This window comes from Cervus elaphus, chromosome 28, assembly GCF_910594005.1.
Source record: "Cervus elaphus chromosome 28, mCerEla1.1, whole genome shotgun sequence".
In the NCBI taxonomy this organism is placed as follows: domain Eukaryota; kingdom Metazoa; phylum Chordata; class Mammalia; order Artiodactyla; family Cervidae; genus Cervus; species Cervus elaphus.
The window spans coordinates 52000446-52144624 of NC_057842.1; the positions used below are offsets into that span (position 1 = coordinate 52000446).

General features: G+C 40.7%; 2 protein-coding genes and 1 long non-coding RNA gene across 4 annotated transcripts; 2 read left to right on the plus strand and 1 right to left on the minus strand.

Annotated features, from left to right (window-relative positions):
• The first annotated feature begins 23962 nt into the window (after window positions 1-23962).
• FBXL4 (F-box and leucine rich repeat protein 4) lies at window positions 23963-97747 on the plus strand. 2 transcript variants are annotated; one of them, XM_043890192.1, is made up of 9 exons: window positions 23963-24108; window positions 43537-43654; window positions 44308-44891; window positions 53562-53907; window positions 61426-61670; window positions 69028-69241; window positions 88298-88369; window positions 91131-91443; window positions 97190-97747. In XM_043890192.1, exons 3-9 carry the CDS (start codon window positions 44380-44382, stop codon window positions 97351-97353), a joined length of 1866 nt encoding a protein of 621 aa, XP_043746127.1. In that variant the 5' UTR covers window positions 23963-24108; window positions 43537-43654; window positions 44308-44379; the 3' UTR covers window positions 97354-97747. The 2 variants fall into 2 exon arrangements, with proteins under 2 accessions (XP_043746127.1, XP_043746128.1); XM_043890193.1 differs by having other exon boundaries at window positions 43537-43625.
• A 31631-nt stretch (window positions 97748-129378) lies between these two features.
• Window positions 129379-133580, minus strand: POU3F2 (POU class 3 homeobox 2). The gene has a single exon (XM_043890513.1). The coding sequence runs from the start codon at window positions 133314-133316 to the stop codon at window positions 132006-132008; it is 1311 nt and encodes a 436-aa protein (XP_043746448.1). The 5' UTR covers window positions 133317-133580; the 3' UTR covers window positions 129379-132005.
• Window positions 133581-135967: 2387 nt separating this feature from the next.
• LOC122685472 lies at window positions 135968-138009 on the plus strand. The gene is made up of 4 exons (XR_006338404.1): window positions 135968-136183; window positions 136327-136457; window positions 137557-137626; window positions 137883-138009. It is a non-coding gene; the product is annotated as an uncharacterized LOC122685472 (long non-coding RNA).
• The last annotated feature ends 6170 nt before the right edge of the window (window positions 138010-144179 follow it).

Genomic DNA, 144179 nt, shown 5'->3' on the forward strand with positions numbered 1-144179 from the left:
ATGGTCAAGAAACTTCACCTCTCTGGACCTCAATTTCCTCATCTTCAAAAATGAGGTTTCTAACCTCCATCTGCCAGTCTATTGTAAGGATTAAATGAGATAACACGTGGCCTCTGATCCATATTGGTTTCTTTCTTCCTCTCTGTTCATCGTGCTGTCACTCTCGGAATCATAGCTCTACATTGATTGTATAGCATCATCTTTATTGACTTGCCAGGCATCCTTTCCAGACTGTACTCCTCTCAGATAAGCACGGAGTCTTACTCATCATCTCTGTACAACCAGTGCCTGATGTGATACAAACACTTTGCTAGTCAAGGGCTAGTCAAATACAGATGAATGTGTGATGTGTGGTCTGGGACTTCAGGAAGAATATACTATACATATATATATATATATATATAGAGAGAGAGAGTAACATACATGATTGAGGGACTAAAAGAATGACACAGGCAACAGATACTTAAGGCATAAAATGTGTGGCACTGAGTAGACTGAAAAAAAAGAAGATAAGTGAAGTTAGGGAACACATAATCGAGAATGAATGAACCATGAGGTAGATCTTGGCAAAGAAGAGGAAATGTAGGGCCAATTTTTTAAAAAATTGAATTACAATTGTTGTACAAAATTATATAAGTTACAGGGGTACAATATAGTGATTCACAGTTTTAAAGGTTGCACTCCATTTATAGTTATTATAAAATATTGGCTATATTCCCTCTGTTGTATAATATGTCCTTGTAGCTTATTTTATACCTAGTACTTTGTACATCTCAGGCCTCCACCCTTATCTGGCCCCTCCTTACCTGCCTTTCCCCAGGGATAGCCAGCAGTTTGTTCTCTGTGTCTGCTTATGTTTTGTTATAGTCACTAGTTTGTTGTATTTTTTTATATTCCACATATAAGTGGGATCATACAGTGCTTGTCTTTCTCTGAGGGCATAATGCCCTCCAAGTTCATCCATGTTGGTGTGCAAAGAAAAGGATTTTAGTACTAACAGAAAGGTGCAAAATGTAATGCAAGAGAAAATGCCCGTGCATAGAGGTAAAAAGAGACAAAATGTCTTGGAGGAACAGTGAAATGTGATATTAATAAGCAGAACAGCCATTAGGGACTGAAAGAAAAGATTCCATGGTTATAGCCAGATCACATGGGGCCTTCAGCTTGTCAGCAGGTATACTTCTGAGTACCTAACCATGCCTGTGGTTGCAACAGCCTACGTACTCTGCTAAACCCCCTACACCCCAAGCCTTGTTGTTTCTCGAACATTCTAAGCATCATCCTGCCTTAAGGCCTTTGCTTTTGTTGTTTCCTCTGCCTGAAATATTCTTTCCCCAGATATCTTTTTGGCTCTTTCCCTCACATCCTTCAGGTTTATACTATGTCACCTCCTCCACGAGGCCTACCTTGATCTCTATATTTAATATAGCAGCTCCTCCACCCTGCTCCTTTTCCTAGATCCTCCAGAGCCTTCACTGCATTTTCTTATTCTCAAAGCTCTAATCACCTCCTCACAATCCATATATTAATTTACTTATGCTTATTGTTTTATATCCTTACTCAACTGTAAACTTTGTGAGTAAAAGGTCTTTGTTTTGTTCACAGATGTAGGCCAAGTGTCTGGCACACAGTATCCCCTCAATAAGGACTCACTTAATGAATAAATGAAGAAGTGGAAAATATCCGATTTTACTACAATGAAAACAAGATTGAGGATTCAAATTGAAGTAAATCTTTTGCCAACCAATGTTAGGAATATTGATGTTTTAGATTCCCAGTTTAGTATTCTGACCACTTTGGTAATACATTCTCAAACCTAAACAGAATTTCAGTATTTACTCTACTGAAAGTCACCTGAACTCTATAGAGGTAAGGGTAAAAAGAGAAGGTAATAGAAGGTAATGGTGGCTCAGTGGTATAGGATCTGCCTGCCACTGCAGGAGATGAGGGTTCAATCCCTGGGTTGGGAAGATCCCCTGGAAAAGGAAATAGGTACCTACTGCAATATTCTTGCCTGGGAAAACCCATGGACAGATGAGCTTGGTGGGCTACAATTCATGGGGTTGCAAAGAGTTGGACATGACTTAGCGACTAAACAATAATGGGTGAAGAGCCCGAGACTTCACACTGACTTTAGTTGACGTCAAGGAGACAAATGCAGAATAGAAAACTTTGCATCAGTGAACTTTGTTTCAAGTGTGTATTAGGAAAGCCTGAAGTCTTAATTCCTTTCCTCAGAAATGTAGAAAGGTCAGGAAACTGTGGCAGAATTTTTTGATCTCCCAGCTGAAGTTTCCAAATGTTTTTTCAGATATTTAAATGTGGATAAAAGGTCAAACTTCTTGAACAATAAGTTACAATCGGGTTTTAAAACTTGGTGCATTGAACAGTTATACAAACTATATCACCATTCATCAGGGAGCAAAGGTAATGAAGAAACAAAAACTATGGCACTTAAACCTTGTTGGCACAAATGGCAATTTGGCAGTCAGCTCAATTCTGGATAAGAAAACTTATTTTCCCAGTGATAATGGTTGTTGAGAGTATAATGAGACTTTTGTGCCAAATGGAAAAAATAATTTAGTCATACAATAAAAATTCAAATTGAGGTTTCATATTAAAATTAATAATACTATTTATCCATGGTATTCCTGTCATATGACACTGGTACTTTAGCCAGGAATTAAAGTTGGAAGACAGGGGTCATCTTAGCTATTCCACACCTCCCCCCATCATACATTGTATTCTATTAACCAATCAACAGAGTTCATAAATTTTTCTTTTATTTTAGATTCCACATACAAGTGAGATCACACAGTGTTTCTTTCCTGTCTGACTTATTTCATTTAGCATGATGCCCTCAAGGTCCACTCATGTTGTTGCAAATGGCAAGATTTCATTCTTTTTTACTGCTCAATTTTGATGGTGACTGCAGCTATGAAATTAAAATATGCTTGCTCCTTGGAAGGAAAGCTATGATAAACCTAGACAGAGTATTAAAAAACAGAGACATCACTTTACCAAGAAAGGTCCGTATCGTCAAAGCTATGATTTTTCTGGTAGTCATGTATGGATGTGAGAGTTAGACTGTAAAGAAGGCTGAGCGACAAAGAATTGATGCTGTCAAAATATGGTGCTGGAGAAGACTCTTGAGAGTCTCCTGGACCGCAAGGAGATAAAATCAGTCAATCCTAAAAGAAATCACCCTGAATATTCATTGGAAGGACTGTTGCTGAAGCTGATGCTCCAATACTTTGGCCCCCTGATGTGAAGAATTGATTCATTGGAAAACACCCTGATGCTGGGAAAGGCTGAAAGCAAAAGAAGAAGGGGGCGACAGAGGATAAGGTGGTTAGATAACATTGTGGACTCAGTGGACAAGAATTTGAGCAAACTCTGAGAGATAGTGGAGGACAGAGGTGCCTGGTGTGCTACAGTCCATGGGGTCACAAAGAGTCGGACACGACTTAGTGATTAAGCAACAGTGACAACAATATATGTATATGTATGTATACCTTATATTATATAATATAATGATTATATGTGTGTGTGTGTGTGTGTGTGTGTGTGTGTGTGCGTGGGTGTGTGTATGTGTACAAGCTTCCCTGGTGGCTCAGTGGTAAAGGATCTGCCTGCCAATGCAGAAGATGCAAGAGATGTGGGTTTGATCCCTGGGTTGGAGAGATCCCCTTGGGAAGGACATGGCAACCCATTCCAATATTCTTGCCTAGAGAATCCCATGGACAGAGGAGCCTGGCTATATATATACACTTATATGATCACATTTGCTCCATCCATTCATTCATAGATGATGAACATTTAGGTTACTTCCATGCCTTGGCTATTGTAAATAATGTTGCAATAAACATGAGGATGCACATATTTTTTCAAGTTAGTGTTTTCTTTACTTCAGATAGATACCTAGAAGTGGAGTTGCTAGATGACATGGTAGTTCTATTTTCAATTTTTGAGGAATCTCCATACTGTTTAACATAGTGGCTGCACCAATTTACAATTCCATCTACAGTGCACCAGGGTTCTCTTTTCTCTATATTCTCCCCAACATTTGTTCTTTGTAGAGTTTTTGATAATATTCAAAGAGCAGGGGGCAACAGAGGACGAGACTGTTAGATAACAGCATGGACTCAATGGACATGAATTTGAGCAAACCCTGGGAGATAGTGGAGGGCAGAGGAGACGGCATAGGCAATATCTCATTGTCCTTTTGATTTGCATTTCCTGAAGCAGTGATGTTGGGCAGGGCTTCACAGGTGGCTCAGTGGTAAGAAATCTGCCAGCTAAGCAGTAGACATAGGTTCAATCCCTGGGTTGGGAAGATCCGCTGGAGAAGGGAATGGCTACCCACTTCAGTATTCTTGCCTGGAGAATCTCCAAGGACAGAGGAGCCTGGTGGGGTATAGTCCATGGGGTTGCAGAGACTCAGACATGACTGAGCGACCACAACAGGAGCGGCAGGAATGTTTGAAAACAGCCCATGTTTTCCTCCAGGAGCTGTTATGGTTTCAAGTTAGTGATTTTTCTGTCCTTTCCTTTTATCACTGCTACACCTCAATCGGGGTCTCCGGGTTTTGTTTCTTGTTTAACCAGGGCCTGTGACTTGTGGCTTTCAGAATAATCTTCTTAAAATTCCTATTCCAACATTCAACTTAATAAAGATGTGTTAGCCCCTCCTAGGTGTAGTCCACCATGCGAGGTGTTACTCCTTTGTATTTCCTACTAAAGGCCTCAGACTAGCAGATTCTCCATCCTTCTCTCATCCAGCCCAGAGTGTGGGCATCTTGTCAGCTTCTTTCCAGCACATGTCAGTTTTGTCTGAATATCTCTTACCCAAAATCCTCTCCATTCCCACTGACACTATCTTTATCCATCCAATTTTGCCTTAATTAATGCACTAATCTCCTAAATTGGCATCCATTCTTGTTTCCCTCAGTCCTCATTGTGTGCAGAGCAATATTTTAAAAATATAAATTTTAGTCTGCCATGGCCCTTGTAAATTCCTTCAGTAGCTTCCCATTACCTCCAGGATAAATCCAGCCTTCTTAACATGCATGCATTACTTTTCTTGCTCTGGCCTTGTCTAACTTGATATGTTGGGAGTGGGTCCTTAGGTGTCTTTATGAGGGGCATCCTTCTCATCTCCTCTCTGTGTCCCAGACCCAAACATTCTGGCTGAGAGAGAGATGGACCATTGCTAGCCCAGAGCACATGCTTCCTTCTACCGCATCACATGCTGGCCTTGCAAAGAATGGTCACTTTTCTAAAGTAGTCTAGTTAAAGATTAATATTTTACTGAATTCCAGAGTAGGAACTGAGAGCAGGTTCTTTTCCTTTAACCAAATGAATTCTCTAAGAACTGCAACTCACCAATGCCAGAACAAACTCAGGCAAGCTTCAGGGCTTCTTTCCAGCCTCCCTCAGGCCCCATGGGTAGGGAGGGGCTGCGTTTCCAGCCCAGAGAACAGAAGAGGGTTTTATTTCTCATGTCTCCAGGCAAGATGCAGTACTGGCTAGAGGTGATCGCCAGAAAAGAGATCGAAGTAGCATCATCCCAGGAACGATGAAAACACCCCTTCTGAGCAGAGAAATATCAGCCTTTCAGCCAGTGGGCATTGCCTGTTTCTTAAGGCTGTCGGGATGAAAAATCGTAGTGTTTACACTCTTCTCATGCTAACTGGGTGTAGAACACGTTCTTTTTTTTTTTTTAAAGTCAACCTGTATGACTGGTGTCCAGTATAAACCCTAAACACCAAGATTCAGTAGACATGCTTTTTGGGGGAACATTTTGTATGTGTAGTTAAATATCATTGCTGGGAAAGTTAAGTGTATCCTTGTGCAATTCCATTGGAATGAGACATTTAGAAAATTGTGCCTGGTGTTTCCTGGACTTCACCCTATGCACCTTTACCCTTTTCTTATCTTCTTCTCTATATTTTCTGTGTAATAAATCATAAGCATGAGTACAATGCTTTCTTGAGTCCTTTCAGCAAGACATTCACCCTGACAGTAGTCTTGGAACTTGTGACATGGTTGCCTAGGCATAGAAACCCTCAAAGGGTATTTTTAAAAAGTAATCACATGTATATTGTCACCCTGCTTATTTAACTTATATGCAGAGTACATCATGAGAAATACTGGACTGGATGATACATAAGTTGAAATCAAGATTGCCGGGAGAAATATCAATAACCTCAGATATGCAGATGACACCACCCTTATGGCAGAAAGTAAAGAAGAACTAAAGAGCCTCTTGATGAAAGTGAAAGAGGAGAGTCAAAAAGTTGGCTTAAGGTTCAACATTCAGAAAACTAAGATCATGGCATTGGGTCCCAACACTTCGTGGAAAATAGATGGGGAAACAATGGAAACAGACTTTATTTTTGGGGGTTCCAAAATCACTGCAGATGGTGACTGCAGCCATGAAATTAAAAGACACTTGCTCCTTGGAAGAAAAGTTATGATTAACCTAGACTGCATATTAAAAAGCAAAGACAGACACCTTTGCCAACAAAGTTCCACCTAGTCAAAGCTTTCGTTTTTCCAATAGTCATGTGTGGATGTGAGAGTTGGAGCATAAAGAAAGCTGAGCACCAAAGAATTGATGCTTTTGAAGTGTGGTGTTGGAGAAGACTCTTGAAAGTCCCTTGGATTGCAAGGAGATCCAATGAGTCCATCCTAAAGGAAATCAGTCCTGAATATTCATTGGAAGGACTGATGCTGAAGCTGAAACTCCAATACTTTGGCCACCTGATGCAAAGAACTGACTCATTCGAAAAGATCCTGATGCTGGGAAAGATTGAAGACTGGAGAAGGGGACGACAGAGGATGAGATGGTTGAATGGCATCACCAACTCAATGGACATGAGTTTGAGTAACCTCCAGGAATTGGTAACGGACAGGGAAGCCTGGCACCCTGCAGGGAAGCCCTGCAATCCATGGGGCCGCAAAGAGTCAGACACGACTGAGTGACTGAACTGAACTGAATCATATGTTTAGTTCAAGCATCATCTTTTCATTGAAATTTATTGCATATGTAAACGATTTTCATCACCTCTTATAGTTTAATGCCAGGTTCATGGGCCCCCTTCTAAGGCTGTCTTTGCTTCACATAACAGTCTTTTCCCCAGTTAGCGGTGGCCACAGTGACAGGTTGTTTTCACGTGAAGTTGAAGCACATCTCATCCCAGCTTTTAAAGGGAGAAAAAAAAACAAAGCAAAACAAAGCAGTTCAGGAGATTTTTTTAGAAGCGGGCAAAGTACACTGCAGACCCTGCAGTCTTCACGGGCTTGTGTAGCATGATCAGTACCTCCCTCTTCTTTCATCCTACGAGTTGTATGATGAACTCAGCTGTAAATAAATATCCCAGACTATAGCACATCCCCAGTGTGGTTCCAGGTATGATGAAGGTAACATATTTCTATTCCTGCCCCAGTTTGGATGCTCTTTTTATATTGAGCTGGATCATTGAATATTTTTTTTCCCTCTGTCCCCCACTGATCAGGTCTTCAGTCATCTATGGTAAATGAGCACTTCTGTACATCAGATCTGTGATGCCAGTTCCAGAGAATGAATAGACTGCACCAGCAGTTGCTTCATCAATTGTATTTTTTCCTGACATCATGCCTTGAAATGCCTGCTGTGGCTTTTTCTGCTTTTCCAGGAGTGGGGCTTTCACACCTCTGCAGTGCTCTCTGCTCCCTGCTTGTCTCCCTGTGGTCTGTCTATACCTACTCTGCTTCAGGGCAGTTACATGGGGAGCACTTTACATCTCATGCTACATTTCTGGGGGGGAGGGAGCAGACAGAATTGGACTGAAACAGGCTCTGCACAAAATGTATGAAGTTTGTGATACCTTGTGGCATCTCAGGGGTTTATTGTTTAACCATTTCATACCCATTTTAAGAGTAGGTGATAGTTATACTAAAAATGGATGGTCTGCATTTTCCTAGTTTAGGTGTATCAAAATAAATGCTTTTATCTTTTCATTATAGGACTATAATATGATTTTCCTCTTTTGATCTATTAATACATTTTCTACTATTGAACTATCCTTGCATTTTTGAAATTAACTTTGCTAGGTCATTCTGTAACATTTAAAAATATTCAAAGTAAACGAGACTATCTTTTACTTAAGAGTTTTGTGTCAGTTCTTTTAAGGGCAGTTGGTTTGAAGTTTGTATTCTCCTTGTTAGAATGGATGCTAACTTCATATGAGGGAGAGAAACAGTTTCTTTCTTTATCTATGTTCTGGACCAGTTTATATAACATGGAAAAAATTTGTTCCTGGAAAGTTTGAAATAATTCATCTGTAAAACCATCTGCGTCCTGCACATTTTTGAGGAGTAGTTCTGTGACAACTTTATTTTTTCCATGAAAATTGATTTATTTAGATTTTCTACCTCGTCAAGGGCCAATTTTGGTAATTTATATTTTCTTAGACTACTGTTCATTTCTTTCTGATTTTATTATTATAGAGATGTGCAAAGCATTTTCTTGGAGTTCTTTTAATATCCTTTCTGTTCTCTTTTTCATTTCTATCTTTGTGTAGGGGCATTTCTGGCAGCATAATTGCTTCTTGTATGATTGTTACGAGTCAAGTCATTTTTAGATAAATTCTTTAGATAAAGTCCTGTAGAGAACAGTGTTAAGAATTAGAGCTCCAAAAAAAAAAAAAAAGAATTAGAGCTCCAGTCCTAATTGTACTATAAAAATACAATGTTAATCATAAAAGTAAATGCAAGGAAATTATAAAGTATGGGTAATTAGAAGCAAATATTTATAACTCCATAAAACAAATATTTAGAATAAAGCATATATTGCAAATACCCCTTTTTGAGAATTTTTCTCTGTGGAATTACACTAGGTAAGTGTTCTTAAAATGAATTCAGAAAGTTTGGGTTGAGATTGCTTTTCTCTGTTTCTTGAAAGTTTCCTTGAAGCAAAATACAGATGCTTTTTGTTGATCATGGTAAGATCTTCTGCCTTGAGAATTCCATTGTGCAGAGTTTTTGAATAGGAAATTCTGGACAGTAGAGTTATTTTAATGATAATTCTATATGACTGATCATAGGGTACAAGGGGTAGAGATGAATCTGGAGATAGAGGCAGAGAGCTTATTATGATGTGTCCTGTATGTTATGTACCATCTACAAAAATTTGGGGCTAGATCCTTATAGACAATGGAGAGCCATTGGAAAGTTTTAACCATTAGTGTAAATGATCATATTGCAGTTTATAAATATAACTCTGTCAATGTGAGGCATGGATTAGAAGGAAGAAGACATGAAGGCAGAGATACCAGTTATGAAGTCAGTTAGAAGGCAGAAGGGATAGATTCAAACAGTATTTAAAAGATGAAATGGCAAGTCTTAAAGACCAATTGAATGTGAAGAGTAGAGTAAAGGGAGATATTTTTAGATTGGTTTCCAGATCACCCATGGCCTGAATGATTGGATAAATGATGGCATCATTTGTTAAGGTAATTTGGGAAAGGAACAGATGTTAGTGGGAATATAATAAATCACTTTTCACATATTGAATGTTCAGTGAATGTTCTACGGAACCTTCAAGAAGAGCTATGTCTGGGAGCCAGCTGCATAAACTAGTCTAAAATTCAGCAGAAAGGTTTGAGTTGGATCTTGAATTTTGTCATGATCAGAATACACTAACCAAAGGTATGAGATGAGTTTGCCTAAAGAGTGTATTGTGGAAGAATGAAGAGGGCCCAGGATCAAATCCTGTAAAATACCAAATTTAAAAACAGTTATATTTAAATATAATGTTTCTCCACTCCCTTCCCACATTAGGTCCTCTCTTCTGATGAATATATTTTCAAATGCTCGGGCTCACAACTTTGAGTCATATCCCCCCCTCTCCTCTTGAGTCCCTTCTCAGTAAGTGTCTCCTCTCTGTCCCTTACTCTCCATTCTCTTGACCCCTTCCCTAGAGACCTAGCATCAGCCACCTGGCAAGAGCCCTCCAGATATCAAAAGCTCTCTTACCTGAGATCGTTTGGGTCAACAGCTTGTCAATGTTGTTTTTAAGTCTGTTTAAGCAAGGAATTACAAAAATTAAAACATTCATACACCTTAAGAACCTATAAATTTACACTCACTCATCTTTTGATGTAGCCGTGATATTTTCCTGACTGTTGATCCATTTATTGCTGAACAACAGACTGGTTCCAAATTGGAAAAGGAGTACATCAACGCTGTATATTGTCACCCTGCTTATTTAACTTATATGCAGAATACATCATGAGAAACGCTGGGCTGGAGGAAGCACAAGCTGGAATCAAGATTGCCGGGAGAAATCAATAACCTCAGATATGCAGATGACCACCCTTATGGCAGAAAGTGAAGAAGAACTAAAGAGCCTCTTGATGAAAGTGAAAGAGGAGAGTGAAAAAGTTGGCTTAAGGCTCAACATTCAGAAAACTAAGATCATGGCATTGGGTCCCATCACTTCATGGAAAATAGATGGGGAAACAGTGGAAACAGTGGCTGACTTTATTTTTTTGGGCTCCAAAATCACTGCAGATGGTGACTGCAGCCATGAAATTAAAAAACTTTCCTTGGAAGGAAAGTTATGACCAATCTCGATAGCATATTAAAAAGCAGAGACATTACTTTGTCAACAAAGGTCCGTCTAGTCAAGGCTATGGTTTTTCTAGTGGTCATGTATGGATGTGAGAGTTGGACTATAAAGAAAGCTGAGAGCTGAAGAATTGATGCTTTTGAACTGTGGTGTTGGAGAAGACTCTTGAGAGTCCCTTGGACTGCAAGGAGATCCAACCAGTCCATCTTAAGGGAGATCAGTCCTGGGTGTACATTGGAAGGACTGATGTTGAAGCTGAAACTCCAATACTTTGGCCACCTGATGCTAAGAGCTGACTCATTTGAAAAGACCCTGATGCTTGGGAAAGATTGAGGGTAGGAGGAGAAGGGGACGATAGAGGATGAGATGGTTGGATGGCGTCACCGACTCAATGGACATGGGTTTGGGTGGACTCCGGGATTTGGTGATGGACAGGGAGGCCTGGCATGCTGTGGTTCATGAGGTCACAGAGAATGAGACAAGACTGAGTGACTGAACTGAACTAAATTATCCTCTTGAAGCCATATCCATAGTGAATACTAATAACAGTAATAATAAGTCTTTTTGTAACACTTTCAATGTAGCAGAATCTTTTGTATACCCTTTTAACTCAATCCTTACTGCAGTCTATGAGGTAGGTACTATTACAACCTTATTTTACAGATAAGGAAACTGAGGCACATAAAGGTTAAGTAAATTACCCAAAGTCATAGATAACAAATGGTAGAATTGGAAGTGGATTTATTAAGTTTACCTCTGTAGGTGCTTGGTTACTGTGCTGTACTTTGAAAGTGGAAAACTCTTACAAAGTAACTTGACTATAGAATCTTTCTTGATGTTCATCCACCTCCCTACCCGATCTTTTACCTGTCTCAGCCACCCTTAATCCTACAGTGTTTATTACACTCTTATTTAGTCTTTTCCAAAGCAGGTAGTCTGGTTTTCACAGAAACAACCACTCTTTTGCATTTTGCACTCAGTTAACTTTGTCTTAAAATATTTAATTAAATAATGCGATAGCAATTAAGGTTCATACACATATTTGGTAGCAAACATCATGACTGTTGGTCAGCAGGCAACTTATCTGGAAGGAGGAGGAGGAATGCAAGGGCACATTAGAATATGTCTTCCTGGCCTCAGCATCCAGAGATTTGAGAGGCAGCATTGACAGTGGGGCTTAATGAGGTATTTCAGTTAACAGGGTCAGTTCAGAGAACTTCTACTTTCTCTCAGTTTCTAATCTTTTGCCATTCTGATCCATTCTACTCAGGCCTTTCAGACTGTGTCATTTTTCTAAATGGTTATGTTGCTTGCCCAATCAAAAACATGCAACCATTTCTCTAATGCCATGGAACAAAGTCCTGAGTCCATCAGAAAACCTAAATTCTCAGCATGGCATTTAAAATCCTCAATGATTTATCCCAAACCATCTCCCTAAATACATTTTCCTTTTCCATGCTCCAGAAATACTAATCTGCATTGAGTTTGGGTTTTGAAAACTCAATCAAAATGCAGATTTGATCCCTGGGTTGGGAAGATTCCCTGGAAGAGGGCATGGCAACCCGTTCCAGTATTCTTGCCTGAAGAATCCCACGGACACAGGAGCCTGGAGGGCTACGGCCCATGGATCGCGAAGAATCGAACACCGTTGTAGCGACTGAGCACACACCCACGCAGGCAGACTTCAGGTTTCTGTTAAGTCCTCTGCCCCTCTGCATATTCTAGACACTGCAGTCGCTCTAAGGGGTATACGAAAGGGTCAGAGAAAGGGAGAGACGAAGCATGCAGGATCGGTTGGCTCTGTGATCTCTCCAAGGCTTAGGGGCAGATCTTCCTGATATTACCATGGTAAAACTTCTGGTTCAAACATGCCCTTCAGAACGTTGCCTTTCTTCCCACCAAGAGGTAGGATCTCGGTGTTCTGGCCATAATTTTGGGCAGGAGCTTGTTAACTACTTCTGCAAATAGTATATGATAGAACTGATGCTATATAACTTCCAAAACTAGGGAATAGAAAGGATATAGTCTCCATTTGACTCTCTCAGAGTTCAAAGGATGCTTGCCCTTTGAACTCTGCCACCATTTTGTAACAAAGTCAAACTAGCATTTTTTTTTTTGGCTAAGAGACCACATGGAGAAGCCCAAGTGGAGAGGAACTCCAGCCCCAGTTGACAGTCAGTGTTAACTGCATGACATGTGAGCGAATGAGCCTCCAGAAGATTCCAGCCCTCAGCTTTGAAGTCTTTCAGCTGAGACTCAGAAAGTATAGGACACAGGCAAGCTGACTCCACTATACTCTGTCCAAAAGCCCAACCCACAGAATCTGTGAGCATGATTAATTGTTGTTTTTCTCCATCAAATTTTGGAGTAATCTGTTGTGCAATCATAGTAACTGAAATAGGCCCTTTGTACAAATAAGTAAATAGTACGTTTGGGGGTCCTTGTCCCAGAATTTTAACTTAGAAATGGTTGAAGAAATAAATCCCTTCATTTGAGGACTACTTGCTCAATGCACTTATCCCCAGCTCCTACTCTCATGTACTACCGGGCTGCACTGGAGTATGCAGCCGTACCTGGGGCCAGGACTGGCAGTCTCAGCTGACAGCCCGTCACCCCAGGGCCCTCCTGTGACCCCCTTGCCATCTTCCATGTGCTCTAAGCTTGTCAGCTGGCTGCCAGCTCAGTATTGCCAGATGATTCTTATTCCCTCTTGGGCACGCCTTAGGCTCCCAGTCAATGCTTACAATGTCAGTTAATGCCAACCTCAGTCATCTTGGGCCATTTGAAGCTCTGAAATTATTGTGTATATGCTTCCTAGAAAATCACTCCTGCTTTAGAATTTCTTCACATACTAATCTGCGTTCAAAAACAATATTTTCACATCATGGATAAAAAGGATGTAAAATGATCACAATATGCTGTAAACAAAAAGGTAAAAAAAGGATTGGAGATATTTTGCTTCTCTTGGCAGCTCTCTCCCATCACCAGTGCCAAAATTCTTCCTGCCTCTTTTCTCCTCTGCTGGCTTTTCTTCATGTCCTTGCCTTTGCCTGGAAATCCCCAGAATTGTACCTATCTTTTCAGCTCAGTTAAAAACTTGTTGTTTAGTCACTAACTCATGTCCAACTCTCTTGCGACCCCATGGACTTCACAAGGCTCCTCTGTCCATGGAATTCTCCAGGCAAGAATACTGGAATGGGGAGCTATTTCCTTCTCCAGGGGATCCTCCTGACCCAGGGATTGAACCCACAGCTTCTGCTTTGCAGACGAATTCTTTACTGCTGAGCCAGCTGGGAAGCTGACCAGCTCTTTTAAGAAGCCATGCTTGCTGTCATCTCATCCAACTTTATGCTCCCTCAGAATTTTGTTTATAATACTTTAAAATCCTCTTCTTGTGATTAAGATATCTGTACATGTGGATTATGTCCTTGACTAGATAGTGAGTCTTTGTTAGTGTTTATTTCCTTTGCATTTAGCAGAATGCCTTTCACATAAGAGATTCTCAATACAAGCCTGTTGAATTAAATTTCTGAGTTAAATTTCTAAATGACAAGGAACAGTGAAATAATATGATAAGGTTATCATATTGTAATAAAGTTTATATGATGTGTATGTATTTCTTATATATTATAATAAGCTTCAGAAATTTAAAACTTCTCAGATCCTTGGCTTGAGTTTGGTATATTTGTGTATGTGTACATAAGTATAAATATATATAGATTTACATATGATACAATTGGTGTCTCATTTCCTTCACATTTCTGTAAATTATTGTTCTTACTATTGGGGCTTAACTTTGTATTTAATTTCAGAAATGACTTCAAGGGACCTACCTGGGAGAAACAAGGAATTTTAGTGATAGCAAATTATCACACACACCTAGTGTTTAGTTTGAATAGTTGGTAGACGTGTACCCTAATTATTTGGTTCTGATCAAGAATTAATAAACACAGCAGCTAAATGTGAAAATTTGAACATGGAAAGTGATAGAAAATATGATAAGAAGAAGCAAGAAAATTTTTCTATGTTTTAACATGATTTTATTTTAAGTTAAAAAGTGTTTTTAGCATATTTCTATTTCAAAATATTTGCTAGATATATTGAATAGCTTCTACTTTGGAAGTGAGATAAACTACATAAAATAATTGCTTAGAACAAGTACACATGAATGAATTGTTCCTTACTAACAATATGATATACATCTTCCATTCAAAGATATTAATATCAATCCTTTCATTATGCAAAATTTTTTCCAGCTACAGCATTTCAATTAACATACCCATCTATTTCCATATGAACAGGGATCTGTGCTAATTTTATACTAATTCCTAAGATGAATAATTGAGATATTGGATGCAATGTCTCAAAAAACTGAATCTTGTTTGGTGCTTGAAGTAACAAGTCCTGAGCCATGAGTTAATCAAGAAAACTATACATAGGTCTTCATTAACATATCAAGAATCAGCCCACCAATAACAAAATCACTGAACATGCACATTTAATCGTGCAAAATTCAATCACACTTAACTCAGCCTGAAAATATCAGTATCTTAATAATCCCTTGTGTTTATATAGACTAGAAACTTTCCTGTGGAGACAGTGAAGTTCTTTTGCATATCTTTGATTAACCACATTTAAGAGCAGATGCCATTATCCACACTTGACAAAATATCAAAAAGGTGAAGTAACAGCCAAGGTCATAGTGCCAGAGAGAGATCTAAATCAGCTCTAGATGTCTTGGCTGCAATTAACACTCTCCTGAAGACAGAAGTAAACAGGACAAAATACATTTCTACACGTGGATGCTTCCAGGATATTATAAGGTCTCAAATGGTGCTGTCACCAACCTCTGCCGCCCTCCCAGTGCTATAGGCAATGAATGAGGAAGTGTGAAGAGGGAAGGGGGCACCTGACAGCAATTTTGAAGCCTTGATTCTGGAAAAGGATATAAATGGAAACCAGAGACGTATCTACATATCCAACTACTGTGAGCTGTGACTTGGTCATAAACATTCTATAGTATGATTCAAGGACTGCTGTAACATGAACATTTGTGATCATGGAATCCAGTACAAAGCACCCAGTTATAATACAGACCCCTTCAAAAATGCTAGAGAATAAAGGTTGCCATGTATGTGGTTCTGGGGAGCCCTGGCTGCTGGTCAGTCATGGGATAGAGGGTAGAGAAAGTGTGAAGGGGAGATGAAATTGGCAGAGTTGTCCTAGGCTCTTGGTATGTCCTCAATCCTTCCTCAGATGTAACTCTGAGACCTGGTTAGTATTTGTATCTGGATAGAGAAATTAAAAAAAGGAGAGAGAGAGAGAGAAGGAAAGAATAGAAAAACTCAGAAGTTAGGGTCATGCTGTTATATGGCAGAAACCAATGCAACATTGTAAACATTGTAAAGCAATTAGCCTCCAATTAAAAATAAACTAAAAAAAAAGAAGTTAGGGTTGATATTAGATCTGGATTGGAAAATAAAAGGCATATCTCCCCTCACTCCTCTGTCCTGTGACACTGGAAGTGAAACTTGTTTGTCACCCTGGATTAGATGCTCTTTATGAATCCTTCTAGTTCTATCATTATTGTATCCTGCTTAAGTAAAGAGTTTTTGACAATTATAGAACAATAAAATTTATTTCCCCAATGCTCTAGTCTATTAACTGCCCTCCCTGAATGCATGGAAGTATGGTTGTTCTCTTAAAGGGATAGCTTAAGGCACATAAAGTGCTACAAGGTCATCTCAACAGCTACAGGTAAAAGAGCAAGATGTGTTCTGTTTAGATGCGTCAACAGCAAAGCTTACAGAGAACATGAACTGACTTGATTCAACCCATTTCCAGAAGATGAAGGTATATTAGAATCCTGAAGGAAATGAGGCAGGGAAACCTTTGCCCATAAATCAGCAATTACTGGTAGTTGGTCAATATCACAGGTTTGATGAAATGCCAGAGCCCACTAATGACATGAGACCATTAAGTCTTTGGTCACAAAGTCACAGCAAGACCTTGCTCAGATTTACCCTGAAGCTGTCTGGGCTTCGAGCTGTTGCTGTGAATAACAAATCTAATATTTTTCTTCTGCTCTCATTTCTGTGCTGCACTTGGACTTGGTGAAAACAATAGCAGGCCAGAGCAGAACAGCCACTAGAGACCGACATTACTGGTTGAGAACTTTGACACATAGAAAGCTAAGCTCATCCAGCTCATGCAGTCTTGGCCCATGCCAGAATTGTATCTACAAAATCTGCTGATCCTGGCTGCTGGCTTCCTCAGTTACCTTGCAAGATGGATCAGAGACAGTGTTCTGAGACTCTGGGGATGCTTACTTGTGTCATCACTTATAGATTTTTCTCTTGCACTGGCTCTTTCAGTAAAATGAAAATAGAATCTGGACTTGGTTGTTATTGTTTAGTTGTTAAATCATGTCTCAACTCTTTGGTGACCCCATGGACTATAGCCCACCAGCCTCCTCTGTCCATGGGATTGTCTGGGCAAAAATACTGGAGTGGATTGACATCTCCTTCTTCAGGGATTCTCCCTGACCTAGTGATCGAACCTGCAGCCCCTGCACTGCAGGCAGATTCTTTAATACTGAGCCACCACTACTTGGCCTGTTCCCGAAGAAATTAAAACCATCTAAAGGAGTCACACACTCGTTTAACGAGATTCTATCCATTCACTACCTTGTTTAAGACTTCAGTCAAAGCTGAGATACTGCTCGTAATATTGGTACTTGGTCCTGCTAAATCCTCCTCGTTCGGATACAATATCCGCAAGTGAGATGGCCTAAAGCATTCTCTTCAAAGTGTATCTGAAGGCTCAGTAGCATCCACATTGCCTGGGAGCTTGTTACAAGTTCAGAACTCAGGATCCACCCCAAATCAGAATCTATTTAATATGATTTCCAGGAGATTCAAAGGCTCATTAAAGTTTGAGAAGTACTGGCATATATGACTTTTACTATTTTTACTACAAATGGTATTTGTCAAGCATTCCCTGAAAAGAATGCCTACTTAGATTCCTACTTACAGTAAGAGGCACAGACAGAACTGAAATAGAATGAACCACCAAACACAATTTGTATGTGAGGTCCAACTCTCAGTCTAAATGAACATAAATGCTTACTAGTGAGAGAATAAATACTGATATTGTCCTTCCCCCCAAATGGCCCCTCCCATCCTCAAAATATGACCTTCACAAAAAGTAGCTCAAAAACCCACTCTTTTGAATTTCAAATACTTGTGTTGTTTCCCTAAAGAGGTACTTTTGAGTGATTGCATTAAGTTTGTTTTCTTGCTGCACTAAAGACTATGGAAAAATATTCATTACTAGGGAAAGAGGACATCCAAATTTGAAATTAGCTCAAGACCTCTCATCCTACAAAACAGTCCAACACTATATGAATAGCAATCTACTTAGGAAATAGTAAATAAAGTGCTTGGTTCCATAACAGATCGATCCTGCTGACCGTTGTTAAATCTTGTTTGGCCCACCTCCAAGATGTTTGTGCTGTCCTGGCAGCCGCAGGCATTCTCAGGGGGCAGGAGGCCAAGAGGCAGGCGGAAGGGGGACCGCCGCCAGCAGCCCATCCTGGCTTTTCACCTCTTCTTTTAATGACTTGCTTTGTGAGTTATTTGATTTGGAGGAAAGACCCCTACTCTAAAGCAATCAGATCTCTCACCATTAAAGGCTGAAATGATAAACAAGAAAAAAAATAGCAAAAGGACAGTGTATAATGGGGAACTTTATCCTTGGTAACATTTTGAGAACCCCTTTAAAGAGGAAAGTCAGTTTCTCCTCAAAACTTGGAAAACGCCTACAATTTATAATCAGAAGAAAGAGAAAAAAAGAAAGCTATTTTTAAAATTTGCTTTCCTATTTCTTTGAGTCAAATGGAGGAATTTTCCCCCATAAGGTACTGAGAGGATTCTAGTCAAAAAATCCCAAGCAGTTAGAGCATCATAAAGAATGATACTTAAAGATGCACTTTTAGGGAGCTTCTTGTCGGATGATGTTTGTCCCTTTGCACACTATCCAAAAAAGAAACGTAATCTGTTGCCTCTATTTGATTACATCATAGACAAATGCTTCCTAGGTGGCTCAGATGGTAAAGAATCCGCCTGCAATGCAGGAGAGCCTGGTTCGATCCCTGGGTTGAGAAGATCCCCTGGAGGAGGGCGTGGCAACGTACTCCAGTATTCTTGCCTGGAGAATCCCCATGGGCAGAGGAGCCTGGTGGGCTACAGTCTGTAGGGTCACAAAGAGTTGGACATGACTGAGCGACTAAGCAGAACAGAGAGATGAGAGATACTGCCGGATGAAGGAAATGCATCGTCAAAGGGTACTGAGTTTGGGAGAAGCTTTGTAATAAAGATTCATCAATTATTGTAAAGATTTCATTTTAAATTATGCAGAATAAACTATTCTTGGGGCATGTGTACTCACTATATAGATGATATTATTTATATTAACTTTGGGAAAATATTTAAGGCTCATTGGTAAAAATAGGATATACTTCTTTATGTTCCAATAGATATAACCTAGAAAAAACATTTTCATATTTTTCTTTTAAATAAATACACACATTACGTTACAGGAGGGCCGGTATATTCATACTTGTGCCAGGACACAAATAAATGAATGAATACTGAGTGTTTATCTGGATAGTTTAGTCCCCTCAAGTCTTCTACTGAGGACAAAATGATTGTGAAGGATTAAATACTTTGAATTATATGGAACATTACTACTGAAACTCTCAGAAAGTCACATGTTACTTTTGCTTTATCTGTATGGCAGAGAAACTGATTTTTTTCTGTTGATTACTATGTCACTCTGTGATATAGACCACAGGGATCTGCCTAATGCAGACACACAAGAACTCTTTCAAAAGCATCTCCACTTAAAACAGGTATTCCTGTTGGAAGGAGTTGGAAGGAGAGAGATTGTAGCTTCATTTGGGCTCAGTGGAGGTCCTGACCATAATCTTCATTTTCAAGCTGTGTATTCCATCTATCACAGAACCATTGGTGTGAAGTTACCTTAGGAAGAGATCTATTGTGTCCACTGCTTCCAGGTGGAGCTTCTCTTTTATTCTCCACCACTGACAATCTTTTATTAATGCTAAAAATTTTAAGTAAATCATCCAAGCTACAGAAGAAAGAATAGTACACGTGAAAACATTAAAAAAAAAATTTTTTTTGGCTGCATTGAGTCTTTGCTGTGACTTTCTCTAGCTGTGGTGTGCAGGCTTAGATGCCACATTTCAGGTCACTAGACCTTAGGGAAGTCCTCTAAAATATTTTTTTTAAGTATTTAAAGATATCACTTATTTGCCTATGTAAATTTTCTAAAGGTTTATCTGGTTATTTTAAACCATGTTACTGGTTTGTAATTAGTATTCACTTATTATTGGGCTTCAAATGTTGCTTAGATGGTAAAGAATCCACCTGTGATGTGGGAGACCTGGGTTCAGTCCCTGGGTTGGGAAGATCCCTTGGAGAAGGGAATGGCTACCCACTCCAGTATTCTTGTCTGGAGAATTTCATGGACAGAGGGGCCTGGCAGGCTACAGTCCATGGGGTCACAAAGAGTTGGACACAACTGAGCAGCTTTCACTTCACTATCAAAGACATTAGCAGATGTAAGTTAGGAGACCTATATTCAAGTCTTGGCTTTGCCAGAAATTTACCATAAGCCTTTGAATTAATTATTCACTTTTTCTAGGCTTTTCTCTCTTCTGATGACAATGGGAAGGATTAGACTAGAGTGAATTTGAAGGTTCTATTCTGACATTTTGTGCAGAAAAGACTCAATTTCTGATCTTCAACATGTTTTAATAAATATTAATAATATTCATACATTTGCATATTACTTTATAGCTCACAAAGTGCCTTCACATGTATGATTTCTTTTAAACCTCTCCACTGCCTGTGAGTTAGGCACATTTTATAGACCCGAGGACAAGCTCAGATAAGTTGTAGCTTACCCAAAATCACAGAGTTACTTACATAGAGGAGCAGGATACTCCCAAGTTCAATTTTCTTTCTATTGTATTCAGCTCCTTCAAGGTTATGATAGTAAGACAGAAGCATGATTAGTTAAGGTTTTGTTAAATTATAAAATAATAATGCAGTATCATTTTAAAAAAAGACTCTAGATTTAAAGTCAGAGAACTAGGTTTCACAGACAGTTCTGACACTTTGATTTGGGGAATTCACCTAACCTCTCTGAGTCCCAGTTTCCTTATCTGTAAAAAAAGGGATTTGGACATGACTTTGGGGCTTCTTGCTTAAAATTCGTATTTTCCTTTTAATGGCTGTGACTATATCTAGACTAATTTTGTGACACATTAATATTAAATTGAAACTTTTTACTAGATTGTAAGAAGTTTAAAAAAAGTACACGGAGAGACCATTTCTACTGTTGATTATTCATGCTCTTTCAACAACTGCATTTTAAAAACCTTGGGCTAATATTACTGAGTGAAAGTCATTTTCCAACAAACTAGTTAACTTAAAATTTCAGAGAGGGGTAAATTATTTTGGCTGAGTTATGTAAGAAATGTATGGGATTGCATTTTCTGAGAGGTCTTGACAGAAGAACTTGTTTAGGAACCAGTAACAGAAAACCTAAGGGTTTTTTCTTCACCTGCCTGTGAAGACATTTTGGGTCCCCTAGGAAGAATGATGAATGAGATCTCTGCCCCTCTGGTATATTATCTCATTGGCATGCTTACTCCTTGTCATGAAAGCTTATTATAACTGGTAGACATTTCTTTCTAAGATGAAGAAAAATCACTTGAAAATAGAGGTTATGATGGTGAGAGCTTCAAGAGTTAAGAGACAAAGAAGAGTTTTGAACCTGCTGCTTCTTTGCCCGCCTCCCCATCTGAGTAGAACATTGTAACTTTTGAAGCTAACATAGAATGGATCATAACCAGCTTGCTGAGCTGGTGACTTTAAGCACAATTAAGCTTTGTTGGGACTTTCTTTATTTGTAATAGTACTGTTATGGCGTGGGATGCTATTCAGTTGCAAACAACAGTCCATTTAATAACCAGGCATTAGTCCATCTATCAAATCAGCGCCATCATGAACTGATAAGTATCACCCTTTTCCTTGGCCTCACTTGGCTCTTCTGCCCAGCAAACAAAGCATACAATGGCATGGCCCATGAGATGAGAGGTTGGAGAGAGAATAGATTGAACAATGATGATCAAAATTCCATTTACTCACAGAAATGAAACTTTGCCCTAATCTTTTCCTTTCTCTAAATATAACCTTATATACATTCCAAGCAGGACTTCAAATGCCTTTAGAAACAAAACTAAACCAAAATACTACATGAAACAACAGCACCAACTATTACATTTCTTACACACCAAAAAAACAGAAATGTATGGGAGGGCATGCAGAAGATAGGCACGGAAAGATATGAGTAAGAATTTCATGGCATCATCACTAAAAACTAAAAACAACTCAACGTTGATCACATGTAGAATAGGTAAATAAATTATGGCATATTTGGGCAACAGAAACTCAATAAACTACTACACTTAACAACATAAATAACTCTCCCAAATCTAATGTTGAGAGAAAGAAGCCAGATTCAGAAGAGTGTATCATGTATGAACCTAACTATATAAAGGCAAAAGTTAGCAAAATGTATCTCTGGTATTAGAAGTCAGGATGATAGTTACCTTTGAGGAAGCATAAACAGCATAGACAGGGTTCTGAGTGTTAGTAATTAATTTTTTTTATCTGAGTGGTGAATATATGTGTATGCTCACTTTTTTATTAAACTCTTCACTTATATTTTGTGGATTTTTCTGAATATATTTTAATGCTTCAATGAAAAGTTTATTTAGAAATTAAATGAGAACCTGTTTTAGCAAGATTGAGTCTGAGTACTTTATGGACATCACTCAAGTCTCACTGGCAACCATAAAAGGGTCCGTTTCATTTACTTGTAAATTATTATTTGCAGTCCAGTCTTTATTTTAGAATAGATCGAGATTTACAGAAAAGTTCCAGTGATGGTACAGAGAGTTCCCTCATATCACTCATCTGTTTTCCCTTTATTGTTAACATTGTATGTTAAATAGTATGTTTGTTAAAACCAAGAAACCAACACTGGAGCATCACTATTAACTAAATTTCATTCATCACTCTACTACAATTAGTTTTCCCACTAATGTTCTTGCCATGTTCCAGGATCGCATTCAAAAATACCATGTTACATGTAGTGGCCCTGTTTCCTAACAGAGAGAGCTCTGGTCTGTGAAAATTTCTCAGTTTTTTTTTTCCATGAAAAAAAATTTGGGGCATTTTGTTCAAGTTTTTTTATAGGATTACCTGGAGTTTTTGATGTTTTCTCAAGGGTAGACAGGGTTTATGGGTTTTGAGGAAGACTATCACAGAAATGAAGTACCCTCTTCATCACACCATGTCAAGGTACATGCTACCAACTTGGCTTATCACTAACGGTGTTAACTTCCATTTGACCAAGATAGTGTTTCCCAGCTTTCTCCACAGTAAAGCTACTTTTCTCTCCTTTCCATTTTCTTTGGAAGTAAGTCACCAGGTGCTGGCCACACTCAAGGAGAGTTGAGGGTAGAATGGGGATTAAGCTTCAATTTATTTGAAAAATTTCCAGTTTTGTATACAATTTATACTGTACATCATATATTAGCTCCGTTCAGGTATATAATTAAAGAATAAATATACTTATTATTTTGCCTCTTTAGGAGTAATTAGATGGCAAGCAATGTGTGGTTTTACCTTTCTTCATTATTGTGTTCCATCTTAATGGAAACTGTGCCATATGCAAGATAAATATGCAAACTAAAAAAAGGGTAATATTGTCTCTATTGAGAATACATTAAAATGATTAAGGGAGACCATGGGAGCATCTTCTTCAACAGAGGTAATAATCACGGGCTTCGGAATGTTGGGAGGGAGATGAGCCTGCAAAAAGGATTTGTTTCTGGGACAGAAGAGTTTTGTAAACTTGGTGAACTATGCCTTTAGAGCACCTATTACTTTTGTCCCCCTTTTCTTCTGAGAACATCAACACCCATAATCCTTGAGCATCCCCTGACCCAACGACTCTAGACTGAAGAAGCCCTAGCTCTACTACATTACTGACGGCAGGCCGATTAGAGGAAGAGATTATTTCCACAGCACATTTGCAACCAGTGCCCCTTGAGGAGTAACTGGTAATTCGTAGGGTACCACTCAGGCCAGAACAGCAGTAGGAAGCTCCTCCCCTCGGCCTGGGAGGGGGCGGTCCAGACGCCGACGTGGCCCCGCCCCGTCCTGGCTCCGCCCCTCAGCGCGGCCCGAGCGTCTTCCTTCCGGGTCGCCCTGGGCCGGGCTCGCCGCGGTCTCGCCGCAGCGCGGGAGCCTGGGATCCGCCCCCGCGCCCCGGCCTTCCCGCGCCGTCTGGTCGCTGGTGAAGCCACGGCGCGCGCCTCTCCCGGACCCTACAGGGTACGGCCCTTCCTTTACTTCTCCCTCCTGGGGGTCTCAGTCTTCTTCCGGCGCTGGGGCTGGGCCGGGCCCGGGTGGAGCCGCTCTTTGGGGAGCCGGGGCTCCCGGCAGAGGTCTCCGCTCCTGCTTTCCGCCCTCCCGCCGCCAGCCTGCGTTTGCTGGGCTTGCTTGGGACCCTGCAAGCATCTAACTTGCCTCCGGCGCCGCTTCTCTGCGCGACTGTCTGCTAGGCGTGAGGCGTCGCCCAGTGCGGGCGGCGCAGGGTTGTTTACACTGCGGGGTTGGCAGGTAGCGCTGACCCTGCAACCCCGAGTTGGCCACCGGCCCGCCTGTGTACTTGTGGCTCCTGCGAGTGCTACTTTGATTTCTCTTTGGCACCCGATGGTTTTCGCCTAGTCAGGCTCGTGTCTTAATTCAGGACTGCAACGAGATGCCTGGCGGCAGCCCTGTTTCTGTGTTCAGAGCTATCCTTAGAATGCAGTGAGATGGTGAGCATCCACTTGGCCTCCTTGTCAGCCTGTTTGCAGTGGGAGCGGTTTGGGATTTCCTTGATCGTTTCCCAAATACTCGTTGCCACAAAGCCTCTCATGTAGTCACGAGTTAAAATATACAAGTAATTAGAAAGTTAAGATGCTATAAACCTGTGATCAGGTAGTTGAGGGGGCGTCTGGCTTTATGCCCTGGAGGACTCACTAGGTGCGGGGATCTTGCTTGCTTTGGTGTCTTAGAGGACACAGGCTGCCTTTACTGCTTCTTGGCATGCCCTCTTTGGTGTCTTAAGTTCAGAATATAAGTACATTCCGCCCCCCGCACCCCCCACCCCTTAAAGCTCACTTCATGCTTGTGTTGTCCTGTATTACAATATATTGGCTGAGTAGAGGGAGATTTTCCTGAGACATCAAGGCTTCTCTAGTCCTTTATTAGATACTAAGCTCTTGGGGAAAGGGACAGTGTATGTAATCTTTCTAGGGGTACTGTGCGTCACCCCATAGTAGACACTCTACTTGTTCATTGAATTGGCTCCTTTCCACACTTCTTTTCAGAGCACCATTTCTTTTCTTCCCTCTTTCTCCCTTTTCACTACTCCCCCCAAATTTGCTTTTTCTGGGCCCTGCATTTACATACTCTTCCCTTTTATTATGGACGTAAAAATCAGAAAAGTCAAATCCGTATAAGATAGTTATATCCTTTTTACCAGCACCCATGATCCAGTAATGCAATTATAGTCCTGTGTACGAGGCATCTTAAAATGTTGCTATTTATCTTTTACTTCTAACTATGGCCAGTAAAGGGAAAACTCCTGTTTCTTTACTGTGTAAGTTTCATTGTCGCATCCTCTTTAACTTTTGCTGTGATCAACGTAATCAGTTTTAACTTCATGGGTCTAACTCTGGTATCCTCTTAAAAAAGATGTTTTGCCACATGAATTGTATATAAATACTCCTTTATTTTCTTCTAGTACTTTTCATAGTCTTATTCTTCATATTTGGGCTTCCCAGGTGGCTCAGTGGTAAAGTATCTGCCTGCCAATGCAGGAGATGCTGGAGATGCAGGTTTGATCCCTGGGACGGGAGGATCCCCTGGAGAAGGAAATGGCAACCCACTCTAGTATTCTTGCCTGGAAAATCCCATGGAAAGAGAAGCCTGGTGGGCTAGTCCATGGGCTTGCAAAGAGTCGGACATGACTTAGCAATGGAGCATTCTTCATATTTAAGTCTTTACCTCAATTATATTTAGCATGAAAGTGAAGTCGCTCAGTCCTGTCTGACTTTTTGCAACCCCATGGACTGTAGCCTACCAGGTTCCACCGTCCATGGGATTTTCCAGGCAAGAGTACTGGAGTGGGTTGCCATTTCCTTCTCCAGTGTTTAATATAAGCAAGGAAATAAAGCACCCCTTTTTCTTTCGTAGTTGTCAGCCACTGTCCCCACCAGCAATTGTGGAATTCTATTTTCCCCTACTGATGGCAAATGCTGTTTTTATCTGAGGCCCTAATTCTAGTATATTCTTGAAACTTTTACTGAATTAATGTTTAGCAATCTCTAGCTTCCTGTGCTGATACCATGCTGCTCTTATTACTTTAGTTTTATAATGTGTTTTAATGTCTAGTGCTTCAAATAGTGCCTGGCATATTGTAGACATCTCTAAATATTATTGAAATGAACCCGTTTAGAGAGGGTAAGTTGACTCCCTTTTTACCCCTTCCTCTCTACCCCACCCTTTCCTTAAAGTTTCTTGCCTCTTGAAATTATTTTTTAGCTTGCCTTCCTCATGGTCAGTTGAATTATTAACCATTGTTAAATAAATCCCTTCTCTTGCTAAGTTAGAACTTGCCCTGTTAAAGTTGCTCCTCAGAATTGTACCTAGAAAAGCAGCTTGATTCAAAATCTGGGTGTCTTTTGACCTTGCATTGTGTGTTAGTGCGTGTGTCTCTCCTCTTCACTTAGGACTCAGGATGTTCTGTAGTAGGTTTCAGTAGCTCTAAGGGATATCAGCTTCCCTGATAGCTCGGTTGGTAAAAAATCCACCTGCAATGCTGGAGATTGATAACTCAGTTGGTAAAGAATTCGCCTGCAATGCAGAAGACCCTGGTTCAATTCCTGGGTCAGAAAGATCCGCTGGAGAAGGGATAGGCTACCCACTTCAGTATTTTGGGGCTTCTCTTGTAGCTCAGCTGGTAAAGAATGTGCCTGTAATGCGGGAGACACGGGTTCAATCCCTGGGTTGGGAAGATCCCAAGATTCCCTGGAGAAGGGAAAGGCTACCAACTCCAGTATTCTGGCCTGGAGAATTCTATGGACTATAGAGTCCCCAAAATTTGGATGTAATCCAGCAGCTTTCACTCACTCACAAGGGATAAATGCCTGTAGACATGATCCCTGGGAACTGCCCCATGTCCATTTGTGTTTTATGATTGAACAACTTAAATATAATGAATTTTCAAGTGTTGTTATAATAGGTACTTAGAAATGTTATTAGATCATAAAATAAATGCATACATTCTTTTAGAAAAGTAATACAGAAATAGCCAAAGGAGCAAGTAAAAATGTTGTGGGTCCACCTCTCTAGTAACCCCATTCCCCAGAGATCGTCAGTTTTAATCATTTGTTCTCTTTTCCTTCCAGACATTAAAAATACATGTGTGTAAGTCTACATGCGTTTTATAACTAGCAGTATATTATATATAATGTTAAGTAAAGTTAAGTATATTATATATAATGTTATTATTATATATAAGTATATTATATATAAAGTTAAGTATATATATATTATATATATATATTATATATAATGTTATATAATATTATATATAATGTTAAGTAACTTCCAGTTAGTAATAATTGATGAACATCTTTCTATGTTGGTGCATATAACATTATCTTTTAAAAGTCTTTTTGATATTTCATTGTAGGAATAACCTAAAATTTATTTAACCAATCCCCTGGTGATACTTAGGCTATTCTGAATTTCTTTCTATTAGAAACAAAGCCTCAGGGATTCCTATTGTGTGTATATATTTGCACATTTATTTAGTTCCTTAGTGTGAATGTTAAGACACGGTATCGCTGGGTCAAAAGATATATACCTTTTTTAAAAAATAAAAAGTTACATATGTTTTAAATTATGATAGATCGTTCCATATTTCTCTTCAAAAGGTTGTTGTCAGAGTCAGCTTATACCGTTTCTGAAAATGTTGCCTGCTGTTGCTGAATCCTTGCCAGGAATTGTCAAGATTGAATTTTACCTTATTTGCAAGCTCACAGTTTGATGGATGCTGGTAGAAGACAGGAGCCAGCAGTAACAGTAGCCAGAGATAATTATTTCTGTAAACTTTTTATTTTATATTGGAGTATAGCAGATTAATAATCTTGTGGTAGTCTTAGGTGGACAGCAGAGGAACTCAGCCGTACATGTACATGTATCCATTCTCCTCTAAACTCCCCTTCCATCCAGGCTGCCGCATAACATTGAGAGAATTTCCTGTGCTGTACAGTTGTTATCGTTTTTGAGTTGCTAAAGTCTTTGTTGGTTATCCATTTTAAATATAGCAGTATGTACATGTCAGTCCCAAACTCCCTAACTGTCCCTTCACCCAGCAACCGTAAATTGATTCTCTAAGTCTGTGAGTCTGTATCTGTTTTGTAAATAAGTTCATTGGTGTATTTTTTGAGGCTTCCCTGGTGGCTCAGTGGTAAAGAATCTGCCTGCAATGTAGGAGATGTGGGTTTGATCCCTGGGTACAGAAGATCCCCTGGAGAAGGAAGTGGCAACCCACTCCAGTATTCTTGCCTGGGAAATCCCATGGACAGAGGAGCCTGGAGGGCTACAGTCCATGGGGTCCCAGTCCATAGGGTTTCAAAAGAGTTGGACACAACTCAGTGACTAAACAACAACAAATATTTCTTTTTAGATTTTACATATAAAAAATGTCCTTTGATATTTCTCCTCTTGGCTGTCTGACTTCACAATCTCTAGGTCTATCCCTGATGCCACAAATGGCATTGTTTCTTTATTTTTAATGGTTGCATAATGTTCCACTGTATGTATTCACCACATCTGCTGTATCCATTCCTCTGTCGATGGACATTTAGGTTCCTTCCATGGCTTGGCTGTTGTACACAGTGCTGTGGTGGATGTTGAGGTGCATATATCCTTTCAGACCAGGTTTTTCTCTGGATATATAATTTCCCTCGTGGCTCAGATGGTAAAGAGTCTGCCTGCAGTGCAGGAGACCTGGGTGCTATGCCTGGGTTGGGAAGGTCCCTTGGAGAAGGGAATGGCAACCCATTCCAGTATTCTTGCCTGGAGAATCCCATGGACAGTGGAGGTTGGCAGGCCGCAGTCCATGGGATTGCGGAGTTGGACATGACTGAAGCAACCAAGACTTTCACTTCACTTTCATATGCCCAGGAGTGGGATTCCGGGGTGATATAGTAGCTTTATTTTTAGATTTTTGAGGAACCTCCATACTGTTCTCTGTAGTGGCAGTACCAATTTACATTCCCACCAACAGTGTAGGAGGGCCCCCATTTCTCCACACCCTCTGCAGCATTTATTGTTTGTGGATTTTTTGGTGATGACCATTTTGACTCATGTGAGGTGATCACTCAATGCAGTTTTGATTTGCGGGTCAGGAAGCAACAGTTAGAACTGGACATGGAACAACAGACTGGTTCCAAATAGGAAAAGGAGTACGTCAAGGCTGTATATTGTCACCCTACTTATTTAACTTTTATGCAGAGTACATCATGAGAAACGCTGGGCTGGAAGAAGCACAAGCTGGAATCAAGATTGCCAGGAGAAATATCAGTAACCTCAGATACGCAGATGACACCACCCTTATGGCAGAAAGTGAAGATGAACTAAAAAGCCTCTTGATGAAAGTGAAAGAGGAGAGTGAAAAAGTTGGCTTAAAGTTCAACATTCAGAAAACTAAGATCATGGCATCTGGTCCCATCACCTCATGGGAAATAGATGGGGAGGCAGTGGAAACAGTGTCAGACTTTAATTTTTTGGGCTCCAGAGTCACTGCAGATAGTGATTGCAGCCATAAAATTAAAAGACGCTTACTCCTTGGAAGGAAAGTTATGACCAATCTCGATAGCATATTAAAAAGCAGAGACATTACTTTGCCAACAAAGGTCCGTCTGGTCAAAGCTATGGTTTTTCCAGTGGTCATGTATGGATGTGAGAGTTGGACTATGAAGAAAGCTGAGCGCTGAAAAATTGATGCTTTTGAACTATGGTGTTGGAGAAGACTCTTGAGAATCCCTTGGACTGCAAGGAGATCCAACCAGTCCATCCTGAAGGAGATCAGTCCTGGGTGTTCATTGGAAGGACTGATGCTGAAGCTGAAACTCCAATATTTTGGCCACCTGATGTGAAGAGCTGACTCATTGGAAGAGACCCTGATGCTTGGAGGGATTGGGGGCAGGAGGAGAAGGGGACGACAGAGGATAAGATGGCTGGATGGCATCGCCAACTCGATGGACATGAGTTTGAGTAAACTCTGGGGGTTGATGATGGACAGGGAGGCCTGGCGTACTGCGATTCATGGGGTCGCAAAGAGTCGGACATGACTGAGCGACTGAACTGACTGAATAATTAGTGATGTTGGATATTTTTTCATGGGCCTTTAGACCACCTGTGTGTCTTCTTTGGAGAAATGTCTGTTTAGATCTTTTGGCCATTTTTTGATTGGGTTGTCTGTTTTGATGATACTAAGCCTCATGAGGCTATCTAAAAGGGTTGTGCAGGCTTCCTGATGGGAGGGACTGGCAGTGCAAAGAACTGGTTCTTGCTCTGGTGGTGAGGGCCTTGCTCAGTATAACTTTAATCTGCTTGTCTGCTGCTGAGTGAGGCTGTGATCCCTCTGTGTTAGTTGTTTGGCCTAAGGACCCAGCCCTGAGCCTACCGACTCTATGGTCCGGCCTGTGGTGGCCTCTGAGAGAACTCACACCAGCTGGGACTTCTGAGAACTGCTCCTGCCAGTCCCACTCATCCACTGCCTCCCACACCTCTGCAGGAGACCCTCCAACACTATAGGTGGGCTTGGTTCGGTCTCCTGTGGCGTCCCTGCTCCTTCCCCCTGGGTCCTGTGTGTACCCTCTGTTTCCTCCAGTGCCATGGAAGTCCTGCAGTCAAATCCCACTGGCCTTCAATGTCTGATTCCCTGGGGGTTCCTGGTCCCTTTGCTGGACCCACAGGCTGGGAATCCTGATGTGGGGCTCAGAACCTTCACAATAGTGGGAGAACTTCTGTGGTTTAATTGTTCTGCGGTTTGTGCGTCACGCCCCTGGCAGGTATGGGATTTGATTTTATTGTAATTGCACCCCTTCTGCCGTCTCACTGACTCTTCTTTGTCTTTAATGTGGGGTATGTTTTTTGTCGGTTTCAGTATCTTTCTGTTGCTGCTTGTCCAGCAGGTAGTTGTGGTTTCCGTCCTTTCCCGGGAGGGGGTGAGTGCATGTCCTTCTGCCATTCTTTTCTTCTGTCACTTCCTTGAACCCTGATTTCCACAGGGTGATGTGATGAGGGCCAGGTAGTTCAAGCATATGCAGTAGATTACATTATAGGAGTGAAACCCTGAGCTTAGGGAACCTGACTGTTCATAATAGGCAAGCAAGTCTGCCTAACTTTTACCCTAGGGAGAGACATTATCTTTATTATGCTGAAGAGTAAAAAAAGAAAAATCTGCCCTCTACTCCAGGGGGAGACTTCTCTTTATGTGCCAACGATGTTTGCTGTATAAAGACCTTTGAAAGGATAGTCTGGAACAGAGATTATCAGTGTCCCTGCTTGTGAGGTGTGCAGAAATGTGAGCGACCTGTGAAGAATTGTTCTGAAACAATCACTGCTAAAATGATGTCATTCTTTTACATTTTATGATGTTATGGATGAAAGGTACTTTTGCTGTTTTAATTTTGCATTTGTCTGCTTATTGATGGAGTTGAATATCTCCTTGCCTATTCATATTCTTTGCTTAATTTTCTGTTGATGGCCCTCTTTTTCATGTTAATTTGTAATAGCTCTTTGCATGTCACGGCTGTCAGTGACTTGGTACACCATTGCCAGTATTTTTTCATAGTTTATTCTTTAAATGCTTTTTCTGGGAGCTTTTGCCATGTTGGTTTTGTTCAGTCGCTAAGTCGTGCCTGACTCTGCGACCCCATAGACTGCAGCACACCAGGCTCCCCTGTCCTCCTCTGCCTCCCAGAGTTTGCTCAAACTCGTGTCTATTGAGTTGGTGATGCTATCTAATCATCTCGAAAGCTTTAATATGTATGTTGTCAGTTCTGTATTCTCTTTATGGCATCCTGAGTTTCCATCCCCAGGTTATTAAAATGCTCTCTGTATATATTCTCTTACTGGATATTTTGTGTTACTTATTTAAATTTTAAAAAATGGTTGCTTGGGTAATACAGTTGACCCTTGAATAACATGGGTGTGACTTGCAGGAATCGATATACCTGTGGATTTTTTTCAGTAGTAAATGCTCAGGACTGAACAATTCACTGTTGCATGAACCTAGGGATACAAAACTGTGGGTAAGGAGGAATTGTGCATATGCATGGCCAGTTGTAAGTTATACATGGGTTTTCAGCTGTGCCGGTGCTCCTAACCCCTGTATTGTTCAAGGATCAACTGTATTCTAAATTTACTTTGCTAAGTGTGTAGACATTTTCCCAAAATATTTTTGATAAGCTGTCATTTCCCTGTTTTTGGCTTGACACATTCCTTGTACTATATCACTATTTACTGTTTTCTCAAAACTGATAAATCAGTAAGCAGAATATATTAGTCTCTCACTGTGACTATGAATTTGATTGGATTCATCCTTATAGATGTTTGTTCTCAGTGGATTTCAATCTTACAAAATATAAAGTATGTTTTGCTCTGTTTGATGATTTCTGATATTACTGTTGCCGTCTCTGTCAGTTTTGTGTGTACTGGATAGATTTTTATTGCTCACATGTTCTTTCAGTTATTTACATCATTTTGCTTTACTCTCATAAATATCAAGCATCATTTAGTCAGACTTTCATTTTTCCTTCCAACCTTCGCCCTCCCAACCTGAAAGTTTTTCTTTATTATTTATTTTGCATTGTTAAGAAACGTTTTATAAAAGATAATCATAGGTTCACATGCAACTGAAAGAAATAATAAAGGAATATCTTACGTATACTTCACCCAGTTTCTTCCTGTGGTAACATCTTGCATGACTATAGCACTATAGTACACCTGGGACATTGACATTGACCCCGTCTACACACTTTACTCGGATTTCCTCAGTTTCACGTGCCTTTGTGTGTGTGTTCTCTGACATTTTATGTAGATCTTGTCATACCACCACCACAGTCAAAATGTAGAATCACTCCATTACAAGGACTTACTTTTTCACAGGAAAATTTAACCTATTCGTATTTACTTTTTTTTTTTCTCCCCTGAAAGTTTGGAAATTCTGAAACGATGTAGAACTGACTTTCTTTTGCCCTTATTCCTCCATTTAATGAGGCAAGACCTTGACTCTTTGCCTTCCCTACATTCTTGGTTCTATTGATTTGATTTCCTTTTGTATCACTTCTGTTTTTCCCTAACCGTCCTTTTCAACTTTACCAGCACTGCATCTGTAATGATTTAGATTTAACTATAAGGTCACTGGTCACTTGAATATTGTGTCTTCCTCTTTTAAAATTTATTTACTTTAATTCATTTGTTTTTTGACTGGAATACTTTCTTGAGTAATGTTTTTAAGAAGAGTTATGGGAGGAATACTTGCATGTCCAGAAATAGTTTCTGGCTTGTTGTTTGTTTTTCTTTGTGAATAAAAGTTTGAGTCAGTTCTTTTTCCTTTGTAATTTCTAAAATGTTCTATTATCTTTTAGCATTTTTTTGAACTTTCATCAGCTTCAATCTCTTCTTGAATTCACTTTATATAAGTATTGGGTTTCTTGCATCTGTGTTCCTATTTTTTTCATTTAAATTTTCAATTTATTTTGACTACTATGATTTTAATTTCTAAAATTTAAAAAAGTTTTAAAAAATTAGCTTATACTTATTTTATGGAGCTTATGCCATGTTAATTCACACTAAAGATAATAGTTATATTTTAAAACTCTTCTCCTGTTTTTTGCATTAACTTTTTTTGGAGACCAGTTGCTCTAATTGCCCAAGTTGCTTTTAGGTCTTTAGGATGGATGTCTAAGGCCAGGTGAGTTGGCTGGGGCTCTGAGATCAGGCTTTACCCTGAGTGTAATGAATGGGCAGAACATGTTAACTAGTAGATATTTTTTTAGGGTGTGCTGGTCAAAAACTGACTAATAAGCTAGGATGCCCATAAACATGGAGAAGGCAATGGCACCCCACTCCAGTACTCTTGCCTGGAAAATCCCATGGATGGAGGAGCCTGGTAGGCTGCAGTCCATGGGGTTGCGAAGAGCCAGACACAACTGAGCTACTTCACTTTCACTTTTCACTTTCATGCATTGGAGAAGGAAATGGCAACCCACTCCAGTGTTCTTGCCTGGAGAATCCCAGGGATGGGGGAGCCTGGTAGGCTACTGTCTTTGGGGTCGCACAGAGTTGGCTATGATTGAAGTGACTTAGCAGCAGCAGCAGCAGCCCGTAAACAACCCAATTCTGGGATACCAGATCTCTACCCTGTCTTGGTCCACAGTGAAGACTGAAAATAAAAGCGTACAGAGCAGTCTCATTGCCATAAGCATTCCTTTGTGTGGCCCCTTTGCAGTCATCAGACTCAACCCTGTCTTCTTCCCTAACTCCCCAGTAAACACTGATCTGCTTTCCTTCCCTATAATTTTACCTTTTCCAGAGTATCATATCATGTACATGAAATTAAACAATTGTGTAGCCTTTGTGTATGTCTTCTTTCACTTACAAAATGCATTTTAAGTCATCTTTGCTGTTACCTGAGTCAGTAACTCATTCCTTGTTATTGCTGAATAGTAGTTCCCTGAATAGGTACTACTGTTTATCCATTTGCCTGTTGAAAGACATCTTGGACATCTCCAGATTGGAATGAGAATGAATAAATCTGCTCTAAACATTTGCGTACAGGTTTTTGTTTGAATATAGGTTTTAATACATTTGAGTAAATATCCTAGGAGTGGAATGCTAGATGGTTTGGTAAGGGTATATAACTTTATAATAAACTTTCAGACTTACCCAAAGTGGCTGTACCATTTTGTAATCCCACCAGAAGTGTTTGTAGCATCCAGTTTGATATCATCTTAGAATTGATTAATCTGTATTTAACTCTTCTCAGATTTACGATATTAAACACTATCTGTCTTAGGGTTTATTCTTTTGAAATTGCTCCTAAGTAAAACATTTGCCAGGACACACAAAAGTATGTCATAAAAGAAAAACAAATGATAAATTGGACTTAAAAATAGAAAACTTTTCTAAAGAGAAGCTATTTTCTAAAGATAAGTCTATTATCAAGTAGATGAAAAGGCAAGCACAAATAGGGAGAGACTGGAAGAAGCTATTTGTGAAACATATATCTAGAAAAGATTGCATCTAGAATGTATGAAGAACTCTTACAACTCAATAAATAATAAGAAAGCAAAAAAATGAATAATAAGACAATTAAAAAATGGGAAAAATACCCATTTCACTAAAGAAGATACATGTGGCAAATAAGGACGTGAAAATAAGGGCACGTTATTAGTAGTCAGTTGAGAAATGCAAACTAAAACCATAAGGTATCATGACCCACTCACTGGAATGGCTAAAGATCGACAATAATAACTGTTGGTGAGGATTTGGAGCAACTAGAACTCTCATACATTGTTGGTGGGAATGTAAAATGTTACACTCATTTTGTAAACATTTTGGTTCCAGAAACAACCCAAGAATATGTCTGCTTAATAGAGATGATTCAGCAATAAAGGAACAAACGACTGATAAACATAACAAGAGGGATCAATCTCAGTTATGCTGAGCAAAATAAATTAGACTCAAAAGTACAGACATATTTCACTTTATGTAACTAGAATAAAAGGTAGTCTAATTTATAGTGACAACAAGTAGTGTGTGTTTTTTTCCTGGCACAAGGAGTAGATGGGTGGTTGGGAGAGCAGAAATTTTTTATTGGGTTGCTCAAAAAATGTGGGTTTTTTTGTAACATCCTATGGGAAGACCCAAACTAGCTTTTTGGCCAACCAGTATATCTTGGTCCTGGTGGTGGTTTGCATTGTTATATGTCTTTGTCAAACCTCATTGAACTGTACACTTAAAATGGAGTACATGTTTTAGAATGTAGATTATACCCTAAAGTTAATTTAGCAGTATTATGCCATTTTAATTAATTGCTTTTTTAGCTTGAATGGCTAGCAGTGACATACCTAGGATTTTGTACTTGGATTTTTGTTAGGAAGGCTAACTAAATTCAGTTATTTTTTAATTAGGTAAAATACTTTTTATTTTAATGTAAAAATGTATCACTAGTATTTGGCTAAAATAAATGTACATTTACCTTATGGTTTTAAGAGCTAGGGAGTTTTTTTTTTTTTTTCCTTCAGTGTGTCCATTAAAATGATCTGCAATCAGATATTCTTAAGTTTTAATACTCTAGGTTTTAGTTAAATATATATCTTGTGTCTGTTAAAAGTTTTGGGTTATTCTGATTTGTAGTTCTTCCAACTCAGATGATTTATTCTTACTCATCATAAATAATTAAGAAAAATGTAAAACAGAGAGAGCATTGGTGGCATTTGTAAGTAAGGTACTTTATAGAATCATGTCTGTGTGACTAGAAACATCCTTATTTGTCACTTCTGAAATAGTATCTTTGGTTAGGAAGAGGGTTTCCAGATCTATTGTATCAGAAAATCACAATTCACTTATCCTACCGTTATGTGGCGCTTTTTTTTTAACATTGACTCCTAAATTCCTTTTTCTTGTTACTGAAAGATTGCTTGTGAAATATTTCATAAATTTAGATTTGCTTGTTAAAATCTAGGAAAGAAAGAGAAGAAATAAAGCATTGTACAGAACTAACCATTGTCAGTTCCTAGTTTAAGTTGGTTCTAAACCTCATCCTTGGTTTTCTGACAAGTTTATTCCTAGTTTCACTTGTTAGGCATTTCCTGCTTCATCCTCACTGTTGGCACGTTAACTCAGCAGAAATTCTGAAGAGCCCATTGTGTTCCATACTTTTTGTATTTTCAAGGCCTACCTTGATTTCTGGAAGATTTTTGTTCACCTCTTTGGTTTTCAAGATTTTTCCCTGGCCTTCAGGTTTTTCTTCCTGGTTGCTTCTCCTTTTGCTTTATTTGCCTGGGTTTTCAAATAGCCATAAAGCTGCATAGAAGTCTCTCTTTTCTTTGTTCATCCACATGGTTCAGTTAAACTCTACCTGTTTATTTTGTATTGGGACCTTGTTGATTATAACCTATAGTCATAATAAAGATGTTTCAACTGGAGAAGAATTTACATAGAGGAAGAGAGAGGCACTTAATGTCATAATATTGCACCCCCGGTAGTCTCCTTACTGACACTGCCGTATGTTTTCAACGTAGTGCGTTGTGAATAATGATAAAGGAAGAGGGATGCTTTTGTAAGACTCAACCTTTGCTCCTCCCTAGTGTATCTAATAGCAGAAAAATATTAAGCTGTCTTTTTTACCTTTACTCTTATATTACTGCCCTTTTTGGCCTATCTCTTTTACTCTGAAGTTATCTCTCTCTCGCTTTTTAAAGAACTTTTTCATCCACAGTTTTTTCCAGTTCTTCATAATCACCATATGGTCTTAACATAGATTTGGAGTGTTAAAAAAATCATCATATTTGAGAAAAATAGCTTCTTTTACCTCTCCAATCATGTCTTTCATGTGTCTTTCTTTAATTTTAATCAGTTTCTTTGTGGCCAAGGTCAGGTCTCTTTTATGTATTCAAGACTGCTTTTGTATTAACAGAAGTTACCACTTTTTTACATTCCCTTTGAATAGTAAAATTTCAATATATATATACTATTCCTTATTGGATGGCTTCAAGGAAGGTCATATATTTGATTCTTACCTATTGTGTTTCTGTTTTTATTATCCATTTCTCTCTCTTTTTCTCTGTATCAAGATATGGAACTTTTTTTTTTTTTTGGGTTACATGTGCCTTATGTGACTTGAAGGGTCACTGGTTTATTTTTGTGTCTATTTTAATCTTACTTGTTTTAATTCTCTTCTGCCATCTACTCTGCCGGCTCAAAAAAATGAATAAATGTTTACAGAGCATATATTGGCATGTGCTAAGCCCTAAGGATATAGTTCTCATTAAGAAATATTCTTTTAACTTGAGGAATTTGTAGTCTATTATAGTAGGAAAAAATATCTCAGCATGTAAGAAATGGTGGGCTTCCCAGGTGGCGCAGTGGTGTAGAGTCCGTTTGCCAGTGCAGGAGATGCAAGAGAGATGGGCTCGATCCCTAGGGGTTGGGAAGACCCCTAGGAGTAGGAGGTGGCAACCGACTCCAGTATTCTTGTGTGGATAATCCCATGGACAGAGGAGCCTGGCGGGCTACAGTCCAGGGAGCCGTAAAGAGTTGGACATGACTGAGCTCACACACGAAAGATCAGAGCAGGGAAAAAGTGAGTAGTGGATAAGGCCTGAACCTTAAAGGTGAGCAAGAGGGTGTCAAAGAGAGGAAAAGTAAGGGGATTTCAGAGCCACGTAGCCTCAGTGGGAGACCAGGAGATGCTGGGGGTTGAAAGTACAGGTGCAGCTGAGGCCAGGGTAGGTGTCCTGGTAGGTCTGTAGGAAGGGCGGGGTGTGTGAAGTGGAAGACACAGGGAGAAGACAGCCCAAGAGAAGTGGGAAGGAACTAAAAAGACAGCCTTCCTTTAATGGAACCTCTAGCTATTTTAGAAGAATGAGGAGAGAGGAGTCCGAGGGAGGACACGGAAGTTACCAGAAAGGCAGGAGGAGATAGGAGAGCATATGGTGGCGTGGAAGCCTGCAGAGGGCAGGCCAGGGGAGAGGGCTGGGTGGGAGTGTCAGCTGCTATCCCAAGTTCAAATATAACCCCTTTCTTTTCTTGACTGATATTTTCCTCCATTCCCCTATGTCTGGATTTCTAGACTCAACCTGAAAAGTCCTTTCCTCAAAGGAGTGTCTCTTGATCAGTTTCAGCAGGATTCAGAAATGACAGCATTTAAAGTTCAGCTTTTTTTCTGGATTTGTTACCACATTCCGCCCTCTATGACATTTCGGTAACATCCTGCAAGGCTGCCGAAACTCTTGGTTTTTTCTGTCACTTCGCTGACATGTCTCTGTGGGCTGTTTTGCAAGTACGTATTGTTATGACTTGCCTCCGGTGTAGGACTGTGCCTTTTTGCCTAGCCTTTTTATCTTTTCCCATATCTTTTCACTTTAAAATAAGTTGAGAATCCACTGTGGAGTTTTAAACTTGTTCTCCAGGTTCTCCCACTATACCATGAACCTAAGCTTTCACTTTCATCCCAGTTACCTCCTTTTGTTGATTTCATGAAAAGCTCCTTCCTCCTGGTTGCTCTGCCCTCTTCTCTGCAGTTTCTGCCATCCTGTTTCTCTCCGCCTCATCGACTCCCCATCTCACTTCAAATCTCAGTAGTAAACATATGTTCTCCCTTGTCTATACCTCTTAATTTCTCTTTTCCACTGTTATTGCTTTCTCTGTAATTGTATTATTTAACTTTGTTAAGCATTCTATAATATGAAAGATGAGGTTGAAAATAAAGTTGTATTATAATAAAATGATGTCGCATAAAGCAAGTTGTTTCCCAAGGAGTATGAAAGTCTCCCGACACAGGTTAAAATGGCTGTTGTTTTGTATTCCTTGATTGTGCTAGTATAAGCGTTCAGCGTGTTGTGGGGAATTTCTTACTTTGTAATCATTGTTGACAAGTTATTGGATTAAATGAATAAAGATCATTGTATTTCTAATTCAGACATTTTTGTTAAATGAAAAATAGTGTTTTTATATGTTGTATTTAATAGTAATGTAGTTTTTTGAATGAACTGGGAAAGAAAATGTCTCCCAAAAGGTATATATTATAGTCACCCTCTTGGAAAAATTTAGTGTACCAGACTAATATTTGTTTACTTGCATCTGGTGGGAAAAGTCATTTTGTCTTTGAATTCCATTCTCCTCCTAAAGGGGAGTTATTGTATCTTTCACATTTGGTTCATTGCCCATTGGGATATTCATTGGTTATCACAAATTGCCTCAATGCCTTGGCAGAAGTCCAGACAGTACATGGACAATTTGAACTTGGGTACTGGTCGTTGCTGCCCACATGAGTCCTGAGACTGCGGCTCTATTCCCTTTTTCAGCGTCATTTCCCAGGGAAAAGTGGAGTGAGCTATCCTTTCTTCTCCATATGTTCATCCTCACCCGCTAGACACTGGTATGTGTCATCTTAGCTGACTGGAAAGGAGTTTAGAATCAGTGAAGGATGTTAACAATGGATTTGTACATTTTCCTTTTTTATTTCTATGCCATGTTTATTTAAAAAAAAAAAAAAACAGGTGTTAGCTGCATTATATTTTTCTAAATATTATGGCTGATAAAAGAAAAAATGTATTGGGTTTTCCAGTGCCTTTCTTTTTGTCGGTATAGCTTTATCTCACAGAAAATTAACCCTGTAGGTTATTGTTATCCATAGTTGAAAAAAATTAAGCATCTCTTCTACACTGAAGATCTTTGAACATATGTATATTTATAGCATATATATAATACATGTATTTACAACTCTCACATATAATATGTATATTTATAGCTCACCTTTATGTATGTTGCTTCAATGCAAAATTTTACTTAACACCAGCTTAAAAATGATCCTGCACACTTGACAGTCTTGCTGCTTTTGATATTATCCCATAATCTGATGGTAAAAACTAGCTAGGAAACAGTTATCAAGTTTGTGGTTCAGTAGGTCAAACAGAATTTGTCTCAATCTTTTGGCCAAGAATGATTGTGCAAGTTCACATGAATGATGGTATCTTATTTACAGATGTTTCTTTGGTTTTATAAAACTATTACTTTCTGATAAATGCAGTTTTATAAAGAAAGTAAAAGGAGCTCCATTGCAGCAATTTATAGATTGTGGAAGGAGAAGTGATATCTAAAGATGATAGAGTCAAACCCATCCATCCACCTTGACAAATAGATTTCTGTCCTTCCCTTGAAGATTTCCAGGAACAAAACACCCACATTCTTCCCAAATTAGCAGAGATGTCAATTGAGTGGGATTTTCTAAATTTCATTTTTGCAGTTTAAATTTATTTCATTAATTCTTTTTCTTTCAAGAAAGAGAGGGGCCAAGTAACTTCTTTGGGAAATTATGCTTCTTAATTTACCTGGGGGGCCTATTTTGAAGTAAAGTATAAGTGGTAAAAGAAAGAGCTATGTCATTTCAGGTTTTGGTGTTAAAGATTTGATATTTGTGCATTGGTACATTTTTTTCTTTGACCGATTTATCCTTGTGGTGGGTGGAATGTTTGAATGAGGAGGTGATGTTCTAAATCATTATATCTCCCGCATTTACAACCCGTCCTATGCTTCAGCTCTCCGTGTTGTCTGTCCTGAGGTGAATCTGATTCACTGACTCATGGTTTATCCGCTGGAGAACATGTAACATGTGTTGCAGAAGTACCTTATTTATTTCAATACTGTGCTTTTGGTACTCTTTCCCAAAACAGTTCTGTCCAGAGTGTCCTGTTGTTTCTTGTTCTTAGGGTGCGGGTTCTTCCATTGAGTGAGTCTGCCTGTCGACTGTCCGTGATAGTGGTTCAGTTTCTGCTGCGGTCTGTACGTTTGTGCTGTGACGCATCTTCTGGAAGGGTTTAGTCAGTCCTGTGTGTGGAAGCATCCCTGCAGGGAGGTTCACATCTGCCTCTGCCAGTTAGGACCGCTGTTTCTTTTGAGATCTTTTGGCTCGGGGGATTCTCAGCCGTGAAGGCGGTATGAAGCTAGGCCCGTACTTTGTGTGGTACTTGCCTAACAGGGTTCTGACTTCCCTCCGCTGACTTTCTCCCCGCTGCCCAAGTTGGTGCCAAGTATCCTTTGGCTTCCTGGCCAGTGAGCTAAGCTTTCATGTTCCTGGTTTCACAGACAGGGTGATTTCTCCTGAGTTTTGGCCTTAGGAAGATTCTTCCAAATGGGACCTGTGGCTTGAAATCACCTCTCTGCATCGGTGTTGAAAGTCCTCTTATTACAACCGCTGAGACCTGTGATGGGTTCCCTGCGTCATAGCTTCCATTTCTGTTCTCTGCTCTTTGATTTTCCTTTTTGTTTCTCACAACGGCAGGTTTTCCTCACTTGTTTCTAACTCAGCCCTTTATCTCCTGTTTTACTGGGTATGTTTTGTCAAGCATTTCAGTGTGTTTGGATCTGGACAGGATTGAGAGGCAGAAGATGCCATTGTATGTGTGTGCTAAGTCACTTCAGTCGTGGCTGACTCCTTGTGACCGTATGGACTGCAGCCCGCCAGGCCCCTCTGTCCATGGGATTCTCCAGGCAAGAATACTGGAGTGGGTTGACATTTCCTCCTCCAGGGGATCTTCCCAACCCAGGGATCCAACCTGTCTCCTGCATCTCCTGCATTGCGGTCCGGTTCTTTACCACTAGCATCACCTGTGAAGTTGCTGTTATTTAATTTTAACTTATTTTAGATTTTTATAGTCTTTTTTCTCATCATCTTTCTGTCAACATGTGTCATATTTCATGTACTGAGTACTTTGATAAGTGAAGTCTTTGGCTATATTCCTTCCTCCAAGAAACTTGGTCGTAATGTAGGCCCTTGTGGAAACAAGAGTACATACCTGATACAAAGGTGGTGCCAGATAATAAGCCTATTTACGGAACAAAGGGGTTAGAAAAAGAATGGTAAACTCAGGGAGATTAAAGTAAAGTATGAAGGATGTTTAGAAGGTGACAGAGTTTACTGCATTAGATGCAAAGAAGTGGGTCTAGCTTGAGGAGAGCCTTGAAATGTCAAACCAAGAGGTTTAGATTATATCTTGTAAGTAAGAACAAAAAGCTGTGAGAGGTTTTGGGTGGGAGAGATGTCTAATTTTTTATAATCTTAGTGTACTGATTTGAAAGGCTAACACATTGCTCTACTAAAGAAAAAATTCTGTATTTTCCTTCTTTTACGTAGGAGAGGTTAAACTCAGGGCTTCGCAGGTAGAAAAATGAGCATGCTTGATTGCCTTGTTTGTGTAGCCAAGAGGTTAGCTAGTCAGTGCAGACAGGGGCCAGGTCTCCGTCGTGAACTGGGAGAGCTGGCTGAGAACAGCAGTGGCCGCCAGGGAAGCTCAGGCCTCTTCTCACAGGGTCTTCTTGACTGTTAAAAGTTACAAACTTCTTCAACTTTACAAATCACTATTTGGTCCGATTAAAGTATATCCACCCAGCGACGCGTCTTACCCTTGGACTTCCCTCAGATGGTAAAGAAACTGCCTGCAATGCAGGAGACTCAGGTTCAATCCCTGGGTTGGGAAGATACCCTGGAGAAGGAAATGACAACCCACTCCAGTAGGCTTGCTTGGGAAGTCCCATGGACAGAGGAGCCTGGTGGGCCATAGTCCATGGGGTCGCAAAGGGTCAGACGTGACTGAGCAACTAAGCTCTTAGCATGAGTATATCTGCTCGTGTGGTTTGACCCATGAGCTATGGGTTTGCAACCTTCATATAGAAAGGGTTCGTTTATAATGTTTTTATTACATTCTATCATAAAATTTAAAAAATATATTAATTATTCAAAATTGTCCACACAACTCAGAAAAACGTGAATTCAGAAAAAATTCAAATTCTATTTGAGTGTTCTGTATCTAATAAGTAGCTGTTTCTCTATGATAATAATCTTGTTGGGATATTTGGCTTTCTAAGTTAGAAGTAAAAATATTTTCTAAAACTCTTGTCTTACAGGTAAAAGAATGTCGTATTTCAATATTTGCACCTGAGATCAGGGTGTACCTGTCAGGCCACATGGATGAGTGCCAACCTTTGCATTTCCGGTGTGTACCCTGTGACCGTTCTGTCTGGGGTGAGTGATTTCTAAGAGGAGCTGGCAACCAACCAGATGCCAGCCAGCCATGGACTGCCCTCACAAATAATGCTGGGAGTTATAATAAATTAAACACTGTCTGGTGATCTGTGATGTGTAAGGCAGTTAATTTCGTTGGTCTGGATTAACTGTCAGCTCCAGAAAACTATATTCCCATAATGTGAAATCTGTACTTAGCATGTTCAGAAGTGAGTCATAATTAACAATAGGGAATCATTTGTTAAAATGTGAAGTTATAAAATATGCCTAAGATCCTTTTGGATTTACAGCACTATTTTAGTGGTTTGCCATATATTTTAAATAATTTTAATTTTAAAAGTTCAAGGACTTAGTATTTCTTGAAGGATAGTTATAATTTTGTACAAAATGGGGTTTTTTGGGTTGTACGTCTTCCATTGCCTTATAATATCAGTTTTGCTTCCCATATAGCATAAAATTGTATACATTTTCAATATTCAGGTTTCTTAAAAGTACATTAGATAGGTTATTTAGAGGTTCACATTTGCAGTGAATTTTTTGTTTGTTTCATTCTGGGAAATTACATTGGGTAAAAAGCCTGTTTGTTACCTTATCCATGCATGTTTCTACTTATTTAAATTATTTTATTTAACCAAGCCATTCATTTTTTTTAGAACATCCTTCAAAGAGTTCATGCGTCTTACTGAGGACACCTGACCTTTTGAAGCTTCATAATTCACACCTAGATGTCACCGGTCTTTCCCATGTTAACAGTTCTGACTATGTTTTATTATATGTGCCTTCGGCGCCGAGCCAGGACGGCTACCAGAGGAGAAATAATGAACAGCCATAGAACTGTAGAATCAAACAGCCGGACCTCGCCTCTGAATGCAGAGGTGGTCCAGTATGCCAAAGAGGTAGTCGATTTCAGCTCCCATTACGGGAGTGAGAACAGCATGTCTTACACCATGTGGAACTTAGCAGGTGTCCCAAATGTGTTTCCGAGCTCCGGCGACTTTACGCAGACAGCTGTGTTTCGAACTTACGGAACGTGGTGGGATCAGTGTCCTAGCGCACCTGTGCCTTTCGAGAGGACGCCAGCAGATTTCCAGAGCCAAGACTATGTGGAACTTGCTTTTGAACAACAGGTATATCCAACAGCTGTCCACGTTCTGGAAACCTATCATCCTGGAGCAGTCATTAGAATTCTAGCTTGTTCTGCAAATCCCTATTCCCCAGGTCCACTGGCTGAAGTCAGGTAAGACTCATTTTTTTTAATGACCACATTTTACTGCTGAAAGATGGTGGTGGTTTCAGTACTGGAGGTCTTTTTTCATTGAAAGTGTTCTCTTAGGTCATTTAAACAAATTCAAGTTTTTAAATTTTCCTTTACTTTTCTGATAGGGGAAGAAGGATCAGATAAATTTAACGCATTCTTTATACCTATAACACCTCACCCCATAATAGTCATGGATTGTGAGATTTGTGTGTGAGTTTGCTGTAAATGAAAAGCATGATTTGAACTAACTGGAACATGAGCCAATCTGAGAAGTTGGAAGTATGAATTCTAACATATTTTCAAACAGGCATCATGTTATTGATTTTAAACACTTTGGTTAACTCAAAGTCAGCCTACAGAGTAATACTTTAGAGGAGGTCCTTAGGGGATTAGCTTTCATGTTAAATGGATGTTTTTGTAACAAGTATATTCATTTAAAAATAAATGCTGCCTTAAGTGTTCATGCAGTCTCCCTAAAAACCTATTTATTTACATCATTGATTTGCATCATGGCGCCTCTCTCTTCCTCTCTTGTTTCTGTAGTTCAGCCTCCTGATTTTTTAGAATCTAATTATTTGACTAGGTAATTATATTCAGTAATCTAAAAAGTACATAATACATTCTTATACCGTGTTCTCCATGTGCCTAGGATCCACCCTGCACTCAAAGAAACCACTGTTATCCACTTCCTTTGCATTGTTCCAGAGTTTTGTTATGCAGATATAAAAAAATACAAATATATTCATTTTACTTTCCTTATACACAAAAATAAGCACACCGTTTACATTGTTCTATACCTTATTTGTTTCACTTAGGGTGTATATTGGATCTTTTCATATAAATGCAAAGAGAGCTTCCTTATTCTTGTCTACAGTTGCAAGTAATGTACAGTATATGTATATACCAACTTATTAACCACTCCCCTATTGATGGCTTCTTAGTTGTTCCCATACTTCACTATTATTAGTGTTAACGCAATGAATAACCTTGCCATTGAGTCACTTTGCATGTGTACAAGCATGCATGTGGGTAACTTGTGAGAAATTTTGCTGGGCCAAGGGTCTGTGTATTTGTAGTGTTAACACGTGCCAGATTTCCCTTCAAGGAAGCTCTACCTATTTATATTCCCACCAGCAGTGTATGTGCATGTGTGTTTTACTAAAGCCTCACCTGTAGTGTCTTAAGAAATTTTAGCATTTTTGTTAATTTGGTAGGTGAAAAATGTTATCTCATGTTAACTTTAAGTTAAAATTCTTTCATCATCTCTGAGGTTGAATGTTTTCTTGTGTTTAAGAGCCATTTATATTTCCTTCTCCTTGAACTGTCTATCATGTTATTAATATTTGTCCATTTTCTATTACTTGTTGAGCTTACCAGTTTTAAATCTCTATGTTGCTTCATTTATTCATTCATTAAATATTTGAGTATCTACCATGTACTAAGCATTGTTCTCTGTGTTGAGGTATGTTAATGAACAATGAACAAAACAGACAAAAATCTCTGCCCTTATGAGCTTATTGTAGTCTCAGAGCAGTTTGTGGGTACCTGTTAAACTGTAGGAGCTCATCTGCCCATGGAGGAGGAGGAGGGGCACAGATCTGGTGTGGCCTAACACACTCCTCCCTTTGAGTTGAGAAGAGGTCCTTGTCTCCTCAGCTCCAAGGAACACCTCCCAGGCTACCAGGAAGCAAATGCAGAATAGAGCTCAGCTCAAGCTGGGCACTGCTGGTGTAATCTTTATTCATTCTTATAAGAATAAGTTTGATAATTCACACTGTCAACAATATTATTAATGAATCAGTTTTTTAAACACAGAAAACCAGTATCCTTTATTATACAGACTTTTTTTTTTTCCCTGAAAGGGGATGCTTTAAATTTCTTTGAATAGGATGCTTGCTTATGTGAAAACTGTTTTGTTGAACTCTTGTCATTCTCTGCCTCTTTCCTACAAAGCTATCTACTTTTCCCTAACAAGATGAATCAGTATCTGGATAAGATATAAAACCTAATTTCTCCATAACTGATTGTGACTGTAAATCATGCTCTTGGGTTCCTAGCTGAGAGTTGTAGCGTGTGATTGTGATGAAGATGACAACTTTGTATTTACAGATGTAAGTCTACTTTGCTTAATTGCGTTTTAGCCTTATTCCACAGAAAACACCATTAGCTTTTGAGGAAAAGAATATAACTAATAACTAATATCTATTACTGCAGGATAAAAAAGGGCCTAAAATTTTTACTGATTATGAAATCAGTTTCATTGTTTAAAAAACTTGTTAGAAAATACCCCACAATTTGTATAAAAAACCCCACAATTCTTCTGCCCAGATTTAGTAAGTGTTAGCATTTTGGTGAATCTTTAGACAGTCAGAAACATTGATTGAACACCTTCTCTGCCCACTCACTGCTGGGAATAAAACAGAGGGCTGGACCGATGTGGATCTTGTTCTTTGAGATTTACAGGCCAGCCTGGAAAAGGGCTGGGGAATTGCCGGGTGCATGTGCTGACAGAGGGAAGCCTGTGGGGCTCAGAGAAGTCCCCCCAGAGAAAGTGACTTACTTGGGACTGAGGGTTGAGTAAGGCTTTAATTTGGGTAGGAAAGGTGAAGTGAGAACAGCACGTACAAAAGTGGAATCATGAGGTGAAATCCTGGTGTTCCAAGAAGTGAGACAAGTCCCAGAGTGGAGAGAACAAGCTGTCAAGGGGCCACAAGCTCTGGGAATTCGTAGCGCTCTTGGATCCAGTTTCCCATAAGCAGCCCTGAGAAGACTGTTCCCCCGCCAAGGATTTTTTAGGAAAGTGCTCCTGGAGAAACCGGTGAGGGAGCAGGGAAAGTGGTGTAAGGAAGGGAAGAAGGCAAGGCTGCAGTGTCCTATGAAGTCCCAGGCAGCCTGGAGGCTGACTTGCCAGGGAGCTTGACTGGACACCCCTGCTGGTCTGTCTTGGGCTGTGAGCTAGGGGAGTGGGAGGTGGGTGGAAGTCTTCCAGAGACCTGCCACTCTCTGATGAAGAGGCTCTGGGAGCCCATGTAGTTCTCTGTAGAAGGCTGCAATTGGAAGCCCTAAGGAGCAAGGCTGCAGATCTGGGGTATGAGCATGGACCTACCAGGAGATAAGCTGAGCATGGGTAGAGAAAGTCAGCTCTAATACACTGGTAGACATAATGTATTGATAGTAAAAGAGAACCGGCACAGAGGTGGCAGATTATTTACTTTGCTACCAATGTCATTTTCATCACTGTCATTTCATAAAAGAAGCCCCAGTTTATACTGAGAAATTAGCACGCTCAGAATCGCAAATAAAGAGCAGTTGGCAACTTTACATGTGTATGTGTGCGTGTGTGTGTCTGCTCAGCCTCTCAGTCCTGGCTGACTCTGACTCTTTGTGACCCCGTGGACTGTAGCCCACTAGGCTCCTCTGTCCATGGATTTTCCTGGCAGGATTACTGGAGCAGGTTGCCATTTCCTTCTCCAGGGGATCTTCGTGACCCAGGGATCAAACCTGAGTCTCCTGCATTGCAGGCAGGTTCTTTACCCTTGAGCCACCTGGGAAGCCCTTATTTCCACCTTAGGGCTGAGCAAGTGAGAGAGTGTGTTGGAGTAGTTCAAGAATTTGTTAATGGGAAGTGAATGCGTCCCAGAAAATGGAAAAGCAATCTTTCCCCATTTTGTCTGATTGCATTTCTTATGTTTGGTGAGTGAAGTGGGAAAGTTACAAGTAGTCCTGTAAGATCTCAGAGTCTTCTGACTTCATGCCTAGTGTTATACTAAGAGAACAGAAAATCGTATAGCGTGTCCTGGTCCTGAGGATAAGATCTTAATAGATGCTTCTGTAAGAGTCAGAAAAAAGGCAAGTGCAGGGTTACACGCTGGAAGAGAGAGAGACAGGGAAAAGAGAAGAGACATTGAGGTCATATTAAATAAACTGATTGGAATAAAGCTATTTGGGGTTAAAATTTAGTGGTACTCTTGAGTATTGAAAGCATTTTCACTGTATAATATAGACGTTAAGAAAGCAGGGAGAAAGAAAATGGCTGTCACAGGATTTGCTGCCAAAGGAAGTTGCTTAAGCAGTGATTTCACGAATTGGTCATGATCTGGTCCCCTTGACTTTGTGAGGCATGATTTTGTCATTTAAGTCAGAAATAATCAGACCCTTTACTGGTTCTTTTTAAAGCAGATGCCAGTTTGTTAGTGCCTATTAGTGGCGGGCTGAGAAACACAGAGTGAGTTCAGTATACCTCTTAGAATACTTTAATTTTATTCTTGTTTTCCGATTCTCTCCCTTCACTTTCAGCTGGTGAAATGGAACCATGTTGGCAAGAGATCTTTCTTTGTGCTGGCTACTAGATATGCTTAGTAACCAGGAAAAATTTTGGTTACAGGGAAGTAATTTGCATCCCTGTGCCTGGCTTGCAACCTGAATATGTTAGGAAACTTGCTTTCTCCAGTTTCTGTTGATAAACATCTCGCTTCCTCTCTTGTCCACCTGCTGCTTCCTGGGAGCCCTGGAGCGACTTTCTCAGTGGTGACAGCAGGTCAGCAGTTACAGGGACAGAGTGTCTGGTGTCCAAGCCCTGGACACATAGTCAGAGAGAGAAGGAGAGAGGAGGAGAAAGAAGTGGACTGGTGAAGAGAGTGCTGATACCACCCCGGGATTAAGTGCTTCAAGTGCAGAAAAAGCACAGTCTGATGCGGATTCCACACTAAGTTCTGTACATGCAACTGTAGATTTAAAATAATCGTTTGTCAGATTTGTCCAGTAGAGAAATACACTGTATGCACAGATAAAGTTAGCATATAAATGTGCAGACTACAGTAGCCATGACTTAGGGCAGTTTAATCTCATCGGCGCAGCTCTGGGTCTAGAGGATTAAGAGAGTCAGGGCTGTCTCATGGAAAATTATGTGTAAGTGCGTATGTTTGTGTGTATTATGTGTACACAGGCATGCACATGTGCCTTTATTTGTATTTGCTTGCTTGCTTTCACTCACTAGTTTTTAAAGGTCAGGCTTTAGTTTTCTAAACAGAAAGATTTTGACATAGGAAATACAACCAATATTTTAGAATAGTCAATATTTTGTAATATAGTAACATTTTATAACCTATGAAAATATTGAATCATTGTGTTGTATACCTGAAACTAATGTTATAAATCAACTGCATGATAATTTAAAAAAGATATTGATATATTCTCTTGTTGGGTAGATATCTAACTTTAAAATAATATAGTTCTGTTAGAATTTTAAACAAAAATTCACTTTAGTGCAGATACCCCTAAATCAATTGTATTGGTCTCATAGTTAATTTAAATGGCCACAGACCTATAAAATAATTTTTTCATCTTTTTAGCACTTTTCTTAGTTACTTTTTAGGTTATCAAGAAAAATCAAAATAAAATATAAATAATGATACCTGAATTTTTTTATGTTTAGACATTTAAAAATATTTCTAAAAACTGATGATATTATTCTACATTAAGAATGCTATCATATTTAAACTTATGATTTATGTGTAACTATATTTATGCTATCCAAAGTCAGAAGCAAAAGTGATACTAAAATAGCATTAACTCTTATATTTAAACATGGTAGAAATGTTAAGGAAGTCGTTTTAAAGCATCATCTTAACCTTGTCCATTTTGCAAAGTAGAGAGAGAGGGGGAGACTTTAGTAGATTAATACATTATTTCAATAGAATATTTCTGCTCTAATCAATGCTTATTTTCAAGCTTATATTTGTAATTTTATAATGTAATTTGCATTATAATACAGGTCCAGCTCTGCATAAAGAACATGTTTTGTCTGTGTCTTTATTTATTGCGAAGGACCTGGCAGAGGTGATTTTTGTGTTACATTTTCAGTGTCTCTGTTAAGCTTCATAAAAACTTCTCATTGAAGCTAAACAATAAAACAGGCTGGTTTTGTCCACATGTGCTGTGAACCAGCACGGGCAGTTATTTCACAGGGCCTTGAGTGGTCCTTGCTTCTTGGACACGAGAAAAACCTCCAACATCACTTTATGTCATTTTCCAGCAGCAACAAAAAGAAGAGCAAAACCAAAGTCTGAGTTTTCTCATACCTTCTGCCATGTACCCCAGGATTCTTGGAAACAATCTGTCCAAAGTTAGGAATGCATTCCCCTACGAACATGGTTTTAAATGTTTCATACTTCTGTTCCTGTGTGGCTAGCTCTGTTGAACTGCCTGGATCTTCAGTAGAGTGTTCAGATCAATACCATTGTTAGAAACCCTCAAGATTTTTGCATTTAGACTTTAGGAACACTTCTTAGTCTGGGCTGGCATTTCAAATTTGCTCTTCTGCCTTGTCACAGAAAGTGAGACTGCTCATCCTGCTTTCATTTCCTCCTTGAATCTGCCACAACCTGCTGTGTTCCTTGAACTCTTCCCCTGCCTCCCAAGGCTGATCATACAGCGGGGCCAGTCTCTATTCCTGCTTTCAGGTTGTCTAAATGCAAATACTCAGAGTCTCTTTATATGTTTGATGGGTTTTATTCCTAGTGTTCAGGAGAGAAGTAGCAAATCTCACAAATATGGGGTGATTATAAGGGTTCTGTTAACTGTAAAATTTCCTACTGTTATTGTCAGTGGTATGTTTACTGGAATCCCCATTGAGTTTCTGCCTTATGCTTTTATTCCTAAAGGTAGAAATTACCAAAATTCCCTTCTCCTGAAATTGGTGCTCTATGCCTATCTTGCTCCCATCTTGGCCTAAAGACCATTATGGTACTTGTATGTCAATGACTTCTGTAGTCTTGGCTCTGAGTTTCACACTCTTTTGTATATTTCAGCTTCCTAAATGCTTTGCTGTAGTCAATTTTTACATAGGTATCAATAAGTCACTGGGGCAAGGAAATGAACTGACGATATACTGGGAGGAAGAGAATTTGATATGATTAATAAGCATATGAAAACATTTTAAGTGTTATTAATAGTGAATTGTAAATTATGTCACAGAGATATGGGTCACTATGAATTTAGAGATTTTTTTTTTTTAAACAGAGAATACTGGGAACTCCCTGGTGGTCGTGGTTAAGACTCCAGGCTCCCAAGGAAGGGCGCCTGGGTTCAATCCCTGGTCAGGGAATTAGATCCCACATACCACAACCAAAGATCCTGAGTGCTGTAACTGAGATCTGGCACAGCCAAATAAACAAATATATACATAAAAATAGAGGATGCTTGCAGTGGTTACTCTTATATACTGTTGGCTTGAGTGTCTTTGAAATAGTTTGCAGTATTTATTGGGAGACTTAAAAGTGTACTTAGACTTTGACATAAAATCTTTATTTAAAAATTCTGCCAGCTAAAGTAAATCTAAACAGCAAAAGAAAAAAAAAAAAACAGCAAAAGAAGTATTTCTTGAAGTATTTTTGTCCTTGTTTTTAATTTTCTCTGATGTATTAGAAAAATGGTTATTTATGCCATATATATGAGAGTGTATATATTTAATGATGTTATGAAGAATCTTTAAATAATTTTGGAAAATAATTTTATAAGAATATCTATGTAAAGACATGGAATATGAGTTAGTCCTTGAAGAAAAGATGGGCTGATGATTGTAATTTAGGCATTTCATTGAGTGGAGAGGCAACATGAGCAAATACCTTTCTGTGAAAATAAATTTATTATCTGGAAAAGTAACGATTAACCCAGCTGAATAGTGGAAGTTCATTTTGAAGAAATAGGAGAAAATGTTACTTACCTGTTAACATGTTAGCTAGTTGCTAGGTAGGGAGGATATAAGGATGACTCAAAGATGACAATAATGGAAATTTAGGAGAAGGGCATATATGAGACAGTTTCATGAAAACTTTGATAAAACTTAACGACTGGGTAAAAGAAAATCAAGGATAATGAAAAATTTGAATTTGTACGATGCCAGTAACAGAAATGGGAAAGGAGACCTTTATGAGGCAAGGTGGTCAGTTTAGTTCCCACAGTTGGTTTCGGGCACACACACAGGAGTGCTTGCTTTCTTTTTTTAAAAGTTAGTTAATTTATTTATGGACGCAGTGGGTCTTCATGCTCCACAGGCTGTCTCTAGTTGTGGTAGGTGGGGGCTTCTCTTGGTTGCAGTGCTCGGGTTTCTCACGGCGCTGCCTTCTCTTGCTGCGGTCACAGGCTCTAGGCGTGTGGGCCGGGTAGTTGCAGCACATAGACTTAGTTGATTCATGGCATGTGGGATCTTCCCAGACCAGGGACTGAACCCGTGTCCCCTGCATTGGCAGGCAGAATGTTATCCACTGCACTATCAGGGGAGTCCAGGAGTGCTTGCTTTCATGTGCCTTCATACTTGAAATTTACTTTTTCTATAAAACTGAATGTTGTTTATGTACCTCTGACTAGTGATTCCAGTTTTTAACTAACTGTGAAATCTGCCTAAAATGACTTTCTAAGGAGTTGTAAAAATAATTTAAGTAGTAAAAATGTTTTCAGAAATAAGGTCTATGGCATTTAGATTTAAAATTTTTTCATGTCCTGGAAATAATTATTGGTTCGATTGTATCTATCTGCTTTGTTTAATGGTTTTGCTTCACACTGGAACATACTGGCCGTGGGCCCCTAACTTTACAGTACCAGAAAATGTCATTCTAAACTGTATTATAGAGAAATTTCTTTTTTTGGCAGATGGGAGACTCTTTGGTCAGAGAAACCTACGAAGGTGAATGCTTCCCAAGCTCGCCAGTTTAAACCTTGTATTAAGCAGATAAATTTTCCTACAAATCTTATACGCCTGGAAATAAATAGTTCTCTTCTGGATTACTACACTGAATTAGATGCAGTTGTACTACATGGTACGAAGGACAAGCCCATGCTTTCTCTCAAGACTTCACTTATTGACATGAACGATCTGGAAGAAGATGACTATGAGGAGAAGGATGAATGTGAAATGGACAATCTGAGTAAAACGTTTAGCAGTACTGCTCTCAGGGAAGGGCCAAGTAATGGGTATTTTGATAAACTACCCTATGAGGTAAGCCAAAGATGTTCAGTAGCAATGTTGGAGATGCAGTCATTTAAAAATATTTAGATATAAATGCTTATTTTGCTGAATGTCAGAGAAATCAGAGCATTAGCGAAGTATACATAATCTGATGTGTGTTTTGACTTTGGAAAAGCTAGACAAATTGTGTTCAGTAACTTCACCATTTCTGTTTTGGATTGACTTTAGTGATTCTGGACCAATTCTTCAGTTCAGTTGCTCAGTCGTGTCCGACTCTTTGCGACCCCATGAATTGCAGCACACCAGGCCTCCCTGTCCATCACCAACTCCCAGAGTTTTACTCAAACTCAGGTCCATCGAGTCAGTGATGCCATCCAGCCATCTCATCCTCTGTCGTCCCCTTCTCCTCCTGCCAAATTCTTAGATATATGTTATTTTATCACTGATTAATAGTAACCAAAATACATAAAGCAGTAATAAATTACACCCCACTTTAATTCACAGTTACACAGCGTAAGCGTGGACAATATGTGTTTAACGTGATACCAGTTATTTTAAAGATGATTTGTTGTGAAAATAGTGTTAATACGGTTGTGAGAGGAATCCTTATTCTGGTTAATATTGCACAGTTTCTCCAAGTGTGACTTACTCTTCTCTACTAATTCTATTCTGTATTCTTCTAACTAGCTATAATTTTGGGGCTAGGCAGGTACAGGGAGGCTTTCTCTAAAGTCTTGTTTTCCGTGTGTCTCCACAGGATTGTTTCTAGGGTATATTTAGCACTCCTGGCTCCCAGGCATTCAATGCCATTAGCACATCTCCTGGAATGGGGGTGGGGCCAAGCATTTCTATCCCCTGCTGAGAATAGCTGTGTGTGGTTTAAAATATTAATAATAGAATCAGATCTTTTAAAGAAAATTTTCTAATCTCAAACTACCATGGAGAGGGCTATCATGTGGATGAAATCCCTGAGGATGTTCATACTCTGAGGGTATGAATAAAGGGTCAAGAACAGAATTCTAGAATTAGTAACATCTAAGAGTCAAATACAGGCAGACAAGTCAGAAAAGGCACTTGGGACAAAGATGAGAGTGTCTTAAAAGCAGCGATAGGAAGCTAAAGAGGTGTAGGGAACATGAAATGGGTGTGGTCAGCCACACTACTGCAGAGAGCTCAGTGACAGTGGCCCCTGCTTTTGCTCATTGGGAGAGCTTTGCTAATCCTTTACCATTATCAGTTCAATGGAGCTATGACCACAGGTGAGAGATGGGGAAAACTTTACCATATCCAGTTAAGGCATCAAGGAGCGGGGAAGAAGCAGAGACAAAAAGTATTTGCTGTCTGAGCAGAAGCAGAAAAAAACCTTCTGTTAATAAACTCTTAATTATGGGCTATAACATGGGTAAGACTGCTCACCAATAATGAATAACACTTGGCATCCTGACTAACACTCCAGTCCTTCCTGTCACATTCAGAGAAGGGCATATCAAAATGAAGGAGAGTATGACATTTTTATAGATATTATTTGCTCTAATTTATCATTTAAAAGGAGAAAAGATGGGTGGCAGAAGATGCAACAGAGTAGGAAGGTTGCTGTTTGTAACAGGTTGGGAGAGATTTCAGCAGGTTTTTATGCTGTAGGGAAGGAGACTGTAGAGAGTTAAAGCTTCTAGTACATGCAGGGGGTTTAGTCAATACAACAAAGTCACGTGGAAGAGCTGGGAGATAGAATCAGTAGTCTTGAAGGACATTAAATAGCCGTGATGAAAGCAGTGCAATGTATAGAGAGTTAATGCTCCAAAACACCAAGTGATTTCACAGTGAGTAAAAGGAGAAACTTTTTTAAAGTTACCCAAATTATAGGTACTTCAAGTTACTTTAAGGGGAAAAAAAAACCCCACATTTAAATAAATATGCCAAGTGATATCATCTTTCCATAGTTGAAAATAATTGTATTACGAATAGAATGAATTTTGAGGGCAGATCATTTTGAGAGTCCTTTCCTGCATTGCATGGTGTCAAATGGTACTTTAGGCTAGGATGTTTTTGTTATTTAGTCGCTAAGTCGTGTCTGACTTTTGTGACCCCGTGGACTATAGCCTGCCAGGCTTCTCTGTCCATGCGATTCCTAGGCAAGAATACTGGAGTGGGTTTCCATTTCCTTCTCCAGGAGATCCTCCTGACCCAAGGATTGAACCCATGTCTCCTGCATTGGCAGATGGATTCTTTACCACTGAGTCACCTGGAAAGTCTCTTAGGCTAGGATACCCCCATATAAAAACATGTTTGACAGACACTAGCTACTAGATGAGTAGTGATTAACAGGTATTGTGGGCCTAAAGCTTGTTATTTTTCACTGAATCAGAATCCAAAGTGCTTTTTCACTTGCCACTGTCATGGTCTCAATAATTTTATTATTCTTTTCTATTTTGATATTTGCTTAAAATATAACATTAGGGGGCTTCCCTGGTGTCTCAGATGGTAAAGAATTTACCTGCAATGTGGGAGTCCCAGGTTTAATCCCTGGGTTAGTAAGATCCCTTAGAGAAGGCAGTGGCTACTCACTCCAGTATTGTTGCCTGGAGAATATTAGGGATCAGGAAATGTTTTCACACAATACACATCTTTTAATATTGGTGACTTTTGTTTGGAATGATGCCAGCAATTGCTGGGAGTTATTTAAATTACAAATCATCTGGAAAAAATAAATTATTTATCCTCTGGTACAGGGATATATTTAACTTTTAATGCTTCTTTGTACTAACTACTTTAAAATTTTATTGAAATAGCTTTTAATATTATAGTTAAAACAACAAATATTTAAGGTCCTACTGTTGCCAAGCCTGGATGGATCATAGGTTCCTTCAGACATTTAAGAAGTGATCACATTCTGTGTTATTTAAACTCTGTCATAGAATAAAGAAAAAGGAAAGTTTTTAACTTCTTAATGAAGCTGATATAACACTATAGCACATAAAAATAAACTTACAGACTAATTTTCCTTCTGCATCAAAATGTAGTGAATAGAATTACTTAAGAATAAAAAAATCATTTAGGATGTATTTCTGGAATTAAGGGTATTTAAGTATTAGGTATGGCAGAAAGTGAAGATGAACTAAAAAGCCTCTTAATGAAAGTGAAAGAGGAGAGTGAAAAAGTTGGCTTAAAGTTCAACATTCAGAAAACTAAGATCATGGCATCTGGTCCCATCACGTCATGGGAAATAAATGGGGAGACAGTGGAAACAGTGTCAGACTTTATTTTTGGGGGGCTCCAAAATCACTGCAGATGGTAACTGCAGCCATGAAATTAAAAGACGCTTACACCTTGGAAGGAAAGTTATGACCAACCTAGATAGCATATTAAAAAGCAGAGACATTACTTTGCCAACAAAGGTCCATGTGGTCAAGGCTGTGGTTTTTCCAGTGGTCATGTATGGATGTGAGAGTTGGACTGTGAAGAAAGCTGAGCACAGAAAAATTGATGCTTTTGAATTGTGGTGTTGGAGAAGACTCTTGAGAGTCCCTTGGACTGCAAGGGATCCACCCAGTCCATCCTAAAGATCAGTCCTGGGTGTTCATTGGAAGGACTGATGCTGAAGCTAAACTCCAGTACTTTGGCCACCTCATGCGAAGAGTTGACTCATTGGAAAAGACCCTGATGCTGGGAGGGATTGGGGCCAGGAGGAGAAGGGGATGACAGAGGATGAGATGGTTGGATGGCATCACCAACTCGATGGACATAGGTTTTGGGTGGACTCCGGGAGTTGGTGATGGACAGGGAGGCCTGGCGTGCTGTGATTCATGGGGTCGCAAAGAGTCAGACATGACTGAGCGACTGAACTGAACTGAAGTGTTAGATAATATATATGATTACACACAGTACTATAAAATGATAACATAGTCAAAGGAGAAAAATTCTATGGTCATCTTAGTAGATGTGCAAAATCAGTTGACAAATGACAACTGGATAGAAATCCAAATTTTTATCAATGTCAGTTTAAAAGTAAATATCTTATTAAGCTAGCCATGAATTGTCTTAGTAACAAGTAAAAAGTGTTAGTAACCAAGAGCTAGCATCATATTTAATTATCAAACACTAGAAATGTTCAGTATGGTAGTCACTAGCCACATGTGCTATTGAGTACTTTATGTCTAATCTGAAGTGAGATAAGCTGAAAATATACACATAGTATTTCAAAGACTTAATATGACAAAAAAAAGATCTAGTTTCTCAGTAATAATTTTTATGTTGAGCACATGTTGAGATGATCATTTTAATATCGCTTATCAAATAAAATACATTAAAATTAATATCACCTATTTTTGAATTTATTTTTTAATTTCTTTGAGGAATAATCGACAAATATAATTATTTGTATTTAAAGTGTACAACATGACTTGATATACATTGTATAGTGATTACCAAGATCAAGATAACTGACACATACATCACCTCCCATTTTTAACTCTTTTGTGTGAGTGTTTGTGGTGAGAATTCTTAAGATCTACTCTAAGCAACTTTCAAGTATACAGTACTATATTATTAACTAGAGTCTTTTGACTTCTAACAACTTGTAGTTGCTAAAAAAATTTTAAATTGCATATGTACCTCACATTTTTGGCTCACATACAAATTAGAGTCAGGAACAAGACAACAATTTTACTTAACATTGTTCAGGATATACTATGCAGTGCTGGAAGATGGGAGAAAGAAATGAGGTGTGATTTTTGAAAAGAAAACTGTAAAATTATTATCATTTGCAGACAATATGATTATGTATTAGAACACTCAGGAGAATAGACCAAAAACTATTCAAAACAATAAGTAAGTTGGCAGGTTACAAAATTAATAGATAAAAAATCAATAGATTTAAGAACTCTAGGATCAAAAAAGATAGTTAAATGATAAATTATGCCATGCTCTTGAGTAGAAAGACACAACAAAGAGGTCAGTTTTCCTTAATAAAATCTATGTGTTCAATGAAATTCCAGGTAAAATGCAAACATAATTTGTTTATTTTTTAATATGAAAGTTCACCTAAAGACTGTGAAAATACTCAGGAAAATTTTGGAAAAGAAGAGTGACGGAGGGAGCCCTAGTCCCACCAGAGAATAAAACATACTACGAAGCCATAGTACCGATATTTGTGGGTCAACAATGAAGGTAGATTCTCATTTGCAACCAAATAATCCAGTACATTCCCACACATAAACTTGGTACCTCATCGTGGTTTTGATTTGCATTTCTCTGATAATGAGTGATGAGGAGCATCTTTTCATGCCACATGTAAACTTTTAAAAAGACAGAACAGAACTTATTTGTTTGACCCAGTGGGCTATTGTTATGGGAGAAACAAATGGAATAGAATAGAGACCAACAAGAAAGAAGGAAACTTTGGGAACTCCCTTGGCAAGGGTTACACTTCTGTAGTTAAAAGCAAAACAAACAAAACCCCAAGATGACAGTGCCCTACTATTTTTTGTTGCTGTTTTTTTTTTTTAAATTTTTTTCCTTTTCCTTCCTTTTAGGATGGCAAAATTAAAAGTATTGATACTAGTTTGGATAGGTTGTGCGTGAATGGGTACTTTTATACACTGTATAAATTGATGCAAACATTCTGAAGGGCAATTTTGTGTTTATAGCAAAACTTTTAAATGCATGAAATTTACCGTATGATATATTTGCAAAATTTACCAATATATGCATACATACACACGGTGATATAGCAGTGTTATTTACAGTAGGGAACAAACCAGGAAATACATCAATGAGACATTAGTTGAATTAGGGTGGCACATCTACAAAGTGGCGTGGGGTGGATTTGTGTGTGCAAGTGTAGAAATTTCTACAAGATACATCATTCAGTGAGAAAAGCAAGGTGAAGAACAGTGTATAAAGTATCATTCTTTTGGTACAAATCCAGGAATAGAATTTCATACATATTTATCTGGAAAAGATCAGAAAAACTGTTAGCAGTGTTTACCAAGGGGTTGAGGGATTATTAGATTTGAGGGTCGAGAGGGAAAAACTTATCATTTTCTACCTGCCTTCAGTGTTTGGATTTTATGATATTTTACCTGAATTTTCTCTTGTTATTTGTTTAATATTTTGCTTGTCGACAGTTTGCATGTCATCTGAATGGTGAGAGTTTAGACTAATTTTTAATTTCCCTGTTTTTATAACACAAACACCCACACCCCTTGATGTTATTTTCAAAAGTCAAGTTCACATGTTAAAAATAAATAGCAAAAACACCCCAAGCCTTCTTATACTTAATATGTGTATTACCAATGTGCATTTTTACATGTACTCTTTAGGCTTATTTTAAATATATTGTTGTCACTCTTTGTTGTACTTTGGCCTCAAACAGGGTTATTCTGACTTGAAAATAATACTGGGCTTACATAGTTAAATAAATTGATGAAGAGCATTTAGGTTAAAGGGCATAATCGCAAATCAAAAAGTATAGCTAGATAAATGCACTGCATTAAGTGGAAAAGTCATACTCTCTCATCTAGAGGTTTCTTTTTCTACCATTTAGCAAATATTTATTTTTTTTTCTTTGTGTTTCTTGGTTCAGAATAGGCTACTTAGCTATGATTCTTTGAAAATTAGTTTAGAAGCCCCCAACTGTTCACCATTAAGAAAAAACAAATCTTGAACTACTAACACTTCAAAGAAACTATTAGAATTAGAGATAAACATCTTTTTGTTTCCTCCTCCTTAATACATTTTTTGGTATCTGTTAGCTACCCCATCATCATTGCCAGTTGCCTTAAGCCGGCTCCTGATTCCTCTTCCCTGGAATTCTGCAGTTGCCCCCTGGCTGGTTTCCCGTCCTGCCTCCAGGAGTGCCCCCTGCAATGATCTTTCTAAAACGCAAATTTGACTCTTGTCACTCTGCAGCTCAAATCCCTTGGAGACTCATCATTGCTTTTTGTGTAAATCCAGTCTCCTCCGTGAGACTGTCTGTGACCTAATCCTTACCAGCCCCTAGTCTTTGCTGTCCGCAGTTTTGCCTCTCACTCTTTAAAGTGGAGCCTTTGTGGTCCCAGTCTGCTTTTACTGTGGTTAAGCCTGTGTCCTATGTCAGACTCTGGTGGCAGTCTATGCTCCTAGCAAAGTCATTAAAACCGTCGTTGTCCTTAGCAACATCCCGCTGAACTCTGAAAACCCTGAAAGAGGGAGCTCTTCTATCACCAGTGATAGATGTGTAATCGATGTTCAGTAAAGGTTAAGTCTGTGAAAAATTGTGTTATTCAATAGATTACCAATATATACTTTTTGCACTGTAAAAAAAAAAAAAGGGTAACTAACATGAATTGAGTATACAGTGCACACTCTTGAAATGTAGTATATATAGCCTTATGTATGTATGGGTACTACTGATGTGGATAATTCTGTTGAATATTGATTTATTTAGTATATGAAAATACTGTTATAAAATGTAGGATACTGTTGTCCTTTATTAGATCACATCATATGCTTCATAAAGGGATACTGTGTTTTCAGTCTGGGTGATCTTGGTTTCTCTGTTTTATGTAGCTCATTCAGCTGATTCTGAATCATCTTACGCTCCCAGACCTGTGCAGATTAGCACAGACTTGCAAACTACTGAACCAGCACTGCTGTGACCCTCTGCAGTACCTCCATCTCAATCTGCAGCCGTACTGGGCGAAGCTAAATGACACCTCTCTGGAATTTCTGCAGGCTCGCTGCACGCTTGTGCAGTGGCTTAATTTATCTTGGACCGGCAATAGGGGATTCATCTCTGTTGCGGGATTTAGCAGGTTAGTGCCAAACCTCGTTGAGGTTATTTCACCAGCAGGCCGTACTTACTAGATAGTAGTTAACATAATAAAAGTTTGAAATTGTATACCATGCACTTTATAGAAATCAAGAGAAATACATTTGTGTATCTTGTTCAGAATGCTTCTGCTTACAACAGTGGATGAGTTCGTTTCACCATCCTCTTACAGCTCAGCTTCATAAGATGGAGGGGAAATTATGTTCTTTACCTCAAATTTTTCAAAATCCCAAGTAACTTTCAACAGAGCTCCTTTTTTTTCTTTCTCATATTTTCAGCACAGGTGATTAACACATTTTAAGAACTATTTCCAAATCAAAATCTACCTCTCTAATGTGATTTGTCAGAAATGGAAAACAATTTATTATAGAACATTTTTAATTAAATCTTAATTACATGTGCAATACATCACCCAAATTTAGAAGCTCATTTAAACTAATTATGTTGAAAATGCAATTGCATGTTAAATAGGCGACCACACTTGCAGACCTGCCCAGGTGTTTCTGCTCCTTTCTATTTAAGCATTTAGTTTCCTTACTATTAAATGTCACCTGTTAGACATTTGAAAGCTTGCACGCGTGCATATTCATTTAGTAACGCCATAGTCATTTTTTCTTGTGATACAAACAGGTGTTTTTCTCTTAACCTTGATGATGGTTATTCTCATTGTAAGTTACAATATAATCCGTTTCATTAAGTTAAATAATGAAGAAATAGACACTTCAGGGAAATTACTTGTTATTTTTGATTAACGAATAATCGCCTATCGTGTTTTTAGAAGTTAGAATGAACTACAGCTTTCCCTACACACATCCCCAGTGGATGCATTCCTACACAGTGGCTTATGAATTAGAAATTTGTATTTTGAGCTTTGTTTCCCCTTGACTTAGAGTATAAAATTAAAGATGCAGTTCCAGAAATAAATATTTGATACCCTTAGATTCAGATGAAATCATGTTTGAAATAGCACCAATGTGTTCAAAATGCTAATATTAATAGTTTGTGCATCAAAATAAAAAATGAACACAAACGGTAATGGCTTACAGCACATGTTGAAACCATCAACGCACTGGGTTTCTTCCTTTTCTGCCAGAAACAGAACCAGAGGAAGGGGTTCTTAGATAAAGTGTTCTGGGATTTGAGGGTCAGAATCTAAAGATTTTGTAACATGCTATGTATACAAAATTCTTTTTTATTATGTAAATTTGCTTAAGAGGGGAGATATATATATACATATATATATAATAGTAGGTATTATATATATGTAAGAAAATGAGTTGTTTCTTTTTGGCAGTGTAATTTTGGTGAATTTTGATAGAATCCACATTTTGAAAATCGTTGGCTCCATTGGAACACAGCTTAGTCCTTTCTGCTTCCCTTTCTGCAAACACACGCTTCATTAGCAAATTGTCCTCACTGCTAATGGGACCAAGAAGAACTGAAGCTAATGATGACTGTGGGTATTCAGAGAGTGCACTATGGATCATAAACCAAGACTAACCAAGAGCAGATAGAACCATTGGTATCAGTAAGCATTGTTTTACATTATAAGGACTTTGGGGTATTTTAATTCCCCTCATAGCTCTTTCTTCAATGTTTCCCACTATTTGGGACTTATGTGTTTGTTTTTGCTGTTGGCGTGTAGTGTGTAAGGCATTACGGTGAGTATTGTGGACCACGTGAAGAGATAGGTGATATAGTTCCTACTACAAAAAAGATACAGATATAAAGATAAACATTTAAACATATCAGTCCCATATTTTTGTAAATAAAATAACAGGAAGGCAGCTAATGAGTAAAAACATTAAAGAAAACATTGGTAATGAATGACCAAGTCCAACTTCCTAGGCAAAATGTGGCATATACCCATAGTATAATGAGTAAAATATAAAGATAATATTAAGTCAGTTTTTAGAAACTCTCTTTTTGTAGCTTCTTCTGGTGCATGAGCAGAAACATAAGTTGTTAGAAGAAAACTTCACAATGCTATTTTAAGAATTTTAGACGTGCAGTGGATAAAGATCTTCTTTTACAAGGTTAAAGCTCCAATCTGCTTTCTCACCAGCAATTTCTCTTCCATTTTCAATTTGCCCATTTAGTTGCCTTGGAGCTGTTTGAATAATTGCAAAAGTACATACATAAATGTAAGTTTTCCATATTTCACAGGAGTATTTCAGCCAGTAAATCCATGTATCTTGATAGCATTCCTTTAAGCATAGTCATTGTTCCCATTAAGAAAAGAAAAAGTTGAAATAACAGGGAGAGAGAGTCTTTTTGGGGATGGGAGATACTGGAGCTTTGCCTACTGATTGCTGTTGGCCCCCTTGATGTAACTGCTGAATTGATAGTCATTATGGCTTGTAGGCAGCATTCCCAGAATAAACAATAAATATTCATGGCTTGATTATTAATGAATAATCTATGAATAAGTGTGGTCTATTTATGCTCATTACTGTGAAGAAGGCTTATTTATAATACTTTAAAGGGAAAAAAAGTACATTTTTGAACTAGAAACCAATGATGATGAGTTGCCTTTTGAGCAAGTCTTTGGGAAAAGTTTGATATAGTTAATTTTTGTTGCCTGGAAATGTTATCCTCACAAACTGGAACTGTTTCACTGCACTTTAAAGAAGTTAGGAGTTTATTTTATTCAAAATAGCAGGGAAAGTGGAATAATGAGAACTTAAAACTTTTAATCAGTTATTAAAATCCTATTCTATCTACAGATTTGTGATTTGTAACTTCGAGTCCTGCTCATGTATATCACTATTCATTAAAATCACATCTGTTATAATTGCACTTTCCTCTTACAATGCACTCCCTAAAGTCTTGGATATTCCTTCGCCACCCTGTTTGTTTGTGCTCCGAGGCTTAATTATACCATTTTGATGTTCAAAAAGCCTTAGATTCATTTTTTTCTGCTATAGTTTTTCTTCAGATAGTTGCTCAGACTAATCACCTTGAGCTCCACCTCAGTTATGTAGAGATTTCTAGCCCTAGCGCATCTACTTGTTTCCTTCAGAAAACACTGTTGGATGCTTTTTAGGTTTAAGGACTTGATGTTTTGACACAAAGCTACAGTTTTATGGGATAGAGACCTTTTTGAGTATTCATATATTTGTTTATTCAGTTGCCTGCCAATGTCTTACACTATTGTGTCTTTTAGATGGTCAACTCCTAAAGATTAAAGACAATTTACGACAGTTTCTTTTCATGTTGTTCTACCATTGCTGGGTGGTGCTGTACACAGTTAAGCAAGAAGTTTTGTTTTTAATAACTTTATTTTGGATCTGATATAGTAAGTAATGCTCCAGCTATTTGGAATTAAAAATATCTTAAATATACTGTTTTATAAAACTCAGTGAGGGCCAGCTACAAAACATGAGATTAGGATTCAGAACCATGGATATTTGTACCTAATTCTCCTCTTTACCTTGAAACTTCAGGCAGGTTGTGAGGATTGGTGCCTTTTATTTTGTGATGAATAAACTCAGATTAAGTCATTCATTCACGTAATGTTAATTATTTTAGGGTGCAAATTACCATTTAGTAAATTACTTCTTATGTACCTGTATTACTCTGGACAAATTAATTCACTTTATAAGGATAGGCAATTTTTTCCTCTCTCCAGAGACTCCTTTTCTCATAGCAGGAGACCTAGTTTGGGATTGTTTGTCTGAACTTAGGTTTTCTCTTAATACCCTCAATATCAAGAAATACTTCATGAGAATTCATAAGATGGAATGAACAGGCTTCAGGGAATAAACAAGCTATAGTTCTCTTTTCAGGTGACTAGTATTACAATTGAGATGAATAAACAGATGACTAAGATCTGTAATTATGTGTTAAAATAAAACTTTATGAGAAACATTAAGGAAGGAAATGAGTTGTGTTCAGCTAATTAATTGATTCTGCTATTTCTGCCTTCTTGTAGTGGAAATATTATGAAAAAGCCAGTGGTGTAGATCTCATAAGTTTAGGAAGAGTTGACTATGGGGATATTGACTAAATAACCTACTCAGTAAAAATATAGAATATAGAAAAAGGGGGAGAGTCATAAAGGTAGTATAAGCATGATCATTGTCATTACTGTGCTTCCAAATTCTATCATTCATTAAATCAATTTGGGAAGTTTTCTAGTCTGTTAACAGCTTGCTGATGATTGGCTTGCTATCTTTAGAAGGGAAAAGTTCATTAATGAGAGAAAAGAGAAAAGGTGTGTCAAAGCATTCCAAGTCTAATACTAAAAAGAATTACAGAACAAAGCACTTTGCCGAATAATGAAGACCTTCAATAGATAAGATGCTAAAGATTTTAAGAGTTAATATACTCATTTAACTTTTGTAATCTGCAAATAATTTTAGAAGCATCAAATCAAAATAGGATACTCTAGATCTCTGGTGCCAAACATTCATTTCTAGATTGCTAGCTTATAAATGATGATGAACTAGCCATAACTACAATGTATATTCAAAGTAAAGTAAAAATGTTCATTTTGTTGTATTTCCTAGTTTGATCCTCTTAAAGGAAAAATGCTGAGTCCATAGAACTTAGTCTGTTCCAGAGTAGAGGAAATTTAAATTCCTCAAATGCATTTCCATAATTGGAAGAGTTATTCAGCAAATTCATCAAGTGTTTTTACACGCCTGACATCATGCTAAGTACTAAGTATACCAAGGATAGACTCAATATAAACAAGTCAGTAAAGAAGGAAATTATGGTTAACAGAAAAATGAATTTTGGTTGAGAAGCAGAGGAGCTGAACTCATTCAGTTCAGTATGCAGAAGATAACGTTGTTAAGTTAGTACCCATTGCTTCCCTGTGAACTAGATCCCCAGTCTGAATATGGAGCCCCACGGTCAAGGCACCACCCCCATGCAGCCCTCTTCCCTGAATGTGGCTGTGGTGTCCTGATGATCTCCCGGTTTTCACCCCTGCTCCCCTTCAGTTTATTTTCCACACAGAAGCCAGAGTGATCCTGTTAAAACACAAGCAAGTGGTGCTGCACCTCTGCTCAAAACCCTCTGATGTCTGAGAGCCCCGTCTCCCTCAACATAAAACCAGAGTCTTTATAGGATGCACGCTCTGGCCTGCTCCCGTCTGCCGCTCGCCTCGCGCCTGCTTGCGGTCCCCAGCTCCAGGCGTGGTTTGAGGTGTCCTGCCTCTGAGCAGTCACCCTGGCGGCCTGCTTGCTGCTTCTCCAGGGCACTGCTTTGCTCATCTCTCACTGCCTTTGGGCCTCGACTCACCTTCTCAGTGAGGCTTCCCTGTCTCCCCTTCACGCTTTCTGTTGTCATTCTCTGCTTTTCTTTTCTCCTTGGCACTTTTCACTCTCTTACTATTAATTACTCTAAATACTATTAATTAGTATATTAATTAATATACTCTCTAATATACTATTAATTTTACTCATTTATTTGTTCATGGTCTACCTCTCCTACTGAGATGTAAGTTATCTCCCTGAGAGCAGGGACTTAGCCCACAGCCAGCTCCCCAGTGCCTAGAGTAATGCGGGGTCATAGTAGGAGCTCAGTAAATATTTGTTGAGTGAATGCCTGAAGGTGCTTGATGTAAACTGTCAATTTAGCCACTACAATAGCAGAGAACAGTAGTGAACATGTGGGAGGAAATCAAGGTGAGGGGATAGCTTGTAGAGTGCCGGAGAATTTGAAGGAAGGGGATGGCACGTGAAATGGTGTGAAATGCCCCCAGTAAATCAAGTAATACAAGGGCTGGAAAGAAAGGCCCTTTAATTTGGCATTTAAAAGGAAAGGATGAATTTAGGGAAGGCAGAACATAGACTGCAATGGATTAAGAATAAGCAGACGTTCTTGGATGTTGGGGTGTAAATAAGCTGTGTGGGCTACTGACTTATTTGCAACATTTAAAATAAATTTGTAGCAATTACATTTTTTGTTTGTGTGCTGGCCAAGATTTCACTTTTAATGTTTCTGGGGTACTCTGGCCTTTGCAGACTTTTCACATTATTGTAGAATGTTCAAAACCACAAGCAGTGTGGTGAGTGCTGCCTTCTAGTCTGCCTTCTACTGCTGAAGGAATGCTGTATGTGTGTGTGTGTGTGTGTGTGTCTGCGTGCGCACGCCCTTAGTCTCATCCGCCTCTGTGACCATATGAACAGAGGAATCCACCAGACTTCTCTGTCCATGGAATTTTGCAGGCAAGAGCACTGGAGTGGGTTGCCATTTCCTCCTCCAGGGGATCTTCTTAACCCAGGGACTGAAGCACGTCTCTTGTGCCTCCTGCGTTAGCAGGCAGCTCTGCTGCCTCTTGGGAAACCTGAGGCAATGACTGAGACCTGGATAAATGCCCTTTCCAAGGTCACATGCTAGGAAGTGGTGGAACAGGGCAAAAAAAAAAAAAAAAAGAAAATCCCTCCTTTGAAGTCTAGTGTTACTTCCTTTATTTTCATAAGTGATTGGTTTATTTTTGTTTTGCATGTATATTTGTAAGCTAGTTAAGTCTTGCAGAAAAAAGATGCAGTATAGATAAACCGACAGTATGAGACTGATTGTGGCACTGAGGTGGTTTGGGGCACGTGTTGAAGGCTTTGCTTTGCTCAGTTGTTCGTTTCAGGGATTTGAATACTCATGGACTCACATTTTACTTTTATTATCAGACAGTGATTCTGGACAGGACCTTTTCCCCTCCAACTGTAATGTGATGAAGATAAATACTATTCCTACTCTGATAAAATGTTTTGTGTCCCCTACATTGAATTATTTCTGTGTATTTTATGTGAAGCTGCAATTGAATATCTTGGAATAATTTCACCATCAGTCTAGGTACTAAATAATAGCAGTCAAGAAACGTATCTCACCAGTACGGTTAAACCAACCCAGAAGTTTTCTGAGTTGAGTGGAGGCTAGTCTGATCTGTTTTGAGGTCATTTAAGCTTTCATTTTGTGTGCCATGTTCAAAATAAATTATCCATTACCAGATGGGTACTGTTTAGGAAGAAATATCTTCCAAAAGTTGAGAGTTTTGTTATATTTCGTTTGTTGGCTCTACCAGCTCAGGTGTGAATTACAGGTAAGTAGAAGAAATACACCCTCTGGCTTTCTTAATTTCCCACTTAGCAGTAGCTGACTCTTTATGTGATGTGAATCCATTTTGTCTTCTCAGGTTGATTTATTGTAGCCTAGCCATGCCTGTTTCGGCAGGCAGTAAATGAGAATTTAAGTGAAACAAGTTTTTTTATTTTCCCTGATAAAAATCTATTCTTCCGAAGGCGTCTGCTTTAGAGTCGATATAATTCCAAAGTGCTTGCAAAAAATATGTTTTGGTTTTATGAAATTCACACGGAGCATTGTGTTCACAGGTTTCTGAAGGTCTGCGGATCTGAATTAGTGCGCCTTGAATTATCCTGCAGCCACTTCCTTAATGAAACTTGCTTGGAGATTATTTCTGAGATGTGCCCAAATCTACAGGACTTAAATCTCTCCTCCTGTGATAAACTACCACCTCAAGCTTTCAGCCACATCGCCAAGTTGTACGGCCTGAAACGACTCGTTCTCTATAGAACAAAAGTAGAGGTAAGATTTACGCTTTTAGTAGTATAATGACCAACGGAATGATCAGTTGCCTGTAATTGCTCATAATAATATGATTTATGATTTTTAAATAAATTATGACACCACCTATCCTAAAACAATTAGAGCTGATTCAGTCATTTCATAATTAGTCTGTTGTATTTTTTTGTTTGTTTCTTTGTTTTTCAATTTAAGAAAATGTTACCCTCTGTGCTCTTAAAATTTTTGTAATGCTGTTCATGTTTCTAGGTAAAGAAGCAAGCAATAGGCTGAGGTGAGCTGAAATGCTGACAGGGAATTAATTCGTGAAAGTGGTGGGAGGGAAGTATGTAGGAGGACATTTGCTTGGAGTGAGAGGAAGCAAAGTGGAATTTATCCAGCAGCGAACTTCAGAGTTAAAATTCCTAATACATAGTTTAGGAGTCTCATTAAAGAAGAATGGAGTCACGTAATATTTATTGATCTCCTTGCTTTTTTTCCACTTAGCCCTAGGACATCTTACCAGATCATTATATATATTACCACCTGACTCTTTTCATTAACTGTGTAGTTTATGTTTTACCATGATCAACTCAGTTTTTCCCCAGATGGTCAACATTTCAGTTTTTCCAGATGTTTTTCTTTCACAAACCATCTAGCATTAGCATTATTTTGCACAGTTTTCTATGTACTGACTATGGCTGCTCTAGGATAGAGTTCTGTAAGTAGTACTGCTGGTCAGAATATGTGCCTGGACCCTTGTAATAAACATCCACTTACTGCCGTATACCTGTTTCCTCTGCTCTAATCGTGTTGGCCTTCCTTCTGTCCCTTGAACATTCCGATCCAGTCCCAGCTCATGGCTTTTTGTCCTTTTGCCTGTCTGGAATATCCTTCCAGCTTGTTTACGGCTGCCCTTTTCTCAACTCATTGTCCTACTTAAATATTTTTTTTCAGAGATGGTTTCTTAGACATTGATAAAAGGTAGCCTCCCCACTCCCTTCTGGTTGGCTCCTGTCATATCATATCACCTGGTGTATTTTCTTTCTAACAACTTTATCACTATGAAATCATCATGTTGGTTTTCTTATGATCATCTGTCTCCTTGTACTAGGATGTATGTTTCATGACGGTAGGAGCCTTGTCTATCTTTTTCATTGCCATGTTCCTGATATCTAATATAGTACCTGGTAAAGATTGGCCATTCAGTAAATATTTAAAGAAATGAATAAGATAGACAAATTACTTTTCCAAAATGACATACCAGTTGCCTCTCCACTCTAGTGAACCCTTGCCTGCGTTGAATGTTGCCTTGGCCAAGTATTTTGAGAATCATTTACATGTAATGTACTTAGAGGGTGCCAAACACATAGTAAACTCTCAATAAATATTACCTGCTAAAACAGTAGTAAGAGTAATAGTAATTATTATGGCAATTCTGTATATGTTTTGCTATGTGGTAGGGAAGGTCCCCTCTCTCTGTTCTTTTTAAACTTAAATCCTTGTGTATTATTATTCTTCCAGATATATCTTTCAGCAAAGATTTTGTTGGAAGTGCCTTTATTATATTTCATTTTGCTCTTTAATAAGGCTTCATATCTGTTCCTATATGTCTTATTTTACATTCAAGAGCATGTTATAGTTTTCTTCATTTAGATTTTATATCCTTCGGTTAAATTTATGCCTTGTCTTCTATAGTCTCAGACACTATTTTCTTTCATTTTAATTGGTTATTTTTAATATAAAGAAAAATTGAGTTTTGTATATTTATCTTGTATCTGCTCCCCTTACTGAATGCTTATAATTGTTGTAATAACTTATATCTTTTGAGTTTTCTAATGATATAATTGTATAATCTGGAAATTAATATACTTTTTCTTTCTGTTCCAATGTTACACTAAGTAGAACTTCATAAATAATGTAGAATAATAGAGTCACAATAGGTATACCAATCTTATTTCTAATATAGAGGGAATTTTTTCTTTTTTAAATATTTATATGACAAGTATGTGCCAGGTACTGGTGTAGGCCCTGAGACTTCATTAGTGAACTAAATAGACAACTCCTCATGTAACTTACTAATTTTATCTATTTTTTGATGTTCTTTCTGATAAATATCAGTTGAGTAAGACTATTTTTATCAAAAATGTGTATTATATTAAAAACTTTGAAAGCCTCCATTACCACACTGATCTTTTTTCTTCTTTTATTTGTTAATATAATGACTTATGCTGGACAGTCCTTACATTCCTGGGATAATTCCTACATGTTTTAGCTTAATACATAGCTAGGCTATTTTCCTAATATTTTTGAGCCAAATTGCCTGGATTTGGATTCTACTTTGGATATCAGTTACTAATTATATTACCTTGAGGAAGTTTCTTGATGTCCTGTTTCCTTCTGTATAAGTGGATATAATGATAATATACCTTTCAAATGGTTGTTGTGAGAATTAACATGATTTAATATACATGAAGAGTTTAAAACAGTACCTGTTTCATAGTAAACATTCTTTAAGAGTTAAGACTTATTTATCAATACTTTTTACATCTACTTTCTTAAATGAAATTGAGTTGTGTTTTTCCTTTTCACACCATTTTATCATGTTTGGAGCTTGGAGTATGACATCTTGGCAAAAAGGATTGTGACACTGACATCTTTTTCTTTGGTATTTGTTGTTCAGTTGCTAAGTTGTGTCTGACTTCGCAGCCCTAGGGACTGCAACATACCAGGCTTCCCTGTCTTTCACTATCTTATGGAGTTTGCTCAAACTCACATCCTTTGAGTCGGTGAAGCCATCCAGTCATCTCATCCTCTGTTGCCCCCTTCTCCTGCCCTCAGTCTTTCTCATTGCAGTGAGTCAGCTCTTCGCATCAGGTGGCCAAAGTATTGGAGCTTCATCTTCAGCATCAGTCCTTCATGAATATTCAGGGTTGATCTCCTTTAGGATTTACTGATTTGATCTTGCTGTCCAAGGGACTCTCAAGAGCCTTCTCCAATACCCCAGTTTGAAGCATCAGTTCTTCGGCACTCAGCCTTCTTTATGGTAACTCTCACATCCATACATGACTACTGATAAAACCATAGCTTTGACTTTGTCGGCAAAGTGATGTCTCTGCTTTTTAATATACTTTCTAGGTTTGTTATAGCTTTTCTTCAGGTAGTAAGCATCTTTCAGTTTCATGGCTGCAGTTACCATCTGCAGTGATTTTGGAGTCCAAGAAAATAAAACCTGCCACTGTTCCCCTTTTTCCCCATCTATTAGCAATGCAGTAATGGGACTGGAATGCCATGATTTTAGTTTTATGAATGTTGAGTTTTAAGCCGGCTTTTTCACTCTCCTCTTTCACCCTCAAGAGGCTCTTTAGTTTCCCTTTGCTTTCTGCCATTAGAGTGGTGGAATAACTTTAATAAATGAGAATTATCTGTTAGCATTTATTTATAAAGCTGTCTGGGTGCATAGCCTTCTTATTGGTAGATCAGAGTAGATATCTTTAGCTTGACATAGTTTTTAAACTAATCCATGGAAACGTGAATATAGTATTCCTGACTTGGAGCAGAATTTTAGCTCGAGTTTAACTGGTGACTTGGTGGAAAGAAGACTTTGATGCTAGTTCTAGCCCTACCAGTAATAAGCTGAGTGATCTCTTAGTGATTTCTTTCACATAGTCTCTCAAGTTCCAGGATTCTTTATTTGTAAAATGAGAAGACTTTTCTCCCTGAATGCCAGTTTGAAGATAGTGTTAGGGCATGTTTTCATTAATCTGTGGTGAAGTGACTCATGATTTATGAGGGTGTAAAATTGTCAGCTAACTTTTCTTGAGTAGATTTTGCATGCTGAAATTATGCCACACCTGTGTTTTACTGGTATATTTAATGTTTTATATTACCTTGTGTGCTGTAAAGTTTGATACCCTCTGAGCAAGATAACACCTCATTTAAAAAATCTTCTGATTAAATTTAACTTTAAGAAGAAAGGTAGCTTAGTTCATTATTAAGTAAACCTTCAGGAAGAAAAATAGGGTAAAAACTAAGAAATTATATAACTTGCTAGGCATCTTACATCTGGGATGATTTGTAAAAATGTTTCCCATGATATGCTTTTGAAATGTTATAAATTCACATCATCTAAGTGTGAAGGAATCATTAAATAGTCTACAATTTTCTTCAATTTACCTCCAGAAGCTGATGGTATATGATTATATATTTTTTAAAAAGTTTGATTTTATAGGGATTGAGAAGATTTCATAGCTCAAGACTGGAGACCTTATACATATGTATCCAAGTCTAAATAGCATCAACTCTGCTTCCCCCAGTCACTTAAACATAGATGTGAAATCATTGTATGATTTCATTAAGTAAAATTTAGTTTGTACCATATGTTACTACCTATTAAAGTTTGCTTTTATTAATCCAGCTGCTAAAAGACCATAAAATCATTTTAAAATTTATTCTAGATGATTTTTCTGACATTTAGTACATAGAAAAAATTATAAAATTGATTTTCATTGATCTGCATTGGACTTACAATAAAATAAAAAATAATCTCATTTTAGTGATACAAATGGCAAAATTCAAAATGGAAAAAAACCTACCCAGGCAGTGTTGACTTTTAACAGCTTCCCAGCTCTGCATTCGGTGCTCTCTGCCTATACTTTATTTATATCTGTTATCTTGTCATTCTCTGGATCTGCATCAGACTCCCCTGTCGACGCTAAGTAACTCAGAGGAATAAAAGGAAAAGACAACACAATCATCTGGTCTCTTTTAAAACAAACCCAAGTGACCACACTGGTAATCCTATCAATCTGTAAGCACCTCCCTGTTACTTAAGCAAAATGTTATGGTCTTCCCTGGTAGCTCAGATGGTTAAAAATCTGCCTGCAGTTTGGGAGACTTGGATTTGATCCCTGGGTCAGGAAGATCCCCTGGAGAAGGGAATGCAGCCCACTCCAGTTTTCTTGTCTGGAGAATTCCATGGAGAGAGGAGCCTGGTGGGCTACAGTCACGGGGTCACAAAGAGTTGGACGTGACTGGGCGAAAAACACTGTCAACACTTTTTCCCTTCCGTACGTGCACTGTTTCAGTCCTGCACTGGTGGATGAGAGAAACCTGAGTGAGAAGACAAGATTTAGGGGACTGGCTTCTCTCTAAATCTTCACATAATCATTGGCAGTACATTCAGATGTTTTAAACTGTTTTGAAAAGAAAAAACAGCGAATTCAGATGCCTCTGATGGCTCTAAGGAAATATATGAGGAGAAAAAGAAGATATGAATTTGAACTTCTTGGGAGAGGTTTTCATTTTTTTTTTTCTTTTAAGGAATACAGATTATCCAGTGCCAGCCACTTTTACCCTTTTTCCCCCTAGACTCTATGTAATTCTAAAATAAGCAAAAATTAATATTACAAGATATTGACACCATGATAGCATATTATGTTCAGAGAGACCAATTTATGATGTAGTAGACTTATATTTTATGTATCTATATATAATCTACATTAGTAAGTGGAAAACATTTATGCCGTTTTTTAGGATTTAAGCAAGTATGTGTGCATGGTGAATATAGCTTTAGAGGATATTGGAACCTGGGGCTTTTCTCCCCAAGTTTAAGAAAACTTGCTGTGTATATTTTGTTTGCTGTCCTAGACATTTTGCATATTATTTAATCCTTTAACTAGTCCAGTGAGAGTGTTATTTTCTTATGTTCAGTTCAGTCAGTCAGTCATGTCCAACTCTTTGCGACCCCATGGACTGCAGCACGCCAGGTTTCCCTGTCCACCACCAACTCCTGGAGCTTGCTCAAACTCATGTCCTTAGAGTCGGTGATGCCATCCAACCATCTCATCCTCTGTCATCCCCTTCTCCTCCCACCTTCAATCTTTCCCAGCATCAGGGTCTTTTCCAGTGAGTCAGTTCTTCACATCAGGTGGCCAAAGTGTTGGAGCTTCAGCTTTCACATCAGTCCTTCCAATGAATATTCAGGACTGATTTCCTTTAGGATTGACTGGTTTGATCTTGCAGTCCAAGGGACTCTCAAGAGTCTTCTCCAACACCACAGTTCAAAAGTATCGATTCTTTGCTGCTCAGCTTTCTTTTATTTATTTATTTATTTTTTCCAGTATTCTTTTTTTTTTTGTCATACATTGATATGAATCAGCCATAGATTTACATGTATTCCCCATCCCGATCCCCCCTCCCACCTCCCTCTCCACCCGATTCCTCTGGGTCTTCCCAGTGCACCAGGCCCGAGCACTTGTCTCATGCATCCCACCTGGGCTGGTGATCTGTTTCACCATAGATAGTATACATGCTGTTCTTTTGAAATATCCCACCCTCACATTCTCCCACAGAGTTCAAAGGTCTGTTCTGTATTTCTGTGTCTCTTTTTCTGTTTTGCATATAGGGTTATCATTACCATCTTTCTAAATTCCATATATATGTGTTAGTATGCTGTAATGTTCTTTATCTTTCTGGTTTACTTCACTCTGTATAATGGGCTCCAGTTTCATCCATCTCATTAGGACTGATTCAAATGAATTCTTTTTAACGGCTGAGTAATATTCCATGGTGTATATGTACCACAGCTTCCTTATCCATTCATCTGCTGATGGGCATCTAGGTTGCTTCCATGCCCTGGCGATTATAAACAGTGCTGCGATGAACATTGGGGTGCACGTGTCTCTTTCAGATCTGGTTTCCTCAGTGTGTATGCCCAGAAGTGGGATTGCTGGGTCATATGGCAGTTCTATTTCCAGTTTTTTAAGAAATCTCCACACTGTTTTCCATAGCGGCTGTACTAGTTTGCATTCCCACCAACAGTGTAAGAGGGTTCCCTTTTCTCCACACCCTCTCCAGCATTTATTGCTTGTAGACTTTTGGATAGCAGCCATCCTGACTGGCGTGTAATGGTACCTCATTGTGGTTTTGATTTGCATTTCTCTGATAATGAGTGATGTTGAGCATCTTTTCATGTGTTTGTTAGCCATCTGTAAAGACTCTACCAGAAAATTACTAGAGCTAATCAATGAATATAGTAAAGTTGCAGGATATAAAATTAACACACAGAAATCCCTTGCATTCCTATATACTAACAATGAAAAAACAGAAAGAGAAATCAAAGAAACAATACCATTCACCATTGCAACAAAAAGAATAAAATACTTAGGAGTATATCTACCTAAAGAAACAAAAGACCTATACATAGAAAACTATAAAACACTGATGAAAGAAATCTAAGAGGACACAAACAGATGGAGAAACATACTGTGTTCATGGATTGGAAGAATCAGTATTGTCAAAATGGCTATTCTACCCAAAGCAATATATAGATTCAATGCAATCCCTATCAAGTTACCAACGGTATTTTTCACAGAACTAGACCAAAGAATTTCACAATTTGTATGGAAATGCTCAGCTTTCTTTATGTTACATATGTTGAAATGAAAGCCCCCAAAAGTTAATAAGTTTCCCAGTGACACAGAGCAACAAGTTAGAATTAGGATTTGAACCCAGATTTGGTGGCCTCAGTGTTACAGTGAAAATTGTAAGATATATAAGAGCATAGAATAGTAGTTCTTTTAATAGCTTGGCTGCCTCTATCTAATGGAGAAGGAAATGGCAGCCCACCCCAGTATTCTTGCCTGGAGAATTTCATGGGCAGAGGAGCCTGGTTGGCTACAGTCCATGGGATCACAAAGAGTTGGAAGTGATTCAGCAAATAAAATAGAGCTTTTCCTTTACCACTTAATCCTTTTCTAATCTTCAATTGGTAAGGAAATAAAACATTGTAACTAAGATATACAAGATTTTGATCTGGTGTAAAATACAAACTGTGAAGTTATATTCTGTAAATATTTTCCAGTCTAAATTGCTATAGGAAAATGGACTTTGATTTTTATTATGAGCAAACTTATTTTGAAGTCTTCATTCTGAATTTATAATACCAGTTATTCAAATCACATTTAGAAACATTTAAGTAATAGTTTGTGTAATCAATACATAATGAACTACCTCAAGCAAATGGTTTATATATATGGGCCAGCTCTCAATATTGTATCGTAGTGGGGAGCAGCGTTGGGACATATACTCCCCGAAATATTTTAGCATGTAAAGTAATGCATAGCTGATGTCTAGGTGGTGTGATCTTAAGTGGTTAGGTATAGCCAAGCATGTTGCTGGCCTGGGTACTCAATGGGAATGAGAACCCCAGAGAATGAAACTTGAGTAGGGTCTGAATTGCCCTATATGCTGGTAGGTAGAGCCTGGTATGCTAATGTGGTACCTCCCTGAGCCAGTGGTGAAACAGTGGGCCCAGAGCACTACACTCTCTCTACCTGACAGATTTTACCAACAAGGCCTGCTGCAGTGACCGCTGAGCTTCATGTATAACCTTGTTAGAAACTGGGGTTGTATCACAATGAATTTTGTGTATACTGTCTGATTGCAGCTTTGGTAATCAATTAAAATGAAAGCAACCTTAAAACAATCCCCAAGTGTCATTTTGAAACCCAGCCTTTTATGCCCTGGCCTAGTTCATTAAGATTTTTCTCCCCAGCTCCACTGCTTTGGACTATACCATAGCTAGTACCCAACTGTGAGAAGCAGCAGCAGTAGGATCTTTATCAGACTTTAACTATGGTTAAAACTGCTCAGCAGCAAGTTCTGGGTGTCTGATTCAGACATTATTTTATAATGTAAAAACTGGGAAGATGTTTGTTTTTTAGTCTGTATCAGAGAACCACATCATAAAACAGTTCTCGTGGTTTTCCCACTTGAAAGATTTATGTGCCTGAGAACGTCACTTATACTAAGCTGAAAGTTTACCTGTTTAAAAAAAAAAAAATTTACCCTATCACATAGGCTATTGAGAAGGCCAAATTAGATCATACTTGTAAATAACATCACACTGTAAATTAAATAGACTTGTGTACATAAGAAAATGATAGTATAGATTTTTTTCAGCATAATCCTACCAATTATTCCCGACTTTGTGAAGTATTCTTATAGATCCTCCTAAATAGGAATATCTTTTCCATCACGTGCTATGAGGGACTTAGGTTAAATTACTGCTTTCATGCTTCTGATCTGTTTCTGGTAAAAGGAAAGTGCATTCCTAACTTATAAACTCCATAATGAGAGGGATCATGTTTGACTGTTTATGTCTTTACAGCTAGTATGTAGAACATTGTCTGGTATTCACTGTAGTGAATATATATAGTAGATACTTGGTAAACCTCTGTTGAATGAATGAGTGATAGCTCTCGCTTGCCAGTTTATCTTTTCTTTGTTCGATAAGTGAGTAAGCATCAGATAAGTTTGTCTTTCCACAGAATAACCACATCAGCTAAGCAGATGGATGGGAGATCTACAACTTGGAAAACTTGTAAAAAATTTTTTTGATCTTGTATTTGTCCAGAATTTTTAGCTCTAAAAGATAGTGAAATACATTTGTATTTGTTTTGTTAGTTTATTTCACGAGATCTTTTTCCTTCTTTAGATATGTTTAGGATTGTGATGAAAAATTGCTTCATCAGAGAAATAGCAAATGTCTTCTTAAAACATCCAAAAACAAAAGTGAGCGAGAAAATCATTCAGTTCAGTTCAGTTCAGTCGCTCAGTCGTGTCCGACTCTTTGCGACCCCATGAATTGCAGCACTCCAGGCCTCCCTGTCCATCACCAACTCCCGGAGTTTACTCAAACTCATGTCCATTGAGTTGGTGATGCTATCCAGCCATCTCATCCTCTGTCGTCCCTTTCTCCTCCCGCCCCCAATCCCTCCCAGCATCAGGGTCTTTTCCAATGAGTCAGCTCTTCACATCAGGTAGCCAGAATATTGGAGTTTCAGCTTCAACATCAGTCCTTCCAATGAACACCCAGGACTGATCTCCTTTAGGATGGACTGGTTGGATCTCCTTGCAGTCCAAGGGACTCTCAAGAGTCTTCTCCAACACCACAGTTCAAAAGCATCAATTTTTCGGTGCTCAGCTTTCTTCACAGTCCAACTCTCACATCCATACAGACCACTGGAAAAACCATAGTCTTGACTAGATGGACCTTTGTTGGCAAAGTAATGTCTCTGCTTTTTAATATGCTATCTAGGTTGGTCATAACTTTCCTTCCAAGGAGTAAGCGTCTTTTAATTTCATGGCTGCAATCACCATCTGCAGTGATTTTGGAGCCCCAAAAAATAAAGTCTGACACTGTTTCCACTGTTTCCCCGTCTATTTCCCATGAAGTGATGAGACCAGATGCCATGAATTTAGTTTTCTGAATGTTGAACTTTAAGCCAACTTTTTCACTCTCCTCTTTCACTTTCATCAAGAGGCTTTTTAGTTCCTCTTCACTTTCTGCCATAAGGGTGGTGTCATCTGCATACCTGAGGTTATTGATATTTCTCCTGGCAATCTTGATTCCAGCTTGTGCTTCTTCCAGCCCAGCGTTTCTCATGATGTATCCTGCATAGAAGTTAAATAAACAGGGTGACAATATACAGCCTTGATGTACTCCTTCCCCTATTTGGAACCAGTCTGCTGGTCCATGTCCAGTTCTAACTGTTGCTTCCTGACCTGCATACAGGTTTCTCAAAAGGCAGGTCAGGTGGTCTGGTATTCCCATCTCTTTCAGAATTTTCCACAGTTTATTGTGATCCACACAGTCAAAGGCTTTGGCATAGTCAATAAAGCAGAAATAGATGTTTTTTTGGAACTCTCTTGCTTTTTCGATGATCCAGGAGATGTTGGCAACTTTTCAGAGTTAGGGGTATATATACATTGATTGAATTTCAGTAGATGCAGGGCTGTAACTCTATACCTGATGAAAAGATAGTGCAAAGGGATGGAGAACAGAAATGACTCATATGCTGAGGTTTCAGTTCAGTTCAGTTCAGTCGCTCAGTCGTGTCTGATGCTGAGGTTTAGACCCTGTTTAATGAATGATCTCAGAATAACTAGTGAAATGAGTGGTTAAATGCAGTAATTTTCTTTTTACTGAATTTGATAGGTCCTTGATGATTGTATAGGCAAGACTTAAGGCAAAAGATAGGAACAAACATGAAGAAGACTTTAATAGTAGTTAGTTTCTTCTACCATTAATGACAAGGAAGTTATAGTAGAGTGAGATATATAATGATTGGAAAGACTTTTAAGTTCTTTTAGTCCTTTTTATCTCTGTTCACAAGATTCTTATTACTAATGATAAACATTAATTACAAGTCCTTCTTTAGCCATACATGATGATATATTTTTTGGAGAGAGAACTGTAGAAATTTAACTCATGAAATAGACTCTTAAATACTTAGAAGGAAAGAGCTTTTATTTTGAAATAATTTTAGACTTATGAAAAGTTGCATACAAAATAGATTGCTCTACTTTATGCATAGTTTTTTCCTGAACCATTTGAAAGTAATAAAGATATAACTCTCCTTTACCCCTAAAAGAGCATATATCTACAACTATTGTTAAATACTTGTTCCATGGGCTGAACTGTGTCTCCCCAAAATTTATATGTTGAAGTCCTGACCCCTGGTACCTCATAATGTGACAGGATTTGGAGATAGGGTCTTTCAAGAGATGACCAAGTTAAATAAGGTCATTAGGGCGGGGCCTAATCCAATATGTGTGGCCTCCTTATGAGAAGAGATTAGGATGCAGACACTCAGGGGAAGAGGATATGAAAGCACCAAAAGTAAATGGCAGGTTTCAAGCCAAGAGGAGAGGCCTTAGAAGAAATTAACCCTGCTAACACCTTGATCTCAGACTTCTAGCCTCCGGAATTGTGGAAAAATTAATCTCTGTTGTTTAAGTTACCCAGGCTACAGTATTTTATCATGGCAGTCCTAGCAAACTAATACAACTTATACAGAATGGCATAGGATAGCTTTTTAACATATTGCACAAAAAGTGACTTCAAGAGAAGGCCTTCACATTGTCTAAAGCAATCTGGGTTAGTGTCAGGAGTTTCAACCTATTTACCTTTTCTTTGTTTTGGGGAAAAAAATATCTGGAGTTGGGGGTGAGTTGGGGTGTGTAGGTTGCTCAGTAAGAATGTCATTCTGTTGCTTAGCAGCAGACAAGAAAACCAAGAGTGTTTTTTTAAAAGTTGGAGTTATAAATGGAACACCTGCATCCAGTTTTGATTGCCTCACTTCAAGAATGATAGAGCATAAATTGAAAGAATCTGAAGAAGTGAAAAAACTGATTATAGGTGTTGTAGGGGACTGGTATATGACAGTAATCCGTAGTGTGGTACAGCTAGTGTTTACCTGGCCCATATGCTGGGACCATGGTTTCAAGGACCCCACTGCCTCCATCTTCATGAACTGGGAGACAGACAAAAGCAGTTGGTCTTTACTTCCGTTGAATATCAAAACTCACCTCTTGTTTTCTTTTTTCTGTGCCGGTTTATATATAAGTAAAATGTGTACCACTCCCATCTGTTGATGAGAGCACCTGGGCTTTCCTGCAGAAGATGCATGTCTTTTGAAAACAGTATGATTTGATTTAGTGCCATGAATTTGCTTTCTGACACGTAGATAATGATGTTCTTCTGGCTGCATTCTTACTTGATTTTAAGAACACATTTATGTATGTTGGTAAGTAGAAGCACAGATGGCCTTTATTTTGTTTATTTATTTTTGAAAGCTTCTGGCCAAGCCCCGGGACTGTGGGGTCTTAGCTGCCTGACCAGGGATCGAACCTAGACCCCCTGCAGTGGACGTGTGCAGAGTCTTAACCACTGGACGGCCTGGGAAGTCCCTGACCTTTCTTTTAGTGGAGTGAGTGTGGCTAACAAACTCAGGGGGAGGGATGGCCTCTCACCAGAGCCAGAGCTGATTGCTAACTGAGGTCAAGATCGAGAGGAGCAGTTGAAGTAGGAAGAATCTACTTTGGTCACCTCTATGGACTAATGCAGGCTGTTGTTAGCTGTCACCTAAAATGCAGTCCATTTTAGAGAGCTTCATTTAGCTAGATAACATGTAAAACAAAAGATGTTAGTAGTTATTTGTTCTTAAACAGAATCAAGAATTAAGATTTTAATAACTTTTCATATATTCTAAAACTAACAAACTTTTATTTTTTTTTCCATTTATTTTTATTAGTTGGAGGCTAATTACTTTACAGTATTGTAGTGGTTTTTGCCATACATTGACATGAATCAGCCATGGATTTACATGTATTCCCCATCCCGATCCCCCCTCCCGCCTCCCTCTCCATCCCATCCCTCTGGGTCTTCCCAGTGCACCAGCCCTGAGCACTTGTCTCATGCATCCAGCCTGGGCTGGTGATCTGTAAAACTAACAAACTTTTAAAAGTCCTTAATATAGGTCTCCAGGAAAGAATATGGAAAAGAAGTATAACTTCTTTGAATGGCTTTATAGAAGTGCCAGTGGAAATATGAGGCTTCTGGTGGTGAGTGTGTGTGACCTGTGTGACTGGCTATGATTCAGCTACAGTGAGAAGCCTATTGGCTTCTTGGGGGTCAGATTCATTATCATCCACCATCATGACAGTAAGCAGTATACCGGGTATAAGCAATCTACCTGGTAAGGACACATTCGTTAGAGAGAGCTGATTCTCTCACTGTTGGCACATCACAAGGGAAAACAGATTACAGTTATGAGACCTGTATAGTGAGTTTAGAATGAGAACAATGAGCATTATTTATGTGACTTAAATGCTTCAAGATGTCAGCACAAAACAGATTGATAATTTCCTCTTAACAGGAAGGAAAGGTATGCTTTTGGAAGATTAGGTCTTTGGATGAGTGTGTCCTCTTCACCTGAGCATCATTTAGATGAACAGTGTCAACCAAGTGTGCTTCAGACTTGTCTTCTATGCTCTCTAGACAATCCAACCCTTAACCCTCACATCAAAACATTCTTTCTGTTAATGTAGGCAGTAAGGTTACAGCCCAGTTCAGCTGGTATGCAAAGTGCCATGACTTTTTGACTGCACATCTCTGCCATCATCCATCGTGGGTTGATATGGAAATTGATCAGTTTAGTCATCTGTGACCAAAGATGTGTTCAACTGTATTATTATAGGAGAGATCTACTACCATGGTAAAAATAAACTTTGAAATGAGACTATAGGGCAAGGCAAATGTGTGTGATTCAGCCTTAGGTTTTGTTCTTTCATACACATTGGTTTTTGGAATTTGACACTGGAAAAGGTCAGTTTTCATTCCAACCCCAAAGAAGGGCATTGCCAAAGAATGTTCAAACTACCACACAATTGCACTCCTGCTAGCAAGGTAATGCTCAAAATCCTTCAAGCTAACCTTCAGCAGAACGTGAACCGAGAAATTCCAGATGTACAAGCTGGATTTAGAAAATGCAGAGGAACCAGATATCAAATTGCCAACATCATTGGATTATACAGAAAGCAAGAGAATTCCAGAAAAACATGTGCTTCACTGACTATGTGAAAGCCTTTGACTGTGTGGATCACAACAAACTGGAAAATTCTTAAAGAGATGGGAATACCAGACCACCTTAAGTGTCTCCTGAGAAACCTGTGTGAAGGTCAAGAAGAAACAGAATTGGACATGGAACAGTGGACTGGTTCAGAATTGGAAAGGAGTATGACAAGGCTCTATGTTGTCACTCTGCTTATTTAGTTCGCCCAAGATAGTTTCCTGGGCAAACTCTGGGAGATGGTGAGGGACAGGGAAGCCTGGTGTCCATGAGGTTGCAGAGTCAGACTCGACTGAGCGACTGAATAATGACATAATCTTGAACATTCTCTTTTTAGAGCTCAATCAGAAGTCTAACTTTTCTACCACAGTGTTGATCTTCAGGTTTAACCTGTTAAAGACAATATTGTTTTCAAGTTGTGGTTATGTATCAGTATATAAACTGTATCATATTATATATTTAAACACTATAAAAGAAACAGTTTACAGTAGATGATTTATCCAAACATCTATAAAGTAATTGAATTTAAATATCCTAAATATAGTTAGTTTCAAGTACTTTAAATAGTTCTTAAAATGCTTCAACTTTTAGTCTATATTTCCCTTACCCAAATTTATTGATATTGGAATGCTGGTCCCCCAAAAAATTAAATTAGTGAAAGAGAAATTCACACATGTATGTGTATCTTAAATTTCAGTAACTGAGTTATTGTGTTCTTAGGATTTCTTTGGTGGTATTTCTTATGTAAATTTATAAATATTCATTAGTGGATGTACTTTTCTCACATCTCACCTCATTACTTGTAGTTACTGCTCTGATGTGTTTGAAACATCATCCGTGAAAGCACATTTGTGATAAGGTGATGTCACTAGTCTATTTTAGTTAATGTGTGTTTGTGATATATAGACTTGTTATCTGTTTCATTAATATGCTGTCTAGGAATCATGTTTTAGAGTAGAAAATACTGATTTTAAAAATTTTATCATCCTGTATTAAGAGTGTTGTATGTAAGGGTTGTATTCATTATTAAAGATAAGCAACAATTTTTAACTGTAAAAAATTTTAATTGTAAAACTTATTAACTAGTTATAATAATTATAAACCTATGTTAATGTAAAATAGTGACCATAATATTGCATATGTGGGTTATATAAGGTCTCATTACATTATAAGATGTGCATGATATATATATATAACTGTTATTCTACTAAGCTATAAATCTGGACTATCTAAAGCTTATATGTGAGTATAATAAGCAGCAGTTATCATTTTACTAAGTATTTTTGCTTAGCCCTTTAGAAATCTGGAAGAAAGATTACGATAGGAGATTACTTTATGGATAGCATCTCTTAAAGAAACTGTCAGTGAAAATCTGAATTTCTGTCTTCTTTCATCTTTTACACATGCTTTTTAAATGTTTTATGTATTTATTTTTGGCTGTGCTGGGTCTTCACTGCTGCATAGGCTGTCTAGTCTTGGTGAGCAGCGGCTCTTGTTTGGGGTGATGTGCAGGCTTCTCATTGCAGTGGTTTCTCTTGTTGCAGATCAGGCTCTAGAGTGCGAGGGCTTCAGTAGTCGTGGCGTGTGGCCTCAGGTTTTTGGGACTCCCGGGTTCTGGAGCACAGACTTAGTAGTTGTGGTACAAGGGCTTAGTTGCTCCCGGCATGTGGGATCCTCCTGGGCCAGGCAATGCACCGGTGTCTCCTTCACTGGCAGGCGGCTTCTTTCCCACAAGCCACCAGGGAATCCCTCCTTCATTTCTTAATAAATTTCCTTGTAACAAGTAGAGGCAATAATAATTCTCTGTAACCTATAGTTATCCATTGGATTTTGAAGCTGCTGATCAAGGCTAGTAGGTAGGTTTCAGGTAGAATGCAAAAGGATTCTTTGTTTATGAATGGAAATCCTACTGGGTGCCACAGCATTCATCTAGCGCAGGGGTCCCCAACCTCTGGGATCTAATGCCTGACGATCTGAGGTGGAGCTGATGTAATACTAATAGAAGTAAAGTGCACAGTAAATGTAGAGCACTTGAGTCATCCCCAAACCGGTCCCCCCAACCCTGGTCCATGGAAAAATTATCTTCCAGGAAACCTGTCACTGGTGCCTAACAGGCTGGAAATGACTGACCTCGAGTATGTTTTGAAAATTCTGTGGAAGGAATTAACATGGATCCAGTCACTTCTTAGTGACTCCCTTTCCACAGCGATTTAAATAACGTTGACCTTTGTTTAAAAATTGCAAACTCATTTGAAAATGAATCTGCTGCTTTGCATTATTAAAGCTACTAACTATTTAAATTGTATTTTAATTTTATAGAGCTGCTCTTATGCTTATATTGAATTTTCCAGGACTAACCAGCAGAATTTGTCAATTTGGGGACCTTAAAGGTATCTTAAATCTTTTAAATGAGAGGTTCATAAAATTGTTCAGTTTTTATTTCTGAATACCTTTTTTTTGTAGTACCTTTAATGTAGCTTTAATCCATCTGTTTGTGTGTTCTAGAAGTGTAGAAGTGCTGCAAGTAGTCATTAAGGTAGAATTGTTTTCTTAAGGTGGAGGTGGGCTCGTTCATTCTGACGATAGTAAATATTTTCGACCTTGCAGGCCATATGGTCTCTGTCATAACTACTCAGCCCTGCTGCTGTAGAGTGAAAAATTATAAACAATACAGAAAGAAATGGGTGTGCCTTGTTTCAACAAAACTTTATTTACGAAAACAGACAACAGGCTAATTTGGCAATGAACAGTGTTTCATCAACTCCTGCTCTAAATCATTGAGTCTGTGGTCTCTTTAAAATCAGGTCATTTTATGTCTAGAAGGGAAGAGGCAGTTTTTGCTTTTTGTTTTATCATCAATAGTAGTACTTTCATTCTAAATACTAATAGAACAGAGAAAAGAAAAGATACTAAGATACTGTAGGAGGGGATTGGTTAACTGGATTTGGAGAGATTGCAGGCTGATCTATAGATGTGTGCTCTATACCTGGGAAAGATTGAAAGCAGGAGGAGAAGGGTACAACAGAGGATGAGATGGTTGGATGGCATCACTGACTCGATGGACATGAGTTTGAGCAAGCTCTAGGAGTTGGTGATAGACAGGGATGCCTGGCGTGCTGCAGTCTTTGGGGTTGCAAAGAGTCAGACACAACTGAGTGACCGAACTGAACTGATATCTGGGTATTCCCACAGTGTCTGGCTTATCATGAGCTCTACTGGAAAGTCAGGAAACTGTTAACTTGTGCTTGCTCACTTCGGTGCTACCAATCAACCCTTTTATTTATCTCTATTTGACTCCTTGTTACATTCCTCACTGCATCTCTTCCAAGGTCATTCTTATCCCCTCATAGCTTGGTCTCAGCATTTGATCTGTCATCTCTTACTTAGGAAAGATGTGTGATATCATTCAATATGAATCTTTTATGTTCTATGTTAGTTCCTTTTTTAAGGTGGGAATGAAAAATGATCATTTTTATCTACAATTAAATGAATTTTTAATTCTCAATTTAATATGCAGACCGTGTAAGTTATTGTAAAATATTTGCCTAAATAAGTATAATTAGTCGTGAACAGCAAAGGAACTCAGCCATACATATACATGTATCTATTCTGCCCCAAACACCGCTCCCACCCAGGCTGCCACATAACATTGAGCAGAGAGTTCCATGTACTGCTATTCAGTAGGTCCTTGTTGGTTATCCATTTAAAATATAGCACTAACTGCTTTTTTTTTTTTTTTTGGTTTTGTAACACTTGAAATAGATTAAACAGAGGTTGTATACTATCATTTTAATTTTGTTAGATGTTAATTTAGCTCAAATATTTAGAAAGTTTGCCACATGTTTGAGTAGTAATTTTTTTTTTTAGTTTATGAAAGAAAAACTAGAAATCTGAATGTTTTGCATTGTTTGCTTTAAAATTTGTCACAGTGGGCATGTAATCAAGTGCAATTTTGATTGTTTAGAGATGTTTCAGGAACCATGATTATGTGGCAGTCTCGCACACCTTTGGGTTTCTTTAGTGGTGAGACCGTTTTCACTGCCCAGGATGGATGGGCTGAAATGGCAGGAACATGACTAGAAAGCGCACATTGCATACACTTCAGTCAGCATGTTGCTAGTGACAGGTGCTCGATGGTTGTTGGGATCCTTGTCAACAAGGAGAATCCTCTGACATTAAAGTCACCGGCTCCGTCCTGATTTGGGGTGGCTATTGGCAGCTCCATCAGGCTGCAGCTGATCAGCGAATGTCAAAGCTGTGCTGTTCTGCACTGTCACTAGCTCTTGGAATTTTTTTTCTTTTTTTTTTAGGGAGGGATGGTTTGGCTTATCTTGTTATTTCGTCTTCACCAGGCTTTCAAATTGCTTACCTTTGGGAAATGCACTGAGAGGTCATAGGGAATATAGGTGTCTTTAGGGCACGCAAAATCACATACAGAGTGACGACTTACGTGGAGACGAGTAATGATTACCTTGACTCCAAGCCAATCAATGGTGTGAACACCTGGGGACTCATTAAATGGCATTTGTGGTGTCTGTAACTGAGGTTTTGAGCTCTGTTTCAGGAAAAGCAGTGACAGCCCTTAATGTCTAATTGACCTCTTCTCTTTGTTTCACTTTCTTTCTTTTTCCTTATTTGTGTCTGATGTGGGTCCCAATGGCAGCAAACAGCCCTGCTCAGCATTTTGAACTTCTGTTCAGACCTTCAGCACCTCAGTTTGGGTAGTTGTGTCATGGTAAGTATTGGAAAATTCTTTTTTCTTCCCATGGGTGAATTTTATCCCGACCCACTCCACACCCACCCACAGGTTTTTAGATTTATGGTTAACAACTGTGCACCCCACTTTCAAACATTTTTCTTAAATCAAAGAGTTTGTCTTTGAAACATGAACATTACTTATCTGTGAGAACAAGGAAAGAAGTATAGTGTGGTGTAAAGTGGGTTGTTCTACCTCAAGTAAGATGGTTTCTCAGACAAGCTATTTACCTCTCTGGGCTTCTTTACAAAATAATAAATCAATCATACCCAAATGCCAGTAGTTTGGTAACTTTTTCATGAGGCTAATTTTAGTTTTTGAGATCTGAGATTATTTCCTGGAAATGTTGATGATAGTAGATAAATTTAGTTTGCTTTTACGTTTGTTTTACTGTCCTTACTGAGTAAGATAAAATGATGGACACCAGCCTATGTTGATGCTCACGTATTTTTGAAATGTCACTGGTCTGTGAAATCCAAAAGTCTAGAGACTCTTGGAATAAATAATCTTGAGATTTAAAATTGTAGCTTACATGTCATTGAAAGAGTTCATGGCATAAATTAAATGTTTTTCAACTAAATGGCATGGTTAGTAGTGCTGACACTTAAGGGACAGCAGAGCCCTTGGGGTGTGTGTGTGTGTGCGCACGTGTGTGCATGCATACACACTCAAAGGAAGTGCATCTCCCAGTGTAACTGACTGTGGAGCAATCGATTCCTTTTTATTTTCTTACCTGCCCCCACCCCACACACACACACTCAAAGCAGATTCAGGAGATCCTAAATCATTCCAGTTTTGCATCCTCTTATTAGGGAGACTTTAATAAGCAGGATGGTTGCAAGATCAAAGTTTCTTAGGCCTTGTTAAACCACATGTATAGACTCAGGTGGGCTTCTTTGGTGGCTCCGAGCATAAAGAATCTGCCTGCAGTGCAGGAGACCTGGGTTTGATCCCTGGGTTAGGAAGATACCCTGGAGAAGGGAATGGCTACCCACTCCGATAGTCTTGCCTGGAAAATTCCATGGACAGAGAGCCTATGGGTCTACAGTCCATGGAGTCGCAAAGAGTCAGACATGACCGAGGGACTAAGATTTTGGCTTTCACAGGCTCAGGCTCATCTCGGTCTCTGGATCTTGGGAGCCTACTCACTCAGCATTAGGTTTTGTTTACTTCTGATCACCTTTTTACCTTTGTAAGCCATTTCATGGGCTTCTGTTGGGTCCTTCTAGTTTCTCTTCTAGATGAGCTCAGTGACATATTCCATGGCACTTTCTGTGACAACACCAGCCAGTCACTGTCACTTGGATCTTTGCCTGTGGTTAGCCCGCCTTCTTTAGATTGGTAAGGACCCTGTTTTATCTTTGGCTAGAGGTTTCTGCCTGTTAATTACCTCCCCATAAAGTAGAGCAGCATTCTCTAGAAAAACAGGCCTCTGATCACAGGCACTTTAGAGTTGGAATTATGTATGTTTACAGTTGGAATTAGGTGTAGTAGCAGGCAACCTTTTCCAAAGTTGACCTATGGAACGTTAGTCCTAAAAGATATTCAATTTAGAAGGTTGTGTATTTATGGGAGAGAATAGGGCAAATAGAAATTCTGGGTCAAAATTAGGAAATGATGCTCCTATATCCTCCTCCTGACATTTTCAATAGTATGTCCTACAATAAAGAGACAGTTTGCCTTTGCTGAAGCCAGTATTTTCTAGCTTTTCCTGACACTGAACCTGTTTTTCCGTGTTACATCTGTGAATGTGTCCCACTCATTCCCAGAGGCCCTGGCAGCCGCTCCCCCCTCCTTCAGCCCCTGCCACTGTAATCACTCTCACGGCACCTTGTTTTATTATTTTACTTATCACTGTCTGAATTTATTTTGCTCACTTATCTGTCTGTATGTCTTTCCAAGAAATGTGAGCACAGTATTTTTTTTTTTTTTGGTTCACGGTTGTTCCTGATATCTGGAGTAGTGCTGGCACATTGTAGATGAAAATATGAATAAAGAAAGAAACAAAAGGAAGTAATCATTGGAAATGTTTGCTGTTTCATTTCCTTTTGATGTCTGGTGATAATGCCAATACCTGATTATAACAAAAGCAAATAAAACTCTTAAAAAGAATCTGTTTAAAGAAACATTAAAACAGTCAAAGTCCGTGAATAGCAGTGTTTAATTCTTGGTTAGTAGAAGCTTTTCCCATGATCATGAGTTAAATCACTGGACACCTCTGATAACTGACAACAGCTAACGTATCGAGATCTAAATTATTTTCAGGTTCCATCTTCGGTCTCCAAGGACCTCATTTAACCAAAACTAGTATCCTTATTAGTACTACCAACATATTCACTTCCTATTTTAGAGCCTGGCAAAGTATAGGCCTTTATCAGGGAGGTCTTACGTACCTATCAAAGTGGGAACAGCACTGTCACAGTGGGAGGCACACAAGGACACTGAATAATCCTCAGATTCTTCCGGAGGGCCTGAGGATTTCAGGCTGCCTTTGGATTTACTTCATTAACGTCCTGTCAGGAATTCTTTTAAGTGGATTTTTAAGGACGTGATTACCGTTGCTGTTTTATGAAACAGCGGCTGCTCTGGGAGATGAGTGAGCAGATCTGTATTATCTGCAACGTGGGGATGTTTACATGGAAGCAAACAACAGGAGGTGATTAAGGATGTTTGAACATGCTCCAGACAGTTCCTGTTTCTGAGCAGAGTGTGGGAAAGACCTAAATTACTTGATTTCCAGATTGAAGACTATGATGTGACAGCTAGCATGATAGGAGCCAAGTGTAAAAAACTCCGGACTCTGGATCTGTGGAGGTGTAAGAACATCACTGAGAACGGGATAGCAGAACTGGCTTCTGGGTGTCCGCTTCTGGAGGAGCTTGACCTCGGCTGGTGCCCTACCCTGCAGAGCAGCACCGGCTGCTTCGCCAGGCTGGCACGCCAGCTCCCAAACTTGCAGAAACTCTTTCTAACGGCTAACAGGTCGGTGTGTGACACAGACATCGAAGAACTGGCCTGTAATTGTACCAGATTACGCCAGCTGGACATACTAGGTAAGGTGCAGTCTGTAAGTTTTGTTTTAAAGCCTTGACATTAAAGCTAACCTCAGACATTTTATAAAGAAAAAAAAAATCTTGGATGCAATCAAAATGTTGTCTTGATAATTATAAATGTCCTTAAGTAAGAGAGGGAGGGCAGTAACAGAATTTTATCATTGAACTTATCAGAAAGCTCTGAATAATCCTTAGTTCTTGATCTAGTGAGAAGGATGAGAGTTTGTATGAGCCGTGTTCTCCATTTTTATTGACAGATAAGAAATAATTCATTTGTATAATGAATTCAAGACACACACACACGGCTTCTTGATGTTAAATTCTTGATTAAAGAATACTGTAAGTCTCTATCCCTGATGATTGTGCTTTTAGGAGTAGTTCTACCCTAAGGCAGAGCTATTGAAAATCCTTCCCAGTTCTGGGATTCCTTGTGTTCCTGGGATTCCTTTATTGCAATTTACAGCCAGAAACCGTGTGATATTTTGTTACTTCTGATGTTGGCCAGAATTGCTAGAATGCCACGGTTATAATTGCCCACACAGTTGTGAACTCAAAACACTCGCACTGTGTTTCTGGTAATCTATTAATACTAATAGATTAGTCCTTGAAGTTCTAGTTATATCTTTTCCTGTTTATTCAACATGTAACCAAAGGGAAACCTGAACCTTTTCAGCACTGGTGTTTCTGGTTTCACTTAAAATCTCTCCACAGTCCAGGCTTATGGTACATTTGTAGGTGTTGCTTATATAGTCATATGTTACTTATCCAAGTTACTTACAGGCAGAAATTGTTTCTTAAAAACTTAGGAAGGGAAAATTGAGCCTATGGGATTAATAGTTACAAACTAAGTAACAAAGAGATATAGGCTAGAATTATATCCAGTATCTTATAATAACTTATAATGTAATATAATCTTCAAAAATTACTGAATCATTATACCACATACCTGAAACTAATACAACATTATAAATCAACTATACTTCAGTAAAAGTAAATGCATTTTTAAAAATCAATAAAAGAAACAGTTGATTAACAAAAACTTAGGAAGAACTTCTTGTCTATTATATACACACTTTCTGCTAGATACTTCTTCTGTATTATATTCTCCTTCATCTTCATAGCTCAGAAAGCCGGATATCATTGTCTCTTCATAGTTGAGGGTGCTGGAGCCAGCAGTTAACATGTAACAGAGCAAGGGTCAAGTACAAGGATTTTGACCCCAGGATCAGTACTGTCTTTTCAAAACACCAAAACTTGCTTGTTTCTTTTCCTGCCTATTCATGTTCTCCCTTGAATTAGCCTAGACTTTTTTATAAGATAAATATTTTGAAATGTTCAAAAAAAAAGTCAAAGTCACAGGGACGATGAGAAAAAGCAGCCAAAGGCCTTTTAAAATAATCACGAATTGCATCAGGCTTCACTTCAGAGAATGGTGCCAGTGTTGTTTAAAAGCTATTTTACAGCTCCCCCTCCAAAAAACCCTCAAATAAACTCCGAAACATACTCTAGAGATGGAGAGTAGCCAGTGTCTGAAAACGATGCTACCAAACTACAAAGATATAAGTTAACACTGATCCCAAAACAAAGCACAGTTGTTATGGACCATGGGTTCTGTTGTCAGGTAGCCTAAGTTAGGTCTATGAATGTATGAATTACTTGACAGAGACATAAATGCAAGTAAGAAGTATCATGACTTCTTTTGAAATATGTGTGACTTGCATGAACAAGGGAGTATCATTATTTATTTTGCTGAGTGTAATTATATAATTTTCAGTGGAAGATGACCATCATGCAAATATATTGGAGCATCTTATTTCAAATATAAAGAGCACAGTAAAAAACTATCACTAATAATAATTCATAATGTTAACAGTGATGGGACTGTATGCTTTATACTGTTCTGAGCATATTTTAACTTATTTAATCATCACCATAACCTTATGAGGTATTAATAGATGTATTAGCCACAGAGGAGAAAACAGGTGGAAACAGGTTAAATGATTTGTCCAGGGCTCCTGACTAGTAAGGAACCTGGACTTCAACCAGAGTCTCTGCTTCTAACCACTGTGCTGTATTTTTATTGTGTTTTGGTTTCTTTTCACCATTTAGTGTTAGAATCCTTATTGTTTTCTTTTAAAAGGGATTCTTAGTTAAGCTATGCTGATATTCATTATTTTATTTGTCATTTTGTGGTTAGCACATATGAACATTAAGTGGCATAGCTTCTTCCTACTAAACGTACTTCTCTATCAGTACAAGCTGCATAAGGTAGAGTCCCTGTCTTCAGAGAGTTGATAACCTAGCAAGAAGGAATAAAACAAGCATAAAAATAGCTGTAAGGCAAACTAGAAGCAAGTCCATCTCGAGGAAGCTCAAAGCAAAGAGAAATATATATATGATCAGAGAAAGAAGGAAAGGCTTCATTCAAAAGGCTAATAGGGGACTGCCCTGGTGGTCCAGTGGATGAGAATCCCATCTGTCAGTGCAGGGGACACTGGTTCGATCCCTGGTCCAGGAAGATCCCACTTGCTGCAGGGCAACTGAGCCCATGTGCCCAACTACTGAAGCCCCGTTGTCTTAGAGCCCACGCTCTGCAAGAAGAGAGGCCACTGCAGTGAGAAACCCACGTGCTACAGCTAGAGAGTAACCCCTGCTACCGCACCTAGAGAAAAGCCATGCTTAGCAACAGAGAGCCAGCACAGCCAAAAATATATAAAATAATTTTTTTTAAAGGCTAATAGGTATTTGAAAGATAGACTTAAAAAGTGAGCGAGAAATTGGGGGAGGAGGCATTTTAGGCAGAAAGAACAGCATGAAGCAAAAGCAAAGCTGTTGAAATTACAGGATATCTTAGCGAACAGGCAGTCTTATTTGATCTAAAATGTTGGTATAATGGAGGGTATCATGGGGAGTTTTGAGCTCCAGGATGAATATCTGCACAAAATTAAACAAGAGCTCTTACTGGGCTTCAGTTAGGGGTATGAGGGATATGTTTAGAGCTATGTTTTAGGAATCTTTACCTGGAAATGAGTAGTAGGTGACTTGGAGAAGGAAGAGATCAAAATCAGAGAGACTGGCTGCAATAATCCATCTAACGAGGGTCGACACCAGGGTAATGGCATTGGGAAATTAGCCACCATCGCTTCATCCTTCCGTTGATGCACACCTATTGAGCGTATATTGTGTTTGGCCTTGTTTTCAACACGGGAGATACTCAGTGCCCTGAAGGAGCAAGCTGACTGAAAACAGAACTGTGTCCTAAGCAGACAACAAAACAACATCACAGAGCGCCCTGGAAGCGTAGGTCAGGGGACGCCGGCCAGTAAAACGTTCAGTCTCTGACCTCCTTCCCTGACGTTCTCTTGGGCTTTAGGAGCTCCGAATTTATCAGGAAAGACTTCCCAGTGGCTCCGTGGTAAAGAGTCCTAGCTGCAACGCAGGAAACACAGGTTTGATCCTTGGGTCCAAAAAAATCCCCTGGAGGAGGAAATGACTCCCACTCCAGTATTCTTGCCTGGGGAGTCTGATGGGCTATAGTCCATGGGGTCACAAAAGAGTTGGACACAACTTAGCAATTGAACAACAAGGGTTTATCAGGAAACTCAGATTCAAATGACCAAGACTAGCAAGTAGACAATGGTCACAACCCTAAGTGAAAAAGTTCACAGGTGTCAGTGAAGTTTTCTGATCTTAAATAACGAAATCCCCCTCAGGATAGCTTACAGTATAGTGTTACTCTCAGTCATGTCTGACTCTTTGCGACCCTTGGACTGTAGCCCACCAGACTCCTCTGTCCATGGAATTCTCCAGGCATGAATACTGGAGTGGGTGGACATTCCCTTCTCCAGGGAATTTGCCTGACCCAATCTCCCACATTGCAGGCAGATCCTTTACCGTCTGAGCCACCAACTAAAGCATACGAAAAAGACAATTATCATGAAGATACAGGTGTCCGTCTCAGATCCCATGGGTAGAAGCTGGCTGTGGTCAGACCTCAGGAGGGACTGAAAACCATCGGAAGGCGAGGGAGCTTTTTCTCTTTTTCCTGCCTTCTCCTGTCTTGCCTACTGAGGCCCCCGGCCCTGACGCCCTCCCTCTGCTGCCTTAGGCTCTGTGTCTGCATCTCCCCCTGGTCCTGCTTTGTTTTTCTCTTGTCATGCTGACCATATCTGCTTCTCGGGGTGCACATGCCCAAATATAGCAACCCTGGCCCAGTTTTCCAGGTCTTTAGTTCAAGAGATTGAGTGGGCACTGGAGACTTTCAGTTCAGTTCAGTTGCTCAGTCGTGTCCGACTCTTTGCGACCCCATGAATCTCAGCACGCCAGGCCTCCCTGTCCATCACCAACTCCCGGAGTTTACTCAAACTCATGTCCATTGAGTCGGTGATGCCATCCAGCCATCTCATCCTCTGTCGGCCCCTTCTCCTCCTGCCCCCAATCCCTCCCAGCATCAGGGTCTTTTCCAATGAGTCAGCTCTTCGCATGAGGTGGCCAAAGTATTGGAGTTTCAGCTTCAGCATCAGTCCTTCCAATGAACACCCAAGACTGATCTCCTTTAGGATGGACTGGTTGGATCTCCTTGCAGTCCAAGGGACTCTCAAGAGTCTTCTCCAACACCACAGTTCAAAAGCATCAATTTTTCAGCACTCAGCTTTCTTCACAGTCCAGCTCTCACATCCATACATGACCACTGGAAAAACCATAGCCTTGACCAGACAGACCTTTGTTGGCAAAGTAATGTCTCTGCTTTTTAATATGCTATCTAGAGTGGTCATAACTTTCCTTCCAAGACTGAATCCCAATTCTGAATTCCCAGGAGGATCTGCATTGGTTTGCCACAGGGCTGGTCACAGTCAGGATAGCAGTATAGTCACAGCTTCTAGAGTCTGTGGCAGGGAGGGGAGGAGATAGGATTTCTCACAGCAAAAGGCATAGACTACTGTTTCAGAAACTTTAATCCTCATGCCACGAATCTATACGCAATACCATTGGGGTTTTTTTTTTTCCCCCCTCCCTAGAAAATCTGTAGTTACAACACATGACATCTTAGAGCCTAGTCATATTTGGTATGTATTGAGTGCCTGCCATGTATCAGGTGCTTAACATAATTTATATGATTTATATTCCGTCTGAATACCCCATAATCACTTGAAATTTATTATGAGCTAAATAGTACTCATCAGCCATCATTTGTCTTCCAGTCGTGCCGTTTTAAACTTACTGTGAAACGTATCAAGTTGTATTGTACGTATTTGCTTTCATCTCTGGTCAATGAGTTCTTTAAGGCAGGCACGTGCCTCACTCATCTTTGTATCTCTAGTTCCCTGAGACAGAAGTTTCTACCGGGCAGTTGCTCAGTAATTGCGCTGCATGGAATTAGAGGTTGAATCATTGTTAAGTATTGAGGCCCGATTTGACCCACGGGTTCAGGAAAATGAGATGTGCAAACAGTTTTGAACTGGAGTGAACAGCAATAGGGACGTCTGGAGGAGCTGACTGGAAAGGGTGGGAGGTAGGAATGAAAATCAAATGGGTAGGTTATTGATGACATTCAGGTCCTAGATTCACCAGCTTGGCTGGAAAAAAATTTTTGACAGGACAATTTCAATATGAAGTCATTTAAGAAATGATTTTAATTCTTAAAAGGTTATTTTAAGTGTATTTTAAGTAATTCACAAAAGGAACTCTTCATGAGGATATTATACACATGTTGTGTAACGTTTTGTTCTGTATTGTTTTTAAACAGGAACTAGAATGGTGAGCCCGGCATCCTTAAGAAAACTCCTGGAATCTTGCAAAGATCTGTCCTTACTTGACGTGTCCTTCTGTTCTCAGATCGATAACAGAGCAGTGCTGGAACTCAGTGCAAGCTTTCCGAAAGTGTTCATAAAAAAGAGCTTTACCCAGTGACTCCATATATGTCCTGTAATAAAATGAATGTGCTTTTTCAGGGCTTTGTTTGGGGGTTGATTTTGTTTCATTTTTATAATGGTGGGCATGTCTTAATATCCCATTAAGACATTGGTGAATTTTAAAGAAAAATGTGGGATTGTCCCTTAAATCACTGAATCAATGATTTAATCAAATGTTTTCACAAAATAATGTAAGCACTTTCCTTCAAGAATATTTGAGTGGCTCATATTATTTTTATCTTATGTTAATCAGTGGTGTAATGCTTCAGTCAGTAACTACATGTTTGATAAAAGTAATATGGAAACATTTTAACTTATTTTGAAAGGAGCACTTTGGACAATAAAGTATCATGATATTTATGCAAAAATAAAATTAATTTTCCACACCTCCATGTAAGGATGCCTTATTAATAATAAGCCTTATGACCAGTGTTCTGTTTGGTATGTACAAAATTGTCAGAGTTGTGTGAAGGAAGAATCTTATTTTTCATCTGTTAAGGTTATTTTTTAAGTTGATGTACTAATTATTCAAGTTGAAAGTTTTTCGTTTCTCCACTTTTCTTCTGATATGTTTATCTATTTTACTGTTGGATAATAACTATAAAAAGATGGGCAAAAATAAGAACAAGAGGTCCTAAATGAAATAATTTTACAACTGCTCGGCAGATGCCTTAAAAATTTGCCAGAGGGAAAGGTTTAAGTCATCTGAATTATATGTGGATTTTATTTATTTGTTTTTTCTGTGCCCCCAGCACCTTAAATAATCAGAAATCAGGTATAGTGGAGGAAACAAAGCAAAGAAACCTTGTTTTGTTGATGGTAAATTGATTTAGTTGTGCTGCTAAGAAAGTAGAAAATATTTTGTGAAATGAAAAAGCAGGCTGTTCCAAATACCAAACTAATATTAAATGTGTAGTGTAACAAAATTTGTTTTCCCACACAGGGCAAAGTGTTAATTTCCAATATCCACACATCCTAGAGAGATCCTGTAGAACTCTGATGTCCAGCGCAGCAGCCACTAGCCACATGTGGCTGTTTTATTTAACTTGAATTTAATTAAAAATTCCATTCCTAGGTTGTACTAGCCACATTCCAAGTGTTTAGTAGTTCCCCGAGGCTAGTGGTTATCATATTGGACAGCACTACTGTATAATTTCTTGTTATAAGATGTAGTCATTTAAGAAGAAGCATATTTGGGTTAAAAATTAGCATAGTTAATATATATATATCTCTAGGAAATTTTTGAAGAATACTCTCAATATTGTATATAGGAAAGCATTTTTACCCCTACCAAAGTTCTTAAGCTAGTGAATTTATACATATGGGAAATAGTAGGCATTCAGTAAATAGTTACTGAATGAATAAGAATATATTATTGAATTCAGCCATATGTCAAATTTTAAAATTATAAATTACAAGTAGTACTGTGCCTATTCTTTTATAGAATATAAAGAATGTAGTATGTGACATTTAAAATATTAAAATAGTAATCCAGTCTCCTCCACATAAGAAACCATTGTATGAGAGTTGCTGTCCTTTTGATATGCCCCACATCTTCTGTTTGATGGCAGAAGCAAAGGGTGGTAAGAAAAGGGCTTGCTTATTCTCTATTCCTATCTTCAAGCACTTGCTTTTCACTCAGGAATGTAGGTAAGCATCTTAAATGTCTGTTTCAGTGGAGGATGGGATTTATAATTTGACTACCAACTGGGTGAAGTAGTGCTTCTCTCTTAAGCTAACAGCTATCGTTGAATTAATACTTCCCATGAGGCACTCTTGCCTGTGAATTGCATTTATAACTCATTTAGTCTTCATAATAACCCTGTGTGATAGATATCATTGGTTACTCCCATTTACAGATGAGGAAACTAAGACAAAGAAATATCAAAGAACTTATCTCATGACTATGCTCCTGGCAGAGCCATGCATACACACCCAAGTGATCTGGCCTTAGATACTGTAAGGTCAGTCTGTGCTTTAAAAGTGTCCAGGTGAAGCATCTGGTTCTAGGGCAGAGGTTGGCAAACACTTTCTGTAAAGACCTGGATACTGAATATTTCAGGTAGACCTGGATACTGAATACTGTGGGCTAAGAGGCAAAAAAATTGAGATTATTTTGTAAGTACATATGTAACTAAAGAGAAAATGAATTTCCACAAAATTTTTATTGACAGAATTCAAAACAAAAACAATTGAAGTCTTCTGTATTGCAGTTCTACTAACAGAAAGAAATACTTTGGAGGAGGGTAACATTTCACTTAGTTTGGAGTCAGTGTTAATATTTCCTGTCATCAAAATAGAAAAAAATTGATTGTACATATTCATCTGTTAATGTTCATCTGCAGTAAGATTTTACATATTTTGTCTTTGAAAACATCTTTTCATACAGATAAGGACTGCCAAATACATTAATCCATGAGAATATGATTTTCATGGAGCAGATTTATCACTTGGAAGGCATTAATAGAATTTCATTAGGTTCTTTCTTCCCTTGATATTTTCCTTTCAGGATATTACACTGCAGATTATTCACTTCCCGACTCACTTCCTGATTGAAGTTTAGGTGGAAGTTCCTCAATTGCACAATTGAATAGATTTTGACAAGTAGGTATTTTCTTTACACTTACATTTAGAGATCCAGAAAACACTGCCAGGCCTACTGTTGGAACAAAGAAAATGCATCTGCTGCAAATTCATGTGAGAACGGGGCTCCTGTCATTTTTCTTACCTTCCCATAGCACAGGAAGTAATAAAGCAGCTCTGTGTTAACTTCATGATTCAGTGTTAGTCGTCACCAATATTTGTTGTATTAAGTTTCACATATAAGCACTCTTTTGCTGGCTTCACCTCCGGAGCTCCTGATTCGGTTGTTAGTCTCTAAGTTGTGCCCGACTCTTTGTGACTCCATGGACTGTAGCCCGCCAGGCTTCTCTGTTCCTGGGATTTCTCAGGCAAGAATACTGGGGTGTGTTGTTATTTCCTTCTCCAGGGAATCTTCCTGACCCAGGGATGAAACCCACATCTGCATTGTCTGGCAGAGTCTTGAACTCTGAGCCACCTGGGAAGCCTTCTGACTCAGCAGAATTTGCGTTTCTAATACTGGCTAGGCATTGCTGCTCTGAGGCCCACCCTTTGAGAAACACTGCCCTACAGGTCTCCTTAAGTCTGAGTCTTTCCCTTAATCCCAGTGAGTCCACATATAGTGGGAATAACTACTGTCATACTGTTGTGCACCGGTTCCGTTTTTGGTTGAATTCATTACAAAACATCATCAAGCCTGCAACAAAAGCTAAATTCCCAAGCCATTCAGTATTCTGTAATAGTGGTTGAGGGCATTTCTTCTAGTTCAGAAAAATCTCAATATCAGCTCTGATCTCAAAAACTCACAATAAAACGACCACTGTTTAGCTAACTTGTATGAGAGGACAAATAAGGATATTCAGCTCCTTTATCTGATGAAAAATAGCTGAACTAATGATGGTTAGATGAAGTTCTCCACTGACATTGCTATTCCAGTAGCACAATAACACATTAAATCATATATATTTCATGAAGTACTTGTTGATGAATAATACAGTAAACAATTGTAGGTTTTAAACTGCATTTTCACAAACTTTGTAGACTTGCCCAACTAAACCTTTTGTTTTTTGCTCCACATATATCTTTACCACCACTAGTTGTAACGCATCTTAGCAGATTCTACTTTAGGTTATACTGAATTCATATTTTCTTAACTTACTAGAAAATATTCTTGTCTGTTAATTGTTCCATGCATAGAAACCTCAGTCACTTTAACCTTGGCATTGACTCATCAAATAAATAATGATAACTTGGCAGTATCAGGAACATCTGTTGACACATCAAGAGCCAAGGAGAACCACTCAGGATCATTTGCTTTGGTTTTGTATTGACTAATGTTGTTCCCAGTGTTCTCAATTCTTTGGGCCAAAAGGCTAATTTATTAGTCCTAAGCAGGTTTACTTTGGACACATTTCTTCAGCTGATGAATCAAAAACAATTTAATTAACTCACCATTGGTAAAAGGCTTTCCTTGCTTGACTAACAAATGAGCCACTTACAAACTTACTTTGCAGCTTTATTTTCATTTTTTAGTTTTTGCAAAGACATTTTGCTGTGATAAGATACCTTGTTTTAAATTTTCTAATTTTTCTGGCCATTGCATTCCTATGAATTGAGACTATTGTGGTGAGTGCTTAGTATGGTAATTCTCATGTATGTAATAGTCTTTCAGAGTGGCTACGGTGTCACTGCGTTTTAAACACAATGCTTTGCCATTTAATTCGGTAACAAAATAATCCGTACTCCTCTGTGCCTTAAATACGTGACACTTGAATTTACTTTTCTCTTTTGTTGTTCCAACTTTATGGGTATGCACTGGTGATAAAAACTTTAAAAATATTGTGGAATGACAATACGTGTGGCATTCAGAATGCTGGTAGTAATAACTGTATCACTCCGATTTGGAATTTGCCGAGCAGCAGTGCAAAATGGTGAGGGCATCAGGGAGGTCTCTGTCGCTGCTACTCAGCTCTGCCATTGCAGTCTGGAAGCCACCATTGACAAGAAGTGAATACGTGTAGTAACATTCCAGTAAAACTGTATTTCTAAACACTTAAAGTTGAATTTCATATAATTTTCATGTGTCACAAAATAGAATTCTTTTGATATGTTGTTTATTCGCTTTTTTTATAATGGAAATGATAAAAAAAAATTTTTAAGTTGCAGTCTGAATTTGGCTTGTGGGCCTAATTTTTGACCCCTTTAGGAGGAGATTCTGAAATCAGTTAATGCAGCTTTGCCTGTTCCTAATTTTATAAATCAGAATCAAGCCTGTTCTCAGCTTTTATCTTTTTCATTTTACCATTTAGATTTTAGAATTAAGAACAATATTTTGCTAACTTAAGCTAAACTAAGCTAAGTGAAAGTTGCTCAGTTGTGTCCGATTCTTTGTAACCCCATCAACGATACAGTCCATGGAATTCTCCGTGCCAGAATACTGGGGTAGGTAGCCATTCCCTTCTCCTGAGTATCTTCCTGACCCAGGAATCAAACCAATGTTTCCTTTGTTGCAGGCAGATTCTTTACCAGCTGAGTAACCAGGAAAGCCATTTTGCTGACTTAAGAGAAAATAAAACTTCCACCATGACAAGAATTTTGGATCTTTTGATTGAGACATTTTTTGTTGAGGTATATTTGACAATTAAGAATTGTATATATTTTAAGGTATACAATTCGATAATTTGATATACATTGTGAAAAAAATCACCACATTCAAGCTACATGAGTCTGCAATATATCCTCCTATTCAGATAGTTAACACTTTTTTTTGGTGGTGATAATAAGATCCACCCTATTAGCCAGTTTTAAGTATACAGTGCAATATTGGTAACTCTGGTCACATTGTTGTACATTAAGTCTCCAGAACTTATTATGCTTAACTGAAACTTTGTGCTTTTTCACCAACATCTCCCCATTTCTCCCTCCTGAGTCTCGGGTAACCACCATTATATTCTCTGTTTCTATGAATTTGACTTAATTTCACATAGAAGTGAGATCATGTAGTATTTTTTTCTCTCTGACTTGTTTCACTTAGCACAATGTCCTCCAGTTTCATCCATGTTGTAGATAGCAGGATTTCTTTTTTAAGGCTGAATAATATTCTATTTTACACATAGATGCACCACATTTTTTTATTCGTTCATCTCTTAACAGACATTTATGTTGTTTCCATATCTTGGCTTCTGTGAATGTGTCAGTAATGCTGAAATGAATGTGAAAGTGCCGAATCTCAGAAATGGGATTGCTGGATGCTGTGGTATTTCTGTTTTTACTTTTTTGAGGAACCTCCATATTATTTTTATAAAGGCCATACCAATTTATATTCCTACCAACAGTGTACAAGGGTTCCCTTAATAAAAGTGAATATAGAGATTATCCATTAAAGTTTAAAGCCTGATGACCCATTATTGCTAGCATTGTCAACTGACTTTTTAAATGTTTTATTATTATTTATCTTAGAATTTTGGTAAGACAAATGACTTTCCTGGTGGCTCTTAATAGACAAAGATATCTCCCTGACTTTGGGAGCATAATTAAAGGATCCTCTCAATTTAAATTGCTTGTGTAAAAATGCACAATATGCAGCAAAATGTTCAGGCAGTTAAAATTCTTCCTTTCCTTTGGAGTGATTAATTTTGAGCCAATATATAGCAAAGCAAAACTGATTTCTTGGCAGAATTATTTTTATTTTTTCGTGTTTCCCTAGGAATTAACTTAGAAACTGAAAACTCATATTTGCAAGTGTAAAAATACTAACCAAGAAAGTCAGTAAAAATTATGTACCATGTATATTATTAGTGAATTTTCTGGATTTTCATTTTTTACTTTAAGGCATTAAAGGATGCCTATTACTGACAGAGTAATTTTCAAAGCCATTTATCAGTGTTGCATCTTAGTTCTCCTCCATTTAGCACATTTAATATTGATACTTCAGAATAGCTCTTTTTTTTTAAGTTATTCCAAAAATTTTGTCAGTGACCCCTAACAGATTGTTATCTATTGCCAAAACACTATTCTAGCAGCTCTGGTTTTATACGTGTAGCCCAGTTCTCTATTAATGTTAATAAGCAAATGAGGTGATTGGCACCTATAGTTGCAAGTCAAAAGGGAAGAGATAAATTACTTTAATCAGAGATGATTTATTATGTATATTTTATATACTGCTTTATAAATGTGGATAGAGGCCAAGATTTTTCCTTTGGCACAGCAGAGTGTCTTTAATATTTTTGCTTATAAGTCTAAATTTTTGGCTTAAATTTTTGTGTGTATGAATGCAATTAATGGTTTATTTGATTTTGAAAAGAAAAAGGCTATTATGTTAAAATTGACATTTTCAGATGAAGGAAGGTTTTTATCAATGTATTTGGTAAAGTAAATTAGTGCAGTCTTAGCTGTAAAATTTTAAAGCAAAACAGTCATATGATCAGATAAGTTATATAGATTACACCGAAGAAAAAAATAGCTCTGTTACAAATGAGCATCTGTACAGGCAACTGACTGAGATGTTTAAAATTTTATTTGTATAAAAATGCTGTTCAGTGCCTAATGATTTTTATTGTTCATATTATTCTGTACTTTAGAATAATAAGATAAGCTTGAGTATCTCATTAGCTCACTTTCAAAACTGATCATTTCAGGACACTGCTGAATATAATGGAAGGTTTGGGTAAATAGGTTTGTGTCACAGTCTCTATGAAATTAGACGAGAATAAGCCTGGAAGATAAGCTATCATCTATGTGCTGAACAGTAGCAATCCATCCTTATGCTATGAAATGCCATCGGCTCGGGTGCATTCTGTAAACTGTAAAATTACATGAGTCTGCAATTAAACTGTAAACTGCAGTCACACTGTTATTTACTTTTCCTTTATACTTTCTCAGTAGTTGCCCCAAATAAGATTTATTCACTTGCAATTTGTTTGTTATTAGTTTAATATAGTGTTTTCCTACTTTTAGTTATAAAGTATCGTGTACTGTGATACCTACTTTTTGTAGAAGCCAATTACTTCACTACCAGTTAAGCTCCTAAGTTGTCGCACAGTTTTTGGTCACACCCAAACTACTTCTAGTGAGCTAGACTGGAATAAATGACAAGATAAAACACATTCATCCATCCATTTAGTCAACAGTATGTATTGACACTAATAGCTCAGTTGGTAAAGAATTCACCTGCAATGCAGATGGTTCAATTCCTGAGTTGGGAAGTTCTGCTGGAGAAGGGATAGGCTACCCACTCCAGGATTCTTGGGCTTCTCTTGTGGCTTAACTGGTAAAGCATTTGCCTGCAATGCAGGAGGCCTGGGTTTGATCCCTGGGTTGGGAAGATCCCCTAAAGAAGGGAAAGGCTACCCACTCTAGTATTCTGGCCTAGAGAACTCCATGGATGTATGGTTAGCTTCTAAGTTGTTCCATAGTCTTTAGTCACACCCAAACTACTTCTAGTGAGCTAGACTGGAATAAATGTCACAAGAAAAAACACATTCATCCATCCATTTAGTCAACAGTATATATTGACAAAAAAACTATTTTGATATGTGTGCTAGGCAAAGATTAGGGGTGGGGCAGGTTTGCAGAATGTGTATAAATAACTACAAAGTAATTTTCAAAAATGTTTATGTGCCAAGAAAAAATTTTATGGTGAATAAGCACGGGATGCAGGTCAGGAAGCAACAGTTAGAACTGGACATGGAACAACAGACTGGTTCCAAATAGGAAAAGGAGTACGTCAAGGCTGTATATTGTCACCCTGCTTATTTAACTTATATACAGAATACATCATGAGAAACGCTGGGCTGGAAGAAGCACAAGCTGGAATCAAGATTGCCAAGAGAAATATCAATAACCTCAGATATGCAGATGACACCACCCTTATGGCAGAAAGTGAAGAGGAACTAAAAAGCCTCTTGATGAAAGTGAAAGAGGAGAGTCAAAAAGTTGGCTTAAAGCTCAACATTCAGAAAACTTAGATCATGGCATCTGGTCCCATCACTTCATGGGAAACAGATGGGGAAACAGTGGAAACAGTGTCAGAATTTATTTTTGGGGGCTCCAAAATCACTGCAGATGGTGACTGCAGCCATGAAATGAAAAGACGCTTACTCCTTGGAAGGAAAGTTATGACCGACCTAGATAGCATATTAAAAAGCAGGATTGGGGGCAGGAGGAGAAGGGGACGACAAAGGATGAGATGGCTGGATGGCATCACTGACTCGATGGACATGAGTTTGAGTAAACTCCGGTAGTTGGTGATGGACAGGGTGGCCTGGCGTGCTGCGATTCATGGGGTCGCAAAGAGTCAGACACGACTGAGCGACTGAACTGAACTGAAGCATGGGATACAATGAATTCAACAAAGTTAGGTTTGTTTACTGCTGAACTTTAGAACCTCTTCTATCTAATGGACATGATAACGGTGAGATAGAGTGAAGATTTGTAGTGATTGCCAATTTTCCAGGGAATACCTGTAAACATCTCTTGGAAGCTTTAGTTTCTTGGAGCACAGTTTGGAAAATGCTGCTAAGCAGCATAATATAGTATATTATCAAAAGTATTCACTACAGTAATTTTTCATTATTTGCTAAAGATTATGCATTATAATTTGTTTCTCTGAAAAATGTTTTTAATTTTTATTTAAGAAGATTAGGAAGTTGACTAATACTGTGATGATATAAATGTAAAAAAATTTCTGAGCATGATTACTTTATATTTTGGCTCATAATTTCTAACTCAATTTTTATTCATATATTAGATTTTTAGAATATGTGTTTACCATTGGTATCCTAAAATTCTGTGAAATATGAATCATGGTCTACCCATTGGAAATGCATAAAGGAACTGCTGCAGCATCTGATTATTTTTAATATTTATTTCAGTATTAATAACATTGAATGGCAATAGAATTTCACTGTCAAGTTAATTTGTATGTTATACTAGCCCATAAACTGTTCTAATAATCAACTGGGTAGTAACAGGAAAAAGTAGAAGTTTTAGATTAACTTTATCAGTGACCATTTTTAAAATATTTATATATAATATATTTTTAAAGGTATAGTAACAGCATTTACTACTGTCATCTGTTTTGCTAAAGTCTTCAAATAAAGGAAGGTAGTAATTTATTATGAGAATCATTCTTCCCTAATAGATACTTTTACATGAACCCTATTACATGTTAGTCACCTATATATACATGTATTTATTTCAATCTCACAAAAACGTGTGTCTAATTTCTCTTATAAACCTTTTTAAAGTGGGAAGTTATATTTCAGCAATGTGTTCTATAGAATATTTATAAATTGATGCTGAGATTACAACAGAAAAGCTAGAAAACTATTAATACTAACACACATCCTGGCATACAGTTGTTCTTATTTGAGAGATTTTTTGCTGACAGACACACCAAATAAAGAACTGGGAGTGTTGAAACCCTACTAACTTGTTTAAAAGTCTTAAAAATAATCATACCCAATAAAATCTAAAATAAATATGTATACATTTTTATAATCAGAAATATTTCTAAAGTTGAAAGACCTTTAAATGTGTTTTCAGCACATGTTACGCTATTTGTCAGCAGTATCTGGCCCTGTGTATCTGCCCAGAAAATAGAAACACTTTTAGACTATTAGACGGCTGTTGAGGTTCTGCCTTTCAGAATACCTTCTGATTTCCCATCTATGGGCACTCCTTGTCAAAATCAAGGGTCCCAGGTCTTACGCTGGGTGCATCAGTTTTATCAGGCTCGAGTCTGAGTGGAACAGCGCCTTCTCTTCTTCTCAACCTCTGTAACAAGTCACTGGTGGTGGTGTTCAGTCACCAAGTCATGTCTGACTCTTTGTGACCCTGTGGACGGTAGCCATGCTCCTGCCCATGAAATTCTCCAGGCCAGAATACTGGAGTGATTTGCCGTTTCCTTCTCCAGGGTGTCTTCCTGACCCTGGGATTGAGCCCACATCTCCTGCAATGGCAGGCAGATTCTTTACCACTGAGGTCCCCAGGGAAGACTGTAAGAAGTCACTAGCTTCCATTGTAATTCTGTAGCTTCAAATCCTTCCCCCATAAATCAAATTAGAATATATATTTTATTAATGCTTTGAACATTAAAAGATGAAATGTTAAAGAAGTTGAATTTATAGCTGAGAAGTGTTTCGACACCAACTTTCTGGTGGAGGTGGGCAGAGCCCTGATTTGTAGTGTTTTCCAATTTTTGTCTTCTAAATTCTCCCACTGTGACTGATTTCAGGCTATCAATGTGAAGCCCCTCAAGGCTGAGTTGGGATGAGATATACACACTGTGAACTGGCTTCAGTTCACACCACTGCTAGATGATGTTATTAAACACTGATAGGCAAAATACACCTATTGCTAGTTTTCCCCCAGAGGTGATATTAATATTATCTGTAATCAAGCGGTCCTTCAAACTCTATGAAAATTTTCCCTGCCATTGAATACACTGAAAGAATAAAATTCAAAAATATTTTGTCTAAACTGATATTCAGTAATCAGTAGGAGAATTAAGAATATTAAGAAGAAAAAACTTTGAAAAAAACTCACAAGGAGAAGCAAGTTGTTTCTGCTAATGTGAAACCAGCACTGATCATGGGATTATAATTTTAAAAAACATTTCCCTATATTTCCATGGACTCTGAAAGTTATATCCCCAGATAAATTGTGACATTTCCTCTCTGCATGTTGGTGCAATTTTATATTATGAAATTGTCATGTAGATTCATTACACCTATTTTCTAGACACAAATGACCATAACTGAAATATGTACCTATCCAAATACTGACAGCTAAACTACATAAGATCATTCTATCACTAATGTATATGTAGGCACATTGATAAGATATTTACACATTTTTTTATAACAAAGATTTTGGGCTTGGGAACCTCAAAACTTTTGATATTTGTCTGCTTCAGGTACCAGATTTTTGCTCTGGATATGGAAGCATTTGTGTGCTAGCTTTATCAGGTTACAATGAATAACAATCTCAGAAATGTCGGTGGCTTTCAATATAACATCTATTTCTCACTCATGTGGGAAGTTGGCTTCTCTGGATTGGTTGCTGTGGCTGTCCTTCAAGATGTGCTTCAGGCTCAGGTCTGCCTCACCAGGACCCAGGCTGAAAGAGGCGGGCTCACCTGGGATACACCCTTGCAGTGGCAGGGGCCACTGATGCAGGAGAATTGGCAGCAACAAGAAATGCATCCACAAGTGTTTAAGTGTATATGTGTGCATGTGTGCTAAGTAGTTTTGTCCATGTCCGACTCTGTGACTCAACAGACTGTGGCCACCAGGCTGCTCTGTCCATGGGATTCTCCAGGCAAGAATACGGAAGTGGGTTGCCATGCCTCCAAGGGATCTTCCAGACCCAGCGGTCAAACCCACATTTTTTATGTCTCCTGCATTGGCAGGTGGGTTCTTTACTACTAAGCCACCTGGGAAGTCCCTTAAGTGTGTATACTGCTCATCAAGGCTGTTCACATTGTGTTGGTCAAAGAAAGCCATGTGACCCAGTCCAGTCATTGGGCAAGAAGGCTACTCATCCTATTGGAACCATGGTGAGTCATCACCAGCTGTGTTGGGAACAGGTAATTCCGAACAGTGATACCACGTGCATGCACGTGGGTGCTCAGTAGCTAGGTCATGTTGGACTCTTTGCAACCCCATGGGCCAGACTCCTCTGCCCATGGGATTTTCCAAGCAAGAATACTGGAGTGGGTTGCCATTTCCTCCTCCAAGGGATCTTTAAAACCCAGGGATCGAACCCAGGTCTCTTGCGTCTCCTGCATTGGCAGGTGGATTCTTTACCACTGAACCACCTGGGAAGCCTCAGTATACCACAAATATTTTTGGTCACTATGAGTAGCCCAAGTATGTCAAAATAATATGAAAGGAAATAATATGTTAATGTTTTTAAAGAAGAAATAGATTACTGATTACATTGGATTAGGTTCAGGATTTTGGGAAGGATCCTCACTCTTTGTATTTTTGTATTTCATTTTTTGGAAAATAAAAAGATTCCCAAATATCACTATCACTTAAGCCTGTATGAAATTAAAAATATGATAAAAATCACAGAAATATTCCTAGACATGTGATGGTGTAGTGATGGAAACAGCAGAAGCAAAATGGGCACCATGTATCCAGTCTGGACTGTTTGGCTGTTAATTCAATTTTTCTGAGTCTCAATTTCTCATCTATAAGAAAGTTGTTCTACAAGTTTCCTAAGGTCATTCTTACTGTAAAGCTCTCATTCCAATGCTTTCTTATTGTCATCTAATCAACAAAGTATATCTTTCTGCAATTTTTTATTATAGTTTAACTCACTTTTTCTTAGAATTACAGCAAAGCAATGGGATTTTAATTTTCTTTTATTCATCTTGTGCCCAATTAAAAAATAGATTTGTGATAAAGTAATAGAATACAGTTCAACTTGCTTTTATCTTAATATTTAAACTACTACTCTTTTGTTACTCTGAGATTTGCTGGTTTAAAGATCATTGTGTATAAGAATCATCTGGAAACTTGTTTAAAATGTAAGTTTCCAGTCTTCAAACCCCTGGAGACTTTGAGACTAGCTAGAATCTAGAAAACAATATTTTTAGCAAGCACCCCAGGTGTCCAAACTAGTGTAAGCAGTACAAATCCTATAAATTATTTTGGTAATAAAAATATTTTTAAAACCCACATACTGGGATACTATATACTTAGCATAATAATTTAAGATTAGTTCTTAATACCATGCTTCTCAATTATACATTCATTATTTGGTGTTTGTATTTTGTCTTTGTGAATTTAGTTTTTCTGTTATCACATTTAGTGTATGGGACCTCTGTAAGTGACACAATTATGTTTATATATAAGTTTTAGAGATGTGGAAACCAAAATATCTTAATATTCCTTTGAAGTAGAAGTGCTTTGATTAGTATTAGCCTTCTCCAAATGCATGTAGGGCGGATCCATCTCAGGATGAAATAATACCACAAAATGAAATATTGAATACTAGAAAATTAGTACCACTGCTGGATTATTACATCCAGTCCTCAGGTTCTTCCCTTGTTTCCTTTCAGTCTAATCTCGACATCCATATTCTTCTTTTAACCTATACTCATGTCATTTCTCTGCTTAAAATTCTCCAGAAAAACAGCCAAAGCCTGTATTCTATCGGATCTTAGCTCCTCAATGCCCCCACCCCTGCTCTCAACATCTTGCTCTTTGATGAAATGCTCTTCCCAATTTATCTTCTCCATGCCAGTTCTGACTTAACTTATATCTATGCTCAAATATTGCCTACAAAATCAGACCCTTACTGATAATCCAAAATAAAATAATATGGGCTCTTCCATCCATCAATCACTAGCCTCTATACCTTGCTATATTGTTTATAAAAGCACTATTATGACTGTAACACTTAGACTATTTGACGAACTGTGGATTGATTTATATTTACCCCCTACCATTTTTAGCTCGATAAGCACAAAGCGTGCTTTGTTCACAGCCCAGTCTTCAGGGTTTAGAATAATACCTGAAACATAGTAGGTACTCAGTAAATATTTGTTGAAAAAAATTTTGGAGATGATCCACAGCTTGGCCTGTCTCTAGTAAAAGGCACAACTATTAAGATCCAAGTTTTATAAAATAGGCAATGCTTTAAAAGGCAGTTATATTTTCCCTTAATGTCCCATCTATTTTGAGTCATTTTAATTTATTACTTTCAGATTTATCATCTCTTTTGCAAACTCTCTACTTTCCATCTTTTTCTAGTCTATTGTTTAATTATGTGTGATACTTTATTTTGAATGGTGGCAATTTAAAGTTGATTTTTCATTTCAACAAGTTTTAATTACTTAATTGAAATATGAAACTTCAACTATGAATTCAGTGTTGATGAAAGGCATGAGATTTACATTCCCATAAAACCGTGCTCTTATCTTCATATGAAACATATATGCAATAGTACATGAATGGGTAATAGCATTCAGGATTTCCTTTGAAAACTAGAAAACTTCTTGATTAAAAAACAAAATAAAAGGCTAATTTATTCCTCAGCATCCTCTGATACATGGCCTCTAAAATCAGCACATATACTGGTAGAGGTTTTTCTACCATAAAAATAAGCTGATTGGAACAGAAATGAGATTATTCAGACAATAGGTCTAAAGCACTTAGAAAACCGAAGGAAAAAAGTAGTTGTTGAAATGTTTACAGCACTTTTAGTAGAATAAGATTAAAACAGTCTGCTTATTTGGGCATTTTCCCTGTCCTCACCTGACTTTCCTGCTTGTCACTTCCTGCCTGGTCTGGTGCCTAGATATTCCCTATGTGCTAGTATACTGTCAGGTACTAAGGTTTGGGTCACCTCACCAGGTAGAGACCCAGGACCAGCAGAGATGCTTGCCAAAAGCAAGAGAACACGGAATGGGTAGTGGAAGGAAGCAGTCATGAATACCAGCCAGGACCACGTGACCAGTTTCAGAAACAAGGACTAAGATTGCCGTATTTCCTCCTTATTTTGCTATGAATATGTCTCTCTGTGTATTTGTATAGCAAATAGCTTTGGTTGTTCCTTATTCTATCGCCTTATCAGGCAGTATAAGATGTACTATCTTTATATCACGATATTTAAGTATTGTTAACTTTCCACCATAGTATTTAAGTTACAGGATATCAAGAAGAGTAAGCATCTAAGGACTCTGTATTCTCTTCTGGGGAAAGGGCTAGTGCATTTCTGGTTGTATGCAGACAACCTTGTATAAAACGAGGTACAGTTGTACCATGTTAGGCAGAATTGGGACCTTCTTATTGTCTTATCAGGGGCTTCCCAGGTGACTAAATGGTAAAGAAGCCACCTGCAATGCAGGAGACCTGGGCTCGATCCCTGGGTCAGGAAGATCGTCCGGAGAAGGAAATGGCAACCCACTCCTGTATCCTTGCCTGGAAAATCCCATGGACAGAGGAGCCTAGTGGGCTACAGTTCATGGGGTCACAAGAGTCAGACACAATTTATGGTTTCAGGAGTTATGTATGGATGCCAAGTTGACAAACAGTGCATTTGTGGTGGTTAATTTTACATGTCCACTTGGCACTATGGAATGCCCAGATTTTTGGGTCAAACATTATTCTGGATGCACTCTTGGTGTTTGGGTGAGATTACCATTTAAATCAATGTACTTCAAGTAAAGCATAATGCCTTTCTAATGTAGGTGGGCCTTATACAATCAGCTAAAGGTCTGAATAGAACGAAAAGCTTAGTTTCTTCCAAGCAAGAGAATTTCTCAAGCATACTGCCTTCAGACTTCATCAGCAGCACTGGCTATTCCACTTTCTATAGCAGACTGCCTTTGGACTTAAACTAAAACACTGGTTCTCAGGAGTATCCAGTCTATCAGTCCGCCCTACAGATCTTGGACTCACCAGCACCCATAATCCCATGGCCCAATTCCTTATAATACTGTGTAAACATATGTACATGCATGAAGTGCAAGTGAAAGTGTCAGTCGCTCAGACGTGTCCGACTCTGCACCACCCCATGGACTGCAGCCCGCCAGGCCCCTCTGTCCATGGGATTCTCCAGGCAAGAATACTGGAGTGGGTTGCTGTGCCCTTCTCCTGGGGATCTTTCCGACCCAGGGATAGAACCTGAGTCTCCTGCATTGCAGGTGGATTCTTTACCATCTGAGCCATCTGGGAAGCCCATATACATGCATACATATCTACCTATACATATATCCTTTCTCCAGAGAACACTGACTAATGCAAAAAAAGCTTATGACCTATATACAAGAAAATAAAGACGTTTTAATAACTATATTCAAAACATTGTGTAGTATCAATGACATGTCATATGACCACTCAAAGCTAGCAGAAGTTTCCATTACGTACAATTTATATCATCATGCTCTTGCCTACTTTACAACACCTTTACTTTGTTTTTAGTGAACATAATTTCTGTAGGACATTTGTTCTTTTATAAACTTGAGATCCAGCATATATGTTTCTTTATTACTAAAGACATTTTTTTGTGTTAATTCTATAAATTAATAGAACACTGATGCACAATGAAATACATTTTAAACTTTATGTATTACCAATAACGGTAACTTATTTCTTACAAATAGTAGAAAATGTTTTTGTTGTGTATAGTGTTGATATCTATAGGCTGAATACAAGATAGGAAGGGAAATAAAAATCAGATTTAAATACGATGGTGAGTACAGATGTTAAATCAATTACAGATGAAACTGGACCACAGAAAAAAATATGAAATTATGAGATATATTTTCAGAATCATTTCAGAAACTTCTATGAGCTATCAGGGCTGTGTAGAACACGTTACAAAACAACATACAAGAAATTAGACTATAGCATTGGTAGGCTTCCTACAAGAAAAAAAGCAATTTTTGAAGTTCCTTCAAGGACAAAAGATAATGGATGTTTTTATAGTTTGCATCTGGACTAACTCTATTAGCATCATTAGTGGTAATGTATTCCAGAAGCCATTTAATGTAATTATGCAGATAATATTTTTTCGTTAAGAATGTTGTGGAATTTCAAATAAGTACATTTTTTAGATGAAATCTTCTAATCTTCTAAGAGTAGTTTCCTAGAAAGGTCTATTACCTCTACAGTAAGAAATAGGGAAACTGTAGGTTAAGAGATAAATAACCTTCTTTTTTGTAACTCACTTAAATATTGATACAACCTATTTCAAGTTGTTAAGTCAGGACAGAAGAGAAAAAGAGCTTTCCAAGTATACTTACTCCAAGTCATAGCCAAGAGATAATAAAAATACAAGTATTACTGTATTAAAAGTACATTGATTATAGTAGACACTTTTAATTTTATTTATTTTGCCTGTTCAAGCCAAATTTAACCCTTCTTGAACCACCACCCTGATTTTCTTTGAGAAAATTCGACTCTCAGACTCTTAGAACATATGATTAGAAAGCAGCTGATTCTTTGGTTTTGGAAGTTAGCATGTGAACTCAGGACTGACCAGAGCATCGCAACCCTCCTTACACACACCTGTACACACACACACACACACACACACACACAGATTGTTTTAAAAGGTGGGCAATAAAACTAATTCTGGGCCCCAGGTGGAACTCTTCAAGCTGTGGCTCCTCATTGTACTGAATAACAAACTTACACCATCTTCTGACCAGCAGTTCTGGTCACCAGAATGCATTCAATTGCCAGGAGATGAAACGAACCAGACTCAGTCCTGCTGATCTCTTTTGTCCTCCAGGACTGAGTCATTGCAGAAGGGTTATGTTGTCTGATTGAATAAATTCCCTATTTTGTTTTGGATTTTGTTTTGATTTTGAGGGTTTTAAAAGCCTATTTGATTGAATTTCAGTTTAGTTGCAAATGGAAGCATCCTAACCATCAGGTCCTAATTTGCTGAAGAATATTCTTATATGCAACTCTTCCTCTCACCCGTTTCCTATAAAGGGCAAGTTCTCTTTGTCTTTTCCATTTGTTCCCTCTATAGACTGCCATCCCACTTCCTGCCAGATCCCATTGCCAGGCTCGTCTGTCCATGGAGTTTTCCAGGCAAGAATGGGTTGTCATTTCCTACTCCAGAGGATTTTCCCGACCCAGAGATCAAACCTGAGTCTCCTGCATTGCAGGCAGATTCTTTACCGCTGCACCACGTGAGAAGCCTCTCATTTTATTAAAACACTGCTAGAGTAATTTTCTTACCTTACTCTTCCTGGCTTTGAATTCTCCTCCAACTAGGATTTTTAATTGACTCAGCTTACACATAATACCTACCTGCTTCTGTTGTTCTGAAAATTGGTGTATATTTGTGGACTTGGCTTATAAACTCCTCGTGCAAGTATAAATGTACTGATAACAAAGGAGTTCAGGGCTCCCACACACCCTTAGCAATAAGTACAGTGTCATATGAGTTGGTTGTGTGACAAATTTCATCTAGTGTCAGGTTTCACTTCATATTAGACATCCCTCAGAGGCCTGTGAGTTGGGCAGGAATGAGGAATGATGCCCCAAGAATTTTAAAAATATTTAATTGCACTGTGGTGTTGAACTGGTAAGACTTCCCTTTGTCAACGTTTTCTTATGATTTCAGCTTAACGTACAAATGTGCCTGACCTACAGTTCAAGCCCATTCTCATATTACTTTCTTTCTGTTGTTTATTGTTGCGTTGTAACCATCTCAGAATGTCTGGTTTAAAAGAATAATGGTGTATTGTTTCTCCCGATTCTGTGGATTGTTTGGGCAGTTTGTCTGATCTTTCTTGAGCAGTCTTCAGCTAGTTGATTGGCTGGGCTTGTGTTCAGCCAGTTTGTTGGTTGAGGCACCTAATCTCTGCTCTCCCCTCAGAGGTTCCAAGAGTGCAAAAATGGAAGTTACAAGGTCTTTTAGAGCTTAGCCTGTAAGCCATGTAGAGTCAGGTCTATGGTCGCGTCTTCTTATTACAAGTGAGCTTAGGTAGGAATGGTGGTGGAGGAATAACTCTACCACTTGATGGGAGGAAGAGTAGCAAAATCTCATTGCAGAGAGGGGTCTGTATAGGGCCTCTTGTGTGACCATCTTTGGAAATAATCTACCTCACTCTTATTTTTATTGATAATGGAGAAAGAAACTAGGATACTTTTTATTTCCTAATCCTCTTGACACATACAGTAGAATCCTTCTGGAACCTTGTTGTATTTATAAAAGTACTCCAAATGAAAAGTAGTGATTTTTATTGGAAAGTATTTCTGAAGGGGCAAGTATTAGAACATACAGTTATTTATAAGTACACATACCTGCTAGTCTATTTTGGGTTTTTTTTTTTTTTTGGCTTATATACACAACTAAGCAGATAGTTTGTAATATATATAGGTTTTGCTCTTATTGAAAAAGGCAAAACATACTGTAATCACTAATTCTGCCTCTTACTCTGCTTTGTAGAACTTCAATTTTTGAAAATATAACTTGTTTGGAAGAGAGATACAGGCCTTTGAGCCAATATGTTGCATTATGTAAGCCTGAAAAGTGTAGCAGCATTTCCAAGATACCTTTTGCATTTGAGATATTTAATATATTTTCTATAAAGTGTGGTTTATTCAGAAGTTTTATATCAGTTACATAAGGTTTTAAAAGATGAAAAATAAAGATATATGTGTAAAAATATCTAGAAAAATATGTTAAAATTCAAGTGGCAAAACTATATTCAGGATAGCAGTTCCTCTGGTAGGGAAGAGAGGAGAAGGCCACCAAGGAGCCATAACTGAGGGGTGAATAACATATTGTTTTATTTCTTAAATGGGGTAGTAGGTGTGCAGGTATTTGTTATATTTTCCCTTAGATCTTTCTATATGAAACACTGCAAAATTATAAAGAGAATGTTATCTTATAGTTATCATCTGATTAAGATGGCATTCAGATCTATGCTACCTGAAACTCTTCCAGAAATATTTTTATAATTGGTTTCTAAAATGTTGCCTCACTATACAGATTATTCTGCTAATGCAGCCCCCGTGCACTATCATTTCATAATACCCTTTCATCTTCTTTTCAAATTAATTACTGTAACGACAAGCAAAGAGACTCCACTGCACACATATACCTTCCAACTCAGAGCCAACAGCCTGGCCAGTTCACTTCGTTGCACCTGAGAGGTTTTTTATATGGTATATTTTGTAAAATATTGCACAGGATGGGCCAGGCTTGGAGTAGTATGTCTACATCTGAAAAAAAAAGTGCTTTTGAAAGGACTCCAAAAAACTTTAATTCTCTTGATATATTGGGACTACATCTTATTCAGACAACTATTGCAGAAAATAGTTTCTCATTTTTCTTCCAATATCCTCCAAATATTAATTTCTAACAAACATTTTCGGGTGAAAAGTTCTTTTCTGAATACCACTTAGGAAGCTCCTAAGGAAAAAAAATGAAAATAAAAAAAGCTCCCTCTGTTCAGCTTAGTTTTAAACAGGAAATAGAGCCAGGAGGGAACTCCCTGGTGGTGCAGTGGATGGGACTTGGCGCTTTCACTGCTGTGGCCCCAGGTTCAATCCCTGGTTTGGAAACTATGACCATCCCAGAAGCCTCGGTGTGGCAAAACAAACAAACAAAAAACGCTGCAGGCTGACTATCTGTGGCATGTGAAAGAGAAAGAGAAATGAATGACGTGGAAGGCAGTTTGTGCTCTGTTTAAGCCAGGCAGTCTCAGCTCCTTTAAACTATAATCATGAGAATGTTGACATACTTGTATTCCACTGGCCTCTATTCAAATTGCCTGTGTTTCTCCTAACAAAAAGCCATCCAGTATACTATTCCTATCTTTTGAAGGCTAGGAACTCTGAGAAAGGGGTTTCTGTACCTTAATTGGGAAGTAGTATTAAATGTATACAAATATTATGCTCAAATCTAACCCCTCTAGTTATAGATGACTTAACATGTTAAATAAGGAAAGTTTAATGTATGTCCAAGTTCCTTTAAAATAGACTCCTTTCTTTAACTCCCTTGGAAACAAATAAAGATTTGGATGTAAATACATAGTAGAAGATAAAGGAGAAAAAGAAGTGATACGGCTCACACAGGGCTTCTGGCGAGTTACAGGAAGCCTGGCTGCGGTCCTTGTGTAAAGGTTGCTCTGTGACTCCCACCTACTACATATGAAAAACGTGTGGCCTCTGATATATGTTACTTTTCTCTTCCTTCCTATTCTCTTCAGCTCAGTTAGAGAAACACCATTTAGGAAAGAGGCTCACACATGGTAGGTGCTTAATGAAAATTTCCTAATTGAAATTAAGTTGATTTTACTAGGGTCTGCCTTGGAGACAGGTTCCATAAACAGGGAAACATTGCTGAGAAACCTATCCTGATAGCATCATATGTGTGTGTGTGTGTGTGTGTGTGTGTGTGTGTGTGTGTGTGTAAGAGAGAGAGAAGAAACTAGTGAAACTAGTACATATGAAGCTGAAGTTTCTACAACTCCCCTTGCTTCCATTTCTCAATCCTTGTCCATCTAATTCCCCCCACCTGTAATCACGGCTTGGCCATTCTATCTCCTTTCCACCAGCTGCTGTCTCTTGCAGACTTTTTCGACCGCTTGGAGTCAGGACTCCCGCAGGGCCCCCAGCTCACTTCCTTGCTTTCTGTCCTCCCCAACCTACCCAATGCACTGCTCTGACTCTCTTCCTTCCTGAAGCCTGACTGTCATCGGATCACTCCTCTACAGTGGCTCTTAATTGCCTTTCGAATCTAATTAAAACTTCTTCAAGACCCTCTTCTAATTAACTCCATAGGAGGCTCCCTTAGCGGCCATCTCAAGCCGGGTCCCTTCTGTGCTCTGGCCCAACGACCAAACCAGCTCACCTTCTGCCTTTTCCTGCGTCCACTCCTCACCTTGAGCCAATCTCCTACCTAGAGGGACCACTTCTTTCTTTTTATCTGCCAAAGCACTCTGTCTTTTGAACAGAAAGGGTGCTAAATTACCTTTCCCTCCCAACTCCAACTAAGGATCCTAATCGGTGAAACGTGGGTGTGTCCTTTTGGAAATGCGTGTGTTTTCACGTCCAGGCATTAGCAACGCCTTGTTGCAGGGAGCAGCGCCCACACATTGGTTCAGGACTCCATGCGTTTGGTAGAAGTCCTGCGGGCCTGGGGCTGGTCTTTTGGCTTTTCGTGCAAACAGTGACGGTTCATCTAGTGTGCAGTCCTTGGTTCCCGCCCGGAGGCTTCCCCGTTCCGTCTCTCTTCTCTTCCTCGCCCGCCAGGCGCTTTGCCCCGGGGGTTTTCCGCAGCCCCTCGGCCAGCATCCGGGCGCGGCGGGGCCGGGGAAGCCCCAGGGCTCCCCAGGCATTCAGAAGGAAACCATCTAGGCGACAGACCGTGGAGCGCGGCTGGGGCCCCCCGGGAGCGGGCCGCGGGTCGCGCAGGTCATTTTCCGGCGGGAACACCTCCTTGTCTGAGCTGGGCGGCTTCTCCGGGTCCCCGGCTTCAGGATGCTGGGGCCCCCGCTGCTCCCCTCCGCGTGGCGGCTCCGGCCCCCAACCGATCGCCTCTTGCTTCCCCCACTTGAACTCCTGGGGAGACCAAGTGTTTGTAAAACTTGGCCCTGGCCCAGCCCCGGCCGCCCCACTTTGCCAACAAGAAGCGGGAGTGCAGCTCTGAGCGGCCCCGGGCGAACCTCGCCCCGCCTGCCCGCGCCTTCGGGTCTCCAGCGGGGACAGGCGCGCAGACTCCGCTTTGCCAGCGTGCGACCCGCACCTGGGACCCCAACTCTGGTGCGGCCCAGCGTCACCAGGAACCTCTGCCCCTAGCCGGCTGCGCGCCCCACGGGGGCCTTCTGGCGCTGGCACAAGGAGGGACTGGCCGGGCCACTCCCTAAGGTGGTGGAAGGGACCTGAGGGTGGGTGGCAGGACTCTCTGAGTGGGATGGGATCCCCCTGAACGGCGGAGTGGGCGATCGGCTTCCGCGACACAGCCTCTCCGGGCGACTCCGGAAAGTCGCAGAGCTCCTGATGGATCCAAACTGTCTTATTTGCAAGCCCAGTGACGGGATGTGACCCTCCAGCGTTGGACCTCTCTCTACAGGTGGGAGGCCGGCATCGACCCAGGATGAGCTGTTGGTGGTTAGTGCCGTTCTTCCTGCTGCTACTTTTTGTGTGTGCCATTGGCTTTAAGTGACCCCCCCCCCCACTATTCCCTTCCTGACTAATGCGGGCTGCTATAAATGACACCCAGAGAAGGACGCAATAAATGTCAAGAGGTTGTAAGATGTTAAAGACATTGAGTGGTTTGCAGGCGTCCTGAGCTAGGCCTGCCATCATGGTGGGGCTAAAATCGTTGTGGTTACTAATATGTGTTGCCAGAGGTCCTCCTGAGGGTTTTAGCTACCAGTGAGGGTCTGTGGCTTGGTCATCAAGAATCCGCCTGCCAATGCAGGAGACATGGGTTCCATCTCTGGGTGGGGAAGATCCCCTGGAGTAGGAAGTGGCCATCCAGTCCAGTATTCTTGCCTGTAAAATTCCATGGACAGAGGAGACTGGCAGGCTACAGTCCATGGGGCTACGGAGAGCCAGACACAATTGAGTGACTGAACATGAAGAGCCTGAATATCCTAAATACAAAAAGTCGAGTGCAGCGGCAGCCCAGTTTTAAAGCTAACCATAATTGGTGATGCCTTTTCTGGATAATGCAATTGAGATGGCCATGAATTTCTCTTTCCCCACACTGGTAGACATAAGGCTGCATTGTTATTTTTAAGTTAAAAACCTTTCTTGTTGGATGGTCACAGCAGAGGCTCCACTGGCAACAGTAGCCCTTTCCATTAGGTTTGCACTTTTATAGGTATTCGTGGACATTCTTTCATTTGAGCCTCACTTAAATCCTGGAGGAAAGAAAGGAGTGGTATTAACCACATTCAGCAAAGGAAGAAACTGAGGTTCAGAAGTGTCCACTGACTCCCCGAGGCTGTTCACACAGAAGTGCACAGCTGGTGCGTAAATGTAGGTGTTCTGACTGCAGGCCCCGTTCCAGCTCCATCAGGGCCACTGGGCCTTGACTTCGTCTTCTGCCTCTTGTCATGTTACTTGGGAGAAGGCAGAGGGGAAGGTCACCATCCATGATGAACATGGCCTACACAGTGAGAGAGGAACTAATATTGTGGACTCTGAAGGAAGCAAAGTTCAGCTCCAAATGCTGAGCTGGTTAGGTGTTGCGGGGAGGAAGGAGATGTTTTCCCTATTCTGGAAAGTTCTTTCGTGGATGGGTCTCTATTCAATTAATTAAATATGGAAACTCTCTTTTGAACCCTAAAACTGAACAAACTTACTAGACAGGAAGAAATCACAAGTGAAACCTGAGTTGAAATAGCATTCACTGGGCTCCCTTTCTCCTGCTCTTAACCATTTCATCTAGCCTGGCTTTCTGGTCTTGATGGCCCTGAAAAGCTGGGGTTTCTGTGAGAGACTGAAGACTTGCCCACCCCAGTCCAAACATGCAGGAACTAAGGACTGGGGGACCTGGTCTTTTATCTTTCTTTGGGAATTTTTCTGGTGTTGAATGTATGGTCTTTGCAGATAGTTTTTCAAACCCCTACTTCGGAACTAAGTGGTATACAAACTGTCAATACTTACTTTCTAGAACTGGATGTTTAGAAACCTTTGAATAAGTCAGATGCATAGAGTCACCTTCACAAGTGTCTCGTTAGAAGGAACTCAGGGAAGGAATGTAGACAGAGGAGGCAAAGGAGGGGAATAGGGAAGGAGAATTGGATCTTCAACAAAACATTTGAATAGATTTAGGAGGCTATAAAATTCAAAGTAGTTCTGAGCCGGTGCCACTGTGGGGCGCCAAAGTTCTACTCGGCTAAGGCCTGCGGTCGTCTTGGGTGCGAGGACAGAAGTCCTGGAGAACAGATGCACCCGGGGGAAGAGAGGGGGGGAGGAAGGAGGGAAGGGAAAGGAGGGGTGGGGCTGGGGTGTCCTTTATTCTCCAGTTAAACTCGCCTGGGAGACTTTGTTACATAACAAGTCTGTGCGTGGAGGAAAAAAGACTTTGTTAGAAGGAAGGAAGGAAGGAGGGTGTGAGTGGGGGGAAGCTCTTAGAAAAGATCTCGGACCTCTGAGCTGACCAAGGAGCACAGACGCACCCCTTCGCTTCAGGAATTCTTGGGTTTCTTCTCAAACAGAGGCCACGACCACTTTTAAAGGGGACGAGCGAGGAGGGGCTATAGATTTGGAGAGGCTTCTCTCTCCACTCTCACACCAGCTACCCCGCCCAACCTCCCCTCCTCCATTTGGGGGCTGCCGCCTCTAGGAAGCCGGGCCCTTTCTCCTCCGGGACGCCGCGGGGTTGCCCACCTCCATCTGCAGCCCCCGAGGACTCCTCGGCGGTGATAAAGGGCGGCCACCCCAGCCCGCGAGCGCCCGGGATGCTCAGCCGTCAGCTGTCGGGAGGCGCTGATTTCATTCCCGCGCGGCCTCGGCTGCAGGCGGCTGGGGGCGCAGGGCGGGGGCCGGCGGGGGCGGGGTGAGGGCAGGAGGCGGGAGGCGGCCGCGGCAACCCGGGTAGACTGAACGCCCCGGCCCCGCCAGGGTTTATTACATCCCCGCCACCGGCAAAGGTTAGGAACGCGCATTTGGAGATGGGATAATCCGAGTTTAAATATTAACAGTAAAAGCAGAACCGGTGGAATATTTACCTAGAAACTGAGCAGATCTCCTGCCAGGGGAGAGGAGCACGGAGGAGGCCCCGTTCTCAGGCCTGGGGCTCCGGCTGGGCGCTTCCCAGTGGCATCACGGGAGCCCCCCAAGACCCACCTCGGGAGCGTCCTCGGATTGTCGTTAAGCGGGGAGGGCCGCGGACCCCCCTCGCTTGGCCAAGTGGATCCGAGTCTGTGGGGCTCGCTCCGAATCTTCTGCTTTGTCATATTCTTCTTTTTAAGGGCCTCCCGGACCAACAAAAGGTGGCGGAAAGTGCGTTGGATCAATAGCAAAGATTGTTATTTAGATAACGAATTAATCTCCCTGTTATAATACTTTTTATAGTGAACTTTGCACCCCTTCCATAAGAAAAGGAATTTAAAGGGGGAAAAAAGTCTCAAACAGGATTAAGGTTTTAATTACAATTCCCTATCGAAATAGTATGTTTGATGAGCTGATCTTATCAATTAATAGTAACATTAAAGCTCAAGAAACAGATTCACGGGAAATATGCTTCAGGACGTCTCTTAAAAGTAATCGCACCTGGGGAACTAACGAGGCAGCGGGCCAGCGAAGCGGCGTCCGAGCAGGTTTCGGCCCCGCGTCTGCTCGGACTTGGTCAGTGCGGGGCGCGCATCTGGGACTCGGGATGGGGTGGGGGCGGCGGGCCCAGCTCTACGAGACGCGGCCGCGCGGGTGGGAGGGAAATAATACCTAACCGACGCCTCTTCCAAGCCGAGGCCCACATCAAAGTTGGGGCCCCGCAAGGGCCATGCAGTTCACTGCGTTTGGGTCAGCGTTATATTCCAGGGGCAAATAAAGTAATTTGAACATGCACCAACAGTTTTCCATAAAATACGAGTTAAAAGAAGTAATAGAACTAATCACTGTCTCCTCAAATCAAGTAGAAAACATTTCAATGCACTAATTAGAGTAATTAGAATAATAAGCCTCTGCCTATATGTGGTAAGACAATGTGTACAAACAACTTTATTTAATGTATACTGGTAATCAGCGATGCGTGCCTGCTTGAATGCTTAGCGCAATAAAACTACCCTCCGTCCGCCCAAACAATCAAATACAAATTAGTTTAATGATTGTGCCTGCTGAATGTCTTAGAAATCCACAGGCAGAGGCGAGTAAATAGAAGCATCCTTGTTTGCGTGCGTCCCCGCCCGGACCGGCCCTGGGGCCCGGTGAGTGGCCGCGGGCGGGCGCGGCGGGAGCGAGCCGGAGGCCCCGCGCGCGGGGCGGAGGCCGGGCCAGGCGCCAGCACGGACCTGCGCCCGCCGGAGCCCCTGCCTCGGTCCTGGCCGCCTTCCCACCCCTCCTAGGCCGGCTTCCCGCCCCCGGGCCCAGTCGCGCACCTCAGGCCCCAAGCCCAGGGTCCCGCTGGGCTTCCCCTCCTGCGGAGGCGAAAGGCCTTGCTAGAACTCCTGGCGCCCGTGACAAGGATTTTAAGAATTGAGTTATTTCCTGCCACCAAGCGACGCTTCCCAGGGGCCTTGGGGGAACAAGGGACCATCCACATGGGCTTTGGGTACCCAGACCCCAGAGGAGAATCTCGGGCCTCGGGTGGCGCGCGCGGCCCCTCCCCGCTCGCTGCCCTCAGCTGTAACTTGGGATGATGGGGTGTCCAGAGGGGCTCCCAGGTTCCCTTCTCTGGGGAACCGAGTTTCCTACTGTGTGGATCTAAGAGTGACTATAGGCCCAGAAGGGAGAGATCAATGTCCGGGGTTTGGAGATTCGTTTTTCTCCCAGTTCCAGTGCTTGGGAGCTGAGGTCAGTGGCAGCCACAAGTTTGACGGCTGTGGGCTGAACAAACTTCAGAAGTTCGCTTATCAGCTCCCCAGCTCCTTTCCTTGGCCCTCCCCGTTACCCCACCCCTTCTCCCCCAAAAGCGACAAACAGGAAGAGGCCCAATTATCTACTTCACAGGCAGCTTATCCTTTTTCCCTCCCCAGTTTTCCTGCAGTTGCCTCCTCTGCCCTCTTCTCTTGGGGCTCCTCCTTCCACGATTGCCTCTATCAAGCAGAAAACCGTGTCCTGGGCCCAACTTGGCAGACACAAACGGAAAAGCCGCGCAGGCAGAAAGCTAGGAGATTCACTGGCCCCTAGACCCTCGACCCTTAGTCACCTCTGCCCCCATGGCATCTCTGCCCGGGCCACGCGCGCCCCCAGAAAGACCTCGCCAATTCAGCGCGACTAGAAACAACTTCCCCGGGGGCGGCGGTCGCACTCTGGGCATCTGCCCTCGATCTCCTGACCATCAGATCTCCTCTCGCCAGATCACCAGATCTACCCATCGTCTACCCTCCCTCCGCCTCCCAGGATCTGCCTGGACAAGGGGTGCGCTGGAACGGCCCAGAAGGTCTGGGCTGTTCAACCTCCCCCTAAAGGGTTGGGGCGTCCGAGGCTCGGGAGCCTCAGAGAGTCTCCATCTCTGGCGAGAACTCTTGGAGGTAGTTCTGCATCCCGCAGCGAAGGCCGGGGCTGGGATCGGGAGAAAGCGGGGCTCCTCTCCCTTCGGCCCTACAAGCGCCCAGCCGGCGGGGGATGAGGGGAGTAACCCGGGACTACCTTTCCGAGCTGGGCTCTCCGAGGTAGGGGGCGCGCAGCCGGGCCGCGGTGTCTCCCGGGCGCCAAGCCGAGACCCGCGCGCAGGACACTAGTCCGCCTGGCTCAGACGCTGTAACAACTTGGAAGGAACATTGTTATGAGAGCAAACAAACAAACATAAAGTTGTTAGTGTCAAATCATCCTCTCCAGAATCCAGTGCTGTGGAACACAAAATTCCTCAGACGGGATGAGATTTCTTAAGAGCAGGACGGAGGACTCCCAACACTTTCCACAAGGATTTGCCCAAACAGTAGAGCCCAGTAATTCACAATGGCTGATTTTACAAGCCCGCAAGAAACTTTTTCTTTTTCCCACTCGGCTGCCAAACTTTGGCCATATTTAGTTGTGGGTGGCTTTTTTCTTTCTTTCTTTTTAAACAACAAACCCAGAGGAAACACTGGTGGAAGGAAAAATACATGCTCCAAATCAAAATGGATGCAGATTCAAATTTACTCCACCGCGAGGTCTCCTATCGCCGTCGTTCTGCACACAGAGAGTTAATCGTATACAATTTATAACAATCAAAATCCCCTCCATATTGCTCAGATGGGGTCCAAGTGCTCCCCTGTCTTTCTGAAATCAGTGACAAGTGAGTCTTTGTGGGGCATTTATTTTCTTCTTTTCTCTAGATGACAGCTCCCCATTCTGAGAGCGGAGAGCTGTTTGCTGCCAGCCACACACCACCCCAGAGCCCAAGCTCTTCATCCGCGAGGCGCATGAGGAAGTCTCCCCCACCCCAATCCCAGACAAAGAGCTATAAAAACTCAGAAAAGACGTGGAAGAAATGAAGTTTAAGATATAGATGCACTTTTACTGATGTATTAAATAACATTTAAGACATTAAAAAAAGTAATACATCTTCATGTTATCAACAACCAGAATTCTGGGAACAATGAGAGAGGCCAGGGTTGTTTTGATGCGACATGATATTGTGTCTAAAACCTCTAATAGCTAAGCCAAGCAGAGTTGTTATTGTGGTAAAGGGAAAGTACTACATGATAAAGTTAATTAACTTTTTTTCTTTAAAAAAAAGGGGGGGGGGACATATTTCCTAGCTTCCCACCAAACACAAGAACAATGTGAAAATATTTTGATTTTTATTTATCTCCATAACCCAGCAAAGCCTTAAAGAAAACTAAAAAGCCATTTTCTGGCCCTCTGTACTCACATCTATATAAGGGGCATTGAAATAAGTCTGGCTTAAGTTCTACAAAGGTGAGCAAGTTTATTCCATAATTTGCTAGTTAAGTGGCAAGCCCCTGCCACTTGTGCATTATTTCCCATCCTGAATCAAGTGGTGATAGGTACCAGGAGCCCTGGTTCTCTCCTATCACCATCTGCCCCCTGTTAAGAGACTGTGCATCATTGAAAAAGTAAACTTCCCTGAACAGGGAAAACATTTGTTTAAAATTTAGCCGTAGGTCCCATTTAGTCATGTTGTCAAGATTTGTCCATAGTACTTCAAGATGCATCTTTTTCTTTCATTTTAAAGAAACACTGTCCCTTTTGCCTCACTGAGATATATAAGCAGACCCCCCAAAACACTTATACCTTTCACCTCCCCTTCACCATCCTTCTTCCTTTTTCTGTATAAGCTCCGTTCTTTCCCTTATTCTTTACCTTGTCTAGGAATTTAATAGAATCTAGAACTGAGTTCTATAAACTGATTGAATAATCAACAAAGACAAATCACAGAGACCAGTGATAAAAAGATCATTTCTCTCACCCTGCAATCCAGCACTATCTAAGTCGCTGCTTCCACAGTAAGGCAAATGAAAGGCAAATGAATGCAGCATATAGACACACAAGGGCAGGTACCGGTGTGCTCACATGCCACCCCCACCCCCCCATTGTTGCTGTTGCATCTCTTTATTAGTTGGAGAAATAAGATGATAGAAAGATGAGTGCTTTTATTAAAGCCATTTCACCAGAAAATTTTGCCAACCAGTGTGGCTCCCCTGGTAGGAGCTGGAGGGGAAGGAGAATATTGCTTTTGTTGTTGCATCTGAAATATAAAGGAGGTAACTTCGTGGGAACCGAGAATGTTTAGAAGTGCCAAGCATAATATTATTTATGGCCATTCCCTCCAGCTGACCATCGCATAACTCTCCCACAGGATTGTTTCTTCCCCATCTTAAACCATAAATTTTAAAAGGAAACATAGGAACTCTTTCAGGATGGCTGCATTCTGCGTTATTGTCTTTAGGAAAACGAAAGGGTTGGTCGTGGCTAGTCAGCATTTTAGGGATGACTGCCTCACAGATTTCTCTCAGTGGCAATGATGGAGTTTTTCATCTTAGCATGCCATACACTCCCCAAAAGGGCATCAAAAACTGCCGGAGTAGTTCCAGAGTCAGAATGGCAGGCATGGGTCAAAACCATGGCGTGTCCGTTTAACACGTGACGGTTTCCAGTCAGTAGCCCCCATGGCTAAGAACAAAAAACACCTTCTCAAGGCCCACTCAAATGCCCTGCAGAGGGCACATGCTGCTTGTTTTCTGCCTACCATGGAGGGGGAATATTGACCCAGAACTCAAATCTATAGCCAGCTTAAACATTTTACCCATCAGCATGACTGCGGTCACAAAATACTTCTTTCTGTCACTTCTCTTTCAGATTATTGATAAGATCATTTGGCTGAATCTGTTTGGGACCTGGGTATTATTGACTAGGAGTTAGAAAAGATGATCAGATGTAATAAGCCTAGAAACTACCTTTCAAATGGGCATATATACTTAAACCACTGTTCCAAGGAGGGTTTTAAATACATCAGCAAACTTGTAAACTAATGCAACACTGCTTGTATTTCTCACTAATCTTACAACTGATTTTGGTTAAGTGTGATGTTCCCTCTAAGACTATCTGAAACAATGTTATTCACATCCCAATCTTGAGTCTCTTCCATATGTTCATTTCTTTTTATTTCCTGTTTCAGATCCTGTTTGCTTGCTTGATGAGAAATAGACACTACTATATAAACCATTGCAAATCCCATCTTTCTCTGTAAGCCTGAAAGGAAAAACATATAGCACCTACCTCTAATCACCTGGCAAACACACATAGTGCATATTGCCAGAAGCATTCTTTGTTGAAAGATATTTGTTAATCATGAAAAAGAATAATTCTCTTAACTAAGCCTTGCTTTTCTGTAGGTCCCAAATTATGTGAGGACATGTGGATAAAGATCAAAGTTCACCTAGTTTCATGGATGCTCTCCAAAAAAGCACAATCAGATAAGGTAAAGCTAACCTAGAAAGAAGATGCAGGGACACTGCAGATACATCAGGGGACAAATATCTCTTTGTCAGACCATGAAATGGAAACAAATTGAAGCTCAAACCCAGTGACCATTTCAATGAAATGCTACAGGCATAGTAACTGCAAGGTTTGGGACCGATAGTTTTTGCAAAGAAAAGTGAACCAGAAGAATAATTGCTCTTAAAAAAAAAAAAAAAAGCTCCTGAAAGTTATAAACATGAAATCTGGCAGTATATGCATAAAATTTATTCCAAAACTTTATGAAGTATAAAGGGAAGTGTTTACACACAACTCAACTCAGTCAGTATAAGGTCTAGGGTTTTCCCCCCTTAAAACTTGGCACTATTTTTAAAATAAAATAAAGATATTTCAATAATTAGAACAAACTACGAAGGTATTGTGCATTTCTGTTTTATGTAGATAATAAAATATTACTTTAACATAAATATATAAGGATCTCTGCGTTTTTATTTTCCCCACAAGCACAACCAAATGTACCAAAACAAAGTATTTTTAAAGAGACTGAACAAAAAAAAAATTACATCCCATATAGATTTTGCTTACCTACTCATTTAAAGCTACAGAAAAACAGTTTCCAGAACCTTTTTGCTTTAAAAGAAATAAATATACATTGAGGCAGGCCACTTAAAAATGATATGAAAATATTTCCCTGGGTAGCATTTAAAAAAAAAGAAAATAGACAAAGAAACATTTAAACTATTTCTGCATTTCAAAAGACAGATATTAAACATATATACATAGTGGTAAGGTTCAGTGGTAACTTTCATCTTAGTAAACCTATGAGAGTTAGAGGCTACAGACACATCCCCTGAACTCCAGCTTCTGACCTTACCCACTTGGTAATAAGAATTTGAAAATTCATTTCCTCCCTTCACCATTGGCTCTATGTCCTGCTCTGGATTGCTTCTCTAAAGGCCAGTTCCCACACCTCAGGAACAGGCAGCATGAAGCACCCCCAAGGAGCTCCATGCCCATCTCCTTGAGACATTCACTGGGGGAAATGAAATACAGGCAAATAAATATGCCCATTTATAAGCCATCATTTATCTTGCAAAAACACTGAAAATGAAACAATCACAGGTGTTTGAAAAGACAATATAAAGCATAGTTCCTAAAACCTTAACTACTGATTGCAATGCTAATTTGATGCTGAACCATCATTTTCTGGTAGTGAGAATTTAATTTTTTTAAATAAAAATTTGTCTAAGACCTAACCAGAAAAAAAAGCCCCAAACTTTTAAGATGAATACAAAGTATTTTCCCTTTTAGCGCCCTTTTGTGCTGATTATTATCTAATATTTTAACTGATCACAGTTTAATGGTATTTATTTTCAGTAAAGTTACAAGTTGTGTTTTTTTTCCCACTTACACCTCTCGGAAGAGTCTTTTGTTAAGGGAGTCAACCGTTTTCCATCAAGATAAGGTAAAAAAAAAAAATGCACTTAAAACTGTTAACAAAGGGAGAGTAGGAAGGATTGAAAATAACATTGTTTCCCTATACTTCATTTGGCTTCTTTAGTAAAAGAGGGGGGAAAGCTGTCCAAGTCAAACTGGTATTTTCTGTAATAAATTACATATGAATAGGGTGTGGGACCTTATATATGATTTGATAAACAAATGAGCTAGTGAAGACAAAAGTCAGCCTAGAGTGGAGATATTCTCTGTAGGCATGTGGGTATTTTGTGTGCTAAGAATCATAGTCTATGCATACACCATTAAGTTCCCAGATTATTTTATGTTAAAAAAAAAAAAAGCTATTAGAGGAACAAAGTTTAACTGCTGCTGTCAGCACAAATAATTCCTCATAATTAAGTTATTAAAACTGAAGGCAAAGAACTGAGCGGTGGTGTCTGAAGATATATATTTCCCTTGTTCCTTTCAAGGTGCCACTTTCCTTCTGTTGGACAACTCTGAAAATATATTTAACCTCGGCATTTCCTCTGAGCTCTTTCACAATGGGCCCCGCCTGATAAAATGAAGCAGTCAGTCACTCACTATCGATTTCACTTTTCTCCCCTCCACAACCTCCCCCAGAAACACTGCCTGAAAATGAAGTTTACTTTGTGGCTGGTCACCAAAACCAATGCTTCACTTTCATTTTTGTATTCCAAACAGGATTCTTGCCTTGGATAAAGCGGGTAGACCATGCCTATTTCCTGAAAGCAGAGAAATGTTTATTTTGTATGAAGTTGATCGGGTTTGCTTTGGTAAAAGGAGCAAATAAACGTTACCCTAATGTAAGGAGATGGGCTCTGAAGGTAACCAAAGTTCACAAACAGTAAGAATAAGGAGGGGCAACACAAGAGCATTAGAAATGGAGAGTGGCCAAAAGCTGGCTTCAGCTCTCTCCCAGGAATCAAACCAAACCCAACCCGGCAATTTCAAAATTAACGGTGGGAGAAAGAAAAAACATGCTCGTGAATTTGTTCATGTAAACTTCAATTTCCTTGCAGTGCAAATTTATGTGGTTAAGTTTTGCCTACATCAAAGAACGTGTGTATTTTTCCCTCTTTCCTGATGGGGATCCACATTGAATAAACACAGCAGCATGTGCCAACGCCGAGCATCAGGAGCTGTGTTTTGTATTTACTAGGGCTTGGTGGATTTTTTTTTTCTTTTTGGTAATTTATTTAGTTTTGCCAGGTATTTAACTCAGTGCTCGCCATCTCTCTCTCTCCCTCCCTCCCTCTCTCTCTCTCTCTCTCACACACACACACACACACACTGCTCACTCTCTCTAGGAGACACTCCACTCCATTGCCTGGGTACTAGCCTGTAAAGGTCAAAACATATCATTACACCTGCTACCGTTTAAAGGATAGTCCAGTGCCTTAGTTGTTTTCCTTATTATTATTTTTTTTTCTTTTTAAGGGACGGGGAAATAATAATTAAAAAGAAAATAACAATCAGAAGTTAGAGAGGGAACAAGGGGGTCGGGAAAGGGCCGCGGACCAAAGGGGAGGGGGAGCCCGCGCTCTGCCCCTCCCCCTCCCGCTCGAGTTCACTGGACGGGCGTCTGCACCCCATGGTGTGGTGGCGTGTCCCTACTCCCCCCGTACACATCCTCGGCGCCCGGCAGAGTCCCTCCGGGAGGGGTCATCCTTTTCTCTTTCTGTCTCCTGTTACAAAACCAAACTCTCACCACCTCCTTCTCCAGCTGTAAGCTGTCCGCGAGGGAGGTGATCTCCTGGGCCGAGGGCTTGGGGCATTTGAGGAAATGGCTCTCCAGAGCCCCCTTGACGCTCACCTCGATGGAGGTCCGCTTTTTCCTCTTGCGCCCCTGCGCTGCGATCTTGTCTATGCTCGTGGGGCTGCCCGAGGACGAGTCCGCCTCCTCCAACCACTTGTTCAACAAAGGCTTCAGCTTGCACATGTTCTTGAAGCTCAGCTGCAGGGCCTCAAACCTGCAGATGGTGGTCTGCGAGAACACGTTGCCGTAGAGGGTGCCCAGCGCCAGCCCCACGTCCGCTTGGGTAAATCCCAGTTTGATCCGCCGCTGCTTGAACTGCTTGGCGAACTGCTCCAGGTCATCCGAGGTCGGCGTGTCCTCATCCGAGTGCGGGTCGTGGTGCGCGCCCGGGTGGCCGGGCGGGCCCTGCGGGGGCGGCGGGGGCGGCGGCTGCTGGTGCGCGTGCGAGTGCGGGTGCGGGTGGTGGTCCGCGTGGTGCGGCTCGTCGTGCGCGTCCCGCAGGCCGTGGTGGTGCAGCCCTGCCGGCTGCCCGCCGGCGCCCAGCATGCCGTTCACGGTGAAGCTGGGCTGCGAGTAGAGCAAACCGCCGTTGGACGCCCCCATGGAGGGCGGGAGGTGCGCCGCAGCCGCCGCGCTCCGCCATGCCCCGGGCCCCGGGTGGTGGTTGGCGGCGTGGTGCACCAGATGCGGCGGCCGCGGCTGCTGCTGCTGCTGCTGCGGCGGCTGCGGCGGCTGCTGCTGCTGCAGGGTGCCCGGGCCGTGCAGCTCGTCGCCGCGGCCGCCCTGCTGCACCACCACCGAGGGCTTGATGTCCGGCTGGCCCAGGGGGCTGGTGGACCAGGGCGAGCCGTCGCCGCCGCCCCCGCCGCCGCCCCCGCCCCCGCCGCCGCCTCCGCCGCCGCCGCCCCCGCCGCCGCCGCCGTGGGACAGCGCGGTGATCCACTGGTGAGCGTGGCTGAGCGGGTGCCCGTTGCTCTGCAGCGCGCCGTAGTCGCCCTGCACCAGGCTCTGCGCCTCGCGGTAGCCCCCCGCGCCCTGCTGCATGCCGCCCGGCGGCTCGGTGTGCACGATGGAGGCGCTGGAGGTGAGCAGGCTGTAGTGGTTAGACGCTGCGGTCGCCATGACTCTCGGAGCCGGACTGAGCGCTCCGGTTAAAGGAGCCGCGCATTTGACAGTTACTTTTTCGCCTCGGGCTCCTCTCCTCGCTCGCTTTCCGTCTCTCTCCTCTCTCTCTCTCCCCGCCAGCAGGCAGCTCCGACGCCCGCTCCGACGCCTTCTGTGGCTGCTCCTGCTATTACTGCCGCCGCCGCCGCCGCCTCCCGCCCGCCCTCGCTCTCTTTCTCCTCCTCTCCCTCCTTGCTCTCGCTCACTCTCCGACTAGCTCAGCGCTCCCCCCTCTCCCGGCTCTCTCCAGCTCTCTCCCGCTCTCTTGGCAGTGCCGGCTCGCAGCGGCACGCGCCTGGGCCCCGCCCCCTCCACCCCCTCCCATTGGCTCCGCGCCCTCTGATTTACGTGGATACCGCTAGCAACCTCCCAGGCCGGCGCCACTGATTGGCGCAGAGATGCCCCCTCCTCCTCCCCACCCCCCCGGGCGCGGAGTCCTTTTAGCTGTTCTCTGATTCCCCCCACCCCCCCGCCCCATTCAGTTTCTCAGAGTTCTCACCTCCCCTTCTCCCCCACCCCCGGCCTCCTCCGACCCTCTCGGATGGGCCCGCCCCCCATCTGTCTCCCAAGCAGACGCGCCTGGCGGTCCGGGCGGAGAAGTGGCGGGGGGCGGGGGCGCCCCGGCCCTCCACCGACCACAGCCACTTGCAAGACTTGGGTGGCGGTGGGGGGGGCGGGGTGTCGGGCCACCTTCTCCTCCCAATAGGGCGGGAGAAGGAGTGAAGAAAGAGGAAGAGAAAGGCTGAGTCCCAACAAGCCAGGGGGAGTCCGACTTTTATTCACCTTGGGAGACACACACACACACACACACACACACCCCCCAACGTCTCATACCTACAGCCAGAAGTCAGGCTACACCCCCGCCCGCCCTCCCCCCCCCCACACACGTTGAAGTCTCCTTTCCCTAACTGTTAGAATTTCAGTGCCCATGTGCTTCTTGCTCCAGGGTGTGACACTTGCCTCCCCAAAGGTGCTTTTATTCGCCTCCACCCACCGCGCTAGCGCCAGATCTCTTCCTTTTAGGTTCCAGACCCGATGGTCTTCCAGCACCTCGGGGTGGGGACCCCATTAAAGGCGGGCTCCACAGGCGCCTCGGCTTGTAAGAGGCTGCTTGTTCGGGAGCGGAGGTGTTGCCTGTTCTGAACAGCGCAGCGGTCTGGACTGAAAACAAAACAAAACTCTAAAAGTCTCTGACACATTCAAACCCTGGGTGCGCGCACAGGTTTGGGTTTAGGGAAAACTAGGATCCTACTCGGATAGACCTTCATTTTGTGACAGGAGGGCTGTCAAGGGGGTGTTCGGCCTCTGTAAGGGGCAGGGAGGCACCAAGGGCGGCTTCGACTGCGTGAGCGCTTCTCCGTGTTCCTGGAGCTTTTGGATGCAACTTTTTCCGTTAGCTGCTTCGAAAGAGAGGAAGAGCGGGTGATGGAAAATGGGCTGTACTAAGGGAATCTTCCGAATCCGAAACTTCGGTGGACGCCAGCGGGTGGGGTGGTCTAACTCAGCTGCCAGGCGCTCACTGGCGAAGCTGTCTGCTTAGCCTTCAGCAGAACACTCCGGAGCGAGGCTGCGGGACCCTGCACCGCCAGGACGGTTCTACCCAGCACGAGCGCGTCGCGCCGTCAGCGCCGCAGCCGCCCGGAGCAGGTGCCTGCCGCCGCTTTCGGAGCCTGCTAGCAAAGACAGGAGGATCCGGCGCAGGCCGGTGCTGGAGCAGCGGAACCACCGCGCACGATCGAGTGTACCGCGCGAATACTGCAAAGCGAATCAGAAGTTGCTGCCCTGGAAGTGGGGGAAAAAACCCAACCACAGGGAAAGTGAATTGCGTCCCCACCTCTCACCCTCTGACCCTCCGTCGTCGCCCTTAGCGCTGGCGTTGTCGGCGATCGTGGGTTTGTGAGGAAAGCCAAATCAACGCTCAAGGGGAGCACTTTGGGGCCTCCGAGCATCTTAATCTAGACAGCAAAGTGGAACGGGCCAGAGAATTCATCATGACTAACGAGGAGCGGAGGTCTTTGGGGAGTGGCTGAGCTGTTTATAAATCACCGCGTTGAGCACTCGCCCGGGCAAGGCGCTTTGGCGGAGAATTTCCACGTGCCCTGTGTTTATGAGCGTGTGTGGGGGAGAGAGAGAGAAATGGTTAGGGGAGGGGCGAGCCCACAGGCCGCCAACCGAACGGACCTGCAACCCCCCACGCGCGCACCCGCGCGGCGAGGCGAGGACACACACCTTCTGGCGCTGGGTTCTCGCGCAAGCGCGGAGCCACTCTGGCCGCGCGCCTGGGGGCTGCTAGGAATCCCGTAACTTTGCCCGGCTAGGAAAAAATGAAAAAGTCCAAGCCTGGAAGCGCGCAGACTCGGCCGCTGGCGCCCGCGGCTGCTCGACCGGGAGTGAAGGGGCTGGGCGGAGGGCAGCACCGCCTCCCTCAGCAGCGCCTCCGTGTCCCCAGCGCTGGGCGCCTAGGCTCTCCTGGGGCTTTAGGAGCGCACGGGCCACTCGCCAGCCGCGTCCTGGCCCAACCCGCCGCGCCTTTCACCACCCCCACCCCCCGGCTACCCCCCGGTCGCCGGCTGTCCTCCTCCCCAACCGCTCGGCTGGGAGAACTCGGAGCTCCCACAGATGGAAGGATCCAGCCGCCGGGAAGGGCCGCGTCCGGATGCCGAACAGCTCGCCCCCTCCCCCTTCCGGGGCAGGTGTCTGCTTTTCTCTGGATTTGATTTCTCATTTCTCTAGGGACAAGGCCCTTTGCAGCCGGTGGGGGTGAAACACTCGAGGGAAGAAAAACGTTTCCAATCTCCGAGGGAACCGAGGCGGCTAGACTCGGAGTCAGTTTAAAATCCCCCCCCCCCCCCCACACCCTCCTCTCCTTCTGCCTCCCTTCCCCCAGTTTCAGGCTTTGGGCGCTGGGGTTTTGGGGTGGGGGAGCAAGAATAGGCTACATGTGTACATCCAAACTTCCTGTCTGCAGTGGGACTTCACTGACGATGACTGCTCGGAGATTCATCCCGTGCTGACGTCCCAGGTCTCCACTCCACCTCCCTCCCCCCACCTTCGCTTCATTTCGCTGGCAGGCGACGGAGCCGAAACATTCCCAACTGGGTAAGCCGGGTGGTTCTACTCGATTAATGCACCCAATAAATCCCCGGGAGTACACAAAGCACTGCCCTACCCCCGGCCTCAGCCTCCCACCCCACCCCCACCCCGCAGCCTGGCCAATCACCGGGCGGGCTGGGCTGGGCGCGCACACTGGCTCTGGGTACCACCTCCCCCGCGCCGCCCCCGCCTCTCCGCCTGCCGCCCGAGGCCCGGTTGGCGCGAACGCCGGGTCCCCAGTACCTCGGCTTCCAGTCTGCCTCCCGGCGAGGCCCCTTCCTGGGGCTCCAGGAACCTCAGAGGTTGTAGACCCCCGATGAGGGGCTTTGTGGTCCTCCCTTCCCTTCCTCCCACCGTCGTGGGCGCCTTTCTTTGCGGCCGACACCGCCGGAGCAGAGTCCACGCGTCTCCCTGCCTTCCTCCACCCTCATAAAAGCACGTTGAAAGTGTCTCGGGGAGACACCTCCAGGTTTTGATTCAGCTCATTCCCTTTCACTGTTCAAAGCACTGTTCAAATACAGAGGCTGCTTACGTTGACGTGGAGAGGATTTCAAACAAACCTAAAATGCTTTGAACTGACAAGGTGTCTTGATATCTCCCTCACTCCAGTACAGTTCCCTGAGATCACTGGCTAGGACAATGGCTGAGCAAGCGGTTCACGCGGGCCTCGCAGCCTCTTTGGCTGGCTGCTGGGTCCCCCGGGCCCCCTCCACGAGATCAAGCTCCAGGCGTCCTGAGCAATCTCGCCAGCCCATCCCCGTCCTCTAGGTCCCAGCAAGGGCTCTGATGAGTCGGTATCCTGACCTAGACTGGTCTGAGGAATTGGTGCGGACTTCGTACTGCACTGCTTGGAGAGAAAATAACTCAGAGAATCTGAGCTAAACCAAAAAGACATATTTATCCCCACATTGTCACACTTCTCAAAAGCGTGAGCCAGACCTGGGTCTTAGTAGTGCCCAGCACCTTGACCAGAGTCTCCCAAAGTCTTCACATGAGTAACAGTAATGATATCAACCTGTACACTCTAATATGAACTCTATTTTAACTTCATCTAGTAAACACACACCATATGTAAAATATCATTTATTGTATTTCTCCATACCAGGTCTTGGCAGAAAAACCACCATAATCACTCCTAAACATTGAGCTGAAAGGATGCAGTTATTAAAATAGAGGTGAGATGGTATTTATTCATTTGATAGATCTTAATTTACTTCTTATTGATGTTTTAATAGTTCCATGATAATGGAAATCAGGAAACAAAGGGAATTTTCTTCCAGGGTGGCAGCTGGTTTAAACTTGGGTAAAATTGCCTACTGGGATTTCCTTTTTAATATATCCACCTTGGAGGAGGATTCCAAGTCCCTTCTCTCTCTCTCTTCTCTCCCTTATCCCAGTCATTTTTTCCTGTACTTTCTGCTTTTCTGTTAGTCTCCAGGAGCTGTTTGAGAGCTTCCCCACATTTAAATGGAACTTCTTTGCTAAGGGCCTACAGAATGTCAAAACTGAGGTTCCCACTTCAGAGCTTCAGCTTTAAACAGCCAATCCACACAAAGAGGCAGCTGGCTCCTTTAATGAAAACCTCCTTAGAGCTTGAAGACTTACAGGCTTAGAAATGCATTTGTAAGAAGCAAGGAAAATGCATTTCCAAGCTGCCAGTTCTTGTGAGAGACAATAAACATTTACTTTAAAAAAGAACAGAAATTAATATCTTTAATTATGCAGCACAATGCCTCCCTGATGAAAAAAATTCCACATAGATTTATATGTTATTGTCTATATATACATTTTACAAGTTTCTAAATGTGCATCCGTCTCCATATCATAAACGGTTTTGAAGAAGGAAAAGTTTTCTGAAAGTTGAAACGCCCATTCTTCATATTCTTGCCAAATCTGTGTTTGTCCATGTCTCACATACGGATGATTCTATTTTATCTTTACTACTGTGTAAACCAGTAAGATGCAATGTTCTAAGTTCAGTATTTTAAAATGAAATTATTTGAATTTGTGGATATTAATCTGTTTCTCCTCTTCTTCAAGTTCTGAATCTCATCATTAAAAGTGACCCCCCCTTAGTAGTCCACAAGTGAATATTTTATAGATAGGCACGGCTTGAAGACTTCTAAAACCATATCACCCAGGCAGTCTAGCTATTTCAAGGATTACTTTGAGTAATTTATCAAAGGAAGTCTGCTAAATTTTGAGTGGTGAATATGAGGCCTTAGAGGGGAGAAAGCATAAAGAACACATTCCATCAGTGTACAAGGCAAATTCTATTTGGCATTAATACAGCTTGTTTATACTGAAATAGCAGGAACACAACATGAGGGGATTGGTGGCTCCTAGTTTCCTTTCTGAAGTTTCCTTTTCAAAGGACTAACATTCAGTGACTTCCTAACAATGAAACCTGAAGGGGTTTCCCACCCTTATCCCTTGCCCTAAAGCAGGAGGAAATGACAACTTTTTAATAAATTAATTTCAACAGAAACCTCCTTTGCTTCAAAGCTTATGGAGATGTACTGAGATGAAGTTCTTGCCACAGTCCTTTCTCTTTCTTGTCTTCTGGGGCACAGTCTGAGAAGCAGAAGGAGGGGCCAGGAGCAACCCCACACACCTGTACACAGGTGCAGGGGAAGAGTATCCTCAGCTATTTTATTGGTGATGTGTCCAAGATTTAGGGCTGGATTTCCATCACTGGGGGAAACAAGGCTGCATTTAGTTGAAGTCGGACTTCATTTTTCTTATTCTGGTTGGACAGAGTATGAATACAACAAATCCCCGTTGAAGTGTAAGAATGCAATGCACCAAGTCCTATTGGTGTCCTGGTGCATTGAGCGAAGTTTTTCTTGTGTACAGTTGACCACAGCGATAATCGCTGTGGACTGGGACCTTCTTCTAGATCTCTGAGTTTCAAAACTGTCATTCTAGGCACTTTGGGGCTTAGTGAAGCTAGAGATGACTATTTTTTAAAAGACTGGTTTCCAGAATGTGGGTCTTGGGAATGCAGAGGCTGGCATTGTCTGGAAGACGACTCAGAAAAAAGGAGCCATAGGTTGGAGCAATGAGACCATCTCACCCCTCTGGTCTTTGCTGAGAGTTTTGATGGTAATCTGGGCCAGCTGGGTCCCAGCATTAAATGCAAAAAATAGGAAAACAGGACAGGCAGAGTCACAGGCCTGATCATATTGACGCCCTAGGTCAGAGGAAGAGAATAATGAATAGGCGAGGAGCTTGTGGAAAGGAACTTAATTAACCTTGGGAGAGTGAAAGAAAGTCAGAGATCAAGCCTAGGTCCGTGGTTCAGGATGCTTATATTTACGTGAATGTGAGGGGTGGAGGAGTAGTCTGCTTCGTACATTATACTAACCTTTTTAAAAAAAACACTGAAAAAAGCTGGAGTTTGTGCCCCTCAGGGCCATCCAACCACCCACACAATCTCGCGGAAAACTCCGCGGTGGGATCGCGCGTACTCCGCCGGGAGGCAGTGTGTCCGGGCCTCGGCCTGCGTGGGGCGTAAGCCCGTGTAGGGAGAACTGGCGGCGGCGTCCGGCGCCCCGGCCTGACCTCCCGGGGGAGCCGCTAGGGAACGCCGCGGCTGGGGGTGGGGGCGTTCCCGGCCACCGAGCCACTGAGCTCCTAGGCAGGTCCTGGCTGCGATCCGGGGGAGGAAGGCGAGGGCGAGAAGCGGGAGGCCCGGCCATTGTCCAGGGAGGGCGCATTTTTGTCCGGAGGCTGCTGGTTGCTATAGCGAGGAGGGAAATCCAAACAGAAGGGCTCAGTTCGCCTCCCTCGGGCCTGGGAGCAGCGTTCCCTCCTCTCAGCCAAAATAAAAGTGCCGCCCGGGGCCTGGCACCCCTTCCCCGGAGAGCTGACAGCGGGCTGGAGAAGAGGGGCCGGGAGGATCCGGGCACCGAACGAGGGGAGGGGGCATCCAGCCCAGCAGGGAACAGTCAAGCAGGTTACTGCTGGAGCGGGCGGATGCGCCTCTCTCTCTCTCCCCCTACACTTTCCCTGCCACATTTTATTTAGGAAAACTCTTACAACCCTCTCAAACTCGAGAGACGTTTCGATGGGTGAAACCCCCTCCTGGCTTAGACTGGTGGGAGCGTCTCCGCGCTGGAAGCGCCGTCGGAGGAGAGAGACCTGCGCACGACAGCGACGCTGTACCGGGACGGAGCGGTGACACTAGGGGCAGAAAGGGCAGTTTGTTCTGAGTTTAAAAATCACCCACAGGGAAAGGTTACCGGAAAGGCGTGTAGATGCAAATTTCTTACATTTAAAAGAGACTCTTATTTTGCAATAGTGTTCTCTCTTCCTTTTCTGTTTTTCTTAATATCTTACTATTCAACTTTGAACACAGTGTGTGAAGGGAGGGTTACAATAAAGGCTCCTTACGATTTGGCTTATAATTTCTCCAACCACAAAGCTTAGGACAACTAGGGGAAAGCAGCACTGTTTAGTTGATTACGATCTGTTAGTTTTAGAAATTTTTGAGTTGGTATTTTTTAAAGGGGAGAATATTCGTTTACTCTGGGCGTGGCAAAAAAGTTATGATTTTGTTTGTGGGGACAAGTTATCTATGCCAGGAGGGAATCAGATAGTAAAAACTTTAAAAAAAAAAACCAATTCTCTTACTCTCTTGTGACTTTTACCTTCTTTTTCTTCTCTGCGTCTGCTTCTTGCCTAGAAACTGTCTGAAAATCCAGAGAGAAAACTTTTATGTGGCTGGAGGAAGCCATTTGAAAAGCATAACAAGAGAAGTTCTCTCCCTTCCCGACTTAAATTATATCCTTTCCTTCCAAGTGACAAGTCTCTTTGGGGAAAAAAAAGTTGAGACAACTTTATAAGAAGTTCTTTAATTCATAATAATATTCACATTTTAAAAAATGCTTGAAAGAAATCATGTTAATGAAGAGAACATTTGCAGTAATTTGGTGATAATTATCAGAATCGCCACATATTCGCAGAGGCTTGAACAATTCGTGTTCGGAGAAAAGCAAAACACATTATTTTAATAGTCTGATATGCAAACTATGGACCGTTCAATTACGTGGCTTAATAATGCATACATGATGCGATCTTGTTACTGGGATGGGAAGGTCTGCGGTGAGTCACTCCTAAGCCCAAGTGTGCTCTCACAGCCAGCAAAATCCATTGCCATGGATCAGGGGCCCCTGCCAAACTGCATCTAAGAGAATAAAAATTAATGACTGAGAATTTGAGCGTTAAATTAACATTAATTATATGACCTGCATGCTGGAAAGATTAAATTTCTTATGCCCTAATTAGATAACGTCTCCTCATACATCAAACAATTTCCATTTTCATCCCCGGGTTTCAGGAATACAATGCAAGGTGCTGAGAGTCAGTAGTGGAAGGTTTTCCTTCTCTGAAGTCAAAGTTTGGGGTGTCCAGCCACCTGCTCCGCTGCTTTCCTTTGCTTCTTTCCGTTGGCTTCATCGGGGAAGAGCCCTCAGGCTGGAAGAGGTCATATTTTAGAGAGTGAATCTACTCCACCCTGTACAGACAGTGGTAGTTGGAGAGCAAGGAGCTTGGTGGGCGGTCCTCAAGTAGACCTGGAACGCCAGAGGGACCCGTATCAACTGTCTGGAGAAAACCTGGGTCACTGGTCATTGTCTCAGGCTGAGAAAACTAGGCAGTAAGATCCCTGCGGGGAAGCGGAAGGAAGGGAAGTCCAGCCAAAATGCACCGCCGCGAACCCTTTTCAGAAGAAACGTCAAAGCTAGAATTGCAGGGACGCGAGAGACCCTCGATGTTGTATTTGCAAAAGAAAAAAGGTTTTCTTAGGTGGGAAACAGTCAAAGGCCAAGACAAGGGCACTCAGTTCCTTCGAGAAGAGGCTGGACTAGAGGCTTGTCCGCCGTCTCCCCAGCAGTGCCCTGACATTTTGAAATCTCACACCTTGTTGGCCACAAGTGACCCTGAGACCCTGTCTTACCCTGTCTGGGGCAACACACGGCCGGGCGTCGGCCACAAGGTGGCGGGGGAGGAGGACCAGATGCTGCGTGGGTCTCGGTACTCTAATACCTGTTGCTGATGCAGGGGCAGGGTGAGAGTGAACAGGACAGCCACCGGCCCCACCTCCAGGACAGAGGGTCAGTGGGGGCGCGCGCGCCCGTTCTCTCGGTTCGTAAGACGTGACCTGGGGGTCCCAGGGCTCCGAAAAAAGCTGCTCTGTGCAGGTGGCTTGGAAACAATGCAGGGGACCTAAATTCCTGGGATTAGGATATCCTCTTGTATATACCAAGTGGCCCCAGACCTCTCACGTTTCCTTCTCCACCCTCCCCATCCTCCTCGTCTCACCTTCCCCCGGGGACAGTAAAGAACTCCGGGACCTTGCGGACAGCTGCCCCGAGCGCCGGGCGGGACGAGCAGAGCAAGATTAAAACCTCAAGGCGGCGGACGCTAAGTCACTCAGAATAGAGTTTTCACGTGTCACTGTTTCCATTCAGCCACTTTCAGGCTTCTGGGGAAAGGGCAGGTGCGGGAGCGCGAGTCTACGCAGTTCTCAATGGTGTCTACGTGGCAGGGGAAAGGGGTGTCAGGGCAGTCCGCAGATGCCGGCTGCTGGGGGCTCTGCCTGCGGGGTCCCCTTCCCGCGGAGCCGTCGGGACCCGGGTGGGGCGGGGGGAGGTGGGAGCGGAGGGGTGAGGAAGGGGCCGGCGGAGAGGGGCTCATCCCGGGCCGAGCCGGGCGGGACACTTCCCGGGGCTCCAGGCCCGGCGGCTTTCTCCGGCCGCCAGCCCTCCGAACCCCCGCGCGCGGCCCCGCGCTCGCTCGGCCGCAGCAGTTACTTCGCGACCCCGAACTCCGGGTGCAATCCGATCTCAGGGTTGGAATGAACCTGAGTTAGTAGAGCACCGTCTCTCTGGGCCCCGGGGCTGTAGGACTGGGAAGTCGGGAGGGACGCCTGCACGGAGCCGGGTGAAGACCCGGGGCTTCAGCAAAGTTCGGCCGAGTTTGAAACCCAGCGCGCGCGCTCCGCCTCCCCGGTCTCTCCCTCCCTGCTGTTCTAGGATGGGGTTCCGAACAGAGGGCGTAAGGACGCGAGTAACCGAGGTGAGGCGACAGTGGAAACGGTCGGAAGAGGGTGCGTCCCGCCTCCCTGCGAAGTACAGAAATCTCTCTCTCTTGGCACAGAAACTACTCTCGCGGCAGGTCCGCCGAATAGAGCGTCGCAGCTGTCGTGGCCAGAACTTTGCAGCCCGGATACTTGGGCAGAGAGAAGCCGCCGCTGGCTCACCGCAGCTTCCCTCCTCCCTTCTCGGCAGCGCTTTCAGTTTGAAGTGTTTCTCCTTTACGCAGACCACCCCGCTCCCCCCACCTCCCGCCCCCAGCGTGCCTTTGCTGGAAACGGTTACTCCTTTTAAAAATTGGAAAATCAATGCCAGTTTAGCCTCTTCCGTGAGATGATGCACTGTCTAATATTACAGGGAAGGAAACAGCCCGGCCGAAGGCATGGCTTCAACCCCTGGGGAATTTTAGGTAGAAATTGACAATGAACCGCGCTCAAGAGCGCTGCTGAAACATACTTTGGCTTAGTAGCACTACTATAAACCTAAGGCACATCTCTTACACATCGTCTGTTTGGTTGTGGCTGAGGTTTGGCTGAACGATTGATCAGAAGCTTGCACCGTGGGTGTTTATTCTTCCTGTTTCCTTGAACCAAATCTTGGACGGCTTCCTGATAGTTTTCAGATGCCATTT

What these genes read in the sequence shown, in the direction of transcription:
- POU3F2 (XM_043890513.1), bottom strand. Translation starts at nt 133,316, where the DNA reads ATGGCGACCGCAGCGTCTAACCACTACAGCCTGCTCACCTCCAGCGCC.
- FBXL4 (XM_043890192.1), top strand. Translation starts at nt 44,380, where the DNA reads ATGTCACCGGTCTTTCCCATGTTAACAGTTCTGACTATGTTTTATTAT. An exon ending in TTGATAAACTACCCTATGAG is followed by an intron (nt 53,908 to 61,425) that starts GTAAGCCAAAGA and finishes TGTTTTATGTAG; the next exon opens with CTCATTCAGCTGATTCTGAA. An exon ending in ACGCCAGCTGGACATACTAG is followed by an intron (nt 91,444 to 97,189) that starts GTAAGGTGCAGT and finishes GTTTTTAAACAG; the next exon opens with GAACTAGAATGGTGAGCCCG.